Raw genomic sequence first — 139,638 nt, 5'->3', positions numbered from 1 at the left:
CTGCCTAGATTTATAAATAGTAAGGTTGCTTCTTTCTTTTGTTTTGAGCATGTAATTTGCTAGTTCTATATCCTTGGGGGGAAAATGCTTCCTAAACCAAGATGCGAGCTGACACATGCAACTTCTCTGTGCAGGTCACCTGTTAGTAAGGTTAAAATTACTAAGAAGATGGCACTTTTAATTATTTTTGATAGGTTAGAGAGTTCAGGGTTGCCAGTTTGTGTGAGAGAGGAGTCTCCCATTTCCCAGTCACTCCCACTCCTCCCTTTTGTCCTTTGCACTAATGATATGCAGTGTCCTCCATCTTCAGTGATTAATTCTGATGTTCTACTGAGCTGGTAATTTGATGTGCCCAGGAGGCTTTTTTTTTAACCAAAGGGATCAGAATGAAAAGTGGCTCAATTAAAAAATCGTGGGTAAAAGGAGAGAGCCTGTAAAACTCACACATTTCTATGTATGCGTGCAACATCCATTTCCTTTGCACTTGAATCATATAAATGCACATTAGGTCACCCTTCACAGCTAACTCTTTTTTTCTTTTTTCAATTTTAAAGTTTGTTTTGTTTTGTTTTGTTTATTTTTATTTTATTAATAATAAATTTATTTTTAATTGGTGTCCAATTTGACAATATACAGAATAACACCCAGTGCTCATCCTGTCAAGTGCCCCCCTCTAGTGCCCGCCACCAAGTTACCCCCACCCCCCGCCCTCCTCCCCTTCCACCACCCCTAGTTCATTTCCCAGAGTTAGGAGTCTTCCATGTTCTGTCTCGCTTTCTGATATTTCCCACCCATTTCTTCTCCCTTCCCCTCTATTCCCTTTCACTATAATTTATATTCCCCAAATGAATGAGATCATAAAATGTTTGTCCTTCTCCGATTGACTTATTTCATTCAGCATAATACCCTCCAGTTCAATCCACGTCGAAGCAAATGGTGGGTATTTGTCATTTCTAATGGCTGAGTAATATTCCATTGTATACATAAACCACATCTTCTACTTTTTAATAATAAATTTATTTTTAATTGGTGTTCAATTTGACAACATACAGAATAACACCCAGTGCTCATCCCGTCAAGTGCACCCCTCAGTGCACGTCACCCATTCACCCCCACCCCCGCTCTCCTCCCCTTCCACAACCCTTAGTTTATTTCCCAGAGTTAGCAGTCTTCCATGTTCTGTCTCGCTTTCTGATATTTCCCACCCATTTCTTCTCCCTTCCCATCTATTCCCTTTCGCTATAATTTATATTCCCCAAATGAATGAGACCATATAATGTTTGTCCTTCTCGGATTGACTTACTGCACTCAGCATAATACCCTCCAGTTCCATTCACGTCGAAGCAAATGGTGGGTATTTGTCATTTCTAATGGCTGAGTAATATTCCATTGTATACATAGACCACATCTTCTTTATCCATTCATCTTTCGATGGACACGAGGCTCCTTCCACTGTTTGGCTATTGTGGACATTGCTGCTAGAAACATCGGGGTGCAGGTGTCCCGGTGTTTCATTGCATCTGTATCTTTGGGGTAAATCCCCAACAGTGCAATTGCTGGGTCATAGGGCAGGTCCATTTTTAAAACTCCTTGAGGAACCTCCACACAGTTTTCCAGAGTGGCTTCACCAGTTCACATTCCCACCAACAGGGCAAGAGGGTTCCTATTTCTCCACATCCTCTCCAACATTCATTGTATCCTGCCTTGTTAATTTTCCCCATTCTCACTGGTGTGAGGTGGGATCTCATTGTGGTTTTGATTTGTATTTCCCTGATTACCAGTGATGCAGAGCATTTTCTCATGTGCATGTTGGCCATGTCTATGTCTTCCTCTGTGAGATTTCTCTTCATGTCTTTTGCCCATTTCATGATTGGATTGTTTGTTTCTTTGGTGTTGAGTGTAATAAGTTCTTTATAGATCTAGGAAACTAGCCCTTTGTCTGATAATGTCATTTGCAAATATCTTCTTCCATTCTCTAGGTTGTCTTTTGTTTTGTTGACTGTATCCTTTGCTGTACAAAAGCTTCTTATCTTGATGAAGTCCCAATAGTTAATTTTTGCTTTTGTTTCTTTTACCTTCGTGGATGTATCTTGCAAAAAATTTCTGTGGCCGAGTTCAAAAAGGGTGTTGCCTGTGTTCTCCTCTAGGATTTTGATGGAATCTTGTCTCACAATTAGATCTTTCATCCATTTTGAGTTTATCTTTGTGTGTGGTGAAAAAGAGTGGTCTAGTTTCATTCTTCTGCATGTGGATGTCCAATTTTCCCAGCACCATTTATTGAAGAGACTGGCTTTCTTCCAGTGGATAGTCTTTCCTCCTTATCGAATATTAGTTGACCATAAAGTTCAGGGTCCCCTTCTGGGTTCTCTATTCTGGTCCATTGTTCTATGTGTCTGTTTTTGTGCCAGTCCCACACTGTCTTGATGACCACAGCTTTGTAGTCCAACCTGAAATCTGGCATTGTGCTGCCCCCAGCTATGGTTTTCTTTTAATATATTCCCCCGGGCTATTCGGGGTCTTTTCTGATTCCACACAAATTTTAAATTATTTGTTCTAACTCTCTGAAGAAAGTCCATGGTATTTTGATAGGGATAGCTTTAAACGTGTAAATTGCCCTGGGTAACATTGACATTTTCACAATATTAATTCTGCCAATCCATGAGCATGGAATATTTTTCTATCTCTTTGTGTCTTCCTCAACGTCTTTCAGAAGTGTTCTATAGTTTTTAGGGTATAGATCCTTTACCTCTTTAGTTAGGTTAATTCCTAGGTATCTTATGCTTTTGGGTGCAATTGTAAATGGGATTGACAACTTAATTTCTCTTTCTTCAGTCTCATTGTTGGTGGATAGAAATGCCACTAACTTCTGGGCATTGATTTTGTATCCTGCCACACTGCCAAATTGCTGTATGATTTCTAGCAATCTTGGGGTGGTGTCTTTTGGGTTTTCTATGTAGAGTATCATGTCATCGGTGAAGAGGGAGAGTTTCACTACTTTTTTGCCAATTTGAATGCCTTTTATGTATTTTTGTTGTCTGATTGCTGAGGCTAGAACTTCTAGTACTATGTTGAGTAGCAGTGGTGAGAGTGGACATCCCTGTCTTGTTCCCGATCTTAGGGGAAAGGCTCCCAGTGCTTCCCCATTGAGAATGATATTTGCTGTGGGCTTTTCATAGATGGCTTTTAAGATGCTGAGGAATGTTCCCTCTATCCCTACACTCTGAAGAGTTCTGATCAGGAATGGATGCTGTATTTTGTCAAATGCTTTCTCTGCATCTATTGAGAGGATCATATGGTTCATGGTTTTCTCTTGCTGATATGATGAGTCACATTGATTGTTTTATGAGTGTTGAACCAGCCTTGTGTCCTAGGAATAAATCCTACATGGTCATGGTGAATAATCTTCTTAATATACTCTTGGATCCTATTGGCTACTATCTTGTTGAGAATTTTTGCATCCATGTTCATCAGGGATATTGGTCTGCAATTCTCCTTTTTCGTGGGGTCTTTGTCTGGCTTTGGTATTAAGGTGATGCTGGCCTCATAGAACGAATTTGGAAGTACTCCATCTCTTTCTATCTTTCCAAACATCTTTAGTATAATATGTATGGTTTCTTCTTTAAACGTTTGATAGAATCCCCCTGGGAAGCCATCTGGCCCTGGACTTTTGTGTCTTGGGAGGTTTTTGATGACGCTTCAATTTCCTCCCTGGTTATTGGCCTGTTCAGGTTTGCTATTTCTTCCTGTTCCAGTTTTGGTAGTTTGTGGCTTTCCAGAAATATGTCCAGTTCTCTAGATTACCTAATTTATTGGCATATAGCTGTTCATAATATGTTTTTAAAATCGTTGGCATTTCCTTGGTGTTGGTAGTGATCTACCTCTCCTTTCTCATTCATGATTTTATTAATTTGAGTCTTCTCTCTCTTCTTTTTAAAAAGGCTGGCTAATGGTTTATCTGTATTATTAATTCTTTCAAAGAACCAACTCCTGGTTTTGTTGATCTGTTCCACAGTTCTTCTTATCTCAAATTCGTTGAGTTCTGCTCGAATCCTTATTAACTCTCTTCTTCTGCTGGGTGTAGGATCTATTTGCTGTTTTTTCTCTAGCTCCTTTATGTGTAAGGTTAGCTTTTGTATTTGAGTCCTTTCCAGTTTTTGAATGGATTCTTGTATTGCAATGTATTTCCCCCTCAGGAATGCTTTTGCTGCATCACGAAGATTTTGAATGGTTGTATCTTCATTCTCATTAGTTTCCATGAATCTTTTTAATTTTCCTTAATTTACTGGTTGACCCTTTCATCTTTTAGCAGGATGGTCCTTTAACTCCACGTGTTTGAAGTCCTTCCAAACTTCTTGTTGTGATTTAGTTCTAATTTCAAGGCACTATGGTCTGAGAATACACAGGGGACCATCCCAATCTTTTGGTATCGGTTCTGACCCGATTTCTGATCCAGTATGTGGTCTCTTCTGGAGAAAGTTCCACGTGAACTTGAGAAGAATGTGTATTCAGTTGAGTTTGGATGTAAAGTTCTGTAGATATCTGTGAAATCCATCTGGTCCACTGTATCATTTAAAGCTCTCATTTCTTTGGAGATGTTGTGTTTAGAAGACCTATCGAGTGTAGAAAGCGCTAGATTGAAGTATAAGTGTATAATTATCTTAGTATGTCTTAACTTTGGTTATTAATTGATTGATATATTTGGCAGCTCCCACATTCAGGGCACATATATTGAGGATTGTTAAGTCCTCTTGTTGGATAGATCCTTTAAGTATGATATAGTGTCCCTCTTCATCTCTCACTACAGTCTTCGGAGTAGATTTTAGTTTATCTGATATAAGGATGGCTACCCCTGCTTTCTTTTGAGGAGCATTTGAATGGTAAATGGTTCTCCAACCTTTCATTTTCATGCTGTAGGTGTCCTTCTGTCTAAAATGAGTCTCTTGTAGACAGCAAATAGATGGGTCCTGGTTTTTTATCCAGTCTGACACCCTGCATCTTTTGATGGGGTCATTAAGCCCTTCACGTTCAGAGTTACTATTGACAGATATGAGTTTAGTGTCATCACGATATTTATTCAGTGCTTGTTTTTGTGGATTGTTCCACTGGACTTCTTCTTAAAGGGAATTTTGAGAGTGCCCCTTAAAATTTCTTGCAGAGCTGGTTTGGAGGTCACATATTCTTTCAGTTCCTGCCTGTCTTGGAAGATCTTTATCTCTCCTTCCATTCTGAATGAGAGCTTTCCTGGATAAAGTATTCTTGGCTGCATGTTTTTCTCATTTAGGACCCTAAATATATCCTGCCAGCTCTTTCTGGCCTGCCAGGTCTCTGTGGAGAGATCTGCTGTTAATCTGAAATTTCTCCCCATATAAGTTAGGTATCTCTTGTCTTTTGCTGCTTTAAGGATCTTCTCTTTATCTTTGGAATTTGCAAGCTTCACTATTAAATGTCCTGGTGTTGAGGGCTTTTTTTGATTTTGAGTGGGAGAGCTCTCTCTTTCCTGGATCTGAATGCCTGTTTCCCTTCCCAGATTCGGAAAGTTTTCAGCTAGGATTTGTTCAAATACATATTCTGGACCTCTGTCCCTTTTGGCACCCTGGGGAACCCAAATTAAACGTAGGTTTTTCTTCCTCCGGCTGTTATTTATTTTCCTTAATCTATCCTCATGGTCTTTTAATTATTTGTCTCTTTTTTCCTCAGGTTCCCTCTTTGCCATCAACTTGTCTTCTATGTCACTCACTAGTTCTTCCACCTCGTTAACCCTCATTGTTAGGACTTCTAGTTTGGTTTGCATCTCATTCGATTGATTTTTAATTTCTGCCTGATTGGATCTAAATCCTGCAGTCATGAAGTATCTTGAGTCCTTTATGCTTTTTTCTAGAGCCACCAGTAACTGTATAATAGTGCTTCTGAGTTAGCTTTCTGACATTGACTTGTAATCCAGATTTTGTTACTCTGTGGGAGAGAGGACTGTTTCTGATTCTTTCTTTTGAGGTGAGGTGTTCCTTCTTGTCATTTTGCTCAGTGCAGAGTGGCCAAAAACAAGTTGTATTGGGAAAAGGAGGAAAAGAGAGGAGAGAAAGAAGGAAAGAAAAGAGAAAAAGAAGAAAGGAAGAAAAAAAAAGAGAAGAAAAAGAGAAAGAAAAAAAGGATGGGGGAAGCAAACAGAAATCAAAAAGCAAAACAAAACACGACAAAACAAAAAAAAAAACACAGGAGAGTATTCTCTGATTCTGTATACTTTAATTCCCTTGACTTCCCCTGGAACTTGTCTGTCTAGCTAGTCTTCTGTGGGGAGGGGCCTGTTGTGCTGCTTTTCAGGTGTTAGCACGTGGGGGAGCTGCTCAGCCCCCTGCCTAGTGCAGGGCTCAGTGGGGGTTGTTTACCCCGTGAGGCCCCAGGAGGAACAAGTATAGTGGCTGCGGCAGCTCTGGAGCCCTGGAGTCAGCCTCCGCAGTAACTCCGGGGCTCTCTGTCTGCAGGGCCTGGAGGCTCTGGGGCGGGGGCTCTGATCTGCTCAGCTCGGGGCAGGAGCGTCCTTGCTGTCCTGTGCCCTCCCGGCCTCTGCCTGTCCCCTGTGGAGGCCGGATCCTGGGATGTGTCCCGGCGCCCTGTGCTCCGGGTCTTCGCGTTGGATTCGCGCTCCCGCCCCGCAGCCCCCTCCGCGGAGCCGCCGCCCAAGCCCCTCCGAGTTGCTCCGGGTCCCGCCGTGCGCGCTGCAGCCCTTAGGGAGCTCGGCGCACTGCTCGCTGCAGGTGCCTGTTAGTGTCCTGGGGAGCCCAAGGGCATCCCCGCCCTCCTGGGTCCTGCTCTAACTCCCTGCGGGCCCCTTTCCGCCCGGGAAGGTTGGTGCAGCTCCTGCTGCTCCGGGACGGGGCTCTCCTGTCCTGGGGACACTCGCCCCGGCCTCAGCCCAGGTCCTCGCAGGGCCCCTCCCCCTTGGAGGCCTTTTGTTTCTTTATTTCTTTTTCCCCGTCTTCCTACCTTGACAGAAGCGCGAACTCTTGTCACTGTAGCGTTTCAGCTGTTCTCTCTTTAAATCTCAGGCCGAATTCGTAGATTTTCAGGATGATTTACAGGTTATCTAGGTAATTTGGTGGGGACAGGTGACTTGGAGACCCTACTCTCCCGCCATCTTGCCCCTCCTTCCAATTGGTACTTTTTCACCTGGTTATTTGCAGCCCCGTTTTCATCTTGAAATGATGAAAAGAGTCTTTTCAAGAATTTTATTTGAGTGAGAATAAAATTGAAAGAATGTTAGCAAAAATCAAAAAGAAATGATTTGTTAATCTATATCTATTTTTATGTCCATAACTATGTCTGTCTATATATAAAGCAGGTGTGAATTTCCAAGAAGAAGAGCCATCAAGAAAGAAAGGAATAAACTCCCAATAAGCATGTCCATTGGGAAGTAATCCTTGTCAGAGACAAAAACTCAAAGTAGTCTAAATTCCAACAACTGAAAGACAAACAAGATTATTTGCAGACTGGTGTATTATTTCCAGAAGGAAAGATGTACATTGTTAAAAAATTCCTATTGGGTCTATTTTCTGAAAGCTTAGCAGTCCCCCTACCCCGATAGGAGTGTAGTCACTGGGCAGCCCCGGTGGCCCAGTGGTTTAGCACCTGCCTTTGGCCCAGGGCGTGATTCTGGAGACCTGGGATCGAGTCCCATGTCAGGCTCCCTGCATGGAGCCTACTTCTTTCTCTGCCTGTGTCTCTGCCTCTCTCTCTCTCTCTCTCTCTCTCTCTGTGTCTCCCATGAATAGGTAAATAAAATCTAAAAAAAAAAAGGGAAGGTAATCACTAATACCTATGGGCAGTAGCTGTGCTCTCCATCTGTCTCCACCTCCATCCACAATAGGATTATTTGATCTATGTACAGGACAGCTCAAATTTATAAGCCTTTGTATACCTGTGTCCAGACATTCACACAGTAACTTGGTAAATCTACAAAAAACCGGAAAAGTCTAATATTCATTTCGTTTCCCTAGGGCAGACATCCAGATTTGACAGGGGAGTTTAAGAGACATTTCTCTAAGATCATCATATATGGTATTTAGAATACTGCGGTCTTTTCTTTTTCTTCAATCATGATAATATTCTGGATTATTTTTCTTAAGGCCAAGTAAAAGTAGTTACACTGAAACATATGAGAAGATATTCTACAGAATAAGTCACAGTAAAGGGAAATTATTACTGGATAGTTTCATCAAATTTATCCAAGGTTATTCTGCTCTCCGCATTTTCCAAAAACCTCGCAAAAGCTGTAATTAATGAAATCACACGGCATGAAACAATAATGGCAAAGTTATAGAGTATGTTAACTTGCAGTGTCCCAGGCACTATTTTATATGAATTCCCACAAAATAATTTATTTATTATTCCCATTTTGTGATGAAGAAACCGAGGCAGAGAGACACAGAAAACCTGCACAAAGTCATACAGTTTGAACATCAGATCCAGGGTTCTAACTCCAACTGCCTAACTCCAGAGGGCAAGCTCTGGAGACACTAAAGTGCATGGATACTTTGTCAAACACATTTATGTCATGTTGCTATCGCCTAAAGAAGAATCCTGACTGACCAAAGCCCTGGGGAAATGAAGAATTACCTTAGGATTAAACTGTTCCACATAAATAAATCTTCCTTTTAATTTAACATGTTCCTTTAGCTGATACTTCTGAGGAGTATTTATTCTAAAAGAAACTGTGTACGTTTGTGATTTCTTTGCCAGAGCTCATTAATTGCAAATTTTTTATGCAGATTCTGGAACATCAATCAAAATATCTTTGATTTTTCTAACTTTGTGTTCTAGGTAATGGATTCAGAAGTATGGAAGTCTGTAAAGCTGCTTACCATACCCTTATTGCCATTGCTGTTTTTTAGGGGGTATTAGATCTTCTTTGAATAATTTTCTGCATTCTTTAGCATAGACGTGATTTTATATGTTGCGTATTCTATTCTATGCTTTCTTTTCATTCTAGAATGTTTCCTACTCCTCCTGATTTACTCCTCCAAATTGTCTGTGTAGTATTAGGAAATTCTATAACTACATTTATAGGAATTGGGTGTATAGTAAGTGACTGAGAAAATGACTTGTTTTCCTGTGGATTCATTGCTCAAAATTTAATTATTGTCCTTCTGATAGGAGGCCTCCAGAACAGTTGTGATTGGCTCTCCATTAACTTTTTAACTGAGAGTAGGAAACACATTCTTTGACTGTGGGATCATCTTCACATTCTCACCCTCTGTTTCTAACTGGGCTCTTCCCCTCCTTGGCTGCCAACCTGCAGGCCTCCCCCCCAGGCCTGCCCTCCATTTCATCTCCACCACTAACATTCCCCTTCACCATATTCTCTTACTCCATGACCAAGACCTTGGCTTCTTTCCCTAAGCCTTCCTTTCTGATATTGAGCCTTTAATTTCCAACTAATAAATTTCTAACTGGGATTTCAAACAAAAACAATTTTTAAAAATGCAATTCATTGTTTTCTCCCTAAGCCAACTGTGTTTCCATTTGCCATGAAGTAGTTCAAGGAGCATCAAATCTGGATTCATAGAGCTCCAGTTGGGCCATTTATTAACCTATGTGAACCTTCCTAGGACACCTACTCTCTGTATTCCTTGATTCTCTCTTCTGCAAGTAGATGAAATAATCCTGAACGACAAGGGTGAAGAAAGGGAAAAGACTCAGGGTGGTCATCCAGCCCCTTGCCACAGCTGTTTTCATCCCCCTGCTTCAGCTCTGGTGCAAGCAGTTGCTTCCTTCTCAGCCTCCCTTCGGGGTTTTTCTGACTCAGTGAACTGCAGCCTCTTGCCTCTGGGTTCCAGGAAGCTGGGCAAGACCACCTCAAGGCTCCATCCCACAAACACCTGTGGCCCCTTCACACCACTGCCTCACATCCTTCCATGCTGAAAACACTGGAAATGTTTCCTATGTCCCTTTCAGGAGAGAGAAGCCACCTAGAACCTTCCTACTTTTGTATGCCAAACCTATAAAATGTTTTTGTGACCTTGGAAACTAGAGGGGAGTAGAGCACCAGGCCCTCTTAAAGGACTCAACAGAATTTAAATCTCTTATGTCCATTCTGATTCACCCCTCCCTCTCCAACTGTCTAGTCCCTGAGAAGGGATACTATCTTAGGTCAGAATAGTTTTTTGAAACTGGAATTTTTTTTTCTGAAATTGGAAAATCAAGTCTTTGAATCACTGGCACCTTTCCCACTTCCTATGTAAAGACCATCTGCTGAGACGGTGGGGATTTGTGGGGATCCTCCAGGTGGGTCAGCGTGGGGGAGGCCCACATAGACTGAGGAGGGCTGTGGCAGGCAGGACAGCCTGATCAGTTAGTGCATCAAAAAACCATACTGCTAAAAAAAAATACTGCTATACACTATAACAGAATGAGTCTAGCTAATAGTAACAAGTCTGGTCTCAGCTCAGAAAAGTTATTTATCTCACACTGTAAATTGAACAATTTGAATAAAGACATGGCCCTGATTTTCTGGGGCTTTAATTTTAGCCCTGTGGAAATTTTCTTTTTTCTCTTCCTGCCTTTATTACCTTCACTAATTTCCCCACCCCCATCCTCTTTTTTATGCTGCACACATATTGACCCTTTCTTGCCCTAAATGAGGGGTGGCAGTAGGTTGAAGTCAGTGTTCTGAGGGACAATGGGCTCAGGAAAAAGAACAATACCTTTCTTCTATGGGAAAATAAGCCTAGAGAGCTGATATTTCATATATCCCCCGCAGGGAGCCTGCATATTAGTTTAGCAAATGTTCTGGGAAAGCTTGCAATAAAGAAACCTGTTAAAATTAACCAGTTGTTTTACAAACACCCAATGACCCTATACATTTTAAGTAACACATGCTGAAAAACGTTCCTTTGGATAATTTACCAAAGTGGAGAGAAAGAGAGCTTAGAGGTTCTTCCAATTTCTTAGCATCATGCACTTTACATTTCAAAGTAGTTTTAGGTATCCCTGGCAATGGAGAGTCAAGCTCCAGATGCATCCATCCTAAACACATGGCTAGTATCAGATCTTATAGACGTACCTTATCTGCATCAGTGTGAAACTTAGAAACCACTATGTTCAAAATGTCTTATGTGGAATTTTTTCTTATCTCTATGGGAAAATATATGGGTATTTGTTTTTTTTTAAATATTTTATTTATTTATTCATGAGAGAGAAAGAGAGAGGCAGAAACACAGGCAGAAGGAGAAGCAGACTCCATCCAGGGAGCCCGACGTGGGATTCGATCCGGGGTCTCCAGGATCCCGCCCTTGGCTGAAGGCAGGCGCCAAACCGCTGCGCCACCCAGGGATCCCAAATATATGGGTATTTGGATAACATATATTGATTTTTAATTTCTGCCTGATTAGATCTAAATTCTGCAGTCATGAAGTCTCTTGAGTCCTTTATGCTTTTTCCTAGAGCCGCCAGTAGCTTTATAATAGTGCTTCTGAATTGGCTTTCTGACATTGAATTGTAATCCAAATTTTGTAACTCTGTGGCAGAGAGGACTGATTCTTTCTTTTGAGGTGGGGTTTTCCTTCTCCACTCAGTGCAGAGTGGCCAAAAACAAGTTGTATTGGGAAAAGGAGAAAAAGTGAAAATAAAAAGAAGAAAAGAAAAAGAAATAAAAAGGAAAAAAAGGGGAAGAAAAAGGGGGGAAGCAAACAGAAAACAAAAAACAAAAAACAAGGGGGACTATCATCTGATTCTGTATACTGTAAATCCCTCCACTTCCCCTGGAACTTTCCAGTGCTGCTTGGTCAATAATTTGTTTCTCCCCTGTCCATGTAGCTGGTCTTCTGGGGGAGGGGCCTGCTGTGCTGGTTCTCAGGTGTTAGCACTTGGGGGAGCCGCTCAGCCTCCTGCCTGGTGCAGGGCTCACTGAAAGATGTTTAAGCTGTTTACCCTGTGAGGCCACTGTGAGGCTCAGTGGGGGTTCTTTACCCTGTGAAGCCCCAGGAGGAACAACCCCAGTGGCGCAGGCCAGCTCTGGAGCCCTGGAGTCAGCTCCCGCAGTAACTCCGGGGCTCTCCGTCTGCAGGGCCTGGAGGCTCCAGGGCGGGGCCGCTGATCTGCTCAGCTCGGGGCAGGAGCCTCCTCGCTGTCCTGGGCCCTCCCGGCCTCTGCCTGTCCCGGGGGAGGTCGGATCCTGGGCTGTGTCCCGGCGCCCTGTGCTCCCGGGCCTGCGCTGTTGGAGTCGTGCTCCTGGCGGCCCAGCCCCCTCCGTGGAGCCTCTGCCCGAGCCCCTCCGAGCAGCTCCCGGGACGCGTAGCCCCCTCCGCGTGGGAGGCTGGTGTTTCAACCACTGTGTGTTGCATGAGACATGTTGCTTTCAGGGGCGCCCAGGGGGCTCAGCTGAGCACCTGCCTTGGGCCCAGGGCATGCCCCCAGGTCCTGGATCGAGTCCTGCATCTGGCTCTCCACAGGGAGCCTGCTTCTCCTTCTGCCTGGGTCTCTGCCTCTCTCTCTGGTTCTCCCCTGAGTGAATAATAAAATCCTAAACAACCCCCAAGCATGTTGCTTCGCCATGGCTGAGCGTCAGTGCTGAAGGTGCCAGGAGCTCAGCGCTGCTCCTTGTCCTCCCGCTGACACCTGAGTGCGGGGAGCCGGATGCCGGGGAAACGGCGGGGCCGTGCTGCATGAGAGGCTCGGCTGGAAGCGGAGGCCTGGCCTCCTCACAGTGACCCCAGTGATGAGTGGTCAGCTTTTGGGGAGCTCACCGTGTCTGCTGCTGGGTATTTTGGGGGGCACTTGCAGACCGGCGGTTCCCTGGCCAGTGCCTCTGTGGAGCAGGGAGGCCTTGGCAGCCCCTTCGTGCACACGTGGGCCAGACCACATCTACACTCTGCAACTAACCGCAGGCACCTTGCTCACAGGCACAGGTATTCTTTTCCCAACTTCAGTCCAGGATCTGAGGCCTACATAATTGTATTTTTCTTTAAGACTCTACTTATTTATTTGAGAGAGGTGGGACTGAGAGAGACAGAGGGGAGAGTGCTGGAGCCTGGGAGTGGGGAGGGGGGAGAGGGAAAGGGGGAAACAGAGCAGCCTCCCTGTGGAGCCTGGCAGGTAAAATAGCAAATACAATAGTCAGTAAACTTTTTTTTTCTTTTTTTGCTTTCTAAAAAATCTTTTCAGTTTACATGGCCCCTCCGTAGTGTCCTATACTCATATTTATTAAGTGTATACATAGTAAGTATATTGTAATGATTTTTTCCATATTAAGGAGTTAAGCTTCAGGCAAGATTTAATTAGGTGTGTATTTTCTTTTCAAGCTTCCAATTGCATTTTGATGAACTTACATATTCAATTATCATGTAACTGATTTGCAAAGTCTATATATACTGTACCAGCTAGTGCAGACCCCTTGGTATTTCGCTGCTGTGTCATACTAGTGGAAAATGAAGTTGTGTAACTAGACACTGGTGACATACTTTCGTAGCTTATTAGCTTAGGGTAATTATCTGCATATTCTATTGCACATTGAATTGCAATTGAAGGTGTTGCATTATAATATTTATGTGACGTGGCAACCAAATATAATTGAATTATCATAGTAAACTTTGACTTGCAATGAAAATGAACACATTTTTGAAAAACATTTCTATGACATGTAAACAACGTGTTCCCTTTTGATAACTACTGTTTTTCTCTTGTTCCTTTTTTATTATTTATTTATTTATTTATTTATTTATTTATTTATTTGCTGCTTGCCATCGCAGGAAGTAGAAGTTTGTATTTAGCTTCTGTATTTCATATTTTATTCTAGATTTTATATGAATCTTTATTTTCTTATTTTATCTTTTTATTTATTTATGATAGTCACAGAGAGAGAGAGAGAGAGAGAGAGAGAGAGGCAGAGACGTAGGCAGAGGGAGAAGCAGGCTCCATGCACCAGGAGCCCGACATGGGATTCGATCCCGGGTCTCCAGGATCGCGCCCTGGGCCAAAGGCAGGCGCCAAACCGCTGCGCCACCCAGGGATCCCTATATGAATCTTTAGAATTGAATTACTCACATCCACTCAATTCACATTATTTTCCTCCTTAGGATGATTATTTCCACACTTGGAGTCCAGGAAAGGCCTTCGATCAGGGTAAGAATCTATTTTAAATAAAAATCCTTACATGTTTATAATCACCATACTTTAAGTTGATATTTATTGTTTGTTAGATTCTTCCGATACTAAATAGGAGAGCTTAGATCATGGAAAGGTTCATACAACAATTATTTCATTACTAGAATATGTAGTCAAGAATAAACGAATTAGATGCCTTGATTATGTTAGGACGTCTTTCATTTTTAGATACATATCTTACGTTGCCTGATCCGGGCTTCTGAGCTTCATCCTGCCCATTTTTATTAGCTGATACGAATCACTTCATCCAGTTCTCAAATACACTCAAGTGCATTCACTAAGAAATAGACTTATTTGTGCAAAATTTCAAAACAAATGCCTTTGCAGTCTGTGTTTCAGTTAATCAAAGCTTTCATTTAAAACAGCGCAGACTGGTAATTAGACTCAGTCGGGGTCTTAGTAAGACCCCAAAGAAGAAGTCGTGGATGAAACTGAAGTTCTCTCACCTCCACACATGGTTTGCCCTTGAGAAGGGAAAGCAGAAAAGATGCTTGGGAAAGGAAGATGCACATGAGAATAGAAATATCCAGCACAATGCAATCATAATGATAAGGACAATTAAGCACACTTGTTTGTGAAATTCTGCAGCATTAGGACCAGGGACTCCTTCTAGAGTCTAGTACAAAAGAATTTTCTACTTTACGTTAACTATGGTAAACCTTACAGAAGATAGGACTTCCTGAAGTGGGACCAATTAAAAATAGAAGTTTTTAAGTATGACTTGTAAGTTATTAAAGGAATCTTAGGGGTTTTGCTGTGTCTCCCAATTTTTGACTTCACATGCGCAAGGTCGGCTACAACAGCCAACCTCGCGTGAGACCAACCTGAGCGGCCCTAGCTAGGGACGCCCATCAACACTGATGTTGGTGTGCACTCTCAAAGAGTCGCTCACATCCAGTCCCCTCATTAATATTAGTTTCTCTCTGCTATACTTCACCCGATTTCACTAGTAATATCTAGAGTGTTTGTGGAATCTGCATTTTATACTTCTGAAAAGTATTTTTGATCTTGCTAACAATATGTAAACCAAGCCAAATGTACTAAAAGACAGGTAATAAAGAAATAATGAGATATAGACTGAGATACATTTGCAAACTTTCATGGGGAATGAATTTTTATGATGGAATCATAAACCTTGGAAAAACCAGAATTATCTATGAAATGGATCTTAACACTTAAATTGGCATACTGGATGCATCCAATTACAATAAAGATTGTTTGTGGTGTGTGTGTGTGTGTGCGTGTATGTGTGATAATTTATTGAATTACTCTTTATCTCCTGTTTAAAAAAGAAAAAAAAAGAGGAAAGAAAAGATTGTTATAAGGAGGCTTCCAAACCCTGGTGAGATTGATTTACTTTAATTTTTCAAAGATGATTTTAATCTACTAAGTCGTCAAAAATATCCTATTTATTGGGCAGAGAAAAGCTCCCAACATAATAATAGCTAATGGTTACAGGTGTTATTCTAAGTACTCAGTATATGAGTCCATTGAATCTCTGCAGTAACCCTGTCAAGTAGAGGAGGAAAGTGAGGCACTTAAGAGGCTTAAGCTCCTGCTCAAGTTCATAGTCCCACAAAGTGGCAGAGTCAGGATTTGGGTCCAGGCAACCTGACCCCTGAGCCCAATTTCCTAACTAGGAAATAGCCCTACTTCCTGTGTGTCACTGCCACTCCCACGATAGCATTAAAATGAAATAATGACATCCTGCTGGTACTTTGACGTTTATGCTTTGAAAATGAGTATTTGCTTGAGTGAACATTAGAAATAGATCTAGTAGCTGTGTTTCTATATTTTAAAAGAATATTTTTTGGATTTTCAGGCCCAGGGTTCTGATTGATTGAACATGCATAGTTGATAAACATATATGGGGAAGTGGGTTTATTTTTTTTGTATCAAAAGAAAAAAAAAGAAAAAGAAAAATGCAAAAAACTAAATTGATTGATATACATATATTTGTTTTGGTTTCAGTCATATTAACCCACTGGTGGACCCTGGGTTACTCCCTGAGGGGTGAGACAAATTGTCCTCTTCTCATCTGTCTCTGACTAAGATAGATGGTGGGCATCATTTGGATAGAAGAGGCTTGAGATTTGCTGATTTGTAATGTTTCTTGTGTTTTTATGATGAAAGAATCTTGCTAAGTTCCATTTTCAAAATCTGAACTTTTGGACATAAAATAATTTATGACTTTTTAGAAGTATTTATAATTTTTAATATACTCTCATGGTATGTGGACATCCATATCTCATATCAATATCAGTTGATTTTCTCCAGTCTCTTGGGGACTATTTGCATATTTTTGAAAGAAATGAAAAAAAATATTGCCTTAGCATAACGTCTTTTTAGCATTACATTTTTTAATGCCGATATTTACACCATTTTAACCATCCACATTGTGAATTATATCTTCCTTTTCTACAGAATGGCCCACGAAATATGCAGAAATTAAAATATTACTAATGGAAAAAATAATGTTTCATGACAAATGGTGCAATTTCTCATCACCAAGCCATTTCTGCATATATGCATAAATATGTACAAGTGTACATACGTAAGCATATACATCATTTACACATGTGTAGACACACACGTCTTTGCCTCTATAAACTTTCTTCTATCTGACTAGGACCCAACTGATTGTTCATATATAGCTTATCTACCTTGCGGTTTACCTGTGAAGAGTTTTTCCTCTTCTGAGTTACTTTTCATAAATCACAATATATCAGCATTGTTTTTGTTTTTTTGTTTTTCCGGTAAAATGGTAAGAGTTTTAGGAAAATATAATAGTTTCAAATAAATTCAAGTACAACTGTTTTGGTGTGATAAAATCTGCTTTATAATAAAGGAAAGCATACTGAAGCCAAAAATAGACTTCTTTGTATTTCCCCACGTAGGATCTTCTGTGCCATTGCTTCTGTTCATTAGTGTGGCTAATCATGAGTTGACACAACAGAAATTGACTGAAAGAGAGTTTTAATGAGGACATGCATCTTCTTGAATATGACATGAAAATTTAATGTTTACTATGACAAATTTAGAGGGTAACTGCATGGATGAAACTATACAGTGGTGGCATGATCAAGATTTTAAACAATTTAATAAGCTTTAGATAGGCTGTAACTTTGAAAAAAATCACTTTTTGGGCACCTGGGTGGCTCAGTGCGTTAGGGTCTGACCTAGGCTCAGATCATGATCCCAGGTCCTGGGATGGAGCCCTAGGTCAGGCTCCCCACTCAGCTGGGAGCCGCTGTCTCCCTCTGCCTGCCACCCCCCTGCTTATTATACTCTCTCTCTCAAATAAATGAGTATCTTTGTAAAAAAATAAAAAAGAAATTCGAAAAAATCACTGTTTTCCTTTTCATTTCATTAACCCTGCCTTGTTTTAAGTCATGGACTTTTTAAAAAAGATTTTATTTATTCATGAGACACAGAGAGAGAGAGAGGCAGAGACACAGGCAGAGGGAGAAGCAGGCTCCCTGCAGGAAGCCTGACACAGAACTCAATCCTGGGACCCCTGGGGTCATGACCTGGGCCTAAGGCAGACAGTCAACAGCTGAGCCAACCAGGGGCCCTGGCCATGGATTAATTTGGGTTTATAATGGGTAAGTATTGACATTTCTAGTAGGAATTCCTATCAGCTGTTTAGATAATCTGCAGGTGCTGAAGTGCTATGTGTACAAGGAATACCTCCTATTGAAAAGTTCTCCTCCACAGGGTGTGATATGCAGGCCCCCAGGCGACGTGGTTGGGGGCAGCCAGGGCTCTGCCTGCCTCTCCCTGAACGTGCTGTGCCCCGGGGCCTCCCGTGGCAGTGGGTCAGTCAGCGGCCTAGTGATAACAAAGCTGCAGCTAAATGGATGCAGAGAGGTCACGGCAGGTCTGCTGGTGGCGCTGGTGTGTCCTGGTGGGTGTGCTGGGGACACCGCAGGGCTGGGCTGGCCGCTCCACCGGAGGCAGGTGCGCACTGGTTCTGAGGCGGGGGCTGCACCTGCAACGATGGTGGGGCCCCGGGCCGGGCTGAGCCGCCCCTCACCTCTGTGGGGCCCCGGCTGACCCCGCCAGCCCCCCTCTGTGGCACAGGCCTTCCTTCCAGCAGGCCCAGCCTGTGGGCCATGGCCATGACCCCTGGCCGTGACCTCTGGCCACAGGGGAGGAGCTGAGCAGGCCCCTCTGAAGCCTGAGCTCCCCAGTGAGCAGAGCTTCTCAGTGCTTCCTGCCTCTGCTCATTCTCCAAACTGAAAAGGACCAGGGTTTGAGCACACACAGCCCTAACTTCTCTTTCCTTTCAAGCAACACGCGGCTGTAACTTCCCATGGATGACTTGGATCCCGGCTTGCTGGGGGGGGGGGGGGCTTATTAATTTTTTCCTGTCTTTAAAAGGTGGCCATGGTAGTGGCAGGGACAGTGGTCGGTGCTCTGCCTGCTTCACAGCAGAGGCACGGGCTCCCACAGCACTGCCCTGGGCCAGTGCTGGGCCTCCGGGCGCCTCTGCAGTGGGAAACCGGGGTTCTCCCAACTGAAGCTCAGTGAGGACATGTGCAAAGATAAGGAGATGATTGCAATATCTTCTAGAAACCCTTTCAACCATTCAAAATGTAAATTCTGACCCCTTATGTGATTTCAACAATCATCTGATCAACTCACAAGAAAGGATTTCGTATTTTTGTATCATTTTGAATGAATTACTTATGAGGTATTCAGATGACACCAGCCATGTCAGTTTGCACCGTATATTAGTTAGACCATCCAGGGTAGCAACCTCGGCACTAGAAAACCTACAAAAAAAAAAAATAGCATTCAGCTTAGAATTGAACGGCACATGTTAATTTAGTCCACGTCAAGCTTAGTACACAAGAACTATCTAGGGTTTATACATGAGAAATGTATTTTTCCTTCCTATCCAATTCTGATTTCTTATACAAGAATGATATTTAATTTGTTTTATCCCACAATCTAGGAAAATAAATATAGGAATATTCCATAAAATGTAGGAATCAGAAATCTTACATTGTTCTCTTTTATGTCAGTGCTATTTCTTCCATTGAGTAATAAATATTGTATAAAGGTTTGCATTTTCAATGTAAGCGATAAAATCAAGATTAACAATGCTTCGTTTGGTGCGTATCACGGTAGCCTACATACATGTGTAGGAAGGCAAATTATATTTATTTCCTTTCAATGACCTTGTGTGTTACTAAATTGTGAATCAAATTTATAGAGCAAGAAGTTGATTAAATATGCTTCAAAGGTCTCATCAAATTCACGTGGGCAGTGTTTGTATGCATAGCCCCGTACCCTACCCGCTGCATCATCAACTCAGGGCATGGAGTCCTCTACTTTCTACTTTTCACAAACTCTCCAACAAATGCATCTGTCCTCTACCTGTTTTGAGCTTAAGTTAAAAAAAAAAAGTTACATGACTCCTTACTCTACCTTCTTTGTTCTTTTAACTCGATGCTCTATACATTGAATTATCTGTTATTTTGCTATATTTCTTACTACGTTTGACATATCTAATTAAAGGACTGAATAAATGCCTCAATGAGTAGAAGAATGGAATTTTGAGTGTGATTTTGCTTCCTTCAAATACAAGCAGATGAATTTGACTATTTGATACAATGCTGAGGAAGTTATGCTTTATTGTATTTAAGTTATAATTTACGTTTACTCTTTTGTTTATTGATAGTAACTTGGCTTCTCTATGGAGGAGCATCTTCCTAGCATTTTCAAATATGTTGTTTCATTTGACCTTCACACACAAAAAATCTTTCAAAGTTTTATTTAAGGGGAGTGAGGCTGTTGTTAATTGCAACATATGAACAAACAGAATAATTTGGATTTTGATTTGCTCACAAATACTGATAATGCAATTGAAATTAGAAGTCAGATTTCCTAGATATTGACCTCGATGTTTTCCAAGCTATAATGAAGGTTCTGTTAATTTACTAATGGTTTAAAAGCAAAGCAACCTATTTATTTAGCTCATTGTGTTAAAGCATAATTTTTAAGAGTCCAGAAAAAAGCTGTCATTTGTTGAATACTTACTACATACCATGAGAATTTAGCTTTTATCTCATTCAGTTCTCAATACCAACTTTAATCTTTCTTGCTTTTATTTTGCTCACATTTTTATTCCTTTCATTGCTCCCATTACAACGAGAAGGAAAATTGATGTTCAGTGAATGCAAATAATTTGCCTATGATCATGCGGCTATTTGGAGTAAGAACTAGAATTCATATATATCTCATTTGATTCCAAATTCTGAGGCTTCTCCAAATCATGACCTGGGTCGGATTTACACTGGGGACCTGGCTATTTTCATAATCATTCATTACAACTTCAAGTTAGACTTCTTAGGGAAGTTGCTGTTGCTACTAGGAAAAGGATGGAATTATTTCCACTTACTGTAACTTTGTATAAAATCATTTAATCAAATGCATTTAGCTTCTAATTTCTGATCTTTAAAATGAGAAGTCTGCAGAGAATGCTTTCTAAACTTCCTATCTCCTGTTTTGTCTTTTTAGGGTTCTGCAAGCCCTGTGAATGGCAGGCTAGTGAATAGGTCTTTAATCATAAAGGTTGAAATGTTGTAACACTTAACTCTGCCAATAATTTTTATTTATATCATTTGAAACAGAGCAGTAGCTTGGCATTAGAAGGATGACTTTGATTTTCAGGAGGACTTTGCAAAAGTAACATTTTAAAATAATATCTAGAGAAAACTTTGTTAGCAACTTAATTTATCAAATTTAGTTTGAAATAGTTTATCAACATCCATACAGTCAGCTGATCATCAGTTCATATGCATTAGATCTGTAGTATTTCACGATATTCTTACAGGTTTGATATGATTCAGTTTCATATGATTGGAAGAACAGGGCTTGCTCCTCCTTAACTTTGCAGCTACTCAGTCAGACAGTTAAGGGACTTGCCCAGAATTACATTAAAGAGCCTATAATGCTAACTATTTATATTAAGTAGTGCATCTGGAGCTAGGTTTTATGTCATTTATCACCTAGCCCTGTGCCTCTCACTATACTATACCCCCCACAATTCTTACCTGCTACTTTTAACCATCATCCTAAAGACAAGCTAATTAACGGCTGTACTGCAGTAGAGGCGGTTGTCTCCAGGTAAGGACAGAGCATTTAGAAATTAAAATAAATTGTAGTGCAAGATGGGCAACAACATGTTTAAATTTTCAGACTTTAATGCAAGAAAGGAGGTAGCATTATTTTAGGAAATTTTGTGGGAATTTTCTTGAGAATCAAATAGTATAAAGTGAGTCTACACTCTACTATTTATTAGTCTTTCTAACTTGGAAAAATTAATTAACCCAAAGCCAAAGGTAATGTTTGCAGGTAATTAACTAAAGCCCTGAGGGCTTTCAGGAAATAATTGATAAAGAAGCAAGAGGAGAGATGTAGGAAAACTAATAGGCTGTCATTTAGGGTCAAAGCATCTTACTGTTTTACACAATATTGTCATATATATATATATATATATATATATATATATTTCACACATTTAAAAATGTTTTTTTCAAGAGCACTTAAACTATGCACAGAAGCTTGTATTCTAAAATATCAATAATTCCTATCAAAAAAGAGACAAACAGACTCTTAACTATAGAGAACAAACTAATGGTTACTAGAGGGGAAGTGCAGGGGGTGGGTGAAATAGGTGAAGGGGATTAAGAGCACATTTAGGATGAGCACTGACTAATGTATGGAAGTGTTAAATCACTATATTATACACTTGAGGCTAGTATAACAGTTAACTATACGGGAATTTAAAAAAGAACTCCTATCAAAAAAGGAACTAAAGAACATATAGATTTCCACTTAGTTTTGACACACTATACTGTAAATTTTGTGTGGATTTTGAGCACTCTTAGTAAATGGAGGTCAGAACTGCACCTATGCACAAACTTCTATTCCCTACCCATTTTAAATTGAAAACATTAGGAAATAAAATAGAGATTATATATAACTGAAGAAATGAAAATTAAAAAAAAGACATATATAGTCAGCTAAGTGTCAGTCCTGGATTTAAATTATTTCTATTAAATGGGCTCTAATTACTAGATTTTAATCACTATTTTCTCTAATAAGGTAAAAGCCACTATTATGGGTTGAATTGTGTCCCCAAAAAAGATATATGTTGAAATCCTAGCCCCTCACACTTGTATTTGTGACGTTATTTGAAAATAGAGTCTTTGTAGATATACACAAATGAAGATGAGATTATACCAATTTCGGGTAAACTGTAATCCAGTATGATTGGTGTGTTTATATAAAGAGGAACAAGAGGAACAAGGTGACAGATGGACATAACGGAGAAGGCCATGTGGCCACAATGGCGGAGAATAGTGTTAGGTTGCCACAAACCAAGGCACTCCCAGGATTCCAACAGTCTCAGAAGCTGGGAGAGAGCCATGGAATAGGGTCTCCTCCTGAGTATGGAAGAAAGTCCCAGGACCCATTCTTCTTGATGGCACACTTCAAGTTTCAGAAAAGTGAGAGGAAAATTTCTGTTTACTTAAGTTGCCCACTTTGTAGTACTTTGTTATGGCAGCTCGAGGAAATCAATACAGTCAGTGTCATCAAAATGATGTTTAAATAATTCCTGTGGGCCCCTGGGTGGCTCAGTCAGTTAAGCATTTGCCTTGTGCTCAGGTCATGATCTCAGGGTCCCAGGATCAAGCCCCCATCAGGCTCCTCCCTCAGCAGGGAACCTGCTTCTCCTTCTCCTTCAGCTCCTGCTCTCCTGCTTTCTCTCTATCTCAAAAAAAGATAAAATTTTAAAAAATCCTATGATTACTAAATTGATTTCATTTCATAAACATAAGTGTTGATGTACAAATAGATATAATGTCTTTCTTTGATCTGAATATTAAAACTACTATATATTAATTATAATTTAAACTCATGAATTTTTGAGTATATAACATTTTATATCAAGTTTGTGTGTGTTAGATGGATGTTCTTTTTTAAGCAGTGTCTGTTTTCTGGCTTCAGCACTCTGATTTTCTTTTAGAAAAACGTGCCTCACTCCACAGATTTTCATAGGTTGTCGTCCCCCAAAATCTGGAAGTACTTATGTGACCTACATCTGACTAAATAGAGATTCCCTGGCCCCTGTACTCAGCCAGCAGTTTAGGGATGAGAACATGGCCCAAATCAGGCCACTTAGATTTGGGGGATATGCAGGGTAATTTTTTTGTCATATTTATTTTTTGTCTCTTTATTTTTTGTCATATTTTGTCATATTATGTAGTTCCACCTGCAAAAAGAAAAAAAGAGATTCTCTTTCCTATAGTTCCCTCACACATCCCCCAAATCTGAGTGGCCTGATTTGGATCATATTCTCATCCCTAAAATCTGGAAAATCATTTTTTTATGATAGTCGCACAGAGAGAGAGAGAGAGAGAGAGGCAGAGACACAGGCAGAGGGAGAAGCAGGTTCCATGCACTGGGAGCCTGATGTGGGATTCGATCCCGGGTCTCCAGGACCACACCCTGGGCCAAAGGCAGGTGCTAAACCGCTATGCCACCCAGGGATCCCCATATTGGTTTGTATTAGACTATAGAATGATATAAACAAAGTATGTCTCCATTACTGTGTTTAGGCCTTAGCTGTATATTTTCAATGTAATGGATTATACTTGGTAGAGAAGGGCGAAAAAGCAAATGTAATTTAAAAGTAGATCCTTCTACTTAAGAAGTGTTGTATTTTAAAGGCCTTGTTTTGAAGGCATCACCACAAGTCTTTTGAGAGCCCATTGAATAACCATCTGAAATCATCTCAAATAACTGTATTAGCAAGAATATTTTAAAGTCATTTTTTGTATCTTCTTCTGCACCTGGCTTAAAGTAGGACTGAAAATTATTTCTGGTTGAAGCTGGAGCTCAACACAGGACTCCAATAGGGATAAAAATAAAGAAATGAGGTCAAGGAAGACAAGTGGCATGCTTAAAGAAGAAACTCTCAAACCTTGGGTGCTTTCCACCTAATTTAGAACACAGTAGAAAAACAGATAAAGTCAACTGTGAAGCTGAACAATCGGCCCTAAATATCTAGGAATATTTGATATTTTGGTATATCATAAGCTATACAACAGTGAACTCAAATAATTGAGGTACTTTGTCTTATTAGGAATTGTCATGTATCAGTGGGTATCAGGAGGGTGATTCCGACTGAAAATTTTTTGACAAGATATGTTAAATCGTCTTTTTTAAATATTTAAAACATGAAGGTGAAAAACAGGATTATTTAATTGGGAGTTTCAACAGAAGGTCAAATACAATAATCTTTAATGATTTTATTTAAGCTGTGGTGAGGAATTTAATTCAGGTCTAACGTATAAGAGATGGGGGAAGGGGCAGTTATTAAGGTAGCTGCCTTCAACAGAGTTGGCTACATAGAATGATGTGGAGTTGCCGAGATCTGAGGAAAAAAAGTTGTATTTGCAGAAATGCACATGTTTAAAGACAGGATATCTAATCCATGGGGAAGAGAGTGAAGATTTGGCTTAAACTAGGAGAGATTCAATTCTAGAGCCAGGAACTAGGAAGAGTCTCATACAAAGGATTCTGGCAGAGAAAAAAGGATGGAGAACTAATAACCAGGACAAAGGAAATTACCACCTAGACCTCAGGGTCATAGAGCTTGGTGATATTGCATGAGAGACACGGCCAGGGGTGAGTTTGCAGAAGTAGGTGTAAATGGTGTCCACCTGAACCCCTCAGGAAGTATGTCCTATACAAACTTCTGTTGAGCTGGCTGGTAGGTGATATTTCTATTTTATACCCTAAGATATATTTTTCATCATGTACATAATTTCATCTTCTAATCACAATACTTAAACCTGCCGGACTTCAGTCCAAACATGGAATCACACTTAGGTGTCATGATAACCATACAGAAATAACAAAAGATGAAAGGCACAATATCAACACCCCAAACAAAAATCTACTGATATATTAGGTCTATATCATAGGGATTTATAATCTGTATTAAAAATGGCATTTTTTGGTCTTTTTTACATTAATCCCCAAGACTTTACTCATACTTGTATTTTTTTTCTATTTAAAGATGATCTGTGCTGAACTTGACACTCAACCCTCTCTCACTCACTAATCACTAGTTTATTTTTTAACCTACACTGAATGGGTTCCTATGGAGTATTAAACTAATTTATGGAAACAGTATATTTTATCAATAGATAGATGTTAATTTGGAAATTAATACACTACTCAAAATATGCTTAAGTACAAATGTGCTTATTGATAAAATAATTGATTGATATATGAAGTTTCAAGATGTAAAAATTCTTTATGGAGATAAATTACCTTTTTAGTCAAGTACCCTGACATTTTTTTTTAACCCTGAAAACTACATTACTGTTGATTAGTTTAAAATATCTACGCCTTTTCAAATAAATTCAGCGTTGCGTTATATGCAGTATATTTAACGCCAATATTTTTCTAGCTACAGCATTATTAATTTAAGTTTAATTGAAATTGTCACCAGATTTAAATCTCACAGGCCATATTTTATCTTTATTAAAGAGTTTCCTATTGACAATGCACATGAGAGAGCTATAGTTTTATTTTTTTTTATTTTTTTTATTTTTTTTTAAATTTTTATTTATTTATGATAGGCACACAGTGAGAGAGAGAGAGAGAGGCAGAGACACAGGCAGAGGGAGAAGCAGGCTCCATGCACCGGGAGCCTGATGTGGGACTCGATCCCGGGTCTCCAGGATCGCGCCCTGGGCCAAAGGCAGGCGCCAAACCGCTGCGCCACCCAGGGATCCCCAGTTTTATTTTTTTAATGAATTAATTTTCATTGGTGTTCAATTTACCGATATACAGAATAACACTCAGTGCTCCTCCCGTCAAGTGTCCCCCTCAGTGCCCATCACACATTCCCCCCCACCTCCCGCCCTCCTCCTCTTCCACCACCCCTAGTTCATTTCCCAGAGTTAGGAGTCTTCCATGTTCTGTCTCCCTTCCTGATATTTCCCACACATTTCTTCTCCCTTCCCTTCTATTCCCTTTCACTATTATTTATATTCCCCAAATGAATGAGACCATATTATGTTCGTCCTTCTCCGACTGACTTACTTCACTCAGCATAATACCCTCCAGTTCCATCCACGTTGAAGCAAATGGTGGGTATTTGTCGTTTCTAATGCCTGAGTAATATTCCATTGTATACAGAAACCACATCTTCTTTATCCATTCATCTTTAATTGGACACCGAGGCTCCTTCCACAGTTTGGCTATTGTGGACATTGCTGCTAGAAACATCGGGGTGCAAGTGTCCCAGCATTTCATTACATCTGAATCTTTGGGGTAAATCCCCAACAGTGCAATTGCTGGGTCCTAGGGCAGGTCTATTTTTAACTCTTTGAGGAACCTCCACACAGTTTTTCAGAGTGGATGCACCGGTTCACATTGCCACCAACAGGGTAAGAGGGTACCCTTTTCTCAGCATCCTCTCCAACATTTGTGGTTTCCTGCCTTGTTAATTTTCCCCCTTCACTGGTGTGAGGTGGTATCTCATTGAGGTTTTGATTTGTATTTCCCTGATGGCAAGTGATGCAGAGTATTTTCTCATGTGCATGTTGGCCATGTCCAGGTCTTCCTCTGTGAGATTCCTCTTCATGTCTTTTGCCCATTTCATGATTGGATTGTTTGTTTCTTTGGTGTTGAGTGTAATAAGTTCTTTATAAATTTTGGAAACTAGCCCTTTATCTGATAGGTCATTTGCAAATATCTTCTCCCATTCTGTAGGTTGTCTTCGAGTTTTGTTGACTGTATCCTTTGCTGTGCAAAAGCTCCTTATCTTGATGAAGTCCCAATAGTTCATTTTTGCTTTTGTTTCTTTTGCATTCGTGGATGTATCTTGCAATAAGTTACTGTGGCTGAGTTCAAAAAGGGTGTTGCCTGTGTTCCCCTCTAGGATTTTGATGGAATCTTGTCTCACATTTAGATCTTTCATCCATTTTGAGTTTATCTTTGTGTATGGTGAAAGAGAGGGTCCAGTTTCATTCTTCTGCATGTGGATGTCCAATTTTCCCAGCACCATATATTGAAGAGACTGTCTTTCTTCCAGTGGATAGTCTTTCCTCCTTTGTCGAATATTAGTTGACCATAAAGTTCAGGGTCCCCTTCTGGTTCTCTTCCATTGATTGATGTGTCTGTTTTTGTGCCAGTCCCATTGATTGATTTTGTGCCAGTCCCACACTGTCTGATGAGCACAGCTTTGTAGTACAACCTGAAATCTGGCAGTGTTTTATTTAAACACATGTAGAAGTAAATTGAACGCAAATTTTGGCACAAAGAATGAGACAGGGAAATGGAAAATCCACCTATGTGGATTAGCATAACACTGTTTGAAGGGGATGATAATTTATTTTATTTTTTGAAGATTTTATTTATTCATTCATGAGAGGCAAGAGAGAGAGAGAGAGGCAGAGGCACAGGCAGAGGGAGAAGCAGGCTCCAGGCAGGGAGCCCCTGCCGGGCTCGATCCCGGGTCTCCAGGGTCACACCCCGGGCTGCAGGCGGCGCTAAACCGCTGGGCCCCCGGGCTGCCCTGAAGGAGATGAGCATCTAAAACCACAGCCCCTATGGACCCGTCGTGTTTCCTTTCTGGCTCCAAGAATCGTTTCATTTGTCAGCTGAGAAAGCTTTTCCTGGGCTGCTGCTGCAGGCTCCTCCGGGCCTTGGGGCGCCTGCACAGCCGCCCCGCGCGCTGGGGTGACCACCGGCTTCCGCCCCCCGCCCGCCAGGCTGGACGGCGCCTTCTGGGGCACGGCAGGTGGGGCAGCAAGTTCTCCTCCTTTCCTCCTGCTCTCCTGGGCCTCTGTCCGAGCCGCCTTCGAGGGTCCCGGGGAGCCGGACGGCCAGTTAAGGGGGTCCTGGCAGGGAGACCCCCGGATGGCGAGCTCTTCCCCGCGCGGCCGCCCCCGCGAGAGCGGCTGGGCTGTGGAACGGCACGTGAACCCCACGTCTAGGCCTCGGCCGCACCGACCCAGATCTGTGTACAGGCAGAGGCTTCTGGCCGCAGGCAGGAAAGCGCCGGCTTCGAGCTTGCTTTCTACCGCACGTCAACGGCGAGCGCGGCTGCAGGCTTCGCGGGACCAGCTCCAGGCCGGGGGACGCCCGCCTGAGCGGAAGCAGCTCCGCTCCCACAGGCCTCGGGTGCTCCGGCGCCCGCTGGCTCTGAGGAGCGACTGCGCACGCGCAGGTGAGAGGCGGGCGGGAGGCCTTTGGGCGCCTGCAGTTGCCGGCACGTGCGCGGTGCGGCGGCGGGGACTCCCCGAGGGAGACCAGGGTTTCGGGGCGCATCCGAGAGTCCGGGCCGCCGAGCTGGAAGCCTGCCTGAAAACACCCCGCAAGGTGCGCTCTCCCGCCGCGGCCCTGCCCGGCCACTGTCCGGGCGCCCTTGGCCGCACCGCGGAGGACGGCTCTCTGTGGAGGGCACGCGGGCTCCCGGCCCGCCGCCCCCCTCACCGGCAGGGCCTCCGCGAGGTACGTGCGCCCCCCGGGCCTGCCTTTCTGAGGGCGGGACGGGGGAAAGGGATCGGATGCGTCTTTGCAGCCCCGCGAGGAGAGGATTTTCATGCAATTTGATGACTGGATGTTCTGCGGGAGGTGGCGGAGGGTACAGCGATGGCGGTTTGTTTTTGGCGGAAGACTTTTTAAAAGTTCAGGCTAGAAGAATGAATCGAGACAGGGCATTCGTATTTAGATGGAATAAATTCACCTGCCAAATCCATCACATTAAAGAAAAAATGTGGGTAGCCTGGGGGGCTCAAGGTTTAGCGTGGCCTGCAGCCCAGGGCCTGATCCTAGAGACTCGGGATCGAGTCCCGCATCGGGCCCCCTGCCTCGAGCCTGCTTCTGCCCCTGCCCCTGTCTCTGCTTCTGTCTCTGTGTGTCTCATGAATAACTAAATAAAATCCTTAAAAGAAAAAAAAAAAGAAAAAACGTTAATGGTCTTTAGGGGAAGAGGAGGGAAAACTGAATTTCTGGCCAAACACCAGTTGGTCATTACTGCTGAGCTTTACCAGACAACTGTGTGTTCTGCTCTACCCTTGGTTTCAGTGCCCTCAAATACCATCACAAGTCAGGGGGTGGGCTGCAGCTCTGGGAGTGTCCCTAACAATTCCCCTGTCTTTTAGGAGTTTGATGTCTTTCAGGATTTTCCTTTTTGTCGTTTAAAGCCGCTCATGAGATGCAATGGGTGGTGGGTTAAGTGGGGAAGTCAGATTAGTGTGGCCAAATGTGGAGAAAATTCCTAAAGACAGGATGATCAACAACAAGAGAAGACACCTGGGTGACCAGTTGGTTAAGCGTTTGCCTTTGGCTCAGGTCATGATCCCAGGGTCCTGAAATGGAGCCCCGCATCAGGCTCCTTGCTCAGTGGGGAGTCTGCTTCTCCCTCTCCTCCTGAGCTTGTGCTCTCTGTCACTGTCTCTGCGTCTCTCTCAAATAAATAAAAACCCTAAATAAAAACAGACAACAAACCACAATAGCAAGACCGGGTCCCAGAGATTATTCGAAAGAGCAGCACAAAAGTCCCATTTATCTGAAGGGTGTCTTCTTATCAAATAACTTGAATTTGCTGTGGTCAGGGTCTGTGGAAGTCTTCATGGGATCATGGATTACACAGAACTGGAAGGGCCTTTAAGAAATAAAGTTGGTATTGTACTGGAATTAAAAGAAAAGGAGTTAAGAGTTAACAGGGTACGATAAGGGTCTGATTTTCATCTAGATTTCACCTTCCACTCCAAAAAGTTCAAAGCCAAAGTGGCAAAAGTAACTGAGTAAAGCACACATATGAGGAATGCCTTTGCTCAATTTTTCCCTTGTTTTTTAGGAAGACCAAAAGGATCCTTTGTACTCCAAGATACTAACACTTGATATAGATGAAAATCTACATAAACCAACATGATATCTGTCTGCAACATGTAGGTACTATTTAAATGCCTTTTATGGAGAAAGGATAAGGTCTGAAGCTTGGCCGTGTCTTTAGCGTCTTTCCCAATATCTAGGCTTTGCCATCCAGGAAAAATCCAGAGCAGTGTACTAAATCAAAGTAATTGATTGCTCTACTGAGTGGTAACTTGAAAGTTTAGAGAGTTGGACTTCTGTGGTTATTGTTTGTATAAATAATGTGTTTTATGAACCATAGTGATATGTGATAAAATCTCATAAACACCTAACGATGTACTCAAATCACCTTAGATTAGGTAGTGGACTTTTAATCAATGTTCTGCACATTTGCTTGTAGATTTCCTGGTTGATTTCTTAGAAACCTGGCAGCCTCTAAGCAACAGTTTTTTCTAAGACTCTGAGGCAGTAGTTATATCATTTAAGAATCCAATCAGTAGTTGTTGTTTTTTTAAAGATTTATTTTTATTTATTTATTTATGTTAAAGAGAGAGAGGCAGAGACGCAGGCAGAGGGAAAAGCAGGCTCCATGCCGGGAGCCCTACGTGGGACTCGATCCCGGGACTCCAGGATCGCGCCCTGGGCCAAAGGCGCGAAACCACTGAGCCACCCAGGGATCCCCTCCAATCTGTAGTTTTATCCTTATTCTGGATATACTTCCATTATAAACAGTTGATGGAAATACAGACACACACATGTGTGTGTGTGCATATGCACACCCAGGTCCGTACATAAAAGCCATTATCCCTCAAACGTTTTTCATCTTATTCATAAGCCAACACTAAGTACTATTGAGGGACATATGGTTCTCTCAAAATCTATTAAGGAAAAATTTGGATTGAAGAGAAATAATTATCCATTAAATTCTCAAAAACATTCTCAGAGCACCTGGGTGGCTCAGTTGATCAAGTGTCTGACTCTTGGTATCAGCTCAAATCATGATCTTAGGGTCATGAGTTCAGGTTCTGCATTGGGCTCCATATAAATAATAATAAATATTATTAAAATAATAATAATAAAATAAAAGGAAATTATTAGGACATTTTCAAACTAGACTTTACCCTTAAGTGGAAAGAATGGAGAAATTTAATATGTCCAATTTTTATCGTTGTTTTTCCTCTGTTCTGTGCAAGAAAAACCAATAGAATTAATGTGGTATTGGTGTTATTTTCTTATTCTAGTTAGCTTACTTTAATAATATCACTTAATATTTCTTTTATACTAAGTTTCTGAGTTGTTCATGTACAATGAAGTATCTGTGTTGTGATTTCCTAGTTTCTTCATGGAATGAACTATTTTATTTCTGGATATCTGATCATATTTAAATGCCTTAAACTTTCCTGGTCAAAGAGTAACTTCTTTTCCCTTTAATATTCTGCAGAGGAATTTAGCAGATTCTCACAGGTTGAAATGTTTAAATATGTCTTCAGAACACTCATGGGAGAAACAGTAACTCTGTCACATTTTTAGCAACAAGACACTTAAAAGAAGTAGCTGTCCAACAAAACTAAACCTGCTTGTGAAGTCCACTAGAGTTGATCCCATCCTAAATTACTTGGCTGCATTAGTACATTCGTATAAAAAAGAGCAAAACATAACAGGAAGGTAAGATAGCTGTGTCTGAAACACATGATATATATTAACAGACATCAGTTTCTAACTTGTGCTTTCAAATTATGAAAGGGAATTTGTTTGAGATGCTTTCGATCTCATTTTTGCAAAACTTAAGATAATTTTAGAATAGGTTAGATTTAGAATAGGGTTTTTTTCTTAGTTTGAAGAAATAGTTGAAAAAGTAAATAGGAATTGTGTGCCATGGCCCCTCCTCCGTCAACTGGGTCTCAAAAACAGCGTTCTGCTCTTCCTCTTGGCTTACGGAAACCAAATTTCTGTACTTGTGCTGCTAGGTGGACACTGTGGGTGGACAGGGTGGGACAGAAGGAACAGAACGCACAGACTTCTCTTTCCATTTCAGTTTTCTATCATCTATTGGCTATGAATGACCAAGCCTTGTTTCTGCCCACTTGCAGCCCCCTGAAATGAAGCTGTAAGAGAACACCACCCCCCACCCCACGCCAACATTCACAAATTGTTAGCTTCTGGGTCACATTAGAATGTTTTAATTTTTTTAATTTCAACTTTGCTTTTTTGTTCTTTGCTTGTTTTAAAGTAAACTTTGTATTCAAGTACTCATGATACTTGAATACAGAATGATACACAAATCAAAGTGTATTATATTAAACACACTTTATAAAATATTATATATTATTATATATTATTATTATTATGTAAAGTGTATTGTATTAATTGGAACTGATCACATCATGGGCAAAGTTGGCTGGGGCCTGAGTGGCAGTTACAAATTCCAACTGCTTCAGTCCTTGATGAACATTGGTTTAGTGAAAGGTGTTAAGACCAGGTTTTGCCAAATTCTATACCTATTCTCAGATTGTGGTATGTGCCTTTATTCTGTAATTACATTTTAGGCTGCTTCAGATATCTTCATTACTCCAGTAATATAAAATTGTATAGTCACAGTCAGAATCTCCCAGTTCGTATTTCCTGCAAATTAATTGGCTACCTTCAAAAGCTGATGAACAGGATACCTCTTATTGATGGTAGTGTTGAGTATTGTGTGACTACTGAGTATAGCTCCTGCACCCCTCCCCACTTCTTTCTAATGCTGATTTTCATTCAGGTAATTTAATCTCTTTCATATGACCATATGCTTTCCTAATCCAATTACAGTAATCTTTTTTAAAAAATTGTATTTAAGTTCTAGTTAACATACATTTGCAATTTTAGTTTCAGGAGTAGAATTCAGTAATTCATCACTTACATACCACACCCAGTGCTCATCCTGACAAGTGTCCTCACCACCCATCTAGCCCATCCCCTGCTCATCTCCCTCCAGCAGCCTTCAGTTTGTTCTCTGTAGTTAGGTTTCTTATGGTTTGTTTCCTTCTCTCTTTTTCACCCTTTCCCCCTCTTTCCCATATGTTCATCTGTTTTGTTTCTTAAATTCCACATATGAGTGTGAAATCACGTAGTATTTGTCTTTTTCTTACTGACTTATTTCACTTAGCATAATATGCTCTAGCTCCATCCACATTGTTGCAAATGGCAAGATTACATTCTGAGTAATACTGCATTGTATATAAAAGAATGCGTATTCTGCTTTGGGATGAAATGTCCTGAATATATATACCTGTTAAGTCCATCTGGTCTAGTGTGTCATTCAAACACTTGTTACTGTCTTTGTTTTAAAATCTAGTTTGATATAAGTTTGGCAACTCTGGCTTTGTTTTGCCATCCATTAGCATGATAAGTGGTGCTCCATCTCCTTAGTTTCAATATGGGGGTGTCTTTAGGTCTAAAATGAGTCTCTTGTAGGTAGCATATAGATGTGCCTTTTTAAAAAATCTATTCTGATACCCTATGTCTTTTGATTGGAAATTTAGTCCATATACATTCACATTGCTTATTGAAAGATATGAATTTCATGCCATTGTGTTACCTGTAAATTTGGTGTTTCTGGTGCTGTTCCTTTCTAGTCTTTGTTGCTTTTTTTAAAAATATTTTTTATTTATTTATTCAGAGAGAGAGAGAGAGCGGCAGAGAGACAGAGACACAGGCAGAGGGAGAAGCAGGCTCCATGCAGGGAGCCCAACGTGGGACTGGATCCTGGATCTCCAGGATCTCACCCCGGGCTGCAGGCAGTGCTAAACTGATGGGCCACCGAGGCTGCCCGTCTATGTTACTTCTGATCATTTTTCTCCACTCAGTTCCTCTTAATATTTCTTGCAGGGCTCGCTTAGTGGTCTATGAACTCCTTTAATTTTTGTTTGTCTGGGACACTCTTTTTCTCTCTTCCTATTCTAAATGACAGCCTTGCCGGATAAAATATTCGTGGCTGCATATTTTCCCCATTCAGCACAATTATGGTAATCTCATTCTTCTTGGCTGCTCATATTTTAGAAACAGGTATGATGCATTTCTGGTCAGTGAGCTATGAAGTGGAATATACTGGGAGCTCAGGGAAAACTTTGTCATAATTAAAGAGACACAAAAAGACAGCATTTTTACTGGATATCATTTTGTCACATATGGTGTAAGGTAGTTAACATAAGGATAAGCCTATATCCTGAATAATGCAATATAGAAAAATCGAAAGATCCTTGATGATGTTGTCGAGGCACTGAATTAAGCAACCCTGTAGCTGCCTAACTGCTGAATTTCTCATATGAAATGATCAATTTCTTAAGACATCAGCTAGTTAGGTCAAGATTTTCTGTTTCTTGTAGCTGAAATCTTCCTAATTAATACAGTAGGGGAACCACTTCATTAGTGAATGATTTACAATTAAAAGGTTTATCAGGAAAAAAAAAAAAGGTTTACCAGGCTATGTAGAAAGGTTTTTATCTCAGCCTGTTTCGCAGAATAAATTATCCTAGAAAGGAGAGGGAAAATTGGGTGATGGTAGAAAGATAAAACAGAGTAAGGTTAAACAACAAAAGATGTGATAGTAGCTGCGACCAGGAGTCAGAATGTATTCTAACACATTCATTTAGTTTAAAAATGATATATATATATATATATATATATATATATATATATATATATATCAGATATATATCCTAAGTGTGTATACGTACATGTTTCCTCTAAGATTGTGCAGATAGTTCATATAGTTTGTGCTTCTGATGAATCTCGAGTACTTTCATGTTTCTTAAATTGCTAAACCTAAATTATTAATGTGTTTACTTAACAAAGTCTTCTTATCTACCATTTATTGAGCTTAGCTTCAATAAACTTTGAACATAAAGGTTTCTGTGAACTAAGCTTCTATTCTGAAACTGATTTATCATCTCAGTATAAGCAGGAACAAAGAATACTGGCTTAAATAAAAGGCAGGCGTGGATCCCCTCCTCTAGCCATCTCTCTCCCACCAGTGTGTCCCAGAGCCCTGAGAGTGGGGCAAAGCTCTTTTTTTCTGGAGTGAGAACCCTCTCTGTCAGTTCCTTCTCAGTTGTTTGTGATCCACTAGCCTCTGGAAGGGGAAGGGCAACATGTGCAGACTTCCTATGTTACTTTCCAAGAGCTTCAGCCTTCTTGAAGGGTCAAGGAGAAGGATATTGTGGATCAAATAGACACAAATCCTGACTATATATTTAGAAATGCTCAGCATAGTTGGTTGAATTTAGAGGCAGAGTTTTTCATTGTGATCAGTTTCCTATTTCTTTGGAGGCAGGTATCTTACCTGTCCACCTGTCTGTCTATCCACCTATAGCTTCGTAGTTCAGCCTCTCTGGTATGTTCTATTCTGCCAATGAAAAGGAAACAGTTACATCATCACATCATTTGACAGGAACTTTATATTACAAGTTAGAAGTCATAAAGGAGGAACAGAAATGTTTTTTTAAGAAGAGTTAGATAAGTGGAAGATAACTTCTCTAAAGTCACATGTGCCAGAAAATAGACATAGGTGTTTAGAGTCCTGGGAAGAGTATGGGAGGAGGGGTAACATGTTGGCTAAACCTTGATGTGGCATTAGCCTAGACTAAGACTACTGACTGATCTACAGGCCAGATCCTACCTGCTGCCTGGTTTGTTTTTTTAATGATTTTATTTATTTATTTATTCATGAGAGACATAGAGAGAGAGACAGAGACACAGGCAGAGGGAGAAGCAGGCCCCATGCAGGGAGCCTGACATGGGACTCAATCCCGGGTCTCCAGGATCATGCCCTGGCCTAAAGGCAGCACTAAACCGCTGAGCCACCCGGTCTGCCCTGCTGCCTGTTTTTGTATGGTACACAAGCTAAGGGAAGGTTTCAACATTTTAAAATGGTTGAAAAAATTAAAAGAATATTTTGTGATACATGAAAATTTTATAAAATTGAAACTTCCGGTTCTATACATGGTTTTATTGGCGTGGAACCATGCCCATTTATTTACATATTTTTTTTTGTGACTGCTTTTGAGATAGGAAAGCAGAGTTGAACAGATATAATAGTCCTGAAACAAAGGCTTAAATATTTACTGTCTAGCCCTTTACAGAAAGTTTGCTAACCTCTGACCTAGACCACTGCTTCTCAACCCCAATAGGTTTGTAAATCATTTGAAGATTTTGTGAAAATGTATAGTTTCTGATTCAGTAGGTCAAGGGAGCCTAAGTGTCTGTATTTCTTTTTTTTTTAAGATTTTATTTATTTATACATGAGAGACACAGAGAGGCAGAGACACAGACAGAGGAAGAAGCAGGCTCCATGCAGGGAGCCCGATGTGGGAATCGATCCGGGCCTCCAGGCTCACCCCCTAGGCGGAAGGCAGGCGCTAAACCCCTGAGCCACCCAAGGATCCCAGTGTCTGTATTTCTAATGAACTGAGGACCACATAGTAAGTGGCGAAGCTCTAGTGCAGGATTAACACACTTATTGTTTAAAGAGCCAAGTAATAAATGGTTCACAGTCTGCAGTCTATCCAGTCCTTTTTTTTTTTTACAACTATGTACATCTGCTGGGTCACATAGACATAGAGAATTTATAAAAGAGCAGGAGTGGCTGTGTTCCAATAAACATTTGCAGAAGTAGGCTTTGGGCTGGAATTGGCACGAAGATATACTTTAGCATTCATTGGCCTCAGCTGTTTAGTGTGGGTGTCTGTTAAGTAATAGACACAGTACTACCCTCAACTTGCTTACTAGTTTTATAACATATTCCAGTAATGATGGTAAAGACAGCAGTTAACTTGTATTGGATAATTATCATATGCCAGGCTCTATGTGAAGCCCTATGAGCCATCTCTTATTTAATTACCACAACAAATCCTAGGAAGCAGATACCATCATTATTCTTGCTTACAGATGACAATAGTGAGCTGAAGAAGAAAAAAAACTTAAAGCTGCCAACAGCAAATCAGTGGTGGGCCTAGGGTAAGGCATAACTTGTGATTATTGAATGACCGTTGGATTATTAGATGACTGGATCGAATGTGTACACTCATAGGAGTTCCACAAGCTGGAGAACCAAACTGTGACTATACTGGCGTCCTTCATTGTGAGGCCTGGTTCTCCAGGACCTGAACAGTAAACGATAAGACATTTCTTTAGAGGCAACATTAAATGTAGGTGTCAGAAACTGGATGTTTGACTCAGTCCAGAGCTTTCTTTTTCATGAAAGATTTAGTACCTTTACTGCATGTTTTTGAAGTTAAGGCTCATCGAGATCTCAGAAAGCACATTTTTCGTAGTTTTGGATTTTCCATGCTCTAAAAATGAAATTGCTTTACTTTATAATAACATGTTATTTTAGGCACCATATAAGTATGGCATTTTGCCTTCCTTGTGTACTTTGGAATTTTCAGTTGTACAATAAATGTCCCTTCTAACCACAGTGACTGAAATTACATTTTCCCTTCCAAATTCTAGATTTTTTCCCTTCCTTCTTAGCTGCAATTACTAACGTAGAGAGTAGACCTTAATTCTGGCCTAGAATATAAGATTACTTTTATCTGTCTTTACACTGTTATTTCCATGTAAATGAATGTTTTTAGGTAAGATGCCTATCAGTATAACTACATTATAATAAATTAATAGGTCCCTGAGATCCAACATGTTAATAAAAATGCTTTGGAAAAAAACTTTCTGGAGTCTCAGACACAATGTCCTTGGACTATAGCTATCATATAAATATGAATAAGTATGCCATTTTTTTATAAATCACCTGTTGAAAAACTTTTATGTCATTGCTTTGATGAATAATAATAGGTTCCATTTTATGAACAGTCAGTGTAGGTACAGGGCAAGGAGGAATATGTCAACATTTTCTAAGTATTAAGAATCAATAATCAGTAACCTCTTTCTCTGTGTGTGTCTGTGTCTCTTTGAGGCAGAGACAAAGGCAGAGGGAGAAGCAGGCTCCATGCAGGGAGCCCGATGTGGGACTCGATCCCGGGTCTCCAGGATCCTGCCTTGGGCCAAAGGCAGATGCTCAACCACTGAGCCACCCGGGGATCCCATGAATAAAAAAAAAAATCTTAAAAGAAAAAGCATCAATAACCTTAAATTTTTAGGTGGGGAAGGAAGTTAAATATGACACTTAAAATGGAAATCACATACTCACAGATTATTAAAGCCAGAATTTAGGATGTTCTAATCTAGCCGTCTGTGTACACTCCTATTTTTCTATATAAGTCCCAATTGATTAAGTAAAATTCTTAAAGTCATTTGCTTCTTTAACACAAATATGTTAGTTTTTCCCCTGAATCTGGGAATATGTTTTGGTTTCCTAGGGCTGTTATAATGAAGTACCATAAGCTGGTGGCTTAAAACAACAGAAATTTATTGTCTTGCAATTCTGGAGGTTCGAAGTCTGAAATCAATGTATTGGTAGGGCCACAGTCCTTCTGAAGGATCTGGGGCAGAATTCTTTGCCTCTTCATAGGTTCTGATGAAGGCCAGCAATTCTTAGCACTCTTTGGCTTGAGATATATATCACTCCAATCTCTGCCTCTGGCTTCATATGGTGCTTGTGATTCTGTGTCTTCACATTGCTGTCTTCTTAAAAGGATATCATTTGTTTTGGATTAGGGCTCCACTCTACTCCAGTAGGATCTTAACTCATGACATCTGCAACAACTCTGTTTTCAAATAGGTCACATTTTGAGGTACTGGGTATTAGGACTTTACTACATCTTTCTTGGGTGAGGGATGGTACAGTTTACCCATAACCGAGTATGGGGATGTCAAGATATTATTGTTTTCCATGCAGATCTTACAGTATAGGAAGAACACATATATAGAGATTTATGAAGATGCAGGTTGTAATATACAATATTCACAAAATGCTGTAAGCGTATTGCAGTGGGCAAAGCTACCTTTTCCCAAGTGAAATGGTAAAGGAAGGCTTTCAAAGGCAGGTGCCATTTGAACTAATCTTTGAGGGACATATAGGAGTTCATTGAGAAAAGGATGCCAGATGGGAGGACACATCGGCCAGAAAGTTTGGGGTCAAGGCATGGATTAAGTGTTTGTTTGCTGTGTTTATTACTAGCTACTCTTTATTGAGTATTAGTGTGTGTCATTTAATCAACAACAACCTTTTGATCCCAATTGGACAGATGGGAAAACTGAAATTTCAAAAAATAAAGTATTTGGTCTCCCGCTAACACATCTTGAAGGTGGTACTATTGAGATTAGAACCCAGGGAGCCTGATTACATAGTCTTTAATTTGCCATTGTGATAAAGACTACAGTTTAGGGTATTTGGGAGTGCATATGGATAGTTAGACATAAGGCCAAAGAGATAGGTTAGAGACAAATTGTGAAGAGGTTGGTTTATCAATTGATTTGCTCAACAGAAAATTGTTGACTTACTAGAGTTTGAACTTTAAGGGCTATTGACATTTGAACAATTTCCAAAGCTGTAAGGACGGGTGTCAAATGGCCACATTCCTATGGAGTGTAGTGTAGTTTGGAGGCCCAGAGGCTAGAGAGGAGGTTACTGTCAGGGACCATTTTAGAATTAATGAAGGTTGGAATTAAACAGAGACAATGGAACCGGAGGGGCGATAAAGTCAGAGATACTTGTGAGTCAAGGTAAGTGAGGTGTTGAACCTTAGTCATTGCCTCTGTTGTGTGGTCATTCCTGATCCTTTGGCTCAAGTGCTGAAAGTAGAGCTGTTTCCACTAATGTGTTTAAACACAATAATTTTAATTCATAAACCTAACTTTAGAAAGAGTCTAGTAAGTATGTGCCAATGTGATGGTTGTATTAGTACACATATGAATGATTATATTAGAGAAGATATAAAAATGTCTTTAAAATTCCAAAGACTGAGTTAACATATTTTAAAACAAACTACATAAAAGTGGCAGAAAATATTTTGCCATGTGCTCTGATGTAATCTCATCTATCTGTATTTTTTTAAAAGATTTTATCTATTTATTCATGAGAGACGCACAGAGAGAGGCAGAGACATAGGCAGAGGGAGAAGCAGGCTCCCTAGGGGGAACCTGATGTGGAACTCCATCCTAGGACCCCAGGATCATGACCTGATCCAAAGTCAGATACTCAACTACTGAGCCACCCAGATGTCCCTTATCTATTTGTATTAAGTTGTAACTCCTTTAGGTTAAATTCATCCAAGTGTTATTGGAGGTATAGGCACACTTCAGCTTATTCAACTAAAGCCTGGTTATTGTAAAAAATCTATTATTTCTTAAAAATAGCTTAATTGATTACTGGGTTAATGTAATAACATTTTGCATTAATTTGAAAGCAAGGCATTATTTAAGGGTCCCAAGTTGTCTTTGTGTGCGACAGAGGTAACCAAAACCATGTCTCCCTGTTACTTATGGCCCTCATGAGCTGCCCAAACAATCATAAATATCCAGCAGGATATTTATGGGATTTCCTAAAAAGATATCAATTACCAGAGGAAAGTTTATTAAAACAAGCTGCATTTGTCTTAAGTGAATTTTCTCTTATTTTGAGGAATTATTTTATGCAGGTATCCGGTGCCACCACAGACAGTGCATTGTGACTTGCTCATCTTTAGTGACTTTTGGCTTGTCTGTGTATACTTGGCTGCTTTCTCCAAGTGTTGGCCAGGGCCTTCTGATATAACTGCCATTAATCAGGCAAAAGCAAATACAAACAATGTGAATCTTTTTCCACTTTTAGCCCGTAAGTTAAAAGTATAATATCATAAATTTAGGAAAAATTAGGCATATAAACTGACATATTTATATACATGCTATGTCTCACTAAATGAAACATACAGTGCAATTAAGGGGTTTAAAATTCCTGTACTTCATCACTTGAAAGAGACCATCCTTTTATAAATTAGAGTGTTTTGTAAAATAGCAGCCAAAGGACAGGGAGATGGAAAAGGAAAATAGAAAAACAGGAAGCATTATCCTTCTTTGTTCCGTTCGAAAACACACCCAAAAAGAATATTAAGTATAAGTAGTGAGGGAAAAAGCTGACTGTGCCAACTTACTAGCATTGATTAAGCAGTTCAAATGTGTTAATATAGTGATTTTCAGATTGCTGATAAAATATGTAACACAACAGGAGTAAAAAACCCACAACTGTATTCTCAGTATCCAAACTATTGCTGCCAACATGAAGAAAGACTGTGCATCATATAATATTCTGCTGGACTTAACTGTTGTTTAGGTCTGTGGGGATATATCGATACCTAGAACTATATGCCAGCATATGAAGGTAAGATCAACTGTGAAGGGCTTCTTCCTTTGCTTAATAAAACTCCTGGAATCTAACAGGGAACCAACCTGGAATCAGATGGCTATGTGAGATTTGCAATGCCTTTTTCATAGTAAAGAATCTAAACACATCCAGAGAGTGATTATATAAATATGCAGTTCATATAGCTATATGGTCTACCCAGAGTTTCCTACAGTTTAAAAATGGTTCCGTAGATAAGAGGGATAGACCTAGAGTCCAGGACTAGAGCTAAAGCTGGAGCTGGAGTGCTTTCCAACACCACCCTGGGAAAAAGGACAGAAAGGGGTGGTTCTGCTTGGCCCATTCAGAGATTTACTTGATTAGGATTCAGTCTGGACTAGACCACCTCATCCTTTGACACTCTTAAGTTCTAGTGTTATAATACGTGGCCTCAAATTATTCAGAATCAATGGGACATGGTCAGGGAACCCTTGCATTTCTGTCCCTCCTGTTCACCTGCTGTTCACTGTAGAGAGAATTCAGCATTTGCCCAGTGCCCTCCAGACAATAAAAAGTAGTGGACACAGCCAGATCCACACCAACCAGCTTATATCCTATTCTTATGGATTCTTAAGTGATGACACATTGATCAAGTTCATGAATATCACTGTTGCACGGAAACAGCAATACCTCTGATACCTGGTACGTTCTAAGAAAAAACATTTGTCATTTAACTTTTCAGAGTTAAAGTCATTGAGGTGGGGTTTTAAAAAAGAAAATTAGTACTGTTAGAATGTCTACATTATACAGCTTTACAAAGATACTTGATTTCTTTAATACAAATTTAGAGAAAAATTGTAAGTAATGGTGATGATGTGAATTAAAGAGGTAACAACAGTTCCCCGAACTGGAGGGCTTTTCCTGCTTGAACTTTCTAGTTCAAACTCTTCTGACTTTGTTCTTTTTCTTTTTTAAGATTCTATTTATTCATGAGAGACAGAGAGGCAGAGACATAGGCAGAGGGAGAAGCAGGCTACCTGTGGGGAACCCAATGTGGGACTCAATCCCGGGACCCTGGATCATGACCTGAGCCATTGAGCCACCAAGGTGCCCCTGGAAGACTTTGTTCGTACGTGTCATATGGATTGTAGACAAGTGATCTGGAGGGCTCGAGTCTGAATCTGCTGCCCTAAATTTGGTAGTGAGTTTAGAATATTTGTTGAAAGCAGTTATTTAAAATGAGACAACATTTAGAAAGAGATATTAGAACTGTGATTAAAGTTTCTGGAAAAACCATGGAATAAGACAATATAAGGAACAGAATAAATAGTGGGGATTTGGAAAGATCTTTTCGAATCGATAACAAGTGGCAGAGAAAAATGAGTTACCAATTTTCCTGCTATGTGGAATGAAACTGCACTTTCTGGGATTCACATTTCATATCAGAATTGTTTAACTAGCAAAATGATGAAATGATTAAGTATAAAACCATGAAGTTAAAGTTCGAGCAAACTTTGGTCAGAGATGTTTCTGGAATGAGCCTTCACTTTCGTAGTTGTTTCTGTTCTGTTGGTCAGTGATGAAATGTGCTCTAATCAGCCTAGTAAATTATCCACAAAGGAGGGTTTACTTTGGTGGTTTGAAGGTATCTCCTTTCAGAGCTGTGATGCACGGAACAGCACATCCCTTAACAGCTCATTTCCTCAGGGATACTAAGCAAGAGCCACACCCAGGAAAAGAGAAAAGTTTAAGATCTCTTCCCTTACTGTGAACCCTTTCCATGTTTAAACACAGATGACTCTCTTATTTGGAGTCTGGCTTAAACTGAACACTGCCTCCAAGGCGCTAAATACTTCCTATGCAGAGACCCAGGGTCCATTTTTCACCAGGAAAATAAAAGCTGTCTTTACCAGCATTGTGCTTTGCCCAGATGTGAAACTGAAGCCGAAATGAATGAAACAACCTTATTTTTCCTATGGCAATTTAGATGGAGAACAGTGTAATAAGTTGATGTGCAAACCGTATAAATATGTCTTCATTGCCGATTAGAAACTGCCAAGAATTCAGGTCTTATTGAGTAAAGCATGGTGCTGCTTTAGGTCTCAATCTGGTCCTTCCTCTGTCTTGGAAGTCCTCCCTGGCCGGCACAGTTACCCAATAATGTTGGGCCTGGGAAGCTGTCTCCTCCTAAGGTTTTTTTTTTGCATTTTAATTGGTGTTTATTCTAGTTTCTATTGATTTGACCAATGCCTTCTAATTTTTTTGTCTCACTTCAGCAGAGTAATGTCAAATGACTATGTAAAGATACATATTTCGTTTATATGGTTACTTATAAAATAATGTGTTCTTCGGATGTCAAATTGCTGTATCAGCAGAGATAACTCCTCAGAATAGGTTGGACAGCAGGAAGAGACTACAGTGAATGGAGAAATTCACTAACTTACTGTGTCTGAGTAAAATGAATATATATCTTTGAGGGACATCATTTCCAACTTTAAAATAAAAACAGAGAAGCCTAATCTAATGTGATTTGACTAGCCCATATTTTTTAAGTTTAGTAATACCAATTCCTGGAATTTTGAAATTATTAATACATTAATAAACAAAATATTTTAGAAGGTTTTTTGGTCAAAGTTGTATTATATGATAGGCTTTATTTTCCTTGGCATATTATGAAAAAGTCAACGAATAGCTCTGACCAACTGTGTACTTATACTTGTAAATATTTATTAACTAGCTCTGGAAATGGGGTTAGAGAAGTCCTGATTCATAGCATTTGACAATTAACATGATGTAAATACTCCTACATGGGGCCAGTTTCAGACTACCCCTGGGATGTCAATTGGTTTGAAAACCTCTTGAAAGCTTAATAATTAGTTCTTACAATGCATAATGACTCTGCGACTCTGCTCCAGCATATTGGCCAAGGATGAATTTATAAAAACTGTAAAATGATCTTCACAGCTTAAGAGTTTGTCAAATCAGTTCTCTAATGTGGATGTGGAACCTCAAATATTCTGTCTTATGATCCTCCAAATACCTCTAGAAAAAATGAAAACATAATAGGGATAAGAATGGGAAAATTCTGCTATATTTGCTATATTTAGAATCTTACACCAAATATATTGGAAAGGTGTCTTAAATGGAATGAATAGTTCCTTAAGCCTTTGAGATACATAAATGTGTCTCTGAAAATAAAGATTTTAGTATATTTGTAGCATGTTGTTGGAAGTATAATATCAATAAATGGCCATGAATAAATAGATGATTTACTGCCATCACTAAACCTTTTCCTTATATTACTTTTTAATTTATATTCTTGGATTGTGTCTTCTTTGGTATCCCTTTCCCCTCAAATTAGTTTCTATGCATCAGTGTCAATTTATTTCACCAAAACAAATATCCCTACAAAAACTCTTTATCCGCTAGACTGTTTACAGTGTATAACTAAGTTATTTTATTCCCCCCTCCTTCCCACCATTCTTTAAATTAAAAGAATTAGAAGGATGTTGCTAATCCTGTGCCAGAGTTTGGGAATTATATGAAAAATAACCTCTGAATAATCCCACCTTACCTGGAAATATTAATAATCAGGGAAAAGAGATTTAGTTGTTTAATCTGCCAGAATGAAAAGTTACAAGTAAAAGCTTCTTAACTTTATTCATTCCTTTCAGCATCTCAGGCCTGGGACTCAGAAGGTCCATGTGGATTAAATCCATTGCTGCTTGAGAATATTTTTAATTGGCAGCTGATAAGGAGTGCTTTCAAATAAATTTATTCTAACGTGGTCCTTGGGTGTGATCTTTTCTTTTTAGGAATAGCCAAGAAATAGATTTACGAAAGAACATAATCCAGTAATCTTTACTGAGTTGTCATCCTTTTTTAAAGGGCTTATATGAGCACTGGGGGTTATATGCAACTGTGAATTATTAAAAACTACATATGAAACTAATGATGTACTATATATATTGGCAAATTGAAGTTAAGTAAAAATAGATAGATAGATAGATAGATAGATAGATGATAGATAGATAGATAGACTTATAGTTTTTAACTTGCCTAGTCCTCTCTCATATGTTCTTGTTTGCTCAAATACAGGAGAAACATAATGGCAATGCTCTAGAACAATGAAGAAGAAATGAGGTTCTAAAAAGAGTGATTGGATCAGAGAAAACTTAGGAAATGATATTTCTCTTTCCTTGGCTTTAAGAAGTCTAGGTACTCAGATAGGTAAAGCAAGTGGAGGGCATTGATTTTTTAAAATTTATTTTGTAAAGCCCTGGGGACTCTCCCTTTCCCAAGAACTTAAGGCTCCAGAAGGGTTGCTTTTAACCACACCATGCATAATAATTTTTCCTTCTGCCTCCAAAGAAATTCTTAATCCATGCTCTTCCTAATCCTTCTGCATTGGTTGTTTGTCAGTTAGAAACATTGACAGGTCTCATTAGTGAGTAGATATTCAAATAATACATTTGTTCTAAAGAGAAAAACAAACATATACATGTTACAGAGGTCACAAGTCACAGAATGTACTGTTTGGAAATTTGCATTCACTTTTTCTATGTATATAAAGATTAAACTCTGATTCTTTAGGGAACTGTTTTTCAAATTACCCTATTAAAATAAAGCACCTCTGTATCTGTAGCTACTTTGGTGAAAAAAAAAAAAAAAAGCTTTTGCCTCTTGGTGGATGTTAGAAGGAGATCAAGATGTACCTACAATGTAAATTTGTTAAAAAGAAGGTAGGGTAAGCTGATACACTAAACTACTAAGTACTCTCCCTACCGTGAAACCTTTGAACCTATATTTTCTCCTGGACGCAAACTTCCTGAGAACTTTCTTATCTTTGAAGGCTCAAGGGCAGGTGTAAAATGAGCTTATCCTTTTTACTTGAATTGAATATCTTGGGCACTTAAAACTATAATCTCTACAGTCTAAACCCTTCCCACCAAAACAAGCAGTAAACCAACAAACTGCCCATCCAGGGAGATTACTAATCTGGTGGCTGATAGGTTATGTGATTTTGTTGCCTTTAATTTTCTTCCCAGATTTCCTTCTGTAGCATCCCTCTTTATTCTGTAAAGCCTTTTGAATTTCTGCTTCTCTCTGAAGTATCATCAATTAATGAAATATTATGTAAGTTGGTAACAATTTGATCCTCTCTACTCATATTAGCATTAAGCAACAAGATTCCTGAAGATGGAAAGACTTCCTTTGTCCTCCCTTTAAGATATATATATATGACATCAAAACTACTTGTGTCTTCCACTTCTCCACCCCCTGATCACCAGGAATATGGGGAAAATGTAGAAAAAGGACACTCATTTCTAAGAGATTGCTAGTTCCTGATCTGAGCCTTTGCAGACTTCAAAAGAGAAAATACTATAATTGAGAATATTCTTTTAAAGAAGAATGTGTCGGGATCCCTGGGTGGCGCAGTGGTTCGGCGCCTGCCTTTGGCCCAGGGCGTGATCCTGGAGACCTGGAATCGAATCCCACGCCTGGTTCCCGGTGCATGGAGCCTGCTTCTCCCTCTGTCTGTGTCTCTGACTCTCTCTCTCTCTCTCTCTCTCTCTCTCTCTCTCTCTGTGTAACTATCATAAATAAAGAAAAAAATATTTAAAAAAATAAAGAAGAATGTCTCTTTTCTAGGCTTACCAATAATGGAGATTAAATAATAGAGAGCAAAGGTAATTCTAAGAAGAATGGTGGAATGATAGGAAACAGAAAAAAGAAAGGCAAAGAAATAGTTGCCTTTGTTCTATGGATTTGCTTAAATAATTTACAGCTCTGCCCCCAGACTCCTCTCTGATGCTATCAGAGCTAGCAACAGAGCTAGCCTAGGTAGCTATAGGCAGATCAATAATGAAACTCTATTGAAAAACCTCAGAAAGTAATGGGCAAAACCAAACCAAAATTACCCAAACATTTAATCAAGTGAATTTTTCTCAATTTTTGTTCTGAGTAACTATGTCATTACTTAAACAGTGTATTTCTTTGTATCGTTAGTGTATGTTTGATTGCATCTCTCCATTGACTTTAATCTTCAAATATGGTGTTTCTTTAATTTAAAAGGGTTTCAATATTCCCATCCCTTTATTATCAACAGACTTGCTGCTGGGAGAGATGAAATGTTGCCCTAGAAACACTCAAAACATCAATTTCCCTGGAGCAATACCTCACTAATCTCAGCACTCAAATCACAATGTATTTAGTTAGAGCTTGCTCAGTGAGTACTTGAGGGTTGACTAAATGACTATTAAACTTCCCAGAGCAATCAAAGTAAAAGCTCCAAAGCAGCAGATCACCCATGTTGGAAGACAGCTCCTTCCATTCAGAGATCAGTTTTGTCAAGACCACCTAGAAGACACACAATTACCATTTACTGAGGGTAACTGCAGAATAGTAATCCCATATGTACCATGGATATAACCTATATATAATTTCCTGATATTTCCTAAATGTGGCATTTGGTGAAAACATAGGTAAGTATCCAGGTGTACATATGCATGTGCTTGTGTCTGTGTGTTCTCCTTGTGTAGAATCTCTTTGATTTGCTTACCCTCTCACTTGATGACTACCTTTCTTCTCTTGATTACCAACTCTCTTGGTAGAAGTTTGGCAATTTAGTTTGTGTATCTTGAGGAATGCAGAGAGGACAGATCTAAGGACTTGAGACATATTTCCGAAGTGTTTGATTTCATCAGGACCAGCATAAGATTAGGTGTTTGTAATACAGATTGACTCATGGATTAGATCATCTTCTGACAGAAAGAAAGTGGTAAGAAAGTTATAGCTTCAAGATATGCCTGCAAACTAACACATCTGCTCATAAATCATAGTTTCTGGGAGAAGGAAGACCAAAACAAAAGTAAAACAAAAGACATAACACTGTCAACAGCAACAGAAAATAAAAATTTGATTCATAAACCAAGAGTCAGAGATTTTGCAGGATACCAGTAAAATTCCCCTGAGTTACCAAGGGAAATGCTATTTCACCAGTTTTGAAATGACTTTCCACTAGACCATTGACAAGTACTTCCAATGCCGGCTTCCAGTCTAGCTTAGTGGAACATATTACTCTTCTGTGAAGGTTTGAGGGACTGTGTACGGCATTGCTGTTAATATTCACATTTCATGCGTGAAACTGGGGTATGAAGGGGTAATCTGTTTCTCTGGACTTGCACAGCTTTCTGAAGCAAGAATATCCAGAGGAATTACAGAAGTATGACTATATTGAAGCCTATTTTAAAAATTGTATACTATTTTGAAACATAAGTTAATTGGAAATTTGGGCTGTTCTCAATTATAATTTAACTTGAATGTCTGAAAATAATTCATAAGTAGCCTTTACTTTCTATCATTGAGGTTTCCATGTAAGATATGTTTTATTTATAACATGCTACACCTTATTTTTTTACATGGTTACTAACCGTGCACCTTTTGAAATAGTTATGATTTTAAAAATGATAATTCTGAAAGGTCTATTTCTATGCCTTCTATGCCTAGGAAGATATTTGAATACTCTTGCTGTATCATTTAATTTTGTATTGACTCCAGCTGCTGGTTGCAATCTATTTTCTTCCGGCCAGTGGCCATGAAGATGCCTGTCTAAGGTGTCTCAAATCCATATTTTATTTAAGATGTATGCTTTCAAAGGTGATCATCCACTTTAAAAATAAGAAACACCAAAAATAAATAAAGATACTAAGTCCTTTATTCCATTGAATATTCAAGCTAGAGGGAGTGTGTGAGGTCCTGCAGTCAGGGCTCCTCATCTTCTCTTTTTTAAAGATAAGGTTGCTAAGCCTAGTGAGATGGTGCAGCTTGCCAAGGCCACACAGCTAGTAAAGGAGGAGCCAGCACTGGAGCCCACATCTCTTGGTTTGCAGTTGAGACCTTCCCCACTGTATTTCAAGGAGACCATATTTAGCAAAGATTAAAATGCTGAAATTTTGTCTCCACATCTGTATTTTTCAGTAAATCAATCTTGGACATGAATCATACTCACCATTTCCAGTGTTTATCTAAAAACTCCTAGAGCTCTGAACATTTTGGGGTTTACCTTTCATTAGCTACAGTGAAAATAGTGGGACTGGAAAGACCCAGTCCCACCTCCTGTCCTGAATATACTGTTCCTCTCTGATATATTAGGTTTGCAGCTGCTTTTTGAGCCTCTCTCTCGAACACCATCCTCTTTACCTTATTGAAAAGTTATTGGGAATTTGGGAATCAACTGAAATATTTCAGTTTACAACAATGTAATTTAATGTTCACCATTCAAAATCAGAAACATAATGATACTCACTTATAGTCTGCCTTCCCTCTGGCTATTATTAATAATTTAAATAATGTTAAGATAGTGTTTCAAAGGAACATTTCAATTTTCACCATATGTGCTTAGGGGGATCCCTGGGTGGCTCAGCGTTTGAGCATCTACCTTCAGCCCAGGGTGTGATCCTGGAGACCTGGGATCGAGTCCTGCGTCGGGCTTCCTGTGTGGAGCCTGCTTCTGCCTCTGCCTGTGTGTCTCTGCCTCTGTCTTCCTCTCTGTCTCTCATGAATAAATAAATTTAAAAAAAGAAAGAAAGAAATGCCTGAATCGAGGGATTTTGCTTTTTCAACCAGTAGGAAGTGCATTAACTGAAGTATTTGTATCTGCTTTACTTCCCTTGAGGACCAGAATAATAGTAATCACATTTTTCCTGAGTGCTTACAAACTGCCAGTTCTGGGAATAAACACTTTATGTGCATCATCTTATTGAATTCTTATGGCTACCTTGTGAGATGGTTATTATGGACTCAATTTTACAGATGAAGTAACTGAGGCTAAGGAATTAAGATCACAGAGTTGATAAATGGCAGAACTGTGGAAAAATCCAAGCAGTCTCAATTCAGGTCCCAGCTCTGTTGCAGAATATATAACCCTCTGGGGAGGGGACAGCTTCCTAGTCCCAACATTATTTGGTTGCCTCTGTGATCATGGCAGACCTCCGGGAGGGGGTAATGATCAGGTTGAGACTGAAGAAACATCATGGAATAGTGGTTGAAACCCTGGGCTCTAGACAAACAGTGTGCTGAGGCTGGCATCCCTGCTTTGCTGCCTACCAGGCTTTAGTTACCCTGTGTCTATAGTGAGGAAAATATTACTACACATATCTGTAGGTCTGCTGTGAGCACGGGACAAGGTAATCCATGGAAACTATTTTACACAATGCTGGGCATGTAATACACACTCAGGAAAACTTAGCTATACTTACACTTGACTGATAACAAAACAAATGAATTCCTCACCCATTGTCCATATCTCCAAACCATAAAAATACCCCATGAAAAAGGAAGATCTGAAGAGGGTCTGGGGCCTCTGGGTGAGAGCTTTCATTCTTCTTTGAATAGCTCAGATGTCATGAAGGCTTTCTCACATGAAAGTAAACCAGCCAGGCAGCAGTTACGATATGAAAACAAGTGAAAACAGGACAAAGCATCAACCGGACATGGCCCTAACCTTGGAAAAGTCGAAGAAGAGACTATGTAGCCAGGGATACTGTGAACAGAGGTGCACACGGGTATTACAAAGTGCACTGCTGTTGGGAGTGAGGCATGGGGTCTTGGGTAGAGACTAAGGAAGTACTATATGATAGCATCCTGGAGGTGATAAAGCCCTTGTTATGTGAAACACATGAGGCAGACCTGTTGTTGAGTCAAAGAAGCTGTTCTCTGCACCTAGGATATTTAATATGGCAGTTTCTGGGATAGGAGTTGCAAAATAAACGCACAGATCTTTCCTAGCACCAATGAAGGTTTTTGGCTAAAGCATAGAATGGGATGGGAGTGGTTGGGCAGGGTAAAAACCTAGTGTGAAGAGTCCTAAAGAATGTGGTTTAAGTATGGTTTAGATTCAAGGTAATTAGCAAACTATCAGAGGTTCAAAGAAGAGTTTATGGTCTGTGTTTCTCTTTCTCCCTCTTTCCCTCTGTCTCCCCCTCCCTCTACCCCACCACACTTCCTGGATTCTCTATCTGGAATACCTCTCTATCCCTCCCCTCCCCATTCCCCTCCTGTTTGCTTAAACTAACTCCTGCAGTATTCAGGTCTCAGTTTTAGGTCTTTCTGAAAAAGCCATCCCTGACCACAGACTGAGTTAGGTCTTTTCCTGTGTGTACTACTAATGTCCTCCTCTTACCCCTGTGAAGTTTGTTTTCTTCATGTAGTGCTTTGTAACAAATCACCACAAATGTAGCAGCTTAAAACAACAAAATTTCTTTTCTCACAGTTTCTGTGCCTTAGGTATCCTGGACACTCTGCTCAGGAACTAAGGCTAACATCAGGATGTTGGCCAGCTGTGTCTTCATCTGGAGACTTGACCAGGGAAAATTAGGCTTCCAGGCTTCCTTAGCTTGTTGGAAGAATTTGTTTCCTTGCAGCTGTAGAACTGAGGTTCCTATTTCTTTAATAGCTGTAGGCTGGGACCTACTCTCAACTCAAGTCCTTACCATGTGGCCCTCTACAACACGGTAGTGTGGCACTTCAGGGCCAGCAGGGAATCTGCTAAAATAGGAGCTTATGTAACATTAAATAATCATGGAAGTGACTTTCCCATCATATTCACAAATTCTGCCCATACTTAAGCGGGAGGGGATCATACTGTGTGTATATACCAAGGGTAGGGGATCTAGGGAGTCATCTCAAAATTCTGCCATTTTTGCTTTATGACTGAGACATCAGTCATCTCAAAATATCCTTTATCACATTGCATTATAATTGCCAAATTGCTGAGATCCCTGAAGTACTATCTCTTGGTGGACCTGGCTTGTGCTTTGCATAGTGCTTGGCAGATATCGGACTCTCACTAGATACTTGCTCGGTGACTTAATAAATGTTGACAGTTGAGTTTGGGTGGTAGAAACCATGAAGGTCAAGAGAGAAAAAAAACCTTAATAACCAATACGTTCAGTAGAGTCTTAGGTGAAAAAATGTTTCTGAATGGCAATGAAGGACAGAGAAATTTTGAACTAAATCTGGAATCGTCAGAATCTATTAATGAGGTGTTATGGAGCAAGAATTTTCTGTTCCCTAGTAGGTTATTCTAGGTGGGTTAAAATCAACTTGACATGAGACAGATTAATAAAAGGAAATAAAATTTAATTTCCTACATATGGAAAATCCACACATTCGGAAATACCAAAGATAGTCAAGCCAAGGGAGGTATATATATGTCATTCTGAACTAAGAAAAAAGAGATAGGGATCTGGTACTTCAAAGGGAAGGAATGCAATTCTCAGGAAGACATAAGTGGATTGATGTTTGGTAAACTGTTGTTTACCACTCAGAAACAATGGGACAGAAAGGACTTTGATCAAACAGGCCCTGCTATGTTCTTTCCTGTCTACCGTATCTAGTTTGTAGTGTACTGTAGTTAGCTCTGATGATAGCTCTCTTCCTGGAGCAGAGTGTCTATCTAAAGTATTTTTAGTCAGTTGTGGGGGAGATGAACTTTTCCTGAATCTTCTACGTTTTGATTGCATTTGAACTCAAAGAAGCTATCCATCCTGGGGTGGTCTGCCTTTTGGCCCCTAAGAGGATGGTAGCAGCATTGTGGTGATGGGGAAACTTGACACTGTATTTTTGGAGGTGGTGATTGAGTGATACTAGTCAACATGGTTTGGTTGATTATGATACATGGGGTGTTGAATAAGTAAGAATGAACAGTTCCCACTGATTTGCTGATGTGTGGGAGGCCGTCCATGATAATCATTGCTTAAAAAAATATTTCAGCTTTTCCTCTGATCGAGACACAAGGATAAATACTATTGAAGAGTATCAGGGCTGAACCAAGAAAATATAGGAAATTTAAAGCAGGGAATTCGTTTACTCAGTGATGCGAATGCTGAGAAGACAAAGAAGGGACCGTGAGACTAACCAGAGATCAGTAGCCCCAGGAAGCCTCTACCATGTAGGGTTCTAGGTCATTCTAGGGAGGAGGTGATCACATAGGAGTTTGAAGGCCAGGGTTATGGAATTCACATGATAAAGGAAAACAAAACACAAAAAAGAGTCAATACTTATAATGTGCCTACCAAGTAAGAAAAAGACAACTAACCAAATAGAAAAGTAAGCAAAGGTATTAGCAATTCACACAGTAAAATAAGATAATATAGTTCAGTTTTCATAAAGCAAGACATTAAACAACAGTCCTCCATGGATGATTTTTGAAATGGAGAGAAATGTGAAAGGTTGCATAAATGGCTGGCTTCTTACATTGGTTACTGGAAGGGAGGAGTGTGGAGCGTGGGACGCAGGACTAGGGAGCGGGAAAATAAAAGAAAAAGGAGTACACAAGAAAAGTTTAAAGAACACATTCAGCATATACATGGTCCCATTCACGAAAAATAATTGACATATATGTCTATGTATACGTCTGTGTATATACTACTTCCACCGCTCCCACCCAAGTCCAAACATCAGCTCTTCTCCTGGATTCCCTTTAGAATCTTCTTTCTCATTTCCCTCTTCCATGCTTGCCTTCATGCAGCACTCTGCACACAGTCAGAGTGATTATTTGAAAAGCTAAATCAGATCCTTCTCTGATGAGTACTGCATGATAGTACTCTCTGAGTACATGATAGTACATGGTAGTTCATGATAGTACTTTCCATCTCACTCAGAGTAGAATGTGGCCCCTGTAGCTTCTCTAACCTCAGGTCATTCTCTCCCTTCCCTCAGGACACTCCAGCTACACTTGTCTTCACTATTCCTCGGATGTGCTGAATGCCATGTCACCTCACAACTTTCGTGCTTTTGCAATCCCCTTTGCCATCTCCATCTTCCTGCCTTCTCCTCCATACTTCTGCTTAAATGTCACTTCTTTAAAAAGGATTTTCCTGACAACGCTACCCAAAATAACATCTCTGATACTAATAACCTTCTTTACTTTTCTTTTAGCATCTATTACCACCTGGCATATGACTAGAATATAAACATCTTGAGGACATAGGCTTTGTGTCCCATGGCACACAGTAGGCACTCAAAAACCATTTGCTGAATGAATGAATAAATGGGGATATTTGGGCAAGGATAGTCACCAAAATATTAACAATTATAGGTTTCAGGTGCTTTTTGTTTCTTCTTTATAATCTTCCCTATTGCTTGAGTAGCAAAATTCTTAAACATTATTTTTCAAAAAAAAAAAAAAACACGTTATTTTTCCTCAGCGACAGATCAGAGGATTTGGCTTGTTAATAGGAGTCTCTGATGGTTTAGATGAAGAACTATTAAGGAAAAATGAGCTTATTACATTTCCTCTTAGAAACCCAAGATTATTAATAATCTCTGCAGCTTTCATTTTCCCGCAGGACCTCAAGATGTTATGTAGCTATGGCTTTATTTTCTAGACATGGGTAGGAAGTCATATATTCAGGGTCCTAGTTCCTATGCTAGTATATGAGCCTTGCATCTTCCTGCTTATTGTAGTGGAGATAAATGTATCTTGTCTGTGTCAAAAACCAAATCACTAGTGTTTGCTGTAGTACTTAAGATAAAGGACATTGATGTTTCTTACATGTGTTTCTTTACTTTGGTTATTAATTGGTTAATATAATTGGCTGCTTCCAAATTTGGAGCATAAATATTTACAATTGTTAGATCTTCTTGTTGTATAGACCCTGTAAGTATGATATAGTGCTCCTTTTCATCTCTTCGTACAGTCTTTGGTTTAAAATCTAATTTATTGGGAGCCCCGGCGGTGCAGTGGTTTAGCGCTGCCTGCAGCCTGGGGTGTGATCCTGGAGACCTGGGATGGAGTCCCACGTCAGGCTTCCTGCGTGGCGCCTGCTTCTCCCTCTGTCTGTGTCTCTGCCTCTCTCTCTCTCTCTCTCTCTCTCTCTCTCTGAGTAAATAAATAGATAAATCTTAAAAATAAATAAATAAAATCTAATTTATCTGATACGAAGATTGATACCCCAGCTTTCTTTTGAGATCCATTTGCATGATACATGTTTCTTCACCCCCTCATTTTCAGTCTACAGATAGATTTAGGTGTAAAATGAGTCTCTCTTAAAGAGCTTATGGATGGTCTTGCTTTTTTTTAAATCTAATCTGGATACCCTGTATCTTTTAACTGGAGCATGTAGCCCATTCATGTTTAGAGTAACTATTGAAAGATATGAATTTAGTGCCATTGTATTACCTGTACAATCCCTGTTTCTGCGGATTATCTCCAATTCTTTGTGGTCTGTGTTACTCTTGGTATCTCTTTGCTTACAGAATCCCCCTTAATATTACTTTCAGGGCTGGCTTTGTGGTCACATATTCTTTCAGTTTCTATCTGTCTTGGAAGCTCTTCACCTCTCTATCCATTCTGAATGACAACCTTGCTGGATTCAGTATTCTTGGCTGCATGTTTTTCTCATTTAGTATACTGAATATATCATGCCAGCCCGTTCTGGCCTGCCAGGTCTCTGTGGAGAAGTCTGTTGTCAGTCTGATATTTCTCCCTCTGTATGTTGGGAATCTCTTTCTGGACCTGCTTTCAGGATTTTCCCTTTATCTCTGAAATTTTCAAGCTTCATTATTCTATGTCAGGGTATTGATCTATTTTTATTGATTTTAGGAGGGGTCCTCCCTACCTTTTGGATATGAATGCCTGTTTCCTTCCCCAGATTAGGAAAGTTCTCAGTTATGTTTGTCTCAAATATATCCCCTGCCCCCCCTCATTCCCGCGCTCTGTGCCTTCAGGAATTCCAGTAATTCAGATTTTTGTTTTTTTAAAGAGTATTATTTATGCCCATGAGGAACCTCTTTTCAGGGGCTATTAGTTGTTTTTCTCTCTTTTCCTCAGCTTCCTTTCTTCCATCAACTTGTCTTCTATGTCGCTTTTTCTCTCTTCTGCCTTATTTACTCTAGCTGTTAGAGCATCCAGTTTAGACTGCATCTCAGAGTATTTTAAATTTTGGCCTGATTAGATCTCATTTCTGCAGTAAGAGAATCTTTAGAGTCTTTTATGCTTTTCTGAAGTCCAGCTAGTCACTTTATAATTGTTATCCTGAATTCCATCTGACATTTTCTTAAATTCATATCCATTAGATCTGTGGCAGAGAATATTCTCTCCTGTTATTTCTTTTGTTGTGATTTCCTCCTTCTAGTCATTTTTCCAGTGAAGAATGGCTGTATGAGTCAACAGAACTAAAATTTTCAACAACGACCCAAGCAAAATACACACTAGAAGAATCTGAAGAGGTTAGGAACCAGGAAAGAAAAAAAACACAAAGAAACACACACACACACACACACACACACACCAAAAAAAAAAAATAATAAAGAAAGAAAAGAAAAGAAAAGAAAAAAAAAGAAAAGAAAAGAAAAGAAAAAAGGGGAGGAGAGAATATAACCTCAGAGTGGACAAAACAGGATGATCCACTTAGTCCTGAGTGTATTTTGGTCTATATGTTAGAAGATCCTAAATTCTAAAGTTATAAAGAAAACAAATATATATATATATATATATATTATAAAAATATATTTATTATATATATTACATATATTTTATAAAAATGGAATTGAATAGAGTCAAAGGAAGCCAAAAATGAAAAACATATCTATAACATGTAATTGTAAAATATGAAAGTTAAAAAAAGATTTAAAAAGAAAAAGTGGATTAAAAAAACTAGTTGAAATGGGAAAAAAAAAAACACAGGAAAATTTTGAAATGAAAGACGAACAAACCATAAGAAAAAACCTTGAGTTCTTTATATATATTATTTTACCCTCCCACTGGAGTTTTCCAGTCCTGGTTGGTCAGTAAACTTGCTGTTCCCGTGTTCTTCCAGCCAGTATTCTGGGGTCTGGGAGGTCTGCTGTGCTGGTTCTCAGGTGTCTGTGCCTGGGCAGAGTTGCCCGCCCCTTGCCAGGGGGCTGGGCTCAGTTTAAGCTGTTTGCTGTTTGTGGCTTTTGTTCCCTGAAGGCTTTCCACAGCACTTAAGAGGGTGGAAATAAAAATGACTGGCCCCCATCTCCAACCCCAGAGCTGAAAGATCGTGGTGTGTGTCAAACTCTACAGACTGCTATGGTGCCCACCCACTCACATCCTCCAGGGGGAAGATGGAGGGACACTGATTTGTGTGATTTGCAGGGCTCTGGCAGGGAGAGCTTCCCCCACTAGGGCATGGAACTGCACGCCCCCTCGTACAGGAAGGAGAGGGTCACCCTGTTTCTGTCCATTGCAGGAGTGTTCACAGAGTGTTCATCTGGTTGAGTGTGCACCCGCTCTGCCTTTCCTGAAAGAAGACAGAGGGTTGCTGCATTCCCATCCTTTTCAGGGGCCCAACACCCAGAGCAGTCACCCAAGCCAGCCTTGGTTCATTGTTTAGGGCAAAACAAGCTGAGGGTCCCCTCCCTGGCTCAGTTATTTAAAGCCATTTCCCTGCAGCAATGCTTGGAATTCCTTCAGCTGAGACACTCCTGTTCTTTCTGCACTTCCAGGGATATTGATCCCCACTGTCCCACCTTTAATTCTGCCCCCACTTCACCCCTGAGTATCTTTCAGGCAGAGAAGTCTCTCACAGGAGCAGATTTCTAAAGGTCCCAATTTTGAGCTCCAGGGCCACATCACTTTCCAGTACCAGCTTACAGAGGCTCCTCCACACCCCCACACCATTTGTCTTCCAGTATGGCCCCTCCATTTCTCTTCTCCCCACACTCCTTCCTTGCAAAAAATGGTCACTTTTCTATTTTTTTTAAGATTTATTTATTTATGAGAGAGAGAGAGCGAGAGAGAGCGAGGCAGAGACACAGGCAGAGGGAGAAGCAAGCTCCATGACGGGAGCCCAATGTGGGACTGGATCCCGGGACTCCAGGATCCTGCCCTGGGCCAGAGGCAGGCGCCAAACCACTGAGCCACCCAGGGATCCCCTCACTTTTCTATTTGTATTGTTCCAGCCATTCTTTCCTTATATCTCAGGTTGAATTCATAGTTTTCAGGATGATTTGAGAGTTATCTAGCTAAATAAGGGGACGAGATGAAAGGAGGATCCCTCCCCTTTTGCCATCTTGCCTCTTCCAATTAATTTAATTTAAATAAAAAATTAAAAAATGCATCTTCCAAACCAGGAAAAAAAATTACATTGGCTATTTGGGATCTCCTGTGGTCCCATATAAATTTTAGCAGTATTTGTTTGCCTTCTGTGAAGAGTACTATTTGTATTTTGATTTGGATTGTGTTAGATCTGTAGATTGCTTTGGGTAGTAAGGACATTTTAAATATATTAATTCCTCTGATCCATAAGCAGGGCATATCTTTCCATTTGTTTCGTTTTCAGTTTCCTTCTTCAGTGTTTTATTGTTTTCAGAGTATAGGTCTTTTACCTCCTTGGTTAAATGCATTCTTAGCCTCGGACCCCGGCGCCCCAACTAGACTAGCGGGTGGAGGCAGAGGCGGTCTCGGGTCCCCTGTAGGCTCCGTGGAGGGGGTCGCTGTGCAGAGGCTCTGCGGCGGGCCTTGTGGGGGGGGCATGGCCGGGACGTGGCCAGGATCTTGCCCCGTGCCTGACCCGAGAGTGACCTGAAGGGGGCCAGGGCGTGGCCACAGGAGGAGCTGTGCCCAGATGCAGACCTGGCCTTGGCAGGAGGTTGCACGGCCGCGCCGCCGCTCCAGGCCCGCGGTTCCCCGCGCCCCGGGCTCCCAGCAGCAGCTCTGCAGGCCTCGGCCCCCGGCGCGCAGGTCAGCGTGGGCCCCGGGAGGCGTGAGGGACCCCGGGGTGGCTGTGCGAGAGGCATCGGGCCCTCCCTGGTGGCGCGGCGGGTGCCAGGGAGGGGTCGGGAGGGGACAGTGGGCCTCGGGGGCCGCATGCAGGCGGCCCCGTGGCGAGCTGGGCCGACACCCTTTGGGCCGCCAGGGTGCCGGGCAGAGGGCTGTGCGGGGGAGGAGTGCTGGGACCTGTTGGCGGAGGGGGTGGCGGTGGGGCCTCCTATGGGTCAGGCCGGGTCTCACATGGGCGGCTCAGGGAGGGTGCGGGGCCCCTCCCCCGGGCTCGGGGAGGTGCCCCCGAACCCATCCACTCGCTCAGAGGGGTTAGGATGCAGGCACCGTCCACTGTCAGGGCAGGGCCTTGGGGCGGTGGCTTTAGGGCCTGGGCTGCGGGGCCCCAGGAGCTCCACCAAGGCCCTTGGCTCTTCCTCCGCCCCCCTCCCGCACCTCGCCCCTGCCCCCCTCCCCGCTCTCAGGTCCCCCCCTAAGCTCCCTAGCCTGGCCGGGAGCCCGCCCCCCCTCCTTGGTCCCTTACAGGTGAGTACGGCTACTTCTGAAATTTTTGCATTTTGAAAATGTTCCCCTTTCTCCACAGCCTCCAAACATTTGGTGTTTCCTGTCTTCTTAGTATTCTCACTGGTGTCAGGTGGGATCTCATAGTGGTTTTGATCTGTATTTCACTGGCGGCCAGTGATGCGGATAATGGTCTCGTGTGCTTTTGGCCATGTACGTCTATGTCTTCCTGTGTGACTTTTCTCTTCCTGTCTTGTGCCCATTTCTGGATTGGATGGTTGGTCTCTTTGCTGTGGAGTTGCAGAAGTTCTTCAGAGATCTTGGATGCAGGCCTTTTATGTGACAGGTCATGTGCACGTATCTTCTCCCAGTCTGGACGTTGTCTTTGAGTTTTGCTGAGTGTTTCTTTTGCTGTGCGGAAGCTGCTCATCTTGATGAAGTCCCAGCGATCCATCTTCGCTCTTGTTTCTCTGGCCTTGGTGGCTGATGTAATTTGCCCGAAGTTGCTGTGGCCCAGTTCAAGAAGGGTGTTGTTGTTGGCTGTGTTCTCCTGGAGGGTTTTAATGGAATTTGTCTCACATTTACATCTTTCATCCATGTTGAGTTTTATCTTTGTGTATGGTGTGAGAGAATGCTTCAGTACCATTCTTTTGCATGTGGCTGTCCCATCCCACGTTCCCAGCAGCCTTTAGTGAAGAGACTGTCTTTTTTCCAGTGGATGGTTTTTCCTGCTTGGTCGAATATATGGTCTTGACTGTAGAGTTGAGGGTCCACTTCTGGATTACTCTATTCTGTCCCATTGGTCCGTGTGTCTGTTTTTGTGCTAGTAGCACACTGTCTTGATGAGCACAGCTTTGTAGCACAACCTGAAGTCCGGCATTGTGATGCCGCCAGCTGTGGTTTTCTTTTCTAATACTGCCCTGGCCATTCGGGGTCTTTTCTGATTCCACACTAATCTTCAGATGATATGTTGCAACTCTCTGAAGGGAGCCTTTGGTATTTTTGATGATAGGGATTGCGTTCAATGTGTAAGTTGCCCTGGGTCACGTTGACATTTTCCCAATATATGAATTCTTCGAATCCAGGAGCATGGAATAGTTTTCCATCTCTTAGTGTCCTCCTCAATTTCTTTCAGATGTGTTCCGTGGTTTTCTGGGTAGAGATCCTTTACGTCTTTGGTCAGGTGTAATCCTACGTATCTCATGCTTTTGGGTGCAGTTGTCACTGGGACGGACTCATTAATTTCTCTTTCTTCAGTCTCATCATTGCCGTATAAAGAGTTGAATGATTGCTCGGCATTGATTTGGGATCCGGCCACGCTGCCGAATTTGCTGTATGAGTTTTACAATCTTGGGGTGGAGTCTCTTGGGTTTTGCAGGTACAGTACCATGTCATCGGTGAAGAGGGAGAGTTTGACTCATTCATTGCCAATTTGAATGCCTTTTATTTCTTTCTGTCGCTTGATTGCTGAGGCCGAGATATCTTTTAGTATGTTGTATAGATGTGGTGAGAGTGGACATCCCTGTCTCTCATTCCTGATCTTCGAAGAAAGGCTCCCAGTGTTTCCACATTAAGGATGATAATTTGCCACGGACTTCTCGGGGATGGCTTTCAAGAGGCTGATGAATGTTCCCTGTGTGCCCGTACTCTGAAGCGTTTGGATCTGGCATGGATGCAGTATTTTGTCAAATGCTTCCTCTGCATTTGTCTCTTGAGAGGATCATCTGGTTCTTGTTTTCTCTCTGGCAGATCTGATGAAGCCCATCGAGTGCTCGCCGAGTGCTGAAGCAGCCTTGCAGCCCGGGGATAAACCCCACTGGGTCATGGTGAGTAACTTCTTAATAATGTCCCGTTGCCTCCTGTTGGGTCGTGTCTTGTGGAGAAGGTGTGCTTCCATGTTCATCAGGGACGTCGGTCCAGGATTCTCCCTTTTGGTGGGTTCTTGGGTTTTGGAGTTAAGGGCGCAGCAGGCTGGGATGGGGCCAGACTGGAGGTGTGGCTCCTTGGCCCAGGCGTTGGGTCCCACGTGGAGTGCAGAGGCACAGGGCAGGGGGACGGGTGCTGTCGGTGTAGAGGCCCCAGGCATGTGCATGGGCCCAAGGGGCAGGGAGGGGTGCTGGGTGCTGGGACCTGACCTGGGCAGAGCCTGGGCCGCCGCGAGGGCAGGTGGGCTGGGGGGGTCTAGGGGGCGGGGGCCTTTCCTGGCTTGTTGCGGGCAGATGGTGCAGAACTGGCAGGGGCAGCAGGGGCCCGGAGAAGCGTGTTGTCCTCAGACGAGAGGAAGAACCACAGTTCGGTGTGTTAGCTGCCGAAGGGGATGCAGCCGGGTCCACGTGTCCCGCCCGGAGGGCAGAGGGAGTCCTGTGGCCTGGGTGGCAGGTGCGGGCCCCGAGGGAGGAGGGGCAAATGCAGGACTCTCCAGCCACACGAGGTGCACCCAGAGCCCTGGTGTAGACTGAGCAGGGCCCGTCACGTGGACTGCATTTTCCTCCCAGAGTAGGAGAGTGGCGGGAAGGGGGTAGGTGGGAGGAGGAGAGAATACGGATTGGGGCTTCCAGGGCGGGATACCTGTAGCCTGGAGGCCCTGACAGGGCCCTGTGTCCAGAGCAGTGTGGGCTTTGGAAAGCAGAGGGCGGGACTGTCCTGAGGAGCCAGTGTGCTGAGGCCACGGGTGTGGGGCGGGTACAGGAGGCCGGGGACATGGGGCAGGTACAGGAGGTTGGGTGCGTGGGGCAGGTACAGGAGGCCAGGGGCATGGGGCAGGTACAGGAGGCCGGGGGCATAGGGCAGGTACAGGAGGTTGGAGGCGTGGGGCAGGTACAGGAGGCCGTGGGTGTGGGGCAGGTACAGGAGGCGGGGGGTGAGGGCAGGTACAGGAGGCCGGGGATGTGGGGCAGGTGTGCAGAGGCCAGAAGCTCAGGGCTGTAGAGTGTGCAGCAGTCCCTTCAGCCCAGGGCCGCACGTCCTGAGCGCAGCTGTGTCCGTTGGTGGCGATGACGGTGGGGGCAGCGAGGACCAGTCACCTGCCAGGAACCCCTGTGGTTGAGCGGCCAGGTGCCACCGCTCTGCAGGTGGTGAATGGGGCAGTGGTCTGGAAGTGGCCAGGGCCAGGGCCTCGCTCCCTGGGACCCCTGCCTGGAGCCCCCCTGGGGGAGCGCTGCAGCAAGGGAGGCCAGAGCATTAGTGCGTGAGGGGTGCAGACGTCCCGCTCCTGTGGCCTGGCCCAGCCTGCGCCAGGTGCCAGGTGGGGCAGCAGTGGGCATGGCTGCTCTGACCTGGCTGTGGAGCAACGAGGAGGGCAGCACCGGGGGCCCGAGTGGGCAGTGTTTCCTCACGGGGGGAGGGGGCTGGCACGGATGAGCAGGGTTTCGGGGCACCCTCCTCCACAGGCCGGCCTCCTGGTGGGGACCCAGAGGCCGAATGAGAGAGGCAGCAGATTACGCCGGGACTCCCTGGCCGGCCCTGTGGCTCCTGCCCCACTGCCCTGTGGCCCTGCCAACCTGTGGGTCTTGGGGTGCTCATCTGGACCCCGATATGCCCTGCCCCGGCCTCGGATTGTCCCCCACCCCCCACAGTTCCCCATGCGAACTCCCCCCCCTGCCCCTGGTCCCACCTGTCAGCAGGTGACCTCCGGGCATCACCCCCATCACTGGTGGCTGGTTACGTGGCCCACGCTGAGGGCGCCCTGCGGCCCACCGGGCAGGGCTGTGCCTGACTAGAGGGTGTAGGCGACGCCAGGAGGGAGGGGAGCGCCAGCCAGCAGGTGGGGGTGCGGGGAGTCCCCGGGTCGGGTGCATGCAGAGCGCCAGGCAGAGGAGCCCCCCCACCGGCCTGCTGGACACAGATTCCTCCTGCACGCAGGCAGCTTCACCAGCGCTCACGGGGCTGACGAGCCAGGGGGCCTCAGTTTCCCAGGGTGGATCATCGTGGCGGGGGGGAAGGGAAGGAGTGATGAGGTGCGTGTAGGGCAGTGAACTGGGCCCTGCCGTTCTGCTGTCCGCTTCTCCCCTGGTCCGCTGGCCTCCCGCTGGCCCGTGTCCCGCCTCTGGCCCAGGGCAGGGCAGCCCGTGGGGTCCCGACCTCCCACTCTGTGCCTCCGAGCGGGGTGCCCGCATGGGGGCTGTGGGGTGCCGGGCTGCAGGGGGGGCACGTGGCTCGCCGGTCCCCTTGCTGCCAAACGTGCAGTCGAGGCCGTGCGGGGGCACAGAGAGGCTAGACGGGTCGAGCGTTGGCCCGGAAAAGACGTGTGTTCCGCACGGGAACCTGTCAGCGTATGGGGGTGGAAAGGCGCCCACGATTGCGCCCGGGGCACATGAAGCACCTTGACCTTGCAGAACCCTGTCCGCGGCCTCCCACACCCACGCTGCCCGCCGCCCCCGACTCGTGGCTTCAGGAACAAGTGGCACGAGCTGACCACTGGGCCTTGAGGGGGCCGGCATGCGGCCCTTGGACGCTGTCCCCCGCCCTCCACCCGGAGTCTCCTGGAGTCTGGTCAGGATCTTGAGATGCCCAGTTGGGAGTTCGCCACTTGCTCTGACCGGGCTGGCACTGGAGGCCTTTCTCCTGAGGCACCCGCTGCTGTGGGCTCTGCTGGACCCCGTGTGGGGAAGGCTGCTGGGTCTTTCACCAGGATGAAGGGGGGGGTCGGCTCTGTCCATTGCGGGCGCGCCGGGCCATGAGGTGCCCTGGAAGCCTGCGAGCAGGGGTGCTGGCCTCGTGCCCTGGGGAGCAGCTGAGGCTCGGCCTCCGGAGCCTCCGGGACCTCCTCCCTCCCTGACACCTGTGGTTTTGGGGAAGCCTGATGGAGGAGTCAGGGTGACGAGTCCCGTGTGGCGTGTGGAGCTCACGGACACGGCCTCCCATATTAGAGTCAGAACATGTGTTTTGTCCGAGGCCGGGGTGCCTGGTGGCCCGGGGCTTTCTGGGTGCTGCTCTAAGCTTTCCAGGGCCTGCGACTTTCCCCTGCCCCTCCACGAAGAATCTTCTGGATGAGGATTCACTGGCCACTGGGGCTCTGAAGACAGGCTGCTGATGTGAGGGGTGTGCCCTCCCCCCACTGTCCGAATCTGTCTTTCCTGGTCCCGGAGGGGACGTGTTCCCTCAGTGACTCAGTGGTCAGCAGTGCCACCAGGCTACCGCCAACCCCCGCCCCTGCTTGGGTCGCTTACAACAGCCCCCGACCCCAGGATGACAGGAGTCTGTAGAGTCTTAGCTTGTCCTTCCGTGGGTACACGGTTGGCAGATGTCTTCTCCCTGGCTTCCGCCAGTTTACTTACATGGCGTGTGACTCTGAGTGCAGCCCACTTCTCAGTGTCCTCTCGTGTGGACCATGGCATCCCCAGTGTGAGGGAGGGGTGTGCTGGCTGGCCCACTTCTGCTCGGGGTGGGGGCTACAGATGTGGGCCTCCCTGACCGCAGGGTGGAGGGCAGAGAGGCTGTCCCAGGGATGCATGGTCTGGCTCTTGTTCTCGGGATGAAATGTGTGATGTGGGGGCTCGCTGTCCTGTCCCGTTCTTTCTTCATCAGCTCAGGATACATTGGGCTCCCCCTGGCCCAGGCGGGGCCTCCCGGGCTTGCACCCCAGCTGCGATGTCACCATCCCTTTGCATCGGCAACCCACTCGGGGCTCACGCGGTGGACATCTGCTGGGCCTACTCTGGGGACAGGACGTGTTCCAAACATCTCTCAAGTCATTAGACTTGCCTTCCTGTTTTTGTTCATTGAATTTATTCCTGGGTATTTTATTCTCTTTGATGCAGTTGTAAATACAATTATTTTCTCCACTTTTCTGAGCATTCATTGTTTGTGTGCAGAAACACCACAGATTTCTGTGTGTTAATTTCACATCCTGAAAATTTGCTGAATTCAGTTATTAGTTCTGACAAGTTCTTGGTGGCATCTTTAGGGTTTTCTGTAGATACTAAGCCATTTGCAGAGGAGATAGTGTGTGATTTTCTTTCCATGCCCGGTTGCTGAGGCTGGGACTTATGCTGTTGGATGGGAGTGGCCTCCCTGTCCACTCCTGACCCTGCAGGAGAAGCTCTCCTGTTCTCACTGTCGGGGCCGATGTGTGCTGTGGGCTTGGCATCCCCGGCCCTCACTGTGTCGAGAAACGTGCCCTCTGCACCTACCGTGTTGGGAGTTTTTATCCTGAAAGGATGTTGCGTCCTGTCAAATGCTTGTTCTGCATCTGCTGAGAGGATCATGTACTTCTACCCTTTCTTCTGTTAATGCTATGCATCACATCCATCGATTTGTGGATATCGAACCATCCTAGCATCCTGGGAACAAATCCCACTTGGTTGTGGTGTCCAGTCCCTTTAATGTACTGTTGGAAGTGGCTTGCTCGTGTGTTTGGGGGGATTTCTGCATCTGTGATCATTGGGGGTATTGGTATTAGTAAAAGATCATCGGGGATCCCTGGGTGGTGCAGCGGTTTGGCGCCTGCCTTTGGCCCAGGCCACGATCTTGGAGACCCGGGATCGAGTCCCGCGTCTGGCTCCCGGTGCATGGAGCCTGCTTCTCCCTCTGCCTGTGTCTCTGCCTCTCTCTCTTTCTCTCTCTGTGACTATCATAAATAAATTAAAAAAAAAAAAGATCATCATCTTTTTTTGGTCAGGTCCAGTGGTTTTGGGTTCAGGGTAATGCTGGCCCCATAGAGTGAATTTGGGAGCTTTCTTAGAGCTTAAGAAGTGTTGGTGATCTTATTCAAACGTTTGGTAGAGATCACTAGTTAAGCCATCCGGTCCTGGGCTTTTCTGTGTTGGGGGCTTTTGATCACTGCTTCAGTCTCTGTACTAGAAATGTCTGCAGATTTTCTGTTTCTTTATGATTCAGTCTTGGTAGGTTGAGTGTTTGTAGGGATTTATTCATTTCTTCTAGGTTGTCAGGTTTGCTGTGTATAAGATGTGTCCCTTTTTATTCACTACTTGGCTCTTTCACCAGGACACGTGCTTGTGTTTGGGACTCTGGCTTAAATACCTTTATCGAGAGAAGTGCGCACACCAGACAGCGGGTGCTGCACACGTGGGAGCGACGTGGTGGGTGGGCTGCAGTGGGACGTGGTGGGACATGTCCATATAGCTGTGTGTGGGGGGGAATGCACGTGTGTATGGATATCCGCGAGTGCAGTGCATACATGCATGAGAGCATGTGCGTATGCAGTTGTGCACACACATGTGCATATGGACATGCTTGTTCACGTATATGTGTGCAGGTGTCCATGTGTGAGTATGTGCATGTGGGCTAAAATTATTTTAGATGTCTTCCTGTTATGTTTCTGAAGGATGCTATTCTGTGGCTTTCCTTATGTCGTCTTCATGTGGAATCTTGGTCAGGCTGGTCTCCTGGAAGAGTTTGGGCATGTTTCCTCCTGTTCCACTTTCTGGAGATTTTCTTTCTGAAACTTTTAAAGAATTCTTAAGAAAATTTATGTATTAGAGAGAGAGCATGAGAGAGCACAAGTAGGCTGGAAAGGGAGAAGCAGGCTCCCCACTGAGCGGGGAGCCCAACTGGGGGCTCCCTCCCGGGACCCTGAGATTATGACCTGAGCAGAAGGCAGACACTTAACTGACTGAGCTGCCCAGGCACCCCTGGAAGTTTTTATGTACAGGTTCAATTTTTTAAAGTAGGGCTATTATATATATATATATATATATATATATATATATATATATATATATATATAAAATCAGGGCTTTTCTAAAAAATATTTTATTTATTCATTCATGAGACACACACACAGAGAGAGAGAGAGAGAGAGGCAGAGACACAGGCAGAGGGAGAGCAGGCTCCATGCAGGGAGCCCGATGTGGGACTCGATCCCAGGTCTCCGGGATCATGCCCTGGGCCGAAGGCAGTCACTAAACTGCTAAGCCACCCAGGGGTCCCTAGAATCGTTTTTTTTTTATATGTATGTGATATATCCATATACGATATGCCTATGTACATATATCAGAGTGAGCTTTGTGTTTCATAGTCTTTCAAGGTATCTGTCCACGTGAGCTAAGTCACCGAGATTGTTAGAATAAAGGTGTTTATGGTATTTCCCTGTTAGCTTTCTAATATTTGCAGAAGCAGCAGTGACATCATCTCCTCCTTTTCTGACTGTGCTAATTTGTATCTTCCCTCTCTCCCCCATCATTCTGGCTGCACGTTTATCAATGATATCGATTTTTGTAAAGAGTTTGCTTTTGGTTTCATTGATTTCTCTGTTTTATTGTTTTTCTCTGATATTTTATTGTTGTGATTCTTGTGCTTTCCTTGTTTTTCTTTTACTCTTGTTTTTGTAGTTTGGGAAGATGGAAGCTGAGACTGCTGATCAGGATCTTTTCCCTCCAAATGTGAAGAGTTGGTGCCGCAGACCAGGCAGGTGTCTGGCTAAGGTGGCATCCCCGCGTTGCTGCGACACTGTGTCCTCATTTCCCCTTGGTTCAAGATGCTTTCTAATTTCCCTTTTAATTGTGGTTACACCCATGGCTTATTTAGAGATATGTTTTGTGAGGGATTTTTTTAAAGGTCTTTCTGTTTTTGACTTCACGTTTAATTCTGTTGTGGTCAGAGAACACATTTTATCAAAAATTTGAGTCCTCTTAAGTGTACGGTTCAGAACACGGTCTCCTCAGTAACTGAGCAACAAGATGCACTGTGCTTCCGTGCCATCCTTGTGTTCTGGGGTGTTGTGTACACACGCTGAGGCTGGCTGGGGACGGGCTGCTCACGTTCTTACTCTGCGTCATTACTTATGTCCTGGCTCCCGGGTTTCTCAGTTCCTGATCGAGGGGTATGGAGTCTGCGACATACTTAGAGATCTGTCTGCTTCCTGTGTTCTCGAGCTCTGCTATTTGATTTGTAACATTTAGGGTTCTTAGGTCCTCTTGATGAATTAACTTTTTTAAGATTTTATTGATTCATGAGAGACACAGAAAGAGAGGCAGAGACACAGGCAGAGGGAGAAGCAGGCTCCCTGCAGGGAGCCCGATATGGGACTCGATTCCAGGACCCCGGGGTCACACCGTGGTCCAAAGGCAGGCGCTCAACCACTGAGCCACCCAGCGGTCCCATTCTGGTTTTTTAGAGACAGAGTGTGTGTGTGCGTGTGAGCCAGGAGAGGAGCAGAGGGAGAGCTAAAACCAAGAGTCAGATGCTCAACCTACTGAGCCACCCACGCTCCCCTAATCCCCTATTTTCATGAAGAAATGACCCTCGTTACCTGGAGACCTAACGTCCTGTGTGAGCATAGCCGTTCCAGCTTTCCTTTGATTATTGTCGGGAAGCATGTCTTTTCCATCCCCCTTCTTTTCCCCCAAGGGGTTCATGTCTTTCTCTAACGGGCTGGGTTTGTCTTTTCTCCCTCGAATCTGACCGTCTGCGTTTGCTGTGCTGTGCCGTCGGCCCGGGTTTGGTTTGTCCCATCTGTTCTGTGTCGTGGTTTTACTTTTCCTGCCATTCTGTGGGTGTAGGGGGTGCGTTCTGTGACTCTGCCCTTGCACCTCTGTTGGCTCATGAGTGTGCACCGTTGGCTCTGTCACTGGGCTGGCTGCTCCAGGGTCTGCGGCAGGTTCCTTGACGTCGTCCGAGGATCTCGCGGATGTGCCTCCTCATGTGCCTCCCTTCCTGGCCTTTGTGAGGTTGCTGCTGTGCATGTTTCACTTCTTGTTATAAACCCTGTTCTGCATTGTTGCCATTTATGTTTGGGCAAACGAGCCATTCCCTTTAGAAGAGGGAAAGTGGGGTCCAGCCTGTGTGGGTCACCAGCGGGTCTGCGTGTGGGTGCTCTGCAGGGAGGAGGGCGGGCCAGCCGGCGATGAATGAGCCCCGTGAGTGCACCTGCATGCGGTCACCCAGACTCACCCCGCCTTACCAGGGTCGCTGTGAGCAGTGAGACCGAGGGTGAGCATGTTGGCTTGGTCTCCACGGTCTCCGGAGGTTTATTTACCCTTGTGCCCGGCGGACCGCAGATGGACACAGTATTTATTGCTTGAGCCACTTTAGGTTTACATCTGCTCTGACCACAGGGCTCTTCTCTGGATGCGGGGAGAGCAGCCCCACTGGGAGAAGCAGACGTTGCTCCATGAGCGTGCAGGCTCCCTGCAGAGGCCCAGACTCTGGCTGTGCCAGCCTTGGAGGCGGCCTGGGTCCCACGCGTCCCTCGGGGCTGACAGCTGGAGACCATCCTCCGTCGGGGCTGCGCCCCAGGAGTTCCCGGCCGGAGCTTGGTGCACTCTGGTCGGTTCTCAGCCCCCAGGCGGCCTGTGCCTGGCACACAGCAGGCGTACACACTCGGACTAGACTGGCGTGGGGTCCAGCGCAGTCGGCCAGCTTGGACAAGCCTGGGAGGCATTGCCTGTCAGGGCGCATGATGTCCACGTGGGGGCTCACCTTGGGACCCCGCCCCGGGCTTGGCCAGTCTGCGCAGTCTCCGCCGCACATGCAGTGGGGAGCCTTCCTGGCCCCCCGACCCGCTGGATAGGAATGCAGGGAGCGTGTTGTTTGGGATTGTGAGGGAAGACGGGGCGGTGAGGACACGGAGAGGCTGGCCAAAGCCGCGGTGCTGTGCTCCCCCGGGAGCCGCCGGAAGGTGACCATGAGGACCGATGAGGGTGAGGTTGTCCATCTCCAGTGCCCGGGGATCCTCTGCGTGTGGCCACAGAAGCCAGTCTGGGAGCCAGAGCTCGTTGCAGTGTGTGCCCACGTCCCTCCTCCTCACCGGGCTCCCCTGGGCTCAGCAGGCAGCGCGAAGACTCAGTGGCGTCCTTGGGTCTCCTCGCGCCTTGGCTTCCTGGCCAGTGAATATGAGGAGCCCCGGTGGCCTCATCCCCGGAGGTGGCCTCCTCCCGGAGCGTGCTGCGGGCAGGGAGTGTGTGCGACGGCCAGCTGCGTCCCCAGCTGCGTTCCCAGCTGCCCCGTGCTGACGTGCTATGCCCGTGCCGTCCGGCTTGCACGCAGGCAGGCTGTGGGGCACGTGGTGGCTCGCCTGGAGTGTCCCAAGCCAGAGGGGCCCGCATGGGGCGGTGTGGTCAGGACTGGGCCCGGCTGTCCCGAGGGAGGAGGGGGCAGAGCAGGCGGCGTCCACCCTCAGCTTGGGGGACTGTCCCCCCTGGCGAGCCTTGACGTTGTGGAGGCATGTGCATGACGGCCGGGGGCACAAACCGGCTGCAGAGCATGTGCACATGCAGCCACGAGCCGTCGGGGGTGGGCTGCGGGGACGAGGGCCCCAGGGCTGTGGGTTCTCGCTGAGTTTTAATTTTTTGGAGCTTCCTGCATTATGATGAGCCCGATTTAATTCTTCCCTAATGAGCAGGAAATAAACACTTCCCTGAAACAGCAGGCGGTGTGTGGAATGCGACCACTGGGGTTTCCCGTGGGTGGAAGCCCAGCCGCAGTCCGGGTTGCCCCGGTTCACGATCCCCCGTCCCTGCTGCGTGGTACCCAGGGGGCTGCCCCGGTGCCCGGTCCCCAGTGCGCAGTCCCTGGGGGTGGGGGCCGGGGGCCGGGCTGTCCCCAGTGCATAGTCCCCCAGGGGCCTGGGGTCCTCCTCCCCAGGGTCACTCACCTGGTCATCCCCGCTTCGCCTGCTTCTGTGTGCAGAGATGTAGCTTCGTTTCAGGAGGAGACGATCACTGCTCGTCCCTGGCAGCTCAGGGCTGTGGGGTGTGGGCCCCTGGGAAGGTTGGAGGCACCTGGCGACCCTGGGGGTGCCTGCGTGCTTCTGGGGACACGCTCAGAGAAGCTGCAGGGAGAGGTCCAGCCCTGCCTTCGGGGGCTGGGGAACGTGTCGCGTGGACTCACCTATGCATGATGGCAGGGAGGACACAGCGGCCCCACCTGACCCCTGTAGCCCCTCTGGCTGGCGGCTCTCCTCCCGGGTTCTAGATGTCACCGCACCTTGTGCTCACAGTTGGGCCCCAGCCCTTCCCTCGAGAATGACGAGGCCGCCGTGATGCCTTTGTCACCCACCCAGTGGACCGCCAGCATGGAAGCTCTGGGTCTCTCTGGGCTGTGGCACCTGCTCATCATGTCAGGTGTTCTCTCCTTGGCAGCGTTGTTCCAGGCGGGATACGTGTCTGGGTTTAATGTATGTTTGGCATTGTCCGATGGCACGGAGCTCGTGCCACTGGTCACGGCCCCACAGACCCTGAAGAGGGCAGGGCAAGGCATGCGGGGCACAGAGGGGGCTGGGCTGCGTGGTGGGGCCTTCACGGGGTTTCCACAGAGGAAGGGCGAGGCGGGCGATGGGCCTGACAGTCGGTACATGGACCCTGGCTCCGGTGTCCCCTCCTCTGTGATCTGGCAGCCAGCCTGGGCGGCAGGGCAAGTAGAGCACGTGGGGTGGGGTGGGGTGGGGTGGGGGCTCCAGACCCTTGGGCTACCATGGAGACAGCGGGACTGGTCGTCGCGGCCCCTGGGGCTGGGACCCTGCCTGGTTCCTTCATGTTGGGGAGCCTTCCTGGGTGCCGCCGGTCTCCCTGTTCGTCCCCTGGCGTGCCCCTTGGCCGGCTCCCAGGTGGTTCAAGGCTCATGGTTTCCATGGTCCCTGCATGCATGCGACCCACCTGCCGGCTGCTTCCCATGACGTCCGTCCCATGGGGGGCCGTGGCAGCTGCCCGGAAAGCGGGGCGCTTGGCAACTTACTGCAGTGAACTTTTGCCATCATTGTTCCTGCACTTATTGGCTCGTGATTCTTTACATTGAAGAAGGTTCACACGTCAGCTGATTGGTGATCCTCAAAAACGGTGCCCGCTTGGCTTTTGTCACCGATGTGCTTTCCGACTGAGGAATGGGCGCCCCGGAGCCGCCTTCTGGCCCCTCCGTCCCGGGCGTTCCTGGGATTGTGGGTGCCCGCTGTGCCTGGATGCATCCCCCCTGCTCTGGGGCCTCCCCGCTGGTGCCATCTGCCTCCAGGGACGAGGCCGCCCCCAGCCCATGTCCCTGGACAGCGAGACGCCCCCCCGCACACAGATGCAGCAATTGCTTCCATCCACGGGAACTGGTTTTCCAGCTCCTTGTCCTCCGGCGTCTCAGGACGCAGGGGTGAGGCTGTGTTTTAGAAGAATAATTGCGAGTTCTGTGTTTGTGTTGCTCTTTCCGACCACTGAGTCACTCCGCTCCTTTGATTCTCACCCGCACGTCCCTTCTCCCCGAGGCTGGAAGTCCCCGCGCTGGCGACGGCCTTTCCCTCTTTCATGTCTCTGTGCATCGAAGGCTCAGAGGGATGTTGCCCGCTCGAAACGTGCGACAGGACCCCACGTGCAGTTTTGGGTTCCTCGAGGCCTTTCTTTGTTTTGTCTGCAGCTGACGTCCCACTGGACGCGCAGTCGCCGTACCCGGACGCGGTCGCCATCCCGATGCCGTCGCCCACCCGACGGTGTCACCCTTAGGGCTTATTTCATTTTGGTTTTGCGTTTTGAGCATCGCTGCTTGACATTTATTTATTTATTTATTTATTTATTTATTTATTTATTTATTTTGATTTTTAAAAATTGATTAGAGGGCGAGAGCGTGAACACAAGCAAGTTGAGGGGCAGAGGGAGAAGGCGACTCCGTGCTGACCAGGGAGCCCGATATGGGGTTTGATCCCAGGACCCTGAGATCATAACCTAAGCTGAAGACAGACGCTTCAGCTGAGCCTCCCAGGTGTCCCTCAATTGAATTTTTTGAACTGTGTATAGTATTTGCATGGCTTGGTTCCTCGGTGGAGACCCCGAGACCTGTGCGTGGAGGGAGGGCCACCCCGCCCACGGGGTCGGGCATCGTGCTGCCTTGGGCAGTCCCCTCGGTACCAGTACCAGGAGCCGACGTGCACGATGACCGCCTGCTGCCCAGAGCCACACCGGGCACGGGGCCGTCTTGGGCCTGCCTGGGCCTGCAGAGTCGGTGCTGGGCTGACGGCCTCTCTGCGGTTTGACAGACATGGCTCCTGTGCGGTCCCCCCCGCCCCCCCGGTGGGCAGAGGCTCTGGGAACACAGGACCCTCATCCTAGCCGGGAGCCAGCTCTCAAGGGCTGGGTAAAGGGAATTCTGTGCGGACGGTTCAGGAGGAACGGAAGTCACGGTGGATGGTGGTCCGCACCTCCTCCCAGCGATCGCTCTGGCTGTCGTCATGGGTCCGGGCCCCACGGCTGCCCACTCCGCCGGGCGGCGGGTCAGAGCTTGTCCATGAGGCCCCGCGTGCGGCCTTCCTGCCTGGATCCTCCTGCAGCCCCTCGGGCCTCGCTGGCCGCTGTGTCCCCCAGCGTGGTCATGTGGGTGGAAGTCTCAGAAACCGCTGTCCCGTCGTCATCGCAGAGGCCTGGCTCCAGCTCCAGGGGTGCCCCTCAGGGGGCTTGAGGTTGGAGCACGCTCAAGTCCATGCAGCACCTCCTCTGTCTCGCAAGCTGGCGAATGGCAGCCGGGACATTGGAGGTTAGAAGACGAGGTGAGGCGTTCGCTGCTTTCAGCCCAGTCTGCTGTGCGCTGTGCCTTGCCCTGCCCCGCGGCCAGGCAGCTGGGAGGGGTGGAGGCTGTGCGGCGGGACCTTCATGAAGGGCACATCTGCCGCTGACAGCCTGTAATTAGGAGGCTGTGGCCTCTGGCCACTACCTGCTAAGTGGCTTTGCCCTTACTTGGAGGTCGGCGTGCGGGCAGCGTGCTCACTCCCAGGGCTCCCCGTGGGCACCTCCCTGCCTTCTTGTGGCTGTCGCACACCTGGGGTCCAGAGACAGCCAGAGGCACAGGCACGCCCTGCCGAGGTGCTGATGGGCACACATCACCCTTGAGGTACCAGGACCTGGACCGGCTGCAGGAATAGTGCCGTCACACCTGGGCTCCTCGGAGGTGGGGGTCTGCAGCCCCGGGCTGATCTCTGGGAGGACGCCCTGACGCCCAGGAGACGGGCGAGGCTTGGCAGTGGCCTCTGGTGCCATCCCTGGACCCCAGGCCTGGGGACAGGGGACGTTGGGAGAGGGCTCCCTGTCCTTGGCCTGTATGGGTGTCCTGGCCTGCCTGCCCACTGGGGACGATGGGGACAGTAGGGTGAGCGCTCTGGAAGAGCTGGGAGAGAGCCCAGGGCTTCCTGCTGGCTGGAGGCTTGGCAAGCGTGGCTGAGGAACGCGGGCTGGCTGACTCCCAGGGGTCCGGCCCTCGGCTCTTCCGGGGTGGGGGCGTCTGCCTCCAGCCATCTGGCTCCGGCTCCCCAACACCAGCAGAGGACAGGCCGCCACCAGCATGGCCTTCCCGTGGGATATGCGGGAGCTCCTTTCTGCAGGCAGGGAGGCTGGAGGGGTCCAAAAAGGTGGCTGCCGCTGTCCTCTGGAGACTGAATGGTCAGAACTGGACATCCCTGCGGCCAGCTCGCAGTCTACGGGGGAGCCCAAGGGGGCCGGGCGGGCACCCCATCGTCTCACGTGGGGTGTGGGTGGGGCTGTAGGAGGCAGGAGCCGAGGGCTCATGCGGAAGGCCCGTTGGACACACCTGCTGTGGGGGCCACCTGTGGACAGACCAGGGCGGCAGAGGGGCTAGTCACCTGGCTCAGCACTCCCTCCGGCACCTGACTGTGGCCGTGCGTCCCAGAGCCGGGCGGGGACCCCGTGCTCCCGCCTGTTCAGGAGAGCCTCTCCTCATGGGTGTACACGAGGGCCCAGCTCATGCCCATGACCTGTTTTTTGCAGGTCGGTGGCCGAGGCCACTGAGGTGTACAGGAACATGTGTGTGGGGCTGCACACCAGCAGGGTCCTCTGCGGGGTCCTCGGCCTGCGCAAGTGGCAATACGACGTGTGGTCCAACGACGAGATCCTGGCCAGTGTCATGGAGGCCGCTGGCCTGCCTGGGTGAGTCGGGGGGAGGCGATGCGCTGCGGGCCAGAGGACTGGTGCAGGTGCTTCTCGGAGCCACCTGGGAGGGGCCTGCGGGGGGGCCCAAGGACCCCTGGCCTCTGCAGGAGCCACAGTGGACGGAGAGGAGGTCCGAGGCTCGGACCACCTGGTGCTGTCGCTTCTCTCTGCTCGTCCCCTGCACTCACGTGAGGAAGGGAGGCCCCGTGGCCTCAGAGTCCGGAGGGCACGCCGGCTTCCTCCTGGCACTGTGTGTCCAAGTGCCTGGGCTGCCACTGACATGGGGAGCCTGAGTCCTGGATGCACCCGCGGGGAGGGCCGCCCTGGGCATGGCGGGGCTGCTGTGTTGCAGGAAGGTCCACATCACAAGGATGACGCTGGCGTGTTTGAATGGTGACTACGAGGTGGTGCCGGATCACGGGCACAAGAGGAACAGCTTCCTGAAAACTCACAACACGGCACGAAACGTTCTTCATCGTGCCGTCTCACCGGCAGAAGGTAGGCTCCGGGAGGGGGACGGGGCCCCCCTTGCTTGGGCCTGGGCCAGGCCCTTGGGATGGACGGGCTCCTGGATCCCCAGGCAGAGCCCGGGGTCCTCTCGGGGGCGGGGCCCCCTGCAACCACCCTCCCCCCACTGACCTTCCTGGGCCTCAACTCCTCTCCAGCAGCACAGGTCAGGGGTGGGGCTGCTGAGGGCTGAGGGTGCTGTGCATGCGGGAGGGCCCGTGACCTGCATGGGGGCCCTCAAGGGTTTTGTGCCCAAGGAAATGGATTTGGGTGTGATTAAGGGGGCCTAGTTCTTCCAGGGCTCAGGCAAGAGGTTCAAGTCACAGAGGAGGGTCTCAGGGCATATGCGAGGGGTGTGGTGCACAGACAGGGGGCGCAGGGCACAGGCAGGGGGCACGGGGCACAGGCGGTGGGCGCGGGGCACAGGCTGGTAGGGTGAGGGGCACAGGCAAGGAGCGGGGGACACAGGCATGGAGCGGGGGACTCAGGCAGGGGGCACAGTGCACAGGCGAGGGGTGCGGGGCACAGGCGAGGGGCAGGGGCACAGGCAGGGGGTGCGGGGCTCAGGTGGGGGGTGCGGGGCATAGGCATGGGCAGGGGACACAGGCGAGGTGTGTGGGGCATATGTGAGGGATGCGGGGCACAGGTGAGATGCAGGGGGCATTGGTGGGGGACGTGGGGCACAGGCGGGGTTCATGGGGACTAGGTGGGGGTTGTGGTGCACAGGCAGGGAGCAGGGGGCACAGGCAAGGGGCTGGGGGCAAAGGCAAGGGGCGCTGGACACAGGTGGGGGTTGGGGGGCACAGGTGGGTGATGCAGGGCACAGGTGGGGGGCGAGGGGCACAGAAGCGGGGAGCGGGGGGCACAGAAGGGGGGTCACGGTGCACAGGTGGGGTCTGGGGTCACAGGACGGGGTCTCAGGGCACAGGCAGGGGTCGTGGGGCACAGGCGAGGGGTGGGGGCACAGGCGAGGGATGGAGGCACAGGCGAGGGTTGGGGGGCACAGGTGAGGGGCAGGGGGCACAGAAGGGGGGGCCGTAGGGCACAGGTGGGGGTTGCGGGCATGGTCCTCACCATCCCCCCCCACGGGGGGCAGGGTCTCCCCATGTCCGTGTTTCCTGGTGGGGTTTTGGGGGGAAGCTTCCTGCCCATCTCTCTCAGGCCCTGCGTGGCTGCAGTCAGGATGACGGGCTGCGCGAGCTCTCTGGTGCATCTGCCACCTGCCCAGCCTGGGTTCCCACGTCCTGAGGGCCCCTGGCAGCTTCCCTTTCTTACCACGTTCTTGTGCATCTGTAAGTGTCCCTGAGTGAGTGTACATGCGTGTGCATGGCCGTGTGTGCATGAGAACGCATGCATGTGCTCGTGCGCGCCAGCCCTTCCCTCCCTCCCTGTTGTCTGATGTCCCTGCTGGATTCCTGCCCTACCTGGGAGCACAGGGCCGCGTCCCTGATTCCTGGCCCAGCCCCTGACCCCTGAACCTCTGTCTGCAGTGCGGGATGCCTCCCAGGTGGGGCCGTGCACACCTGCCGATTCTGGTCCTTTGTCTGTTTGCCGGGGACAGCGGGTACTGGCCTCCCACCTTGGGTTTGCCCCCGGGGTGGAGACGGGGCAGTGACAAGGCCGGTGGTTCCGAAGGGCGGGGAACAGGCACCGAGGCTGGGCCAGGATGCCAGCTGGGCAGCTGGGGAGGTGGATGTTGGGTGACCCTGCTGGGCAGGCCCTTCTGCCCACAGGCACTGTCCCCACTGCACCCCGGGGCCCGTGTCCCCGTTGAGATGGGGTCTCTCACTGGCCCTGTGTCCCAGTCGTTCATTTCCATGCCTGAGTCCTGCGCAGGCACCCTCGTGTATGGCCAGGGCTGGCTCTCTCGGTTTTCTGGACGAATGGTTGTAGGTATGATTTTGGCATCTCTTTTCCACTATGTATTATTACTATTATTATTACTACTATTATTATTATTAGGCTTATTTATTTATTCATGAGAAACACAGAGAGAGAGAGAGAGACAGAGACAGAGGCACAGGCAGAGGGAGAAGCAGGCTCCACACAGGAGCCCGATGCAGGACTCGATCCCGGGACCCTGGGGTCATGCCCTGAGCTGAAGTCAGACGCTCAACCGCTGAGCCCCCCAAATTCATGTCACATGTGTGTGCGCTCAGGGCCTCTGTGAGTCAGCGTGGGCATCGTGCTGTTGTACAAATCCGTGGTCGTGGCTGCTTGAACAGGAGAGAGGTTAGCTTTCTTACACTTAAAGTGAACCCAGAGAGCAGGCAGGTGGGAGCCCACGTGGCAGCTTCATGATCGTCTTGAGCCAGACCCGTGACCCTGTTCCGGCCTGCCTGCCGTCATCGCCACGTGTGCCAGCACGGATGCTGGGGCTCTGGTCCTTGAGTCCTCGTTTCAGCTGGCGGGATGGAAGCAGAGCAGGGAAGTCCATGTTGGCCCCCAAGCTGGCTCTACTGCCTGCCCACCCCCGTCATGCCCACATCCCCACAAGGCCTGGTGGCGAGCAGAGCGGGTCGGGGTCACCTCTCCTGCCTGGGGTCAGCCAGCCCAGCCAGGCCTCCCGACTTCCCGCGAGGGCCTCTTGCTCCCTGCGGCTCTGCCTCACCTGGGTCTCTGCGTGGACTCTGGTGCTTCCTGCTGGCAGCACGCCGTGACCCCCTTGTTGTGGGTCGCAGACCGGGAAGCTGGAGCAGAGATGTTAGGTGCGCCCTCGGGGCTTCACGGCTGGCCCGCACCCAGGGCTCTGTACCCAGGCCTCGAGCCTGCCCTCTGGCAGGTCAGGAAACAGGCTCAGGCGGCCAGAGTCTGCACCAAAACGGGCATGTTTCCTCGTGACCTTGGCTCTGACTTGTTTTCTGAGGAAACACTATTGTTGTGGAAAGTCCAGGGAAGAACGACAAAGAGGGCGTGCGTGGCCTCGCTGCGGGGCAGGGGGGCGGGGGGTGCAGCGGAGGTCCTGCCCTCGAAGGAGCTGGGCCTGCTGTCCCAACCCATCCTATGTTCTCGGTGCGTTCCGGAGGGGGGTGGTGATGCACCACCCTGGCTGCACGCATGTCTGTGGTGGCACCACACAGTGTGCACACTGGGGCCCCCGGCGGGCTCCCCGAGGTCGCAGCTCCCCAGGACCCATGCACCCGAGCTAGTGATGGGTGCCGCTGGGTGGTGCCTGTGGCTGTGCCCTGGGGTGTCTTGGCGGCCACACTCGGGGCCCGGAACGTTCCCTCACGCCACGAACCCCCTTCTGCTGAGCCATACTGTCCCCTCCCCAGCCGCCGGGCCCCCCATGGACGGCTCTCCGTGCTGACTTCTGCACTGAGGACATCGTGGACGCGGACCCTGGGATGCACCCCGTGACTCTGGCTCCTCCTCACTCGGGATGGAGCCCCGGGTCCTCCGTCCCCCCGTGCTCTGCTGGCATTCCACGGGGCGGGCGGGCCACCGTTGGCGGACCCGTTGAAGGATGTTTAGCTTGTTCCCAACCGTGACTGTTAAAAATAAAACCGCAACATACGCTTGCGTTCCCTTTCGTGGGGACCAAAATGCTTATTATCTGGGACAGATGCCCAGCTGTACTGCGGATGGGTCTTGTTTTTGTTTTTTGTTTTTTGTTTTTTTTTAAAGAAACTGCCAAACTGTTTCCAGAAAGGCCGTCCCATACCACGTTCCCGGCAGCCACGTGTGAGAGACGCAGCTTCTCTGCGTCCAGCCAGCTTTGTGCTGTCTCTGTTTTTAGAAAATTTTGTCTGTTCTAACACGTTTAGTGACTTGTGTTTATTGGCATCTCCCAGGTGGCTCGTCATGTCAGCCACCTTTTCAAGTGCTTGTTTTCTGCCCATATATTTTCTCTTTGTTGGCAAAATGTCTGCTTTGTAATTGGAGTGTTTTTTTTTCTTGGTACTGTTGACTTTTTGGAGTTCTCGATGAATCCTGGATCTGATTCTACTGTCACACGTGTGGCTTGTCTTTCCGTTCTGTTCACAGTGTCTTTCCCACGACAGAGGTTTCAAATTTCAAAGATGTCCGATTTACTGATATTTTTTCCTTTCTGGACTGTGTTTCTGGTGTTCTAAGAATTTTCTATGTAGCCCAAACCCTAAAGATTATCATGTTTCTTCTAAAAGTTTATACTTTTATGTTTTCTGGTTAAACTTATGGTGCATTTTGAGTTAATATTTATATATACATATATTTTATCAGATCGTTTAAGTTAGATTTGCCAACATATAGCATAACACCCAGTGCTCATCCCGTCAAGTGCCCCCCTCAGTGCCCATCACCCAGTCACCCTCACCCCCCACCCACCCACTTTTCTTCCACTCCTTATTCGTTTCCCAGAGTTAGGGGTCGCTCGTGGTTTGTCTCCCTGTCTGGTTTTTCCCATTCATTTTCTCTCCTTTCCCCTTTATTCCCTTTCACTATTTCTTAAACTCCCCATATAAGTGAAACCATATTTCTCCGATTGACTTACTTCACTCAGCATCATACCCGCTGGTTCCATCCACGTCGAAGCAAATGGTGGGTATGTGTCATTTCTAATGGCTGAGGAATATTCCACTGTATACAGAGACCACATCTTCCTTATCCATCATGTTTCGATGGACACCGAGGCTCCTTCCACAGTTTGCCTATTGTGGACATTGCTGCTAGAAACATCGGGGTGCAGGTGTCCTGGCGTTTCCCTGCATCTGTATCTTTGGGGCAAATCCCCAGCAGGGAAATTGCTGGGTCGTAGGGCAGGTCTATTTTTAACTCTTTGGGGAACCTCCCCACAGTTTTCCAGAGTGGCTGTACCAGTTCACATTCCCACCAACAGTGCAGGAGGGTTCCCTTTTCTCCACCTCCTCTCCAACATTTGTGGTTTTCTGTCTGGCTAATGTTCACCGTCCTCACCAGGGTGAGGTGGGATCTCGTTGTGGTTTTGATCTGTATTTCCCTGATGGCCAGTGATGTGGAGCATGTTCTCATGTGCTTCTTGGCCACGTCTATGTCTTCCTCTGTGACATTTCCATTCATGTCTTTTGACCATTTCAGGATTGGATTGTTTGTTTCTTGGGATTAAGTTTGATAAGTTCTTTTTATAACATGTGAGTTTTAGGTCGAATTTCCTTCTTTGCACATGGACGACCAGTTGATCCAGCCCCCTTTGTTGACAAGACTATCCTCTTCCATTGAACTGCTTTTGCATTTAGTAAAAAATCATTGACCATACTGGTGTGAGGCTGTTTCTGGGCTCTCTATTCTGTAGATCTCTGTGTCTCTCCTGGCACAAGTGCTGTACTGCTCCAACCAGGGTAGCTACACAATCAGTCTTAACCTTGGGTTGAGTGATTTTGAGAAAAATGAGCTATTCTCATCCCCTTCCCTTTCCATTTATATTTAAGATAAGCCTGTCTATGCAAAATTTCCTGTTAGGAATTTGATAAGAATTACATTAAACCCATGCACCGCGGGGCACCTGGGTGGCTCATTGTTTGAGCATCTGTCTTCGGCTTAGGCCCTGACCCGGGGTTCTGGGATCGAGTCCCACATTGGGCTCCCTGCATGGAGCCTGCTTGTCCCTCTGCCTGGGTCTCTGCCTCTTTCTCTGTCTCTCATGAGTAAGCAAGTAAAATCTTTTTTTTTTAAAGAACCTGTGCACACCAGTATGAGGATAATCGACAGCTTTACTGTGTCATGTCTTCTCATTGATGAGCACGTGTGTCCCTCTGTTCATTGAAATCATTGATTTCTTTCATCAGTATCATATAGTCTTCAGCATACAAGTTGTGTATGTGTTAGATTTGTACCTAGTACTTCGTTTTTCTCCATGAGTACATATGTCACTGAATTTTAACTTTGGTCTTCACATACTGATTATTAGTTTAAGAAATACACTTCTTTTTCAAGAGAGAGAATGAGAGTGCACAAGCAAGGGGAGGAGCAGAGGGAGAAGGAGAAGCTCAAGCAGATTACTTGAGGGGGCCCAATGTGAGGCTTCATCCCAGGACCCTGAGATCATGCCCAGAGCTGAAACCAAGACTCAGAGGCCCAACTGACTGAGCCACCCAGGTGCCCCAAGAAATACGTTTTTTATGTTCATCTTGTATCCAGTGACCTTATGGAATTCATTTGTTCTAGAGTTATTTCCTCCCCTACATAGAATATCTATGTACGCCATTGTGGCATCTGCAAAGGGACAGTTTTCTGATGTTCTTTTTTCCTTTTTCTTGCCCTGTTGCAATGGCTGGGGTTGCTGAAAGCACTCCATCTTTCACCAGCGAGTACTATAGTAGCTTTCAGTATTCTGTAGATCTTCATCAAGTTGGAGAACTTCCCCTCCCTCCCTAGTTTTCTGATCTTATCAAGAATGAGTGTTGAATTTTGTCAGATTCAACTGTCAAATTTTCTGTGTCAATTGACACAACCATGGGATTATTTATGTGGTGTATTGTATCGATGGGCAGATGTGTAAAAGGATCTGCATCTCCAGACATGGTCATGGTGCATGCTTCTGTTCTGAGGCTGCCGAATTCTATTTGCTGTTTTGTTAAGGATTATAGCATCGGTATTGAAAGAGATGGCCTGTAGTGTTCCTTTTTTTGTATTGTCTTGGTCTGATTTTGGTATCAGGATGATTCCGACTTTATAAAGTGAGTTGGAAGGTGTTACCTTTTCTGTTTTCTGGAAGAGATGATACAGAATTGGTGTTAATTCTTCATTCTTAAATGTTGAGTAAAATTCTCCAGTGAAGCCACCTGGAGCTGGAGATTCATTTTTCGGAACCTTTACAGTTATGAGTTGAATTTCTTTAGTAAATTACAGGGCTAATCTCATAATCTTTCACGTTAGGTGAATTGTGGTAGTGTGTGTGTTCCCGAGTCGTTCATTGGTCCAGGTCGTCAAATTAATGTGTGTAATTGTTCACAGTATTTTCTTATTACCTTTTTGATGTCAGCAGGGTCTGTAGTAGAATTGTTTTCATCCCCAGGTTTGTTAGTCTCTCTCTCTTTTTCTTTGTCATGCCTGCTGGAGATTTGTCAATTTTATTGATATTTTTAAAGAAACAACTTCTGTTTTCTTGCTCTCTGCTGGGTTCCGCCCGCATCCACATGGAGTGCCACATTTTGAACGTCCCGTGCCCGTATTTGCAGACGCAGGCGTCTCAGGGCCAATGATGTGCTAAGTCACCTGGGATCTCAGCGCCAGCAGGTGGTGGAGGCATGACCACATCTCGGCCCCACACCTGCCCCGCCAGAGAGCAGGCTGAGGGAATGGAAGAGCTTTTTCTTCAATAAGTGGAGGATTTGACATTTATTTTTTTCCTTCCTTGGTGGCAGCAGATGGCATTGAGAACCACATCAGAGAAACTCAGACACCGCTAATCGTTCTCTGCGAACGTCATCTACACCACGCCGGGCATGCGTGTAAACAGGTACATCGGCCGCCTCCTGGAAGCGTTCCAGATGGAGCTGGAGATGGCAGACCTGGACTTCTTCACCCTGAAGTACAAGCAGGCTGACCGCGAGCTCAAGGTAGGTGGAAGGGGCCCCAGGTGCCGTCCCCCACCCGTCTCCAGGCGGCGTGGTCCCCAGGTCCCAGGTGCCGCTGCGGGGACCCTGCATGTGTCCTGGCAGCTACAGCCACTGATGGGCGGTCTCCGTGTCTCCCAGTACCACCAGCTCCAGGACGGGATTTCACCAGTGCCGTTGTGCTGGCGCTCATCCTCACCGCCCTGTTCGGCCTCATCTACCTTCTCATCATCCCTCAGTAAGTGTGACGGGCCTGGCCATCAGGGCAGGAGGGTGCCAGAGGCCCTTCCTCGTCTGCTCGTTGCCCCCGTCGTCCCTGGCACCGAGACGGCATGAGCCACAGCCTGTTGTCCCCTGGTTGCAGTCAGCCGTCAGGCCCTCGTGGCACACGTGTGGGATGCTCACGCTCAACTTCTCGTGTGTCATTTACACAGTTCTAAGACACAAGATATTTTCAGCGCCTTTCCATCTGCCCAACGTGCACCCTTGACTTCAGGACAGATTTCGAGGGACGTTGTTTCTAGGTGCACGTCATCTTCAGATATGTTAAAGTGAGAAATAGTGGCCTCTGGAAAGGAAGACAAACGTAGTAATTTAGTAATAATCAGTTACCCAAAGTCTGAGTTTGGCAGTGCTTGTTTTCAGGAGGAAAGTCCACTTTCCTTCCAGAGAGGCCACTTTCTTAGACCCCCTGGTGGAGTGGCTCTCCTTGGGTTTCCAGAGTTTCCAGGAAGCACAGGAAGCTGCTCCGTTCCCAGATGCTGTAAACACGGCGACCATCTGATGGCCCGTGTGGGGATCAAGCTTTTCCTAGAAAAGCTGCTCCCAGATGACTTGGCCCAGGAGGGCAGTGCCCAGCAGCAGGTCCTCCATGAGGGAGGGCCTCTCCATGGGCCCCGCTGGTTAGGAGTTGGGGGGAAGAAAGAAAGGGACTTGGTGGAGCAGTCGGGGGTTGGAATTGCGGGCACTTGTTGGGCACACCTTGCTTGGCCCCAGCCGGCAGTGACCCTGCATCTTCTGTTCTAGGAACGTGGTTGACCTCTTGCTCCTGGTGTTCTGCATCTGCTTCCTGGTGGCCTGCGTCCTATACCTGCACATCACTCGGGTCCAGGTGTGTGTGTGTGCATAAGTCCAGACCTGCCATCACCTGGGTCCAGGTGCATGTGTGCATGTGTCCTGTACCTAGACATCACTCAGGTCCAGGTGTGTGTGCGTGTGTACTGTACCTGTACATCACTTGGGTCCAGGAGTGTGGGTGCGTGTGTCCTGTACCTGCATATCACCTGGATCCAGGTAGTTATGTGTGCATGTGTCCTGTATCTGCACATCACTGAGGTCCAGGAGTGTGTGTGCATGTGTCCTGAACCTGCACATCACCTGGGTCCAGGTGCTTGTTGTGTGTCTCCCTGACCTGCAATCCACATGGCCCAGGTGCCTGTATGCCTGTGTCCTGTACCTGCACATTACCTGGGTCCAGGTGCCTGTTGTACTTCTCCCTGACCTATGGTCCATGTGGACCTATGATCCGTGTGTGTGCATGTGTGTCCTGTGCATCACCTGGGTCCAGCTACTTATGTGTGCTTGTGTCCTGTACCTGTACATCACCTGGGTCCAGATACTTATGTGTGCATGTGTCCTGTACCTGCACATCACCTGGGTCCAGATACTTATGTATGCATGTGTCCTGTACCCGCACATCACTCAGGTCCAGGAGTGTGTGTGCATATGTCCCGTACCTGTGCATCACCTAGATCCAGGTGTATGTGCCTGTGTGTGCTTACATCCTGCTTGTGACAGGTACATGTGTGTCTTGCATCTGTATATCACCTGGGCAGGTATGTGTATTTGCCTGTGTCCTTTACCTGCACATCACCTGGGCCGGTACATGTGTGGCCTCCGCTTGTCCTCTTGACAGGACGGTGGGGCAGTGGAGAGTAGCAGGAGCTCCCCAAGCCCTTTTGTGTGCTGGATCCTGCTCGGAGTTCCAGGAGCGCCCCTGGGACACTGGGCAGGTGGTCCATAGTGATGGGATGAGGGCCGTGGGGTGTTCTGAGTGGAGAGTCCCTCAGGGCAGGGAACCAGCGATCCATCATACGCCTGCGTGGTGGACAGGACACCTGCACTGTGGAGGGTTCTCTGTTGGCTTTGCTGCTGTGAGCTTTGGGGTGGGGGCTGGGCTGGCTCCATGGGTGGCTGTGCTCCTGGGACAGCGCTCGGTCCCAGCCCCGCTGTGGCTCCCCTGTCCGTGTCTTTATGCACCCCATTACCCTGCTTCACCCCATGGCCATGTCCTGCTGACTCAGGATTCTCTTTGTGTAATTGTTGGAAACGGCAACTTTTTAAAAAACTAAATTCGCTTTTATCCACTTTACTTCTTTGTTCTTCATTGGGAACTTTTTTTTTTCTTTTAATTGAAAAGATGTTATTTATTTAAACCAATTTCCAGTTGTTTGTTCTTCATAGGGTGATACGTGGTTTGGAAACTGCAATTTTCAGCTTTAAATAAGATGGTGTTTTCATGTAATTTTGGGGGAGAGTGTGACAGGTGGAGCTGACTCGATGGCCTGCCACCCCCTCCCGGGGAGCCGGGAGCCGGGTGCTGTGACGGACATGTCCCTCCTGGCAGAGGTGGCTTAGCCGAAGCATGTGGAATTCGGAGTGTCATGTCCGTTGGTGCCTCTGCGCTAGCTCTGAGTGTCCTCCCCGGGGTGTGGCTCAGAGATGGTGTGGAGGGGTGGCAACCAGCAGGTGGGGCCCAGCCTCAGTGGAGGGAGGTACGGGTGGGCGAAGATGTGCATATGGTTGAGCCAGGGTCCAGGGTAGCAGGGCCTCCGTGGGAAAGCACGAGTCAGCTGGGCATGCGCTTTCCTCTGGGACAGGGCAGGAGGCCACAGGCAGGGCATCCGGGCTGCTGGGCCAGCCCCATGGCCCCCTGGGACCTCCATCCTCCCATTGGCTCCCGCATTGCTGGGGTTGCTGGCACTGGGAACTCCGTGCCTCCATGTCCCTGTCTGTGATGCAGGACAGAATTGAGTTGATATGCACCAGTAGCGGGAGCCTGGCACACAAGGGGAGAAGCTGGAGGACCAAGGGACAGGGTCAGTGGGGCCAGGAGGAGGCCAGGAGTTGGGGATGGGGGGGGGCTGCAGTGCCGTGGGCCAGCAGAGCACGGGCGTGAGGGTGCAGGGTGACAGCTAGGAGGGGCCTGAGCTGGACCAGGTGGCCACGAGTGCCAGTGGGAGCAGGACAGCCGGCCCTGGGTGGGGGGCAGTGGGACCAGGGCTGGCCGCTGGGCAGGAAGGGACTGTCTGCGAGCCTCTGCAGGTTCAGGTATGCTTTGCTCTGAGGGTGCTTGCTGGAGCCTGGGCAGACCCATGTTGTGAGCAGAAGGGGTGGACGCATCCTCGTCCAGCACAGAGGCTTGCACAGGCCCTGCCCCTGGCGACACCTCATCCTGGGCCGTAAGCTCCAGGTGCCCGTGTAAATCAGGCTGTGTCGAGCCCAGGGAGGTGGCCACGGTGGCCACGGCTGCCTGTCTCACACACCCTCGGCCACAGGCTCAGGCTCGGGATACCGGCACCGTGTGCCTAGGTCGATGCGTGGGGTCCTGGCCACAGCACCCTCCACGGAGAGGCAGGTATCCTGTTGTGCTCCTTGGCATCGCTCCTGGTGGCCTTGGCGATGTTACACACCTGTTGTGCTTACAGGCGGTCACAGGGTCATTGATGGAGTTGGCACGACTGCCTTTCGTGTGGATGGTGTGGCCCAAGGACGTGCAACCACGGACAATCCGCCAGGCCATGTTTGATGGCTGTGCTTAACGTTCCGAGGGGGTTTCTCCCGGGTTTGGAGCTGATGTGCTGTTTTGTTTTTTTTTTCTATATTACAACTATTTTCCACGGATGTGTTTGCTCCACGAGTGTATAAGCAAACTGACCGAAAAGATGAGCAGCGACCGGCCTCACAGCTAGGAGAGGCCAAATGGAGTCCACGCGTGGCCATTGGTCTCTGTGACCAGCAGCGTTCACTTTTCAGAAGAGCGCGCTACCCCGTTACATGTGAGCGAACGCGTATGCAGGCTCAGGAGTTGGGGGCGAGACGGGGGGTGGGTCTCAGCACCCACGCTGGCAGTCCCGCTCCTGCAGGGCTGTGGGCGTGCTGGCCGACAGGACCGTGGCTTCACAGGTAACAGAAGAGCCAGCTCCCGTGGCATCTCCCGCAGAGAGCCCGCGAGCTGCCCTCCCTGCGCCCTGGCGTCTCCAGTCAGCCCCAGGAAGCAGCATGTCCTAGCATACTGTGTAGGAAGGTCTCTCCCCAGGACCTGGCCTTCCTCCTCAGCTGGGCTGGTGCCCATCCCCGGGGGAGTCTGGAACCTGCGGGCCAGGAGAGCGAGGACACGAGTAGAAAGCAGGTGGTAGGCGGGCGTGGCCCTGCTGCATGGTTCTGGCCACCCCCGCTCCCAGCTGCAGCGTCAGTCCCAACCTCCTGCTGCTGCCGGGCCAGTGACCACTGCCTCGGAGGTCTCAGGGCACGCACGCCCGCTGGCTCCAGGCTGTGGGCAGCACGTGCTAGAGGGCAGCGGCCCGCAGGCTCGCTGTTGGCGGGGTCCCATGGGCTCGTTGGGGGGCCGTCACCTGCCCTGGCGCGTGGAGTTTTTGCGCCCCAGTCCGCCCATTTCCCCTTCCGCCACCGTCTGGCTTTCAAGACCTCTTGCTGCTGAGCCGGGTCCTCTGGAGTCCTCGGTCAGGAACCCGTCCCCCCGGTCACACTGCGACCCTCCGCCATGGGTGGCTGTGGGCTGGGTGTGGTAGCTCTTCGGGGCACGGCACTGGGGGAGGAACCCTGGGCCGTCCTGTGCCGTGTCACAGGCAGCAGATCCAGGCTGGTCTTACCGTGCGCCTCTGGCTGTGTTTATGACTGAGGCTGAGAGTTCTGACGTTTCGACAAATGTTTCGGGGGTCACGGGGCACCGCCAGGCCCAGACAGCACCCCAGCGCCCAGGAGGACGTGCCCCAGCTCTGCAAGGGCGGCTGCCCAGTTGACACCATCCCTGAATCTTCAAAAGGCCATTTCCACATCAGCAAAGCTGCTGTGTCCAGATGGGGTGGGGGTGGGGCCGTGGCAAGAGCAGCAGCTCCAGGCTGTGGGGTCCCCTCCCTCCCCCGTGAGAACGCCGGGCCGCAGTAGGCTCGGCAGCATGGCTGGGGTGAGGGGTCTGCTGGCTTTGGGGCCTGTCACTGGGCGGGGAGGGACCCCCGTTCCCGGCATCCCTTCCCGGGTCCCTGGTTGGGAGGAGCTCGGCTGGTGGGGGCTCCCTGCATCTCTGGGGGCCACTGGGCCTCGGCGCTGGCCGCGTTCAGGTCGGCCGAGGCAAGCGGGCCCCGTGTCCTGAATGTCACCTCCTCCGTGTCTGCAGAGCGGGCTGTCCATCATCACACTGCATCCACCGAGGTCCCTGTGGGTGCTGTTCACACGGGACACGGGCACTTTCCTCCCACTCAGACCACTCTTTCCACATACGTGTGTCACGGCAGTGGCTTCTTTGGCACACTGTTCTGGTCGTGCTCCTTCCGAGTCCCTGCCTGTCCCTCTGGGGCTGGGGTTCACCTATCGGGGCAGCCAGCCGCTCTGGGGGCTCCCACCCACCCACGAGCTCATGAATGGAGAAGGCCCACGAGCTGGTCTGTGTCTGCTGTGGGCTTGTTGCCGGTGGGCCTGGAGATCCCCAGGGCGGGCAGAGGGCAGGGGAGACACCTGGCTGGGGTAGGGGCAGGAACCCTGGGGCCCTGCGAGTGTGAGCAGATGACTGCCCACGTCTCCGATCTCATGTGGCGGGGGTCTTGGCATGGAGCACCCAGCTGGCCAGGTGTCCACGACCCTGAGCTGGGCCTGTGACGAGGATGACAGGTCACGCAAGGCCACAGCACCCCGTGGTTCCTGCTAGCCTGCGTCCTAGCCCTGGCGTGCTCTCTGCACCCGGCGAGGGAGTGTGCCCAGCACTGTGCACTCCGCTGTGCTCAGTGGCCCCGAGGCCTGGGTCCCAAGACACCGGGTCCCTGTATGTCACTGTGCACTGTGGAGTGAGTGCAGGGGAGCTGGCGCCCGGGCAGCCGATGGAGCAGCACCGAGGTGCCCGGAGTGTGGACGGTGTGACAGGCGCTCAGCGGGCGCCCCGGGGCAGATGTGACCGAGGCCAGCCCCCGGCGGCTCGCTGGCTCTCCCATTTCCGCCGAGCGTCGTGTGGCGCTGGCACGTGTGTGGCGGGAGCAGAGCTGTCCTGGGTGAGTGCATCCAGGACTTGTAAGTCCCTGCTCATCAGTAGGACATCCGGGAGCGGCTAGCGCCCGCCGCGTGTCCCCTTCAGTGAGTAGAGCGCAGAGGGAGGGCCAGACCAGAGGAGCCACGTGGGCAGATTGTGTCCCCCGTGAGGCATCATCGTCGGAACCCACCACCGCTTGGCCAGTTGGCAGCCAAATGGGAATGGCGCATCCGCCCCGCAGGCTGCCCCCGACTCTGAGCCCCGCTTGCACACTCCGGGCTGCCTCCCGCTTCAGCCTCCCTGCACCCCGGGCACAGCTTGCTGAGCATCGGCCGGTGGCCCTCCAGTCACCAGTGGCCACCAGAGGCCAGGCCTGGGCAGTGCCTCCAGGGGCTCCTGATGTCCACAGCCGGAGGAGCCTTACCCTGCGTTTGCTGAGCGAATGCGTGAGCAGCGTGTGCCTTGTCGGCCGGGCAAGGGTCCGTGGGCACATCTCTATCCCGGCCAGGGGCGGACACGAGATTGGACAGGGAGGGAGGTGGCTAGTGCGAGGTGTGAGCAGTCGGGGCTGGCGCCACCGCAGGGGGCTCCTCTCCCTGAGATCTGGGGGCCCAGCGTGTCTGCGCAGTGTGGCAGCATCAGGCTCAGGAATCCTGAATGGAATCCGGAACTGTGGCTGCGCCGTGGGAGTCCCGTTGGACCCAGAAGGCCAGCTGGTGGGGACAGGACGGTCGAGACTTCCCCAGGGGAGGGCCGCGGAGGGGGCTGGCCCTGGCTGGCTGCGGGTCTCATCAGCATCTTGTGCAGGGTCCCTGCAGTCTTTATATTAGTTTTTCTTTCAAATTTCACGAGCGTGAATCTAAAAAGAGCTTTGCGCTTTTATCCACAAAGTCACATGTTGACTATTGCAAAATGTATTTAAGCTGCCTTCTATTAAGCGCGCAGGCACTTTTAGAAAGATTTTATTTGAGAGAGAGCAAGAAAGAGCACAATTTTGGGGACGGGCAGAGGGAGTGGGAGAAACAGACTCCTTGCCGAGTGGGGAGCCCGACGTGGGACTCGGTCCCAGGACCCTGAGATCATGTCCTGAGCTGCCCAGGTTCACCCAAATAGATTTAAAATAAAATTTCTAGTAACAAAAACAGTTTAAAATCTATGTGAAGAAAATGATAAAATTTAAAGTACCTAAAAAAAGACACAAGTATGTGTAAATCCTTATTTAATATAATAACAATATATGAACTTGCAAAACACATGACATAGTAAGGATTTAATGTAATAAAAATCTCAAATTAACCAGTTCATTCTAGTGCCAGAGTCACAGTGTGGGGCACACGGTGGCGGGTGTGGTTGTTTTTCACTGAAAGACAGTAGTTTTTGTTTCTTTTAATTTTGGCAGCGTCGACCTGGGAGAGGAAGCCTGGGCATAGCTGAGATGTGTGTGTGGGGGCTGGGTGGGGAGCCAGCGGCACCAGGGCATGCGGCACATTCTGTGCTGTGACCGTTCCTGCGACCCGAACCAACTCTAAGAAACGCCTGTGTTCACAGTAATATGTTTTATTGTCCAGTGTTTTCCAGGATGCCTGACCATCCAGATCCGCACCGTCTTGTGTATTTTCATAGTGGTCTTGACCTACTCCGTCGCCCAAGGATGTGTGGTGAGCATGTCTGCAGGCAGCAGGGTGTAGCGGGGGGAGCCCCCGAGGTGTGCAGGGGTGAGGGAGGCTGTCTCCGGGTGAAGGGACACCCAGCCCCTCCCCAGTGCGCAGTAGAAGCTGGGGCAGAAGTCAGGGCAGGGGGGTGGGGCGCTGAGTACCAGGAGGGTGGCAGGGGCTGTCTGGGGGGCCGAGGGGGGTCTCTTGCTTCTCCCAGCCTACACTGGGAGGAGCCTGGAGGGCACAGCAAGGGAGGGGCGGGCGGCACCTGGGGGCATCCCCTCCTTCCCACAGGAAGCTGTAGCAGCAGGTGGACGGTGCAGGTGGGGCTGAGGGCAGCTGGTCCTGAGCCCCCGTCTCCCTGCCACCCCTGCCCCTGCCTCAACACCCCTGCCCCTCCACCCCTGCTCTTCTGCCCCTGGCTCCTCCACCCCTGGTCTTTTGCCCCTGGATCCTCCACCCCTGCTCTTCTGTCCCTGACCCCTCTGCCCCTGCCCCCTCCACTCCTGCCCCTGCTGTCTCCACTCCCCACCATCCCCTCCATCCCTGCCTCCTCTTGACCCTCTGTCCCCTCTGCCCCTGCCTTCTCCACCCCTTCCCCCTCCACCTCTGCTGCTGCCCCCTCTGCCCACCCCTTTGCCCCCTCCAGGTGGGCTGTCTGCCCTGGGCCTGGAGCTCCAGCCCCAACAGGTCCCTGGTGGTCCTGACACCCGGCAACCACAACACACTGCTAGCCACTTCACCCTGCGAGTCTGCGCCCCACGCCCTGCTCTGCGGCCTGGTGGGAACGCTTCCACTGGCCATCTTCCTGCGAGTGTCCTCCCTGCCCAAAATGATCCTGCTCCTCGTGCTCACCGCGTCCTACATCCTGGTCCTAGAGCTCAGCGGCTACACCCGGGCCTTGGGGTAGGTGCGCTGCTGCCAGGCTCCCTGGACACACCCGTCAGGCGCTGCCTGCTTCCGCGGCTTCTCCGTGTGTCCATTTGGGCCCAGGGCCAGAGAGGCCTCGGTTCGGGCGGGAGGTGCTGCAGCCGGGCCGGTGGCAGGTGCTGCCGACCTGCCTGCCCCGGGGGCCCGTGCACGGGTCTCAGGCCCTCTGTACTGATGAGGTTTCCCTCCTTGCCCCCCACCAGGGGTGGCGCGGTGTCCAGGCACGGCTTCAAGCCCATCATGGCCATCCTGCTGTTCTCGTGAACGCTGGCCCTGCACACCTGGCAGGTGGATGTCACGCTGCAGCTGGACTACCTCTGGACAGCACAGGCAAGATGCGCTCTGTGTGCTTCAGGAATGGTGGGGTGCGGCAAAGGAGCCCCTGGGGAGGGGCCGTGCGGGTGGAGGGGCTAGTGCTGGGGCAGGATGGGGACCAGGGGAAGCTGAGTACAGTCCTATGAGCCCCGCCTGACAGGCACAGGAGTTTGGTGGCATCCTGAACAGTGAGCTCCCCATCCCGAGGCATCTGGCATTACGGCTGCCGCGCACAGTGGCTCAGCCTTTGCTGCGCTGCATGGGACAGCGGGTCTCCCCAGGGTCATGGGAGTCTCCAGAAAACACTGACTCTTGCACCACCCACCCAAGTTAGTAGGTGTGCGGGTGCAGGTATGTGAGCTGTCGGCCCCGAGCCGGGGAGGGAGGGGATGACAACCGGAGGCATGGGCTGTGCACCTGCCAGGCGACCAGCACACCAGTGCACGTCTGGGCCAGCTGGGCATGCGCGAGGGGCCCCCCTCGTCACCTGCTGTGTCCCTCACCTCCGGATGGGGAGGCCATCCGGCTTGCTGGACAAGTCCACCCGTGCAACTTGCAGACGTCTGGACCCTGAGTGGGGGGCCTCCCTTGGCTTCCCCGGCTAGAAGTGAGCAGGGGGCATGCTCTAGAACAGAGACGGTGGATGCGAGCTCTCAGGAGCTTTTTCTAATCCTGATGTATTACGAAGCCACTCTCTAGCATCCGAGGCATTTAATGGTGTCTGGTCTTCATGGCAGCCCTGCCCAGGGCATGGGCCTGCAGGTGGGGAGCAGGGCAGCGATGTGAGGTGCTCGGGTCCGGGCGGCTGATACATGGCCCAGCAGGGAGGAGCCAGGGTCTGAATGGTGTCTGGAGCAGGGGGGCAGTCACCTCATCCTGGGAGTGCTATGTCCAGCCTGGGGCCCGCCTGGGGTCCAGAATGCAGGGAGAGCCACTGGTCTATGCCAGACAGGTGGAGCCCAGAGGATTGGGGGGTGAGGTCACCCTCGCTGAAGAAGACCATGGGCTGCAGAGACCAGCACGGACACCTGGAAGTGATGTTTGGTGGCCGTGTGGGCGCCCTGTGGCCCGGTCCAGGTGACACAAAACCTTCCAGCCTGGGTGAGGATACAGTGACTAGTTCCCCACCAGGACGGGCTTGGCGGTGGGCCTGGCATGCAGTAAGCGCTCGGTGTGGCTGGGCGGCCTCTGGACGCTGCCTTGTTCATCTCTTGGGACGCTCCACCTGCAGGAGGCCAGTCTGATACCTTTACTCTGGTTTTGTTAACCTGGGAAAGACAGGTCCCCGCTAAGGATGTACGGGCTGGATGCGTGTTCGGGACCATGAAGGGTGATTCCATTCCTCCGGGTAGACAGAGGAGGGGAAGCTGTGTGCATGCGCGTGTGCATACCCGAGTACATAGGGGGTCTGCACACACGTCCGTATGCCGGGGGACAACGTAGCCTAATTATTCTTTACCGCGTAACACGTGTACTGAGGTTAAAACCACGCTCTTCACGCTTCATGGCTGTAAAGTATGCAGTTCGGTGATTTCCAGTGTATTTACAGACTTGGGCCACCGTCGCCATGGTCAGGGTTAGAGCATCTTCATGTTCCCAGAGAGCCCTGTACCCAGCAGTGGTCACTCCCTACGTCTGCCGCCCCAACCCCATGGATGCGTGCTTCTGCTCATTGCCCATCCCGCGTCTGCTCTGGGCAGCCCATGCCCCCGAGTGCTGGGGAGACCCCTGATCCTGAGGGGCTCGCTGCCTGGTGCCGTCTTCAGTGTACACCCAGTGGATTCTGTGTTCTGGGTGGGCAGAGGCTCTGGAATGCCGAGCCCTCTGAACCCCTGTCCATGGGGCTGGGACGTCCTGGGGTGGCGGGTGTACAGTGCTGGCTTGAGTCCCCCTGCAGACCAGGGAACGCACCAGATGCTGGCTCTGTCCCTGAAGGGACTTGAGCTGCCACCGTCATCCCACATGAGGGCCCGACCACAGCCCGGATTGGGTGGGTCAGGGGTAGGACCATCGGCTCACCTGAGATGGGCGGGTCTAGGGCCACTGCAGGCGCCCCGAGGCAGGCCACCAGACAAGACTCACAGCTTTCAGCCAAGGGACCCGGCTGGCCCTCTGTACCATGCCAGGAGGGGCCCTGGCCTGCTGATGCTCCACCATGGCCAAGCCCAGAGGTCTCAGGTCGGAGCCGATGCCAGACAGATGGCCGCATACGAGGGCTCCCAGAAGGGAGACCCGACTGCTGCTGTTTGCCACAGCCTCACCAGGTGACGGAGCACAGAGTCTCTCGTGGGCTGTGCCAGGGGACTCAGGGGACTCTTGTCTGGCTGCGGCTGGCTGTCCAGGGGGACCGGGCTGGCTGGTCCCTAGAGGTGCCCACCCCACGGTCAGCTGGCCCATCTGGTTTCAGGTCTTTAGTTGTGATTAGCTACTCAGCTTGAGGAGAGCAGTCAGGGTGCGCTGGAGAGCCGGGTTGGCCTGGGGTGTGCGCATCTGGCTTCCGGCTTGTTCACCATGCACCTGCCGTGCGGCCAGCGGCACAGTCAGAGGCTGCGGTGCCCCGCCTGGGTTGGCAGGCGCTCTTCTCGGTGTCCCTTTAGATGGTGTAAGCCCAGTGATTGGGCCTGCCCTGGGGTTCCCCACTGGCAATACCCCGGGCCCCCACCTCTAGGTGAGTTTTCCGGGGAGCTCAGTGGCAGGGAGACCCTCCACGTGTCACTGGGAAGGGGTGCCTACGTGCGACACACTGACATATTTTCCCAAGGACGTGTAATGGGAAAGGCCACCTCACCTTCCTGTAAACCCAGCAAAACAAGGACATTTCTTGACTTTGGCTGTTTTCTCTGTGGGTCGGTAAGCCTGTCACGCAGACATCACAGAGTCTCATGCTGTTGTGGAACGGTCAGGCCAGGTCTTGGGGTTAATTAATTATGGACCCCAGGTGGTCACAGGAGCCTGCATGCATGAGCTTGCCTCCTCGTCTGTGGCCACCGCAATGCCTGTGTGCCAGAGCCGTGTTTTCTTTGGATTCCCCAGACAATCGGGATGCCGACCTTAGTTTGGGTGATAGTAGGGCAGCTTGTTCCTGCACAGGGAATGCCTGTCTCAGGAGGGTGATTCCCATCGGTGGTGGAGCCATAGTGGCGGCACTCGGAGGGAAGGTGGCCTGGCGTGGGCTTGCCTGTCATGCGGGAACGGTTCTGTGTGTTGTTGGATTCGCTTTGCCAAAACGTGGTGAGGGGATTTGCGTCGAAGCTCATGAATAATGTAGTTCTCTCATTTCTATCTATCTATCTATCTATCTATCTATCTATCTATCTATCTATCATCTATCTATCAATCAATCTATCTATCTATCTAGATTTATTTTTTATTGGTGTTCAATTTGCCAACATATAGGTTGTTCTCTCATTTTCTAGGCCAGACAAGGCTTTGAGGTCAGAGCGAAGCAGGCCTCACCAGGGGGGACCTGTTCCTTCCTTTGCGGGTTTCTGGAAGAGTTTGTAGAATTGGTACCATTTCTTCCTCAGACGTTTTGGGAAGTGAAGCCTTCGACTTGGATTTGTATGTCTGTCTTTAGAGTAGGAAGGTTTGAACTAAAATGAACTTCTCTAAAGATAAAGGGCCATAAGACTTTCTTTTTTTTTTCTTTTTTGAGGTAGCTTTGGGAATTTATGTCATTCCCTGACGTTGTTCATTCGATTATCACAAACTTGTTTTTACTATTCCCTTCTTACCCACTTTACCATTTGTCAGATTTGTGGTGACATCCCCTCTCTCCTGATGTAGGATTGTGTAGACTCTTTTTTTTTTTTTTTTTGATCAATGTGACTAGAAGTTGATACATTTTATTGATCTCAAGAAATAGCTTTTGGTCTTACTGATCTTTCTCTGTTATTTTGAGTTTCCAATTTCACTGTTCTACTCTGATCTTTATTTTCTTCTGATAACTTTGGGGTTAATTTACTCATATTCTCTAGTTTCTCAAGATGATTTGTACTTTCTCTAACTCAGGGGTTTTATTATACATTTTCCTCCAAGTGCTGCTTAATTCACAAATTTTGCCTTTAAATGTCATTTCATTTTCCTTTGGCTCAAAGATCTTTCTTGTTGTTGTTGCTGTTGTTGTTGTTCTTCTTCTTCTTCTTCTTTCTTCTTCTTCTTCTTCTTTCTTCTTTCTTCTTTCTTCTTCTTTCTTCTTTCTTCTTCCTCAACAAAGAGTTATGAAGACATACATTCTTTTGTTGAAGATTACTCAGGGATCTTTCGGTTACTGACTTCTCCTTAGTTATACTGTGGTCAGAGATTATGCCTTGAATTCTTTTAGATTTCTTGAGAAAGAGGGGCACGTGGCTGGCTCGGTTAAGCTCCTGAACTCATTTTTGCAAACTCTATCATCCATGTTTCATTTTGTGGCTGTTGGATGGTGTGGTTTTTTAAAATTTATTTTTATTTTTATTTTTTTATTTTTTATTTTTTTCGACGGTGTGTTTCATGAATGCCAATGAGGCCACCCTGGCCGAGGATGCTCATAGGTCTTCTATGCCCTAATGGACTTTATGCCCAGATATTCTACCAATTTTTGAGAGAATGATATTGAAATCTCCCGTTGTACCTGTGGACAGAATTTTGTGCGGTTCTACCAATTTTTCCCTCATGTATTTTTTTTTTATTATTTATGATAGTCACAGAGAGAGAGAGAGAGAGAGAGAGAGAGAGAGGCAGAGACACAGGCAGAGGGAGAAGCAGGCTCCATGCACCGGGAGCCCGATGTGGGATTCGATCCCGGGTCTCCAGGATCGCGCCCTGGGCCAAAGACAGGCGCCAAACCGCTGCGCCACCCAGGGATCCCGCCTTCATGTATTTTGGCAATTCATTATTAGGTTCATAATAAATGTTTAGGATTAGGCTGTCCTCTTGGTAAGTTGGAACCTTTGTCCCCTTTATCACTATGGAAAGAGCTGCTTTTCCCAGGTAATGTGCTTGGCTCTGCAGTATACTTTACATGATATTGTATAGGTAATCCAGCTCCCTTTATAAATTTTTCTATCATTTTACTTTTAACTTTTCTATACATTTTTACTTAAGGTGGGTTTCTCATAAGCAAAAAACAGTTGGACCAACATATGATTGGACCTTGCCTTCTTATCCAACTTATAAATCTCTGCTTTTTAAATTGAGCTGTTCAGACCATTTATAATTAATATGATTATTGATGCATTGGATTTGAATCTTTTATCTTGCTGTCTCCTATTTGTCATGTCTGCCCATCTGTTCTTTGTGGTATTTTCCCTCTTTTTCTGCCTGCTTTGGATTAAATATTTTTGTTATTCTATTAAAATATAAAACAGTATTTATTATTCCATTGATTACTTTATTAACAGTAATAATTTGTCTCTCTTGCTCTCCCTCTTCTTTTTCCCTTCCTCTTTTTATTAGCTGCATTCTTTGTTGTATTATTATTCCTTTTAGGTTTCAAGCTTTTATATAAATTTGATGGTTAACATATAGCTATTATTAGTTTCAAGGGTAGAATTTAGTGATCCATCACTTACACATACTGCTCAGTGCTCATCACAGGTGCCCTCCTTAATACCCACTCCCACTCTCCCCTCCCCTCAGCAACCCTCAACGTATTCTCTGTAGTTAAGAATCTGTTTCCTGGTTTGCCTCTCTCTCTTTTCTCTCCATGTGTTCATCTGTTTCATTTCTTAAATTCCATACATAAGTGAAATTATATGGTGTTTGTCTTTCTCTGACTGACTTATTTCACTTAGCATCATACGCTCTAGCTCCAACCAGGATGTTGCAAGTGGCAAGATTTCATTCTTTTTGATGGCCAAGTAGTATTCCATCATATATATATATAGACTACATCTTTTTTTTGTTTTTGTTTTTACATTTGTATTTGTTTTTATTAAAATTCAATTTTCCACCATATAGTGTAACATCCAGTGGTCGTCCAATCAAGTGCCCTCCTCAGTCACCCAGTTACCCCATCCCGCCACCCACCTCCCCTTCTGCAACCCTTTGTTTCTTTCCCAGAGTTAGGAGTCTCTCATGATTTGTCTCCCTCTCTAATTTTTCCTGCTCACTTCCCCTCCTTTCCCTTATAATCCCTTTCACTATTTCTTATATTCCACATATGAGTGAAACCATATGATTATTGTCCTTCTCCAATTGACTTTTTCACTCAGCATAATACCTTCCAGTTCTATCCACATCGAAGCAAATGGTGGGTTTTTGTCCTTTCTGATGGCAGAATAATATTCCATTGTATACATAGACCGCATCTTTATCCATTCATCTGTTGAAGGACATCTCGGCTTCTTCCACAGTGTGGCTATTGTGGACATTGCTGCTATAAACATTGGGGTGCAGGTGTCCCACCGTTTCACTGCATCTGTATCTTTGGGGTAAATCCCCATCAGTGCACTTGCTGGGCTGTAGGGTAGCTCTATTTTTAACTTCTTAAGGAGCCTCCACACAGTTTTCCAGAGTGGCTGCACCAGTTCATGTTCCTACCAACAGTGCAAGAGGGTCCCCCTTTCTCTACATCTTCTCCAACATGTGTTTCCTTTCTTGTAAATTTTCACCATTCTCACTGGGGTGAGAACAATCTTTATCCGTGAACGTTGATAAACATTTAGGCTCTCTTGATAGTTTGGCTATTGTTGATAACGCTGCTATAAACATCAGGGGGCATGTACCCCTTTGAATTAGTATTTTTGTATCTTTTGGGTAAATACATAGTAGTGCAATTACTGGATCTTAGGGTAGTTCTATTTTAACTCTTTGAGGAAACTCCATACTGTTTTCCAGAATAGCTGTACCACTTTTCATTCCCACAAGCAATGAAAGAGGGTTTCCCTTTCTCTACATATTCACCAACACTTGTTGCTTCTTGAGTTGTAAATTTTGGCCATTCTGACAGGTGTGAGATGATGTCTCATCATGGTTTGATTTGTATTTCCTTTTTAAAAATTTTTTAAATTTTTATTTATTTATGATAGTCACAGAGAGAGAAAGAGAGAGAGGCAGAGACATAGGCAGAGGGAGCAGCACGCTCCATGCACTGGGAGCCCAATGTGGGATTCAATTCCGGGTCTCCAGGATCGCGCCCTGGGCCAAAGGCAGGCGCCAAACCGCTGCGCCACCCAGGGATCCCTGATTTGTATTTCCGTGATGATGAGTGATGTTATATATCTTTCCATGTGTCTGTTGGCCATCTGTATGGCTTATTTGGAAAAATGTCTATTCGTGTCTTCTGCCTATTTCCTAGCTGGATTATTTGTTTTTTGGGTGTTGAGTTGGATAAGTTCTCTATAGATTTTGGATACTAACCCTTTATCAAGTATGTCATTTGTAAACATCTTGTCCCATTCTGTAGGCTGCCTTTAGTTTCATTGTTTCCTTCACTGTGCAGAAGATTTTTATCTTGATGAGGTCCCAATTGTTCACTTTTAGCTTTGTTTCCCTTTCCTCTGGAGACACGTCTAGGAAGAAATTACTATGGCCAATATCAGGGAGGTTACTCTGTGTCTCTTCTGGGATTTTTATGGTTTCAAATTTATTTTGACTAAATTAATTTTGGCCTGTAGAATGTAAGAAAGTGGTCTGGATTCATTCTTCTGCATGGGGCTGTCCAGTTTTCCTTACACCATTTGTTGAAGAGACAGTCTTTTATCCATCGGATATTGTCTCTTGCTTTGTTAAGGATCAGTTGACCATAGAGTTGAGTATCCATTTCTGGGCTCTCTATTCTGTTCCACTGATCTATGTGTTTATTTTTGTGCCAGTACCATAGTGTCTTGATCACAGCTTTGTAATACAGCTTGAAGTCCAGAATTGTGATGCCTCCCACTTTGCTTTCTTTTTCAAGATTGCTCTAGCTATTTGGGTTTTTTTGTGATTCCATACAAATTTGGGTATTGTTTTTTCTGGCTCTGTGAAAAGTGCTGGTGGTATTTTGATACGGATTACATTACTTGTGTGGATCGCTTTGGGTAGTATAGATATTTTAACCATATGTGTTCTTCAAATCCATGAGCATGGAATTTTTTCCATTCTTTTGTGTTCGCTTCAATTTCTTTCATGAGTGTTCTATAGCTCTAAGAGTATAGATCTTCTACCTATTTGGTTAGGTATATTGCTGGGGGCGGGCCTGTCTGTGGCCTGGGCGTGGCCAGGGCGTGGCTGGGGTTGGGGCGTGGCCGGGATCTTGCCCAGGCACCTGACCCCAGCTTGACCCAAAGGCCCCAGGGCGTGGCCGCGGGAGGAGCTGGGCACAGATGCAGCGACCCCTCGGCCCTGGCAGGAGGTTGCTCGGCCGCGCCGCCGCTCCAGGCCCGCGGTTCCCCGCGCTCCAGGCTCCCGGCAGCGGCTCTGCAGTCCTCGGCCCCCGGCGCAGGTCAGCGTGGGCCCCAGGAGGCGTGACGGCCCCAGGGTGGCTGTGCGAGAGGCATCGGGCCCTCGCTGGTGGCGCGGCGGGTGCCTGGGAGGGGCCGGGCGGGGGAAGGCGGGCCTCGGTGGCCACATGGAGGTGCCCAAGTGGCAAGCCGGGCCGACACCCTTTGGGCCGCCGAGGTGCCGGGCAGAGGGCTGCACGGGGGAGGAGTGGTGGGACCTGTTGGCGGAGGGGGGTGGCGATGGTGCCTCCTATGGGTCAGGCCAGGTCTCCTCCGGGCGGCTCAGGGAGGGTGCGGGGCCCCTCCCCGGTCTCAGGGAGGTGCAGTGGACCCATCTGCGCCCTCAGACGGGTTACGATGCAGGCACCGTCCAACGTCAGGGCTCGGCCTTGGGGCGGTGTTAGGAGTCTCTCCTGTTCAGTCTCCCTTTCCCCTATCTCCCACTAATTTTTCTCTCCTTTCCCCTCTATCCCCTTTCACTATTTTTTTCATCCTCCCCAGAAGAATGAGACCATATGATGTTTGTCCTTCGCCGATTGCCTTCTTTCCCTCAGCCTTAATACCCTCCGGTTCCATCCACGTGGAAGCAAATGGTGGGTGTTTGTCGTTCATAACGGCTGAGTAAACTTCCATTGTGTACAGAGAACACACGCCCTCCTTATCCATTCATCTTTCGATGGACACCGAGGCTCCTTCCGCAGTGTGGCTATCATGGGTGTTGCCGGTCAAAACCTCGGGGTGCGGGTGTCCTGGCATTTCCCTTCAGCTGTATCATTGGGGTACATCTCCACCAGTGCACCCCCATGCTGGATCACAGGGCAGATCCGTTGTTACCTCTCTGAGGCACCTGCACACGGTTTTCCAGGAGTGGCTGCACCAGGTCCCATTCCCACCAGCAGTGCAAGAGGGTTCCCCTTTCTCCACATCCTCGCCGACATTCGCTGCTTCCTGTCTTGTTAACATTCACCGTGGTCACTGGTATGTCAGGTGGGATCTCGTTGTGCTTTTGACCTGTATTTCCCTGACGGCCAGTGATGCAGCGCATTGTCTCATGTGCTTGTTGGCCACGCCTACGTCTTCCTCTGTGACATTTCTGTTCACATCTCTTGCCCGTCTACCGGATTGGATCCTTGGTCTCTTTGCTGTGGAGTTGCAGAAGTTCTTCAGAGATCTTGGATACTGGCCCTTTACCTGACAGGGTCATTTCCACATATCTTCTCCCACTCTGTGCGTTGGCTTTAAGTTTTGTTGAGTGCTTCTTTTGCTGTGCGGAAGCTGCTCATCTTGGTGAAGTCCCAGCGATCCATATTTGCTCTTGTTTTTCTGGCCTTTGTGGCTGATGTAATTTGCACGAAGTTGCTGTGGCCCAGTTCAAGAAGGGTGTTGTTGCCTGTGTTCTCCCTAAAAAATCCCCTAGGATTTTGATGGAATCTTGTCTTGCATTTAGATCCTTTCCATTTTGAGTTTATCCTTCTGTATGGTGTGAGAGGAATGGTCCAGTTTCATTCTTTGCCTGTGGCTGTCCAGTGTTCCCAGAAGCATTTATTGAAGAGACTGTCTTTTCTTTTTCCCCGTGCATGGTCTTTCCTGCCTGGCTGAATATTCGTTACCCGTAGAGTTGAGGGTCCACCTCTGGATGCTGTCTTCTGTTCCATTGATCAGCGTGCCTGTCTTTGTGCCAGTATCACACTGTCTTGCCGGTCACAGCTTCGTGGCACAACGTGAAATCCGGCATTGTGCTGCCCCCACAGTGGTTTTCTTGGCTACTCTTCCCGAGGCCATTCGGGGTCTTCTCGGATTCCACACCAGTCTTCAGAGGACTTGCTCCAGCTCTCTGAAGAGAGTCCGTGGTATTTCTGACAGGGATTGCATTAGTTGTGTAAGTTGCCCTGGGTCACGTTGATATTTTCAAGAATATTAATTCTTCCAATCCAGGAGCATGGAACCCTTTTCCATCTCTTTGTGTCTTCCTCAGTTTCCTTCAGACTTGTTGTGCAGCATTTTGGGTAGAGACCCTTTACACCTTTGGTTAGGGTTCTTCCTAGGTAGCTCATGCTTTTTTAGGGGTGCTGCAGTTGTATACATGGGGTTGACCCCTTCCTCATGTCCCTTTCCTCGGTCTCCTTGTCCGCATGTAGAAAGGCCACTAGTTTCTGGGCCCCGAGTTTGTATCCTGCCACACTGCCGAACTTGCTGTAGGGAGTTTGAGCAATCATGTGGTAGAGTCTTTTGGGTTTTCTAGGTACAATATAATGTCATTGGCGAAGAGGGAGAGTTTGACTTCTTCTTTGCCAGTTTGAATGCCTTTTATTTCGTTTTGTTGCCTGACTGCTGAGGCCATGACGTCTCGTACTGTGTTGAGAATAGCAGTGGTGAGAGTGGACATCCCAGTCTCGTGCCTGGTCTTCACGGCAAGGCTCCCAGGGGTTCCCCATTGCAAATGATAATTTGCTGCAGGCTTTTCGGAGATGGCTTGGAAGATGCTGAGGGACGTTCCCTGTATCCCCGTACTCTGATGCGTTTGGAACGGGCATGGATTCTGTATTTTGTCAAATGCTTCCTCTGCATCTCTTGAGAGGATCATATGGTTCTTGTTTTCTCACTTGCAGATCTGGAGAAGCACATGGAGTGCTCTCCGAGTGCTGAAGCAGCCTTGCACCCTGGGGATAAACCCCACTGGTTCACGGTGAGTAACTTCTTAATAATATCCCGTTGCATCCTGTTGGGTCGTATTTTGTGGAGAAGGTGTGCATCCGCGTTCATCAGGGACATTGGTCCAGGATTCTCCCTTTTGGTGGGTTCTTGGGTTTTGGAGTCAAGGTGACACTGGCCTCCAAGAACAGGGTTGGAAGGGTTCCATCTCTCGCTATCTTTCGGAGCAGCTTAGTAGCATAGGTATGCTTTTGTCTTGAAGCTTTGGATAGAATTCCCCTGGGAAGCCTACTGGCCCTGGACTTTTGTGCCTTGGGAGGTTTGTGTGTTTGTTTATCGGTTTATATATTGTTGGAGTTCATTTTGCCAACATAGAGCGTAACCCCCCAGTGCTCATCCCATCCAGTGCCCCCCTCGGTGCCCGTCACCCAGTCACCCCCACCCCCCGCCCTCCTCCTTTTCTTCCACCCCTTGTTCGTTTCCCAGGGTTAGGAGTCTCTCCTGTTCTGTCTCCCTTTCTGCCATCTCCCACTCATTTTTTTCTCCTTTCCCCTCTATTCCCTTTCAAAATTTTTTTCATACTCCCCAAAAGAATGAGACCATATAATGTTTGTCTTTCACTGATTTGTTTTCTTCCCTCATCCGTAACACCCTCTGGTTCCATCCACGTCAAAGCAAATGGTGGGTGTTTGTCGTTCCTAACGGCTGACTAATCTTCCATTGTGTACAGAGACCACACGCCCTCCATATCCATTCATCTTTCGATGGACACTGAGGCCCCTTCAAAGTGTGTCTATCGTGGGCATTGCCGCTCTGAACCTCGGGGTGCGGGTGTCCTGGCGTTTCATTGCATCTGCATCTTTGAGGTAAATCCCCAGCAGTGCAATTGCTGGGTGTAGGGAGGTCTATTTTTAACTCTTTGAGGATTTTCCACACAGATTTCCAGAGTGGCTGCACCAGTTCACATTCCCACCAACAGTGTATGAGGGTTCCCTTTTCTCTGCATACTCTCCAACATTTGTAGTTTCCTGCCTCGTTAATTTTCCCCATTCTCACTGGTGTGAGGTGTTATCTCATTGTGGTTTTGATTTGTGTTTCCCTGATGGCAAGTGATGCAGAGCATTTTCTCATATGGGTGTTGGCCGTGTCTATGTCTTCCTCTGTGAGATTTCTTTTCATGTCTTCTGCCCATTTCATGATTGGATTCTTTGTTTCTTTGGTGTTGAGATTAATAAGTTCTTTATAGATCTTGGAACCTAGCCCTTTATCTGATACGTCATTTGCAAAATCACATTGATTGTTTTACAAGTGTTGAACCAGCTTTGTGTCCCAGGAATAAATCCTACTCAGTCACGGTGAATAATTTTCTTAATGCACTGTTGAATCCTATTGGCTCTTATCTTGTTGAGAATTTTTGATTCCATGTTCATCAGGGATATTGGTCTATAATTCTCCTTTTTGGTGGGATCTTTGTCTGGTTTCGGAGTTAAGGTGATGCTGGCCTCAAGAACGAATATGGAAGTACTCCATCTCTTTCTGTCTTTCTAAATAGCTTTAGTAGAATAGCTATGGTTTTTTCTTTAAACGTTTGATAGAATTCCCCTGGAAGCTATCTGGCCCTGGACTTTTGTGTCTTGGGAGGTTTTTGATGACTGCTTCAATTTTCTCCCTGGATATTGGCCTGTTTAGGTTTTCTGTTTCTTCCTGATCCAGTTTTGGTAATTTGTGGCTTTCCAGGAATGCGTCCATTTCTTCTAGATTGCCTAATTTATTGGCATAGAGCTGTTCATAATATGTTTTTAAAATCATTTGTATTTCCTGGGTGTTGGTAGTGATCTCTCCTTTCTCATTCATGATTTTATTAATTTGAGTCTTCTCTCTCTTCTTTTTAATAAAGCTGGCTAATGGTTTATCTATCTTATTAATTCTTTCAAAGAACCAACTCCTGGTTTTGTTGATCTGTTCCACAGTTCTTCTAGTCTCGATTTCGTTGAGTTCTGTTCGAATCATTATTAACTCTCTTCTTCTGTGGGGTGTAGGATCTATTTGCTGTTTTTTCTCTATCTCCTTTATGTGTAAGGTTAGCTTTTGTTTTTGAGATCTATCCAGTTTTTGAATGGATGCTTGTATTGCAATGCATTAACCCCATAGGACTACTTTTGCTGCATTCCAATGATTTTGAATGGTTATATCTTCATTCTCATTAGTTTCCATGAATATTTTTAATTCTTCCTTAATTTCCTGGTTGACCCTTTCATCTTTTTTCAGGATGGTCCTTAACCTCCATGTGTTGGAGGTCCTTCCAAACTTCTGGTTGTGATTAAGTTCTAATTTCAAGGCATTATGGTCTAAGAATATGCAGGGGACGATCCCAATCTTTTGGTATCGGTTCAGACCTGATTTGTGACCCAGTATGTGGTCTCTTCTGGAGAAAGTTCCATGTGTACTTGAGAAGGATGTGTGTTCCGTTGAGTTTGGATGTAAAGCTTTGTAGATATCTGTGAAATCCATCTGGTCCCGTGTATCATTTAAACCTCTCATTTCTTTGGAGATGTTGTGTTTAGAGGACCTGGCGAGTGTAGAAAGCACTAGATTGAAGTCACCAAGTATAAGTGTATTATTATCTAAGTATGTCTTAACTTTGGTTATTAATCGATTGATATATTTGGCAGCTCCCACATTCGGGGCATATATATTGAGGATTGTGAAGTCCTCTTGATGGATAGATCCTTTGAGTATGCTATAGTGTCCCTCTTCATCTCTCACTACAGTCTTCGGGGTAAAGTTTAGTTTATCTGATATAAGGATGGCTACACCTGGTTTCTTTTGAGGACCATTTGAAGGGTATATGGCTTCCCAACCTTTTATTTTCAGGCTGTAGGTGTCCTTCTGTCTGAAATGAGTCTCCTGTTGACAGCAAATAGATGGGTCCTGCTTTTTTATCCGGTCTGAAACCCTGTGCCTTTGATGGGGTCATTAAGCCCATTCACGTTCAGAGTTACTATTGAAAGATAGGAGTTTAGTGTCATCATGATATCTATTCAGTCCTTGTTTTTGTGTGGATTGTTCCACTGGATGTCTTCGTAAAGGGGAATTTTAAGAGTCCCCCTTCAAATTTCTTTCATAGCTGGTTTGGAGGTCACATATTCTTTCAGTTCCTGCGTGTCTTGGAATCTCTTTATCTCTCCTTCCATTCTGAATGGGAGCCTTGCTGGATAAAGTATTCTTGGTTGCATGTTTTTCTCATTTAGGACACTGAATATATCCTGCCAGGCCTTTTTGGCCTGCCAGGTCTCTGTGGAGAGGTCTGCTGTCACCCTAATACTCCTCCCCATTAAAAGTCAGGGATTTCTTGTCCCTTGCTGCTTTAAGGATCTTCTCTTTATCTTTGGAATTTGCAAGCTTCACTATTAAATGTCGAGGTGTTGAACGGTTTTTATTGATTTTAGGGGGGGATCTCTCTATTTCCTGGATCGGAATGCCTGTTTCCCTTCCCAGATTAGGAAAGTTTTCAGCTAGGATTTGTACAAATACAAATTCTGGCCCTCTGGCCCTTTCTGTGCCCTCGGGAACCCCAATTAAATGTAGGTTTTTCTACCTCAGGCTGTCGTTTATTTCCCTTAATCTGTCTTCATGGTCTGTTAAATGTCTGTCTCTTTTTTTCCCCAGTTTCCCTCTTTGCCATCACCTTGTCTTCTATCTCACTCACTCGTTCTTCCACCTAGTTAACCCTAATCGTTAGGACTTCTAGTTTGGATTGCATCTCATTCAATTGATTTTTAATTTCTCCCTGATTAGATCTAAATTCTGCAGTCATGACATCTCTTGAGTCCTTTATGCTTTTTTCTAGAGCCAGCAGTAGCTGTATAACAGGGCTTCTGAATTGGCTTTCTGACATTGAATTGTAATCCAGATTTTTTAACTCTGTGGGAGAGAGGACTGTTTCTGATTCTTTCTTTTGAGGTGAGGTTTTCCTTCTAGTCATTTTACTCAGTGCAGAGTGGCCAAAAACAAGTTGTATTGGGAAAAGGAGAAAATGAGAGGAGAGAAAGAAGGAAAGAAAAGAGAAAAAGAAAAAAGAGAAAGAAAAAAAAGGAAAAAAGAGAAGAAAAGGAGAAAGAAAAAGAAAGGTGGAAAAAAAGGGGGTGGGGGAAGCAATCAGAAATCAAAAAGAAAGAAAAAAAATACAAAAAAAAATAAAAATAAAAAAACAAAAAACACGGGGGGTATCTTCTGAATCTGTATACTTTACGTCCCTTGACTTCCCCTGGAACTGGTCCTTCTAGCTGGTCTTCTGGGGGAGGGGCCTGCTGTGCTGATTCTCAGGTGTTAGCACTTGGGGGAGCTGCTCTGCCCCCTGCCTGGTGCAGGGCTCAGTGGGGGTTGTTTACCCCGTGAGGCCCCAGGAGGAACAGCCACAGTGGCGGGGCCAGCTCTGGAAACCTGGATTCAGCCCCCGCCGTAACTCCGGGGCTCTCTGTCTGCTGGGCCTGGAGGCTCCGGGGCGGGGCTCCTGATCTGCTCAGCTCGGGGCAGGAGTGTCCTTGCTGTCCTGGGCCCTCCGGGTCTCTGCCTGTCCCGGGGGGAAGCCGGATCCGGGGCTGTGTCCCGGCGCCCTGTGCTTCGGGCCTGCGCTGTTGGATTTGCGCTCCCGGCCGCGCAGCCCCCTCCGCGGAGCTGCCGCCCGAGCCCCTCCGAGCTGCTCCCGGAGCCGCGCTGCCCCCTCCCCACGGAGCTTCTTCCTCTGCCCGAGCCGCCGCCGCCCAGCTGCTCCCGGAGCCGCGCAGCCCCCTCCGCGGAGCCGCCCCCTGAGCCCCTCCGAGCTGCTCCAGGCCCCACCGTGTGCGCTGCAGCCCTTAGGGAGCTCGGCGCACTCTCCTGTGGGCGCTGCAGGTGCCTGTTAGTGTCCCAGGGAGCCCGAGGGCATCCCCGCCCTCCTGGGGTCTGGCTCTAACTCCTTGGGGGCGCCTTTCCACCTGGGAAGGATGGTGCAGCTCCTGCTTCTCCAGGACGGGGCTCCCCTGTCCTCAGCCCAGGTCCTCGTGGGGCCCCTCCCCCTTGGAGGCCTTTTGTTTCTTTATTTCTTTTTCCCCGTCTTCCTACCTTGATAGAAGCGCGAACTCTTCTCACTGTAGCATTCCAGGTGTTCTCTCTTTCCGAATTCGTAGATTTGCAGGATGATTTGAAGGTTATCTAGGTAATTTGTTGGGGACAGGTGACTTTGGGATGCTTCTCTTCCACCATCTTGCCCCTCCTCCCTCTTGCATTTAATTCTTATTTATTACTCGCAATCCCAGGGTTTAAGCTCCTTTATGTGTCATTTCTCATTTTTAATACTTCTGATCTTCTATATGTTTGGATTTAGTATTTATATTCTCATCATGTTTTTAAGAGCTGTATATTTTGGGATCTCTAGCTTTGAGTAGTGAAGTTTTGTTTCTTTTCCTGTCGAGGGTCCATTTCATCTCTCTCTAGTAAAAGCATCACCTGCACACTAATTTTCTTCTACACATCTATCTTCCCCTCCCTAACTTCTGCCCTCCACAACTATGAGAAAAACAGGTTTTACTGTTTAAGCCACCCAGTCAGTGGTATTTGGTTAGGACAGCCTAACCACACTACTACAGAAGGGGTGCATCCTTCTTTGTGACTTTTCATTCCTGTTTGGTAAAATGTGGAATCAATGGCTGGAGCTCGTGCAGCCTTCTTGAACCAAAAGATTGTAGCTGCGTATTAAAGGATGCACTAAGAAGAAGAATGATGGCAACTCCACCATAACAGCCCTGTTTAACCTTTTTTTTTTCTCTTTTCCCGTGGATGCTATATTTTATTGTAAGCACACCTGTAAGCCACTGCCAGTATTTTTAAACAAGGGAGTGGTGATATTATAAAAATTCAGTTCAGACATTAACTTTTATAATCAGGAACTAATGGCTTCCCAAGATGATACATTATTCCTTTCTCTAATAAAACCAATTTTTTTTTGAGAGAGAGAGCAAGGGGTGGGGGAGAGAGAGAGAGAGAGAGAGAGAGAGGGAGAGAGAGAGAGAGAGAGAATTCTAAGCAGGTTCCATGCCCAGCATGGAAGGCTAATGTGGGACTTCATCTCATAACTCTAGATTATGATCTGAGCTGAAACCAAGAGTCAGACACTCAACCAAGTGAGCTACCCAGGCACTCCTAAAAACCAATTGTGTGCATGGCCATTCGATTCAAAGATTGCCTTTCCCAGGCTCTCCTGTAGGTCAGGGGTGGCCATATCATTAACTTCTGGACAATGAGATGGAGTGGAAATTTGGAACAATTTGGTGGGGGGAGAGTAAAGCAGGGATCAGGAGTGATAGTAAAGATAATAGCAGCACTTATTTTGCATTTATAACATGCCAGGAAGCATCTGAAGGCCTTTACATAAACGAGTCAGCAGGACCTGTTTTGAGAGACTACAAATGGTTTGGCATCCCAGCAGAGCAAAGTGGGTGGAGATTAGGGAGTAGGAGAGGCAGAAAATTTAGAGAATAATCTAAATTCTCTTCCTAAATTCAAGAAGATTGAAAAAGGCCTTGTGTTCCATTCTATGAAGTGAAAACTTCAAACCAAGGGTAACAGGAATCCACTGAAGGATTTTAAAGTGGGCTATAACCTGATCAGATAGCTTTTGAGAAATTTCACTTGGAGAACAGTATGGACAATGGAAAGAGAAGCTCTGTCACAGGTTTATAGTAATTGTCCAGGTGAGAGGTTCTTTTGTAAAGAAATACATGAATTAACACATTAGGAATCTTTTTGACAGGCACACACAGGGCTTTGTGATGAATTAAGTAAAAGGTCTTAGTGAACTATTACCATAATTTCTATTATTGGAAACATACATTTTTTAAATAAATTTATTTTTTATTGGTGTTCAATTTGCCAACATACAGAATAACACCCAGTGCTCATCTCATCAAGTGCCCCCCTCAGTGCCCGTCACCCATTCACCCCTACCCCCCGCCCCCCTCCCCTTCCACCACCCCTAGTTCATTTCCCAGAGTTAGGAGTCTTCATGTTCTGTCTCCCTTTCTCATATTTCCTACACATTTCTTCTCCCTTCCCTTGTATTCCCTTTCACTATTATTCATATTCCCCAAATGAATGAGACCATATAATGCTCGTCCTTTTCCGATTGACTTATTTCACTCAGCATAATACTCTCCAGTTCCATCCACGTCGAAGCAAATGGTGGGTATCTGTCATTTCTAATGGCTGAGTAATATTCCATTGTATACATAAACCACATCTTCTTTATCCATTCATCTTTCGCTGGACACCAAGGCTCCTTCCACAGTTTGGCTATTGTGGACATTGCTGCTAGAAACATCGGGGTGCAGGTGTCCCAGCGTTTCATTGCATCTGTACCTTTGGGGTAAATCCCCAACACTGCAGTTGCTGGGTCGTGGGGCAGGTTGATTTTTAACTCTTTGAGGAACCGAGGAACCTCCACACAGTTTTCCAGAGTGGCTGCACCAGTTCACATTCCCACCAACAGTGTAAGAGGGTTCCCTTTTCTCCACATCCTCTCCAACATTTGTGGTTTCCTGCCTTGTGTAACCTTTTTTTTATGATAGGGAAATAAAATCGTATGTTGTAAGGAGTATTGTTATTTTATACCTCCACCTACTGTTTATGATTTCCTTAACCTAATATTAAGTTCAACCAAATGTAAGTTAACCTACAGATACTTATTTCTTCAACTCTAATAGGGAGATAACATCAAACATGAAAACATTGTCATTTTCTCTGTAATATTTCTATAATATCTGTACTGTCTATTGTCCAGAATTAGGGCCACGGAATCTTGCACATAATTCAACCCAATCAGAGGCTCAAAATAGGAATCTGCTGTGTAGGGAGAGAAAATTTGTTTACCCAAATTTAGCACCAGAGTTAAGCAGTCATGAGCTCATAGTGCAAATCCTGCTTTGTGAGATTTTAACTATTTTAACTATTTTTTTCTTAATTTATATCCTTTTGAAAATACCATCACCTTTGAGCAGATTTGGTTAGTTATTGAGAAGCAATAAATGGACTTTGAGGATAATGATAATTTTTGAAGTCTATATATTGAATAGGGATGCCGCATGGAGACTTTGATGGGCCCCTATAGGGTCATCATAGCATAGGTCTTTAGGATTGGGCAACCGTGATATTCTATTCTCTCTCTTCATCTCTTCTATGAAAAAGCAATTTCTGATTTATATGATCTTAGAAAAGGTGGAAAGCTTTCTACGGGCCATCAAATTATCATGTGACCTGACCTCCCTCTATGAGTGATGTATGATCTACAAAGATGTGATGTTGGGCATGCTCAGCAACACTGCATCTAGTAGAGTGGTATGCATGAGATCAGGCTCAAGGACATTCTAAATGCATGAGCAACTGGCGCCATTTCTGTGGCTGCTGTTTCTGCTATATTACATGCTCTTTTGTAACTGGTTCCTATGTCACCTGTAATTCTTTCCCGTTTTTAGCTGTAGCTATTGCCAATCTTAAGTTATCAATCACAACTGAATGATAACCATGGAACGCAAATATACAAAACTTGTGAGAGAATTACAAAGGAAGCAAAAGTCACACGCAGTGATTTATGAAGAACTATGCAATTAAAACGATGAATAATATAGAAATGCATGCATTTTTCTTTGCATAGAAGTAGTGTTTCAAAATAGTCAATATATCCTTATTGTTCTATTTTTGGCAAAATACTCACAAAAAACAAGTCTCCCCTTCTTATAGAATCCATCTCCCCCTAACCCTGCCCCAGTCTTCAAAATTTTCTGGGTCTACATTATTTAGTGAAGACTAAATAATGGGTCATATGGGTCAATTCTCACGTAGAAACAAACACCTACACACACATCCATACCGTAAATGTCCAAAGCAAAACAGAGTTTGAAATACAAAGTATGACAGATTATAACACATGACAAACAAAAGCTGTCTGTCAAAACAAAAGCTGTTATTCTATCTTTTCTGTGAAAATATAATATCTGACATTTTTGTTTAAGATGGAATGTCTATAAGCAAAGATAAGCAGTGTGCACCATCTTGTGGATGAATTTCCCATCAACCCAGCACACTGTACCTCCATCCTCCACATTCTGAACAAAAGGTCCATCCATTTCTACTGAGAAATAATCTATATTCTGTACCCTACTTTCCTTTCCAGGCTCAACTTTTTCAGAGTTCCCTTCTCTAGTTGTGAATGTGATCAATATGATAAAGTCATCTGGGACAGAGGAAATGGCTCAGGTATTTCCTTCAAAGCAATCATGACTGGGCGACTAAGATATTTGGCACAGTCCAGGCCTCAAGAACTTTAGGCCAATGCTAGGAAAGGAAGCAATTCAGGTATAGGTTTGATTATAATTTGGGGTCAAAGATGCTGAGATTAGAATCGGAACTAATGTGGAATTGAGGGATGAAGTTAAAAAAAACTGGAAAAAAAGAATTTGGAAGTCACATAAATCACTCAAATGTATGAATTGTTATTAAGATGAGTACAAGAACCTCCAATTAAATGGAATAGCTTAAAGACTCCAGTAGTATAGGCTTCCAATGATGTAAGGAGAATGCCTAGGATTATTACTTAGCTTTTCATATCATAATGCTTTCTTCTCATAAAATTAGCCCATTTTATCCAACCATCAACCCTTCAGTTGAATACTATCCCTACTAACCCCACTCCACCAGCAAGGAAATCAAGGCACAGAGAATCCATGTAACTTGCACAGATTACAAACTTAATAAAGCCTTGGAACCTGTATTCAAACCCAAAAATGTCCATTTCATAGTGCGTGCACTTTACCACTCTGCTACTTCATATTTCTCTGCATTTCAGTGATTGAAGTAGTGTAAGGCCAACAAAGATTTTGCTTTTCCTTCTTCTTTCTTTCTTGACTGACTTAGGGGCACCTCAGGATGTGACCCTGGGGTCCTGGAATCGAGTCCCACATCGGGTTCCCTTCAGGGAGCCTGTTTCTCCCCCTGCCTGTGTCTCTGCCTCTGTCTGTGTGTCTCTCGTGAATGAATAAAAAAATATGTTTTAAAAAGATGTTCACTTATTTAGAGTGAAAGAAAGAGAGAGAGTGCAGTGGGGAGGGACAGAGGTGGAGGGAGGAAAAAGTCTTAAGCAGACTCTGCAATGAGTGCAGAGCCCTTTGTGCCACTCCACCTCACAAGCCTGAGATCACCACCTGAGCTGAAACCAAGAGTCCAACACTTAACCAACTGCACATCCCAGGCGTCTCAGCTTTTCCTTTTTTATCAGTCATTACAAGGTTGATGAAAGTGTCCTGGAGGATGAAAAAAAGTAATAAAAGCTAGAAAATAGAGAACTTAGGGTCAAAAATGGAAGATGGATGGGATAGAAGGCCTCCCCAAAATCAGAGATAGCAAAGAGTTTAAAAGATGTGTAATTGACCCTGATTCTTTTTTTTAAGATTTATTCATGTATTCATGAGAGACACGAAGAGAGAGAGAGAGAGAGAGACAGGCAGAGGGAGGAGCTGGCTCCATGCAAGGAGCCCAACGTGGGACTCGATCCCAGGTCTCCAGGATCACACGCTGGGCCGAAGGCAGGTGCCAAACTGCTGAGCCACCCAGGGATCCCCAACCCTGATTCTTAATACAAAACCTTTATGATATAATATAGACCTGGCCTGGTACAGATCTGGGTCAAAGTTATATATGTATGTATATATATTCAGGTACTTCACTATCTTAGACATTTAACAATTCTTTAAAAAATTATTTATGTGATAAAATGCACATAATATAAACCTAAAAGCTCTTTTAACTCATTTTTCTCACTTGTGAAATGAGAACACAATTACCTACCTTGCTTAATTAAAATGTATGGTAAATTCAGTGATTTCAATAAGTGATCATTTTCCTTTTCTACTTTTCAGGAAAGTTACAATTGAAATCACTCTATAAACAAATCTAATTAGAAAGCTACCTCAGCATGAATTTACATTTTCATTAACACTCAAGGAAGAGCTAATGCATGCAGGCTTCAAGAGGGAAAGACATAAAGAAGCACAAATCTTTCTACATTTCACTGCTGTAAAGTACAGGGTTGGTAGCTGAGGAACTTTTTACTTGAATGTCAATTTGGACTTCAAAGAAGCAGAGGTAATAATCACTTTAATTCAGGCAGTCATAGGAGGTCATTGACTCAAACCCTCAATTTATACAAATGAGGCCACTGAGGCCCAACAAGCTTGAAAGAATTGCCTAGTGTCTCACAGCTAGTTAGTGATAGAGGGAAGATTTGAATAGCAATCTCTAGGATGTATGTGATGTGGGTTTTTTTTCCTTAAATGCTAAGAGTATACACCAGATGATAGCCTCTTTGAAATAAAAGCTATAACAAAGTAAGTATAGGGCTAGCAAATAAATACATTCCACACATCGAAATGGAACAAAACAAAAGCCAAACATCTTCACAATGTGAAAATATTCTGAGTGGGGAATTAGCTACATAATCTCCATGGATACTCATTTGCTCCATGATGCCACGTAATTAAGGTCATTTTTATTCACAAATGTCCTTTTTGTGACTCAGTCTTTGTACAGATACATAACAATAACAATAACAGTTATTCCCAAGAATATTAACCAAATAGGCAGATAAGCAAAGACAATCTGCTTTCACACATTTACTTACGAGAGAGAGAGAGAGAGAGAGAGAGAGAGAGAGAGAGAGAATTTTGAATTTTACTGAACTACTTACAATTCCAAAAAGGTGTCATGTGTTTCTTACCTGAGTCCTTGGTACTATTGTTTCCATTGCTGCTTGCCTTTGTTGGAATGAGTGGTCAACAATGCCCTTGATCCACAGATATTTAAAATATCCACAGATATTTAAAAGTTCCTGCCTTTATATAGTTTTCCTCACTTCTAACACCCAAATAACACCTGTAGTTCAGAAGCCTTATCAGTTCATCTCCCTTCACTCTCCCCGTGACTCCTAGCTAGAGCAATGTCTAGAACCTAGTAGACGCAAAAATCTTTTCTCATTGAAAAGTACTTTATATAAGCTGAGAAAAAGGCTATCCGTAAAATAATTTTTAGTGTAAAATCGGGATATGGTGTTTTTTTTCATTGGTAGGTAATTTGGTTGTAGTTTAATTGATACAAAAATCTATCATGAACTATAAACTAATATAAAGGAATGAGACTAAGAATATACATGTGATTAGATTAGAATAGAAATGCCAAAAGAGGGATGCCTGGTTGGCTCAGTTGGTGGAGTGTGTGACCCTTCATCTCAGGATTGTGAGTTCGAGCCCCAGGTTGGATGTAGAGATTACTTAAAAAAATCTTAAAACAAAACAAAACAACTCAAAAGAAACTGATGCACTAATTTGTGTAAATGTGCAGTTTGTTACATACACATATACAAATATATACAATACATATGAATATGTATGTGCAAGAAGGTGTATACATTTCTAATTACATGAAAATGAAATTTTAACTTTTTTCGTCGTAATGCACATGTATGTTTCATACACAATGCTTCATATATCTAGAAAATATTTGTAGCTACGTAAGTTATCTGCAACTGACCAAATCTAGAAGGAAAGAAGAATCTCTTTTGAGGAATTAAAATAGACATTACGAGGCCTATACACTAAAGTCATGCACTTCACTGAAGGAAGAGTTTTATATTAAGAGTCTTCATCCCGTCAAGTGCCCCCGTCAGTGCCCATCACCCATTCACGGGATGAGCACTGGGTGTTACTCTGTATGTTGGCAAATTGAACACCAATAAAAAATAAATTTATTATAAAAAGTCTTCAGGTGAATCCTGCTCGACCTGCTTTTAGAAATAACTCTAAAACATATGGGCATTTATTTTCTCTTCCCATGGAAGATTAGAGTGGAGGCGATTACACTCTTAACGGCAAGAAGTGAAAGGAACTCTGGCAGATGAAATAGAAGCTTAATGCAAGAGAAAGAAACGCAGAGGCAGAGACAGAGGAAGGGAAAGAGAACTGAGGAATAGAAAGAAGGAAGAAAAAAAAGAGAAAAAAGAAAAAAGAAAAAAAAGAGAAAAAAAGAAAAAAAAGAAAGAAGGAAGAAAATGGAAAAGGAAGGTGGAAAGGAAGGAAGGGAGGAAGGAAAGAGGGATGGAAGGAAAACAGAAACATCTAAGGAATTAACAGAGTAAGACCTTAAATGAAATGAGTAAAGCAGTTTGGGCCACATAGACAGTGGCCAGAAATGCTGCTCAGGGGAGGAGAAACTTGCTCCTGACCTCCTCAGTTCAGTACCTGGGGGCCTGTGAACAAAACTGACAACAGACAAAATAACAGGAGTAAAGGCATCCACGTTTATAAAATTTTAATTTTACATGTAAAGGGACCTCACGACAAGAACTAAATACCCAGAGATGTGGTGAGATTTGAGAGCAGATAGAGCATTTTAAAAAGGGAAAGGAGCAGGGAGAAAGGCCACTGAAGGGAGAGTAAATGAATTTTTGGAAAGACAAGTGAGTCCTTAGGGGAACAGATGGAAGACATGATGGGTTGTGCCCATGTCTGTCTGAGTGTAGTGCCTACCTTTCTGCGGCCTTGTGATGAATCGGTCTTCCCTGGGGGGTGAGACTTTTGGGGAGAGGATTTAAGACAATTGAGGTTTCCTAGGGGGAGGATCTATCTTTAGATGGATAAGGGGACTTCAGAGAAAGTTCTCCCTGTACTGTGGATTCACAGCTATCTTCAGCCCAGAATAGTCCTTACTTCACCGTGGCACATTTTGGAGCCCTTCACGTGGCAGCTCAATGATTCCTGTGAACATCACCATTTGGTGTAGTATATATAATAAAGTGCATGATGAGCTTATGTCAAGGAGTCAAGAAAGACCTTTTATTATCGTGTTCTGCTCAGGAAGGTGAGGTATATTGTTATAAATTTTAAAAAGTAAATTTTGAACCCAAAAGTGATTAGCAAATCAAATTAGCAGTGGTTAGCAAATGCGCATGTGTGTACTCACCTAACATGGTACTTATTGCTTACTTGTGTATGAGTGACAGTTGAGTATTTAGTATAGTTGCAGTCCTATCACGATAGGCTTTCTATGACCCATAAAAGCTCTCGAACATTGCATACTTAACTATAGATCCATCTACAATAGAAGAAACAAAAGGCCATGTATAATTAAGAGTAGACGAGTCCATAAATCCAAACATTGCCTGGGTGACTGAATAAAGCAAGCTAATTTCCATACGTGACAGGTCAAACTCGCAATCCATCATCCTTCTTGGCGGTGAAATGGAAACCAAAGCCGATGAAATAGCTTGTTTTCTTGTTTACAAGGGTTTTCCAGACTTCAGAGCTGATTAAAAACCAGAAGCATCTTTGAGAACAAGCAGATGCTTACTTCTACTTGAAATCGGCTGCTTTTCTTATTTTTACACCCATCTTTCCTTTGCCTTTTAACTAAACGATGCCCTGAAATATTAGCGCAGACCCAGAGATTATAAAACCATGCAGAGTAGCAAGTAAGAATGAAAAGATGGAGTTCAGGATTAAAGACTGATAGAATTCTAACAGGTGTATTATTTAGAAAACACACACCCCCGCGGGCGTGACCCCGACGCCCCCACCCCGCACCCAGCCCCGCGCCCCCAATGGAAGTGGGAAGGGGGGATGCTCAGCAAACTACCTTGTTTGATCTCCAAAGGGCAACACAGCGAACACAGGACATTGGAGGGGCAGCCCCCTCGGCCTCTGCAGGCCCTGGGCTCCGGGGCGCCAGGAGCGACGACGAGCCCAGGTGAGGCGGCCCCTGAAGCCTGCTCGCTGGCTCACCGACCCCGCCGCCCGCGCCGCCCCGCCCTGCGCCGCCCCAGCCCCAATCCCTCCCGGCACAGTGGCGAGCGTTTCCCGCGCGCGCAGTGCTCCCCTGGGGCTTCCTCCCCGCCCTCCGCCGCCGCCTCCCCAGCGCTGGGCTCCGACGGGGAGGAGCAGGCCTCGGAGCTCACTCGGCCGCGCGGGACCCGCCATCCCCACGCTGACCTCCGCCGCCGCCGCCGCCCTCCCCAGCGCCTCCGTGTGCGCCGCGGAGCCCTGGGCGCAGCCAGAGAGAGTGGAAGGAAGCGCGGAGCCCGGGAGGGACTGCGGGGGCCAGAGGCGACCCCACTCACCCGGGAGGACGCCCACCTGCGGCTGCCTCGGGCTCCTCGCGCTCTCCCCCGCCGGCTTCCCCGCCCCGCGGAGGGCCGACGAGGGGCCTGGGGCTGACCGGAGCTGCTGCGACCAGGCTGGAAATGGTGCTCCCAGAGGAGCTGCAGGGAAGGGCTCCAACACGGATGGGGGTCGCTAAGATTTAGGGTGCCCCGGAGGCTAGAGGGGGGCCCGGGGAAGGCCTCTGAGCGGGGTGTCTGAACAATCTTGCCCTCGGGGATCGCCAGGGCAGGGGGGGTGGGGGGCGGGGCGAGGGAGGGGGTCCAGCCTGTGCACTGTTGCATCTAACTTTGTGACAAGTTGCATCGAACCCCACGCTTGGGCATCTCGGCTGTACAGGCCATAGAGTTGAGGTCTCTATGCCCCAGCGGGACCAAAGACCTCCTTGGAAAGCAAAGGGCCTGGGAACAGAGCTTGTTTTTTGTTTTTTGGTTTTTTTTTGTTTTTTTGTTTTTTTTTTTTTAAACATTTGATTTATTTATTCATAGAGACACACAGAGTGATAGAGGTAGAAACAGAGGCAGAGGGAGAAGCAGGGTCCATGCACTGGGAGCCCGACGTGGGATTCGATCCCGGGTCTCCAGGATCGCGCCCTGGGCCAAAGGCAGGCGCTAAACCGCTGGCCACCCAGGGATCCTGCAAGGGTGCACATTAAAGTTCTTTCCAAGGAGCGCTATATGGCATTGTGACCAAATATGTCAGAAATTATATCCTTCCTTGCAATATCAAGAAAATTGTATATTTTTTAAGATTTAGGGATAAAAGAGATGGACAGACATGAAAGGCAAACATGGCTTCTTACTATACTTTGCTATAGCCTAAAGAACTCAGAGGACCTTTCTTTCTAGACTGACATAGAAGGGTGATTGTAGAGCGTGTGAGCTGATAATCTTAGGACAAAACCCCAAGGAATCCTCAGCTTCAAATGGTTCTTGATACAAAGGATGGAGTCCAGGCAGAGAACTACTTCTTTAAATGAGTCCCTTTTACAACTATAATTCTCAAACTTTTTGGATTGGAGGAACCTTTCTAACATAAATTTCAGCCCATCTTTCCTGCCCACACACACACAGAAACACATGATAGTTGTATTTTTAATGTCTTTTATAGGAGAAAATAAATAAGCGAAGGTAATAAAATTTCAGTGACATTTGTAAATAAAGTGTATTGAAATAATCACCAGTAGTATTTATAAACATTTGAAAAATATCAATATATGAGTGTGTGAATGTGTGTGTAAAACATTATTTATTCCATCCAAGCCAGTGAATAATACACATTTGGGTTTTTGAAAACTTGTGATAACTATAAAACCCTTATGCTTTTGCCATAATCTCCATACACTGGCTCAGAACCTTTCATAGTATCCATGGGGCACTGTAGGATGCCTACCTAGACAGTACCTGCTAAGAAGAAATTTAGGACTTAGAGGGGTGTTGTTAATCAGTGATGCACAGACCTTGTTTCTCATTGCCTTTTGTTCCTGGAAACTTCTATCATTCTCTTAGGAAGTCATCCAGATACTTGGTCTTGTCTTCGGTTGTTCTCTGCCAGACACTTAGCTGTCACTGCAGCTGCCATGGTGATTGACTTCTTCACAAGATCTTGTTTTATAGATAGATTGTAGGGAGAAAACCTTCCCTTTTTCCTTTTCATATACATCATATTGATAGATCCTTATATGTTTTTAAAATACAAGTTTAAGTAAAACATTTGGATATAATAAAAGTCCCAGCAACTCCAAGAAATTTCTGATTTAAATACCTACAACTACATTTTCGAGTTTTTTTTTTTTAAACTGGGCAATGTTTGCAGAAATAATAGGCACCAAAGGTCATGTGATATGTGAAAAGAGATTTTGTTGATTTAGACTAGATGAAAAAAGCAGTAAACATCCTATTTTTTGGACTGCCAAGAAAATGCAGTGTTTTTCTGTTACTTTGAACAGTCATTTAAAATACAGAGGTCCTATACAAAACACATACCCATGCTGGATATAATAAAGCAAATAGCAAATATCTGAACTTATGGGGAAAAAAGTAACAATAATCCCCAGAATCCAACAAAGCAAACTGAAGCCGAAGGCCAGAGTGATAAGGTTAAGTTGAGAATGAGAACACCTTCAGGGTGTTTGCCAGTATCCATAAATTCAAGGTTTGGTTTTCAGTGGTGATGGAAAGGGAGGCAAGCTCTGGATTTAGGTTATAGGACAAGATGGAACCACATCCCACCACAGTGCTGGGGCCCTAGAAAAGTGATACTCAAAATTAAATCAGGGACTGGAAATAATCTACCTTTGGCAGACGAAGATGCTTAGGACATTGGACTGTCTCAGAGTAATTGCTGGCTAGAGAGAAAGAGTTCTCCTTCGAGTTTGTAACCACAGTCTTTCCCTCAAGTGTGTTTAGAGTTCAGACCTAAAATACTTCCCTGACCAGAAAACCCTAAAGCAAGAAATAAACTTAAAATGGCCTTTGATTGATAGCATCCCAGAATGCCTGGCAGAAGCAAACACAAATGCTGTCTGGAGGGACATACCCTCAACCTAAGGGTCACCGGATTTTAACAGATAAAGACCACCAAACATGAGCCCATAACTCCAAAGAAACAAGAGCCATGAGCAGGAGACAGGAGGAAGCACAAATAACAGCATTAGATTTCAAAAAAAAACTTAAGATAATGATTTATCAGATAAGGTAAATTATATAAATATCTAGAGTATTTTTTAATTAATTAATTTTTATTTGTGTTCAATTTACCAACACACAGAATAACACCCAGTGCTCATCCTGTCAAGTGTCCCCCTCAGTGCCTGTCACCCACTCACCCCAACCCCCCACCCGCCTCCCCTTCCACCACCCCTAGTTCGTTTCCCAGAGTTAGGAGTATGTAAGTTCTGTCTCCCTTTCTGATATTTCCCACACATTTCTTCTCCCTTCCCTTATATTCCCTTTCACTATTATTTATATTCCCCAAATGAATGAGAACATACACCGTTTGTCCGTCTCTGAGTGACTTACTTCACTCAGCATAATACCCTCCAGTTCCATCCACGTTGAAGCAAATGGTGGGTATTTGTCGTTTCTAGTGGCTGAGTAATATTCCATTGTATACATAGACCACATCTTCTTTATCCTTTCATCTTTCGATGGACACCGAGGCTCCTTCCACAGTTTGGCTATTGGGGACATTGCTGCTAGAAACATTGGGGTGCAGGTGTCCCGGCGTTTCATTGCATCTGAATCTTTGGGGTAAATACCCAACAGTGCAACTTCTGTCTCAATAGTAACTCTGAACGTGAACGGACTTAATGACCCCATCGAAAGGCGCAGGGTTTCAGACTGGATAAAAAAGCAGGACCCATCTATTTCTGTCTACAAGAGACTCATTTTAGACAGAAGGACACCTACCACCTGGAAATAAAAGGTTGGAGAACCATTTACCATTCAAATCGGCCTCTAAAAGAAAGCAGGAGTATTTTTTAAATAGACCTAAGCACCATGAGGAAAAAATAAGATTTTATCAAAAACTAAGCATAATTGAAAAGAACCAAATAAAAACTTACAAAAGCTTAAAATATTAATGGAAATTAAAAACTGAAATGGTCCTATTAACAGGTTCCTACTGAAGATAATTGATAGCTGATTCTAAAGAACTTGCAAATGGTGCAATACAGAGAGATGGAAATGGCTAAGAGATGTGAAAAATAGTCTGTTATATACATCTAATTGGATTTGTACACTTTCACTTAATAACAAATGAAAAATAAAGTCATCTTCAATCAAATATAAAAGAAGAATTTACCATCATCAGATCCTCTGAAGGTCAGAAAGCATGAAAAGTCAAGTAATCATTAAGAATGTATAAAACTGGGATCCCTGGGTGGCGCAGTGGTTTGGCGCCTGCCTTTGGCTCAGGGCGCGATCCTGGAGACCCGGGATCGAATCCCACGTCGGGCTCCCGGTGCATGGAGCCTGCTTCTCCCTCTGCCTGTGTCTCTGCCTCTCTCTCTCTCTCTCCCTCTCTGTGACTATCGTAAATAAAAAAAAAAATTTACTAAAAAAAAAAAAAAAAAAAAAAGAATGTATAAAACTAAACCACACTGATGTGTTAAATAATAATGATTCCATATCAGGCTTTAAAAGTCAAGACACAAATAAAAGACTTACACATAACATGTGAGACAGGAGATTCTGCAGGACTCGTTATTCAGTAGGAGGGAAAACATACAGATAAACTTTCGATTGTGTTCATTGTACGTGATAGAACTGTTAAGGATAACCACTAAGGGGATAGAAATAGTATTCATACCTTCTATGATGACACGAGGGGAAAATCATTAAATCAAAACATGTAAGAAAATATAGGGAGGGAAATGAGAAGCAAGATAAAAGGCAATGCCCAAAATAAAATGATGAAATATATTCACATATGTTTTTAAGTGTATATATTAAATATATAATTAGTAACAACAAATGTTAATAGATAAATATACTAGTATATCATAATGGTCGTTAAACTATAAAAAATAGCAATGAATATCAAGAATCAGAACTTGTCTTTTAAAAAGGTGATATAAGGGAAGGTTAAGAAAATCCAGTTGGGGTACTTTTTATGGGGATACTCCTCATACCTAAGAATAGACTGTTTAAAAGTACAAAGATGAATATACCAGGCAAATGCTTATTTTATTTATTTTTTCTTCCTTCTTTTAAACTAAGGTATAATTGGCATATAACATTATATACATTTAAAGTGGAAGGTATTTATTTGATACATTTATATATTGCAATATGATTACCACCATAGTGTTATCTAAATCTCCATCATGTTATATAATTTCCTTTATGACTGTGTGTATGTGCACGTGTATGTTGAGAACATTTAAGATCTCGTCTCGTAGCACCTGTGAAATAATACTACAGTGTTGTTCGCTAGAAATCACAGTGCTGTGCATTAGCTCTCCAGAGGATGCTTGTCTTCTGCCATTTATTCAACATCCCCCTTATTTCCCCACCCCTGACATATTTTAAAAAGCTTTTATAGCTATATGAAGACTTAATTAATTTCAAAATAAAAAAAATTCTCACAGATAAAGATCACTTCGAATTGATAAGAGGTCCTATTTTCTAGGAACATAATACTTTTAAACTTATGTACACTCATCATGTCCCTCCTAAGTCTCAGAATTGGTAAAATACAGTGATAGAATTATAAGAACGTACTGGATGTTGCAGTGTAGAAGGGCTTATCTACTTGGTAGAGTTTGGCCATTCCTAGAAGAGTGGAAGTTGCAATCCCCCTTCTAGATACACATACCATGGAAATTACACTTACCTGCATTCAAGTAGACAGTGTACAAAAAAGCCAAAGCAACATTATTTGTAAGAGTGAAAAATTGGAAAAATATGAACTACCCATCACTAGATACTATATATATATAAGCAAATTGGGGTATAGCCACTGAATGTAATATGATATGGTATTAACAATGAATGAGTATGAACTACATGTGTTCACAAAATGAAATTGAGGACTAGAAGCTCATAAAGATAATGCTCAGCAAAAATACATCAATTTCAAGAGAACTCACAAAGTTTACATACAGTATGATACTATTTAAGTAAGTGCAAAAAGCGATATAGTACTATGTCTTACTTAGAGATCCTTCCATACATGGGCAGTAAAAATATAGAGAAAAGCCAGGGAATGATAAGCTCCATACCCAGCACTAGTAGTCACCTCTGGGGAAGTGTACAGACAAGGTGCTGAGGTACTGCAGTTAGGGAGCGGGGTGGGGGTGCGTTGAGAGTCACAGCTGCACTGGGCATGTTTGATTCCTTAAGAGCTAGTTGGTAGGCACACACATGTCAGTTTGGTTTTGTAGATCTGGACATTTTTGTAATACTCTTAAATACTAAGGAGAAAATATGCATGGAATTTATCTACAGAACAGGAAATTAAATACTATCTCAATCTAAAAAACTGTAATATTTTTGAAGATGTATCTGGAAAAAATTTCACTGCAAGTTTACTTCAAACAAATAGTTTATTTTTCCTCAAATCTTTTTTATTTATGCACTGTTTAGTGATGGCCAGCTGGGTTTGTTTGTTTGTTTTGAGGAGGCGTTTTAATGGAATAATTTTAATTTATTTTGCAATTCTTTCCGAGTAAAATGGATGGTAATGTAAGTTCCTAGTATCAAAGGTGGCTAGGGAATGTGGACCGTTTTTTCTTCCTGTAGGAATTTTTTCTTTTTCCTTAAGAGTCTGTGACAATTTGTAAATATGCTTCATTTAAGAAAGTTGTTTAGATTTTAGAAAAGAACACTCTACATAAGAAAGGAAGATTGGGCAATAGAGATGAAAATACTTAAACCACAGTTGAGCTGTATTGCTTTTTATACTTATCCCCAATATCTGATAGAAATTTTTTCCTGAAGTTTTCATTCTCTGAGATAGTAAGCAGTTTGCACCATCTAGATCAGCGTTCCCAAACTCTCTTGGTCCATGATGCCCTTCTTTAGTGTCAGTAAATTTTTGTGGCCCACCAAGACCAAAAGAAGACCTAGAGTTCAGTTCTTTTAGTAGTTAGATCATGTCAGACATTCACAACCTAGCTTTGCAAAGCTAACTATGACTTAGTTAAAAGAACTGCAAGGGTGCCTGGTTAGGTGCCCAACGGGGTAGGTGTCTGCCTTTGGCTCAGTCACTATCCCAGGGTTTTGAGATGGAGCCCCAAATCAGGCTCCTGCTCTGCGGGCAGCCTGCTTTTCCCTCTCCCTCTGCTTGTCCTCCTGCTTATACTCTCCCATTCTCTTGCTCTCTCTCTGTCTCGGTCTCTCTCAAATCAACCAATAAAAATAAAATAAAAAATAAGAGAACTACAGTACATGCTGGACCTATGAACTATCATGAGCAAGTATTTCAGTTTGTCAGGCAGACACTGAGTGTTGCTGTTTCTCCTGAAAAATTAAAATAAAATAACTCATGGCACAGCTCTGGATTTGCTGCAGCACCCTACAGAAGCTCGGGAAAATATCCCCACGCGTATACCTTAGTGAGGAGGGCTCTGAGTTCACCCAGATTCATGGCGATCTCTTTTCGTTGACTGCAGAAGCCATGCAAGTGCTCCAAGTACAGCAAAGCCTTCAGCCAGAAGCAAGGCCTGGATGAGCACAAGAGGACGCATACCGGAGAAAACCCTTTGCAGTGTCATGGGAGTTTGGTTTCTCTTTTCTCTCCCCAGTGCCCTCCAGTAACAGATGTGTGTGTAGCGGGTGTGTCTGGGTCTGTGCCACTATGTGTATGTGTATGATTGTGTGTGTGTTTTGCAGTGCTGGTCATTCTATTCATGCCTTGTGCTGCTTATATCTTTTGATTGTGTAATCCATGTAACCACTTTGTAGTAATTCTGTTCATCCTAGTTTACTGCAGCAAATAAACGGATTTTTTTAGGGCTTGCTTGCAACCTTTTTTTAATGTAATTGTGATGTTCTCACAAGGTGTAAGTGCGTGATGACTCAAGGCAGCTTTCATGTGTCCACCCAGATCTTTGACAGGTTAATGACAGCTAAACCAGAGATGTAACTGATCAGAGCTGTTATTTATTTTGTTATAGCCTAACCATGAATTTCTAAAACATAAACTCCTTTGTTTAAAAAATATTGCTAATTGTTTAGATTTTCTGCTTGTGACATTTGAATCGAAATGAAATTATCAACATAGTTTACACTATTTATGAAAGGAAAAATACAAGCACTGTCAGTAAAATCAATCTGAGTGTTAATTAAGGAAAGAATTGGTTTCTCGATGAACAGTGTCACAATTCTGTGTAAGATGGACAGTGGACAGAAGACTGACACCACTTTAGGGAAAACATTTGGACACTTATTTCTAGCACAAAAATAGCAAAAAGAGTATTAATGTAGTCAGCAGAAGAAGAAACATTAACGTTGTAGTGTGTGAAATTGCACAGTAGAGAATTCTCCTTAAAATGTGGAGGGAGGGGCAGCCGCAGGGCGCAGCGGTTTAGCGCCTCCTGCAGCTGGGGTGTGATCCTGCAGACCCAGGATTGGCCCCCGTCGGGCTCCCTGCATGGAGCCTGCTTCTCCCTCTGCCTGTGTCCTCCCTCCCTCTCTAGGGCTCATGAATTCGAGAGCTCCCCGGGCGCACCCTGCTCCCGCGGCCCCGGGGCGAGCCCCGCTGCCCCAAGCCAAGGCCGCGCCGCCTTCACCGGGAGCAGCTGGTGGCCCCGGAGAGCGAGCTCAGCCCCGCGCTCCCTGTGGGCGTGCGAGCGCCTGAACCTCCCACTGTCGCTCGGCTTCACGGAGACGCAGGCCCCGATCTGGTCCCAGAAGCGGAGGACCCAGGGGAAGAAGCAGAAGCCCGGCGCCCACGGGGCGGCTCAGGCGGGGAGCGGCCGGGGGCAGCCCGGGAGCGCCCTGCTGGCTGCGTGGCCCCTGCAGACTTCCCCTCCTCGGAGGCCCACGTCCTCCTGCCGCCTCCAGCTCCTTCCCGCTGAGGCCGAGGCCGCAGCCGCGGGGGGCCCCTCTGCATCCTTCCTGGGGCCCTCCTACCTGACCCCTTTCTAAGCCTATGAACCGGCGCCTGTCGGGGTCCACCGGCTTGAACTCACCAGTGACTGGCGGGGTCGGCGGCGGCTCCCGGTTCCACCCAGGGGCGCCCACGCGCAGGGCCGCCCCCTCGGGGTGAGCGGCCTCTGCGCCCCCTTCCCTCCGGGCTGTCGCGGGGCGCCAGCAGGGGGCACGGCCGCCTGCCCACTCTGGCATTTCCCCCCTGGCTCCCCCCCTAATGCAAGCGGGCCACAGAGGGGGTCAAGGAGGGGCCGGCACCCCGGCTGTCCTCCGCGCTTCCCGCTTCCGCACCTGGCTCTTCTCCCTCCTCAGGCTCCATTCAGCTCTGGGGTCTGGGTGTCCCAGCGGGGCTGCTGTGGCTGCTGCGGGGGGAGATTCCGGGGAGCCAGGACTTCCTCCTGCCGCCCGTCGCTCACCCTAGGATGGAATCTTCTTCCAACATTCTAGCTCTCTCGGAGGGTAAGCAGCCTCCCCCCTGCCCAAGCGGATCATTTCCCTTTCCATACTGGATGTTTGGCCCAAACCCAGCGATTCCTCCCAGACACTGAACGAGCTGGGTCCAGGAGCACACACGGCCCCTGTGAAATGGACTATTTTTAAGTGCACAAAACTGCACACTTTTAGGTCTTCATTTAAGATTGGGACTTGAGCGCAATTCTTGATCCAAACAGATTCCCCACAGGCTGTTCCTGAGACAATAGGTATTTTACTTTTCTGAGAAGACCAGAAGCTTCTGCTAGGAAATGTTCATAAGTTCCTGGCTAGAGTTACCTGCTCAGGCACATGCGGTTCCACTGTCCCGCAGATTTTGAGAGCAGCTTTGACCAACCAGGCCATGGCCTCAGTTGCTTAAAGATGTTAATGAACGGACTAGTGGTTCAACCAAAATCTTGAAGTCTATGCCTCGGGCTGCCTGTTTTGCTTTGCAGTATTTGATTTGCAGTATTTGATACTTTTCATACATCTGTCCTGGCGTTGCCTCGGCTCCCAAATGGCGAACCGTGCTGAGAGAGCACAGCTCTCCTGCTGCACACGAAAGTCATGAATCGGACTGTTTCTTAAAGGCACAAACTCAACATTTTTAGAGCTTCATCTAGAGCATTCCTTGTTCCAAACAGACTCTAGGATGCCATGACATACAAAAGATTCTCAAGGATGTGAAAGAAGTAGTTCTTGGGCTGCAGGAGGGCCTTGGAAGCAAAAACATTTCCATCTTGGATCCAACAATGGGAATTTAATGCATGGCCCTTCGTTGAAACTGCTCCTTTTATTATGTCCCTGAAAAAACTAGCTGTTTTATAAAATTCTCATGCCAGATCTGTTTGGAATACTGCCCTTAGTTTTCAATGTATTATGTTTGGAGCTCACATCTCAGAAACCCCAATCTGCCAAACCAGGTCACGTCTATCTCATTCTCACCTTTGCTATTTGAGGCCCACTGACACCTACACAGATATCATACTGCTTGCTCTTTATTGATAGCCTGTGCCATTAACAATTAAATTTAATGATCAAAGGTTTCTCATAAAGCAAACCCAGTTTGGTGTCATGAACATATGATGATATTATAATTTCAAAATGTCTAGTTCTGGTATAATCAGGAATGATAGAAGATTCCCCCCTCCCTCCTTCTGATAAATTAAATGATGACTTCCCATTCACAGCACTCTTACAAGATTTCAGAATGGGTATCATGTAATTACATATCCTGTACTAATTACTCCTTTCCTTCTATGTTAAAGAATAGTGTCCCTAAACAACACATTGTAACTTTCTAGAAGACAGTTGATACCAGATGAGATTAAAAATGCAGTTACTATAGATGAGAACGTTTTATTCACTTTTCCTATTGAGAAGCACTCCCTCAATAACTGCTCATTGGATTTTGAAAAGCAACAACCCATGTGTCATGAACAGGAAGTTCAGGTGCACAGAGGCAAGATCTGTAACCAGAAACTGAATTTCTGTAAGATGTGGGAAACATTCCATCTCTCTCAGGTACCAGAGTCACAGAAGATGCCAGTTGAACAGAAACGGACTAGGGAGGGAGGTGTGAGGCTTATCTGTCTGTGGACTAGCGTGGAGTGCTGTCATTCCTCACTTTTCTTGTTTCTACAAAGTGTAGCAGAGTAATGCTCCAAGTATGTGACTTTGGACTTCTGCTTTGAAAGGCCCAGTGGCTTTCCAACCAAATCCTTAGACTCCATCTATTGATGTGTTTGTCTAATAAATCCTTTTTTGTAATTAAAAAAAATAAAATGTAGAGGGAAACTCCGTACTTAGTTCCATTGGCATATCCCAACAGAAGAGGTATGGGGTAAGCAATCCACGTACACAAGATGTTTTCCTTGTCCTTCCATGAAACTTTGGTGGTAAGGATAAGGCAACAATGTACTCCCAGTGAGCCTACTGATAAAAATACCTATATGAGCAGTGAACTTCTTTAAGGCAAGAAGTACTTGTGGAGAAAGAAATGTACACATGTAGAGCTCAATCCTGAACTGGAGGTAGAGCGAGCCCCAGCTTAATAATTTGTTGGTTTAATTCATTGGTGCTTTTATTGGAAAAAAAATTTTTTATTATAGACAGAACCTGTTTAAATCACTTAATTGTACAGCTACACAAATAACTGACGGGAGATAGAAAATAATACGAACTTTGTATGGACACCTTCCTACCATCACATTTGACTCAACTTTCATTTACGCTAAATATTTTTGTTGACTACTTCCTAAGCTAAAGTGGACCATAATGTTATTAAAAAGAAAAAAACTAAACTAAAACTAAAACAAAAAGAACTGAAAAAACCTCTAATGTTACAGGCATGATTTTTTCTTTCCTTTTTAAGATTTTATTTATTTATTTATGAGAGACAGAGAGAGAAACAGAGACACAGGCAGAGGTAGAAGCAGGCTCCATGCAGAGAGCCTGAAGTGGGACTTGATCCTGGGACCCCAGGATCATGCCCTGGGCTGATGGTGGCGCTAAACCACTGAGCTACCCAGGCTGCCCAATTTTTTTCTATTTACTTCTATCTCATTTATTTCTATCACATTTTCAGAACTCTCTGATCCTTTTCTGTGGTTCAAACTGGTCCATTGAGTAGAGCTTTAAATTTAATGCCTTCAAAACCTCTCTGAAATGCAGCCTGCTCAGTAGAGAACTGGCTGTCTTTGTTCCAAAATTTTATGCTCTTAATTTACTCATTCTGGATAGAAGTCATCCTTTCTCACTCACTCCCAGTATGTCTCCTTCCTAAGTAACATTCAACTCCATTACTTCCTCTCAGTTTCTACTCCCACTAGCAGTGCGTAGGCCACACCCTCCCTGTGTTTTATTACAGTCCATCTCCAATATATGTGTTCTTCACACTCCCAAGGTAATGATTTTTTTAAAAATTGAGATGAAATTCACATAACATCAATCATTGTAAAGTGAACAATGCAGGGGCACCTGGTGGCTCAGTCAGTTAAGGATCTGCCTTCGGCTCGGGTCATGACACCAGGGTCCTGGGATCGAGGCCTACAGTGGGCTCCTGCATAGAGAGTAGTCTGCTTCTCCCTCTGCCCCTCCCCATGTTCGTGCTCACATGCCTGTGCATTCTCTCTCTCTCCTTCTCTCTCCAATAAATAAAATATTTAAAAAAGTGAACAGTTAATTGGCATTGAGTACATTAACAATATGCAACCATCTCCTTTATCTCATGTCCAGACATTACTATTCCCAAATAAAATCCCAGGCCAATTTTAGGAATCATTCCCCGCTCTACACAGATCCTGACAATACTAATCTTCCATTTCTACAGGTTTACCTATTCTGGATATTTCATGTAAATGAATCATACAATATGTGACCTTTGTGACTGGGTCCTTTTACTTAGCATGTTTTCAAAGTTTATCTACATTGTAGCATGTGTCAATACATCATTCCTCTTTGGCTGAATGATATTCTGTTGTATGGATATACCACAATTTGTTTATTCATTTTTTTAAATATTCTTATTTTTTTTTAATTTTATTTATTTATGATAGGCACACAGTGAGAGAGAGAGAGAGAGAGAGAGGCAGACAGAGGCAGAGGGAGAAGCAGGCTCCATGCACTGGGAGCCCGACGTGGGATTCGATTCCGGGTCTCCAGGATCGCGCCCTGGGCCAAAGGCAGGCGCCAAACCCCTGGGCCACCCAGGGATCCCTGTTTATTCATTATTGAGAACATTTGGGTTGTTTCTCCCTTTTGACTATTGTGAATTGCTTTGAGACTAACAGGTGCATACAAGTGTTTAAGTACCTATTTTCAATTCTTTGAGGTATATCCCGAGGAGTAGAATTGCTTGTGTCATATGGTGATGACTTTTCAAGGAATTGCTTTACTATTTTTCGTAATAGCTACACCATTTTATATTCTGGCCAGGAGTGCCTGCAACTGCCAGTTTTTTCACATCTTTGTCAATGTTTGTAATTTTCTGCCTTTTTAAATTACAGTCACCTTAGGGTGAGTGAAATGATATCTCCTTGTAGTTTTGATTAAATCAAAACTTTAAAAGTTCCCAAAGTATTAATAATATTGAGCATCTTTCTATGTACTTGCTTGTTGGTATTTGTATCTTCTCTGGAGAAATGTCTGTTCAGCACCTCTTCCCATTTAAAAGTTTGTTGTTTGTCTTTTTTGTTGTTGTTGTTGTTGTTATATTTGTCTTTTGTTTTATTGGTATTGTAAGTGGTTGAATGTGAAGAGTTCTTTGTATATTCTAGATACTAGGCTCTTACCAGATATATGATATACAAATATCTTCTTGCATTCTATAAGTTGTCTTTTCCCTTTTTAAATAATATCCTCTGATGCACAAAACTTTTCAATGTTAAGGGCACCTGGCTGGCTTAGTCAGTAGAACACGAAACTTGGTCTGGGGGTTGTGAGTTTGAGCACCTAAGTTGGATGCAGAGATTATTTTTAAAAAATAGCATCTTAAAAAAAACTTTTTAATGTTGACATCCAATTTATCTGGTTTTTTCTTTTCTTTTTCTCAGCATTCTTTTGGTGTCAGATCTAAGAATTGCCAATTTTAAGTTCATGAAGATTTACTCTCATGGTTTTTTTTTTTCTAAGTTTGATAGTTTCACATTTAAGTCTTTGACCTACTTTAAGTTAATGTTTTGTATATAGTGTGAAGTTGAGGTCCATTCTTTGCATTACTTTTCTATTTTTCACCATGCAATGTGATGTTAGGTGTGAGTTTTTCATAAATACCCTTTGTTATGTTAAGGAAGTTCCCTTCTATCCTAGTTTTCTGAGTATTTTTATAAAAACGGGGCATTGGATTTTGTCAAAGGTTTTGCATCATCAACGGAGATGATTTTTTTTATCTTTTGTTTTATTAATGCAGTATATTACATTGTTTGATTTTATAAAAATTACCAGTGAAATTACCATTGCAGTCTGGATAAATGTCATTTGGTCATGACTTGTAATCCTTTTAATATACTTTAGAACAAGAGTTTTTGTTTTTTATTTGAAGATTTTTACATCTTTATTCAAAAGGAATATTGATATTTATTTATTTATTTATTTATTTATTTATTCGATATTTTCTTTCTAGATTGGCCTTATAATATTTTTGTCTGGCTTTGGTATTGAGGTAATGGTGCCTTCACAGAATAAAATAGGAAGTGTTTCCTCTTCTATTTTTTGGGAAAATTTGAGGGGATTACTGTTAATTCAGCTTTAAATGGTGGAATTTATCAGTGAAACTCTCTAGTTTCAGGGTTTTCTTTGTTGGGAAGTTTTTTTCCTTGACACAATCTCTTTACTTGTTACTGTCTCTGGAATTTTTCTATTTCTTTTTGAATCAGTTTTGGTTATTTGTGTGCTCCTAAGAACATGTCCATTTCATCCAAGTTATCTGATTTGTTGGCTGCCACCAACACTCTATGAAGGCACAAATACGAGGTGTGTCTTTCCAGTGTCAGCTCTATCCAATCATAAAGCAAAGTTAAATCACAATTATAAAGCAGGTTCAGGATTCCAGATCCGGTGACAATTTACCATGTGATTAAAATTGGCTTCTTGGGGATCCCTGGGTGGCTCCGTGGTTTAGCACCTGCCTTTGGCCCAGGGTGCGATCCTGGAGTCCCGGGATCGAGTCCCATGTCGGGCTCCCAGCATGGAGCCTGCTTCTCCCTCCTCCTGTGTTTCTGCCTCCTTCTCTCTCTCTCTCTCTCTCTCTCTCTCTCTCACGAATAAGTAAATAAATAAATCTTTAAAAATAAAATAAAATAAAATTGGCTCCTTACACAGCACACAAATCAGGACAGAAGACAAGCCAAGCACACCACAAACAGGAAAACATAAGGATACAGGAAGCTAACCAACCAAACTCGAAGTCAGTCTGTGGGCGCTCAGTTGAGATAAGGCCTCGATCTGGTCCAGGTCAGCTCCTGTGGCACTTACTGCTTCTAATGTTCAAGCAGTGAAGGATTTTGGTTCTCTTCGGAGATCAATGAGTAGAGCCTTTGGTGACAATTGTCTTTTGTAAGTGGTCAGAGGAGTCAGTTTCCTGAAGCATCCCTTGGTGCTGATCTGCATCTCTGTCCCTTGTTCTGTGTGGTTTCATACACTACTTCCTCTGCATCCCTTGTTCCCACTGCCTAGCATTTACACACACACACACACACACACACACGAACGCTCGTGTGTTTACGTGCACACACACATGCATACACAGGATATTTGAGTTACACTTGAGTGGCATGGCAAAATTGCAAAAAAAAAATGATGTATGTTGATCTGGGTTCTTTACAACTTTGCTCAAATGCCACTTCACTCATTAACACTAGGCCCTTAGGCATGGTCATGGGATGACCATGCCATGAAGCTCCCCCGGCATGCCATAGCTATTGAACTTCTAGTATCTTTGCTCTTATCCCTATGGTGATGACTTCCAGATCTCTCTTTCTCCTGCCTAGATCTCTCTTCTGAAAATTTTTGAGGCATATTTTTTGAGCTGCCTGTCACACATCTCTCCTGTGTTCTAGATTGAAATCAGTATCTCCCCCAGTCTTGTCAGTCACTGAACACAATCCCTTTACCTATATATCTCTCTCTAGGCTCCACCATGTCCAAATAACTCAAACTAAAGCTCTGAGCATCATGCCAGACACTTTTTCCCTAAGCCATGACCAACAGCATCATCTAGTTGAGCTTCTATTGTGGGAAAGATCTAGTGATCCAGTTCGTATATATTCTCTCTGATCCTCACTACATCCCAGAGATATCCAGATGTTTCTACTTTCTGAAGCAACTGAGGCTCACTGAAGTTGAGTGACTTGCCCCTTCTCCACCACTTACAACTGGCCAAGTCAGGATTCTAGGATTCAAAGCCAAGTAGCCCCCATTCACTCCCAGTAATTCCTGACAGTCTTCATTCTGTATATTTCTCAAACTTATTATCCTCTCTAAATTTCCTTTTAAAAAATAAAGATTTATTATTCATGAGAGACACACACACACAGAGAGAGAGAGGCAGAGACAGAAGCAGAGGGAGAAGCAGCCTCCTCACAGGAAGCCCAATGCGGGACTCGATCCCAGATTCCAGGATCACAACCTGAGCCAAAGGTAGTTGCTCAACCACAAAGCCACCGAGGCGTCCCTCCTCTTGAAATTACCATCGCCACCTTCACTCCTCTTTTTCTCATTCTGACATCCAATCCAGTAGCAACTCTGATTGGCCTTTCATTTAAAATAAGCTGAGAAAAAAAATAAATAAAATAAGCTGAGAAATATCAAGGAGGGAGACAGAACATGAGAGACTCCTAACTCTGGGACACGAACTAGGGGTGGTGGAAGGGGAGGTGGGCGGGGGGGTGGGGGTGACTAGGTGACTAGGTGACTGGCACTGAGGGAGGCACTTGATGGGATCAGCACTGGGTGTTATTCTATATGTTGGCAAATTGAACACCAATAAAAATAAATTTATAAGAAAATAAATAAAATGTTAATTATGAAACAAATAAAATAAAAGACAGGATTCTCCATCTTGAAAAAATAAAATAAAATAATAAAATAAGCTGAGAATCTGAACGTTTTTCACATCTCCCCAGCAATCAGCTGAGTGTCCTGCAATAATGCAGTAGTTTCTTAATTTATCCGTCTTCTACCATTGCTCCTCACAGTCTGTCCTAAGCTGCCCACCCCTGAGTCAGATTTTATATATTTTAGGTGTAGGTTGTATATGTATTATATTTTACTCATTTGCTGAAACCCTCCAATGACTGTTCATCCCATTTAGAGTGAAAACCAAAGTTTTACTATGCTCCAAAAGTCCCTACAGGTCTGCACCCCCATTCTCGTACCCCAACCATTGTGACTTCACATCCATGTCCACCTCAGTCTGGCCACATCACTTCCATGCTGTTTTTCAGACACACTAAGTAATTTCCAATGAATAGGGGCTTTTGTTTGTTTGTTTGTTTTGTTTTGGCAGCTTCTCTGGCCTGGGACCCCCTTCACAGGTTCCTTTATGGCTTTCTCCTATACTTATTTCAGTTCTCTGCTCAAACTCTTCTCTTTCTTATTTCCATTACTTTCTTAACCCCCACCCCATATTCTTCTTCTCCTTCATGACACTTACATCCACCTGAAATCTCACATATTTGCTTGTTTAATTATTTATCATGTATTATAGGTTCTGTGATGACAGTTTTTTTTTTTTTTCTTATTGTCAATTGCTGTGTCCCCAGGTCTAGAACCTTGCCTGGCAGATAAGAACATTTAGTGAATATTTTGAAAAGCATGAATCAGTGAGCACTATCTTAATTCATATTCAAATTGTTTATATCTTGGAGTGGAATAATCGTATTGGCCTTGCTGACTCCAGTTTCATATTCTCCAGCTTGCTGACTAAATGATATTTTAGCTTTAGCCTCTACTTAGAATCCTTTAATTAATTCCCACTACTTGCAGAAGATGCTTCCAGTTTCTTCTTATAATTACCGAGATCATCAGGGTTCGGCTCCAGCTTCAATTTTAACTTCTTTTTCAAGTTATTCCCCTTATTTAAATTTATTTCAATTTGTTGCTCTAATAATATGTTTCTTTAGCCTTAGTAAACTGTTTTCAGTTCCCCACATGAGCCTTGCTTGTCATACCTCCCTACCTTTGCGCATTCTCTTCCCTCTCCATGGGATATCATTCCCCACCTTATGACATGAGAACACCCGTACATCCAGGAGGACTGGATTGCATTCTTATCTGCTCCTTCTCCTAGCATTATGTTCATGGCATTGAAAATATTTCTTTTTAGTACTGGACTCCACAGGGCAGGACAGAATGCTTTGTCATTCTGTTGCTAACTGAAGCGGCAGGCACACTGTATGTGATTGATAAATATTAACTGAAGATTTTTGTATAGAATTCTAATATTATTTCTCAAGATTCTTTGTTAAATGTGTTGTTTCACTTCACTTTATTTTTTTTTTAATTAATTTTTATTGGTGTTCAATTTACCAACATACAGAAAAACACCCAGTGCTCATCCCGTCAAGTGTCCACCTCAGTGCCCGTCACCCATTCCCCTCCAACACCCGCCCTCCTCCCCCCTTCCACCACCCCTAGTTCGTTTCCCCGAGTTAGGAGTCTTTATGTTCTGTCTCCCTTCCTGATATTTCCCAACATTTCTTCTCCCTTCCTTTATATTCCCTTTCACTATTATTTATATTCCCCAAATGAATGAGAACATACACTGCTTGTCCTTCTCCGATTGACTTATTTCACTCAGCATAATACCCTCCAGTTCCATCCACGTTGAAGCAAATGGTGGGTATTTGTCGTTTCTAATCGCTGAGTAATATTCCATTGTATACATAAACCACATCGCAGGCCCCGGAGCACAGGGCGCCGGGTCACTTCACTTTAAAACAAAATCAGTTTACTGCTGCCATAGAGAAAGAATAAATATTTCCCTATTCTTTGGCATGTAAATTAATACTAATTTGAAGTAGGTTGAAGGGTTGGCTAAGCACTTCAGGTGGAAAAAAAGAAAAGGAAGCATCCACGTTGCACTCTTGGATTCTTTCTTGCTCTCCAGTAATTTTAAAAGACCATGAATGTCCTCGCATTTCACTGGTTTATGCAAAACATCTGTTTCAAGTTTCTTAATGACTACATTTAAGTTCATGAAAACGTGATGTGTAGGTAGTCACGTTCACAAATGTGACATCAGCTACTTCTCCTGACATTTAATTCTCTACCTGACCCTCATTCAACAATCTCTTGGGTTGTTCTCATCCCAGTTCCTATGTGGAGCTTCTAGGACTTCTTAATTCAGAGTCATTATCAATGACTTCAGCGTTTTGCTCAACTTCCTTTGCATTTCTCCAGCTTGCTGCTGCTGTGATTTCCCCTTGGTGACCATGTAAATGAACTTGAACTTGTGAGTTCAGCACTGGGGAGCTGAACTGAGAACCTCCTTTATTTTTTCAGAGATTTTTATTTCTTAAAAATGGTGTCAGCCATGCAAATGTCAACTCACATAGCTTTCTTTATTTGAAGTTCGAGTCTTTAATAATGGTCTGTCCTTGGGGTCGTAAAAACTATGAACCCAGACTGCATGGGTTTAAGTCCTGGAGACCACTTCTTAGTTCTGTGACCTCGGGAAACCTGCTTGAGACACTGAAGTGAATGTGTCGGTTTCCTTCTGTAAGATGGGGTTCATAATACTAGTATGTGCCTAAAAGGACGACGTGAGGATTGCACCAGTTAATGATTGTGAGTTGCAAAGAATGGTTCCTGGCACATAATGAAAGCTGATGTTAGCCCTTCGACCTAGTCCCTGTGCTGAACACTGAAATGAGACAGTGAAGAAGACACTATGTCCTCTGTGCTCACGGAAGTCCCATTCCTGTGGGGTACAGACATTGAACAAAGAAACCTGAATAAATACCTAATTGCATTTTATGATAAAGCCTGTGAATAATTTAAAAAAGGAGGACGGGGAGGCATGAAAGGATACTTAAGGTAGAAGTCTCTGAAAAAGTAGCTTTAAGGAACCTAAAAGATGAGGAGGAGTCAGCCATGGGGAAGAGAACATTCCAGGCTCAGGGAACAGCATAAATCAAGACTGGAGGGTATTATGCTGAGTGAAATAAGTCAATAGGATGAGGACAAACATTATATGGTCTCATTCATTTGGGGAATATAAAAAGTAGTGACAGGGAATAAGGGGAAAGGAGAAAATGTGAGTAGGAAATATCAGAAAGGGAGACAGCATGAGAGACTCTTAACTCTGCGAAACGAACTAGGGGTGGGGGAAAGGGAGGAGGGCGGGGGTGACTGGTGACGGGCACTGAGGGGGGCACTTGATGGGAAGAGCACTGGGTGTTATTCTATATGTTGGCAAATTGAACTCCAATAAAAAATAAATTTACAAAAAAAAAATGCCTGTAGGTGGGAAAGAGCCTGGGTATTAGGGGAGGTAACAAGGCAAGTGGAGCCGGAGCATAGTGAGAAAGAAGGGAGGCAGATGAAGTTGGAGAGCAAACTGATGGGCCTTTTAACCATGGCAAGGAATTTATTTTGAATCTACGTTCAATGGGAATCCAATGAAAAATTTGGTATCTGTTGTTTATTACACGAGGTTTAGAGAAGGATCCAGATAAATAGAAAACGGGGTACATTATAATTCTTTGTTATTTATGGCAACAAATTTTGATTACACTTACAAAAACGTTAGGAAATTTAGAAGTTTTTTTTTTTTTTTTTTTTTTTTACTTGAAAAAAACCTCTACAGTTACCTTCTTCAATTTCTCTGGAGTTGTTTCACAAGCTTTGGTAAACCTACATTGCTCACAGGACTTTTCCTATCAATAAACTCAGTGAATTCGTGGGTCAGAATTCCAGGACAACTTCTTCCGCGTGTCTGGGCCTGATTGGGGGGGAACTTATTCCCGAGGAACTTATTCCCCGCACAAAGGCAGCCCCTGGGGCTACCGGCTGACAGCACAGGACACGGGCTGCGGCTCACCCCTTTAAGCCCAACCCAATTCCCTTGTTTTTGAAGAAGAATTTATTTATTCATGATAGACACACAGAGAAAGAGAGCGAGGCAGAGACCCGGCGGAGGCAGAAGCAGGCTCCATGCAGGGAGCCCCACGCGGGACTCCACCCCAGGGCTCCAGGGTCAGGCCCAGGCTGAAG

General features: G+C 45.7%; 1 protein-coding gene across 1 annotated transcript; it reads left to right on the top strand.

Moving 5' to 3' along the window:
- The first annotated feature begins 61,333 nt into the window (after positions 1-61,333).
- LOC140598551 (adenylate cyclase type 1-like) lies at positions 61,334-126,312 on the top strand. Its single transcript, XM_072755345.1, has 10 exons — positions 61,334-61,399; positions 75,221-75,379; positions 75,735-75,880; positions 83,212-83,406; positions 83,545-83,641; positions 84,430-84,514; positions 91,231-91,320; positions 91,967-92,223; positions 92,451-92,577; positions 125,970-126,312. The coding sequence occupies exons 2-4, from the start codon at positions 75,255-75,257 to the stop codon at positions 83,391-83,393; spliced, it is 453 nt and encodes a 150-aa protein (XP_072611446.1). The 5' UTR covers positions 61,334-61,399; positions 75,221-75,254; the 3' UTR covers positions 83,394-83,406; positions 83,545-83,641; positions 84,430-84,514; positions 91,231-91,320; positions 91,967-92,223; positions 92,451-92,577; positions 125,970-126,312.
- The last annotated feature ends 13,326 nt before the right edge of the window (positions 126,313-139,638 follow it).

The sequence above is a fragment of the Vulpes vulpes genome, chromosome 4 (assembly GCF_048418805.1).
Source record: "Vulpes vulpes isolate BD-2025 chromosome 4, VulVul3, whole genome shotgun sequence".
Lineage (NCBI taxonomy): Eukaryota > Metazoa > Chordata > Mammalia > Carnivora > Canidae > Vulpes > Vulpes vulpes.
The sequence above is the reverse complement of the archived record's forward strand: the minus strand, read 5'-3'. Positions and strand labels throughout refer to the sequence as shown.

Bases quoted from the DNA above. Each gene is read 5' to 3' on its own strand.
- LOC140598551 (XM_072755345.1), top strand. From the start codon at position 75,255: ATGTGTGTGGGGCTGCACACCAGCAGGGTCCTCTGCGGGGTCCTCGGC. The intron at 75,380-75,734 runs GTGAGTCGGGGG...GCTGTGTTGCAG, and splicing joins GAGGCCGCTGGCCTGCCTGG to GAAGGTCCACATCACAAGGA. The intron at 75,881-83,211 runs GTAGGCTCCGGG...CCTTGGTGGCAG, and splicing joins TGCCGTCTCACCGGCAGAAG to CAGATGGCATTGAGAACCAC.